This window comes from Thamnophis sirtalis, unplaced genomic scaffold, assembly GCF_051295495.1.
Source record: "Thamnophis sirtalis isolate CommonGarterSnake01/CBP01778 unplaced genomic scaffold, rThaSir2_p1.2 scaffold_6, whole genome shotgun sequence".
NCBI lineage: Eukaryota > Metazoa > Chordata > Lepidosauria > Squamata > Natricidae > Thamnophis > Thamnophis sirtalis.
This window is the reverse complement of record NW_028261386.1, coordinates 96,800,415-96,933,090: the sequence shown is the minus strand read 5'-3', so window position 1 is coordinate 96,933,090 and position 132,676 is coordinate 96,800,415. Positions and strand designations below refer to the sequence as shown.

Below are 132,676 nucleotides of genomic sequence, written 5' to 3'. Positions count from 1 at the left end.
GCGCTATCTGCCTGCAAGCATGTGTCCACCCTGTGAGTCTGCCCTGCAAGCACGTCTTCTGCTATCTGTGTGTAAAAGGAGCTTCCTGGTTGGGAAAGCGGTGTGCGCTCTGTCGGCAGGAGATTCCAGAGGACTTTCTTGATAAACCAACTTTGCTATCGCCTGAGGAACTCAAAGCAGCCAGTAGAGGCAATGGGGAATATGCTTGGTATTATGAAGGTAGAAATGGCTGGTGGCAATATGATGAACGTACAAGTAGGGAGTTGGAAGATGCATTTTCTAAAGGTAAAAAGAGCACTGAAATGTTAATTGCTGGTTTCTTATATGTGGCAGATCTTGAGAACATGGTTCAGTATAGGAGAAATGAGCATGGACGTCGCAGGAAAATAAAACGGGACATAATAGATATTCCAAAGAAGGGAGTGGCTGGGCTTAGGTTGGACTGTGACTCTACTGCTATCAATCTAGCAAGAGAGAGCTCTGCAGATGGTGCAGACAGTATACCACCGCTAGGTGCTACTGCTGCTGGGCAGCCTCCAGCAACTGTTAGACCCCTTCCTACACTAGATGGTCAGCTGACAAGTCCTGCAACACCATCACCTGAGGAAAGTACTCTAGACAACTCTTTTGCCAACTTGCAAATCAATGGAGACAGTTTGGTTGAAAGGAGCCATAGGGGTGAGGGAGAGGAAGACCATGAATCACCATCTTCTGGTAGGATGAGAGTTATTGATACCTCCATAGAGGAAACAGAATCGGATGCTAGCAGTGATAGTGAGGATTTGTCTGCCCAATTTCAGCTGCCAGTACCCTCTGCTCAGCAGAGACATCTGAATGGAAATCAGCCAGCCTTGGATAGACCAGTGGCAGGCAGTGGGGTGGGAAATACCACTGTGAGATCGAGAAGGCCTGATGGACAGTGCACAATAACAGAAGTCTAAATCTAGAGCCATGGTTTTAAAATTCAGTCTTATACCTGTACATTTTGTCTGTATTGACATTGCGCTCCAGCCTAGCAGTCTTATTTTAAAGTGTTTCCGTATGAGAAGAAGGGGAAGAAAGGAAACCTGATCATCTAACATTAAAAGCTGTCTCTTGATTTGTCTGGAACACTGAACATTTAAAAATCTGGGCATGTGTTAATGGTTTGGAAGCTGTTTAGCAACACTCAGTTTTGTAAAATGTCTGCTTTTATTTTGTAGTATATACCCCTTTCCATGTTAAAACCCATCCTCCTTTTTTTGACAAATGTATATTCACTGTACAACTTGGAACTGTTATTATTTGTTGCATTAAGTATCTTAAGTAGCTATCTGCATGGATTGATGTGTGGAAGGAATATTAAAACTGGAAATGATCAAGAGTTTGGAAATGTGCAAGATGCTTAATTTTAACATAAAATAGTTGTGACTCCTAAAATTCAGATGTTTTACTAAAGCTGAGAGATGAATCATCCTGAATGAAATGTAAAATAATTTCTGTTGCAGAGTTTTACTTGTAAAGAAATCATTGTGTCTTCATTGGCTCTCTGTCTAGTCCCTGTAGCTTGTTTGCGTCTTTTTTGTGTCGTTTTTGTTACAAGATTTATAATTTAATAAACTACATTTTATCAACAGTATTAATTGAACCCATGTCACACTAAAGACATGTTTTGAAAGAGGTATATGCACTGCCTTTGTTTGGTTAATAGAAGAACAAAATGCACTGCAGAACAAGATGACTTGAATAAATGTTGAGCAGAAAAATAAAGATGCTTGCATAATAAGTTCCTATGGAAAGATGCTAACAATAGTTGAAGATAACAATAGAAAAGGCACTATAATATTTGCTTCTCCTAGTTTCTCTAAAACAGGATGCTAGGAAATTATTTTTACATTGAAATTATCAGAATTTTGTTTTCACTTATGTGAATAAATTATGTTTTGCCAGGAATTGTTTTATATGTATTTACAATAGAACCAAATTGGTCTAGTGGTTAAGAAACTAGAAGATTTTGTGTTATAGTCCTGCCTTACGTATGGCTAGATAACTTTGGAACAGTCACACTGTCTCAGCCCAGCCCACCTCACTGGATTGTTGATATTTTGAAGAAAAAAGGAGGAAATATTAGATATGTTCACTGCCTTGTATTATTTATAAAAATAATAAAGGCAAACTAAAAAATAAATTAAAAACCCTATAATACTTTAGCAGCATAATTAAATGGATTTTTAAAGTAATGTAGTTGAGAAGTCCTAGCATGCACTTGATTATAGCTTAATCTCAAAGTATTTTAGTTGTAGTTGCTTTACAGAAATATATTGCAATACATATAAAAATATATACTTTGTACTACAAGACCATCAAACGTAGGTTGAACAAAACTATTCCTAATAACTGAAAATAATAGTGTCTGAATCTCCATAATTATTTATTTGATACACTATGTATGCTATTTCTATGCTAAAATTTTGTTTAAGATGGCAATCTGATAAATGTATTTAATTCAGGAATCAAATTTTCAATACATATAGATGAAAACAGAAAAAATATAAAATTATTCAGCCAATAGAGTAAGTCCAGATTAGAGTAGCAGTTCCTGAGTTCCACCCATTATTACCTTACACTAATAGCAGTAAACCAGAATTTAGTGACTCTTCTGCAGATTTCTAAATACTAATCATCTACCCCCCCCCCCAAAATTCCTCCCCCAACTTGTCCAGTTATTACACCTAGAATAGTTGGCTAGTGCAAACCATTATTACTTTAGCCTCTGCAGTAATAAGGAGATATACTCCAGCCTTCTCAGAGACATCGGGCTCAAAGAACACAATGTTTAGATTACAACATTTTAACCTGTAAGAGGTGAAAATATTGGGCTGGGATACACCAGTATCCCAAATCTGAGTCTACACCTTCCTTATTCTGTATTTTCTTCCAGGATGATGCAAAATTATCCATGAAGATCAAGCAGGGCAAAGATCTCCCCATAAAGATATGTTTTAACCCGTATGTTAAGAAACACACATCTAAAAAACTAGTCTGTATTTCAGGCATGGGAAAGCAATTGTCACATACCAAGGAACATGAACTATAGCTCTTAAAATGTTTAGCCAAGTTGCTTCTAAACATGTTAGAGCTTTGTAGATACATGATTATAGGCAATAGAGCAAGATGCGCAATACTTCAAAAAACATTAAAAGAGCAGATGCATAATTATTGTTTCTGTTATCAGCAAATCTGGCTTATATCAAATTGCACCAGTTCCTACTCTACTTACCAATAACCAGGAAACCTGAGCAATGGAGTTATTTAAATAATTTATTTCTGTTCCTAGATCTTCTTTACATAATTGAACAAAACATTGAAAGGTTAACTGAACAATGACATAATTCATATTAACATTAATATGAATAAGTATTCATGTTTATTAATACACATGTGAAAAAGTTTTATGAGGCTAGAGACATAATGGACTCCAATTAAAAGTAGAAATGCCAATTATGTATTTTACTGAAGAAAATATCTGACTCATGAACAACTGAATGTGCTTAACTGATTTTTAAAAATTCTCCTTCCCATATCTCTTTTTCTACTAGTGAATTAGTGAGCATCTGATTGCGAAATAGATACTCAAATCTGCTTACAAGATAGCACCAGGCCTTAATTTCAAAAGATTCATCAAGGCTACTGCAATAAACATATCTGCTGATTTGAAGAGATCAATTCCCAGCTGTAGATGCTCCCAAATTGCTCTAATGTCCTTAACTATATATTCAACTTTAATTAGAATGGTGAATGATGGAACTCCTTCCCTCCTCCTCCCCCCCCTCCAGAGGGAAAGACCGTTGGCTTACCTGAACGGTCGTTCTCGGGGCACTGCGAAGAGAGCCCAAATGCTGGGTTAACACAGCCTATCTGCCCTTGGACTGAGTGATGATTTTCTTGACCACGCCTCCCTTTGCCTGCACATGCTCAATTCGAAAACGAAGGAACCGTCCTGTAATCAATTACAGTCAATACAGCCACATCGTTCAAATACAAACACCCGGGTGGGTTTGGGCTCTCTTCGCAGTGCCCCGAGAACGACCGTTCAGGTAAGCCAACGGTCTTTCTCCAGTGCACTGCTCAGAGAGCCCAAATGCTGGGACATGCCCAAGCTATTGAGTCCCAGGGTGGGGAAGCGCCGAAGCCTCTGGCATTTCAGCCACTCTTTGTAATACTCTTCTGCCAAAGGAGGCTTCGGCTGAGGCAAAGGTGTCAATCTTATAGTTTCTAATAAAGGCCGTGGGGGAAGCCCAGGTGGCCGCTCTACAAATGTCTAGGATAGAGGCCTGGGTTGCCCAGGCTGCAGACGTTGCAGCGCTCCTGGTGGAGTGAGCGGTGATTCTTCTCGGAGCCGTCTTGCCCTGGTGCTCATATGCCAGTTTGATGCAAGCACGTAGCCAACGTCCCACAGTGTGAGAGGAGACCTTGCGGCCCAGGGACGCAGGGAGGAAGGAGACAAAGAAAGCCTCTGACCGGCGGTGGTCCTTTGTTCTCTTTACATACGTGCGCACGGCCCGTCTCACGTCCAGCTTGTGCCACTCACGCTCCTTAGGGTGAGAAGGATGGGGACAGAAGTTGGGCAAAATAAGTTCTTGAGTCCTGTGAAACAGGGAGTTAATTTTCGGAGCAAATGACGGATCAAGTCTCAATATTACTCTGTCCGGGTGAACTACGCACAAATCCTCCCTGACAGAGAGCGCAGCAAGCTCGGCTACCCTGCGAGCGGATGTAATGGCCACCAGGAAAGCGGTTTTGATGGTGAGGTAGCGCAGACTGGTCTTTTTCAAAGGCTCAAATGGGGCTTTGGTCAGGGCCTTAAGCACAAATGGAAGATCCCATGACGGATACCGGTGAACAGTTGGAGGGCTGATGTTCGCTGCTCCCTTGAGAAAGCTCTTGATCTGGGGAAGCTGACTCAGCGAGCGAGAGGAGCCCTTTGCCAGGATGGTAGACAACGCTGCAACCTGGCGTCTGAGGGTGCTGACTGCAAGGCCCTTATCCAGACCCTCTTGCAAAAAGTCTAAGGTCTGGGGGATCGAGGCTGAGGAGGCCTCTATGTTCCTAGTCTTGCACCACCGTGAGAAGGCGGCCCAGGTGGCATCGTAGATTCTAGTCGTAGAGGGCTTCCTGGACGCTTGGATTGTTCGAATGACCTGGTCAGAGAATTTTTGCTTCCTCAGGAGCTCCCCTTCAAGTGCCAAACGGCTAGCTGCAGCCACTGGGGCTCCGGATGGGTGATGGCCCCCTGGCTGAGGGCAATCTTGTCCCGGGGGATTCTCCAAGGTCTTTGAACTGAGAGGCTGACCAGGTCTGCGTACCAGGGCCTTCTGGGCCAGGAGGGAGCCACCAGAATGAGGTCTGCCTTTTCGGTCAGGAGCTTGTTCACCACTTGAGGGATGAGCGGAAGTGGAGGGAAGGCATACAGAAGTCCCTGAGGCCACGCTGACCTCAGAGCATTTGTTCCCTCCGCCTGGGGCGAGTGGTAGCGACTGAAGAAGCGTGGGAGCTGTGTGTTGTGTGTGGCAAACAGGTCTACCTGTGGCTTGCCGAACCTCCTCACGATCTGCTGGAACAGGTCCGGGTGCAGGCGCCACTCCGAGTGGTCGATGCGTTGGCGGCTTAGCCAGTCTGCTTCCCGGTTGTTTACGCCGGAGATGTGATCTGCACTGAGAGAAGCCAGATGACGTTCCGCCCACCTGCCCAGCGCTTCTGCCTCGAGCATGAGGGCCTTTGATCGAGTGCCCCCTTGCCGGTTTATGTGCGCTTTTGTCGCCACATTGTCTGTCATCAACAGTACATGAGCCCCTCTTACTAGAGATGCGAACTTTCTCAGCGCTAGGCGAGCTGCCCTCAGTTCCAGCCAATTGATGCTGTGGGCGGCCTCCCTCTGAGTCCATCGGCCTTGGGCTAGGTGGCCCTGACAGTGGGCGCCCCACCCCAGGAGGCTGGCATCCGTGGTGACAACTAGTCTCTCCGGCTCCTTGAACAGGCAGCCCTTCCTGACTGCCTTGGACCTCCACCATGCCAGAGACCGGATCACCTTTCGTGGGAGCCGAACCCGCCTGAGTGAGTTGCTGTTCCTGGCCCTCTGCACTGGCAGCAGAAACCACTGCAGCTCCCTGGCGTGAAGGCGAGCCCAGGGAACCACCCCCAGGCACGAGATCATTATCCCTAGGAGCTGGGACAGCTGAATGATGGGTACCGACCTGGCAAGGCTGCAGTGCTTCACTCTGCGTCTCAGGTTCGACAGCCGGTCTGGCGAAAGAAATACCTGGCAGGAGGTGGAGTTGATGACCGCACCCAGGTGCTGTATACAGGTGGATGGTCGGAACTGGCTCTTCTCCATGTTGACAGAGAAGCCATGGTACTGCAGGGTCTGCACAGTTAGAGAAACATCGCGGTGTGCCTGCTTGGTGGTGAGAGAGTGAATGATTATGTCGTCTAAATAACATTCCAGACGAACCGGATGGTTGCGGAGATGAGCCGCTAGCACTGCCAGAATTTTGGTGAATGTTCTGGGCGCAGATGATAGCCCGAAGGGAAGAGCCCTGTACTGGAAATGCTTCCCTTCCGCGTAGAACCTCAGGAACCGCCTGTGGGCCACATGGATGGGGACATGCAGGTAGGCCTCTTTGAGATCTATTGATGTCAATAGGTCCCCCTCCCTCACACAGCCCAGGATGGAGTGGAGTGACTGCATCTTGAACCTCTTGTAAGCCAGATGCTGATTTAGGCTCTTGAGGTCCAAGATGGCCCTCCACCCCCCTGAACTTTTGGGCACTAGGAAGAGGATCGAATAGAAGCCCCTCCCCTGCTGATCCCTGGGGACTGGCTCTATCGCCTCTATCTCTAGGAGATGGCAGATTTCTGCCCTCATGCGTTCCCTCTTTTCTGGGTTCCTGGGGGTAGGACAGCGGATAAACTTTCTTTGGGGAAAGGATAGGAAGTCCAGGAGAAGGCCCTTGCGAATGGTGTTGAGGACCCACTTGTCCGATGTTATCTCCTCCCACCTGTCGGCATACAGCCGTAGCCGACCCCCGATGGGGGGATCCCTGTGACCGTCACTTTCCCTTACGAAAGGGCCGGGATCCACCACTGTTGTTTCCTCCTCCTCGGAATGGTCTCCGAAAGGAAGACTGGGATTGGTTGGCACGAGCCCCGAAGGATCTGTCTTGGTGCCTATCCCCCCCTGCCTGAAAGGGCCTCTGATAGGAGGAAGGGTGAGAAGATTGCCCTGTTTCCTGGCTCCTGTAGGGTCTCTTACGAAAGGACCCCGCCCCTTTCCGGTCACCCCTTTTAAAGGTTGCCGGAAGGATCTTGCGTTTGTCCTTGGTTTCGGTGACAAACTTGTCCAGGGCCTCTCCAAACAGAAAGCCCCCTTTAAATGGGGCCGATGCCAGCTTCCATTTAGCCTTCATTTCGGCCTGCCAGTGCCTGAGCCATAGGAGGCGGCGGGAGGTGATATTGGAAGCTAGGGCTCTGGAAGAGAATTTTGCTGCTGTCAAGGTGGCATCCGCCGAATACTCGACAGCGGTAATAATCTTGGTTAGCTCATGGCGCCACCTAGATTTCCTGGGCGGGGGTCTGGACCTGAGTTGGCGCAGCCAGAATAGGGTGGCCCTAATAAAAAAGGAGGCAGAGGTGGATGCCTTGATGGCCCAGGCAGACGCCATGTGTGTTTTCTGACATGCCTTTTCTGACCTCTTATCTTCTGCCTTAAGTCCCTCTAGGAGCTCAGCTGGCAGGTTGGAATTGGAAGTTAGAGACACGACTGGGGCATCTACTTCTGGGAATTTGAGGATTTCCTCCATTTTATCTTCTACTGCATATAGAGTTCTATCCCCCCCACTGGGGTTGGTCAGAGTGCCTGGCTGTAGCCACTGGCGCTGTACCGCGTCCATAAATAGGTCTGGCACAGGAATAACCTCGGGGGTTTCTACTGTCTCTTTGAACAACCCATGCTTAAGATCCTTGGAAGTGGAAGCCTGAGAGGCCTCAGGTCTGGAAGTGGGGCCTAACTCTGTGGCCGTCATGGCTTTGTGCAAGATAGACTTGAATAATGACGGTTGAAACAGGCCAGAGAATTTTGGCTTGTCAGGGGTGGGGTTTTCGTCTTCAGAAAGGGCGAAAATCTCCCCTTCTTCCTGCTCAGAACTTGATAACCCAGAGTGAGAGGGGCTTGAAGATGGGGAGGAGGATACAGGCTCCTTAGAGGTGGAGGCCCTAGGTTTGCGTTTCTCCTTTGGGGCCTTGCCCTTGCTAGAGCCCTTGCGCTTAATGCCTTCAGCTATCCCTTGGGAGATGGCTAAGGCAATTACCTCCCTCATTTCATCCGAGAGAGCAGAACTTTTCCCCCTTTTTTTCTTTTGCTTACTGGGCCTGCGCTGGCTAGGCCTGCCTGAGCTGGATCCACCCTTCCCAAGGGGGGAATTCTGGACAGAATCTCGTTCCTCTCCGATGGAGGAGCTAGGGGAGTCGGGGTACCCCCAAGATGCTTCAGGAGATGGATCCCTGGATGCATAGTTATCCCCAGACAAGAATTCACTGTCCCCGGGGGATTGGGCCTCACGATCAGGGGAAGCTGACTCCCTGCTGCGACGGTCTGGGCTAGGTTCTGGCTGAAGGGGCCTTGAAACCTCCCTGGGATCCACTGTGGCTCTTGGAGAAGACCTTTCAAGTGAGCCTTTGTGCCCTTTGCCTTTATTTACAGAGGGATCCAGCTTGCAGCGCTTGCTGGAGGGCCCCACCTGATCCCCTAAGGCCTCCCTGCATTCCTCAGCCATTTCAGGTCCCCACGAGGCCTGGGAGATAGCTGGAGCTGGGATGGGCACGCGCTGGCCTTTGCAGTCCAAAAGCGCTGGCAGAATCTCCAGGAGGGAAGGGCCGCCTTGGGGTCGGATTTCCTTCCTCCCACCGCCCTCGGTTCCCCGAGACTTAGCTTATTTTCCGGAGGGAGAGGCTAGCTGGCTTCCCAGACTAGCCCCCAGCCTCCCCGCGGCGTTCTGCAGTCGTTGAGGGCTCGCTGAAGCTCCGTTGGCTGGCTGGGCTCTTCTTGCTGCCTTGTTCCTAGCACGCTCTGAGCTCTGCCGCTCTGCCCGGTGAGTCGGAGCGATCCAAAATGGCGGGGGGTGCGCACGCAGCCGCTTCCCGCTCTTTCCAGCCCTGAAGGTGTGCGAAGGCTCCAGCCGTCGCTGCTGTTGCCGGGCAAAATGGAGCAGGCGAGGGAATCCTAGCAATCCGGCTCACCTGCTTTAGAGCCTTCTCAGAGCCTTGCTGGATTTTTCCTCCCCCTGGGACGCCCCTGTTCCAACAGGGAACTTGGTTTATCCCACTAACTGCTCCCTTGCTAGCCAGCCCCCGCTGTGCAAGCCTTTGCAACCCCCTGCAGTGCTTGCAATTAGCAACAGCAGGGAAAAACCCGGCAGCCCTTCTCTTAAAGCGACGGAAGCCTCACTGGAGGCAAATAGACAGACCTGATGTAGAAGCGTGATTTCCTCTATCTGAGAATTTAAACGTGGTCCAAATTGGGAAACTTTTTCCAGCCTTTCTGCTCTTAGACTGGAGCTCTCCCAAAACAGCCCTAACTCGGGCGGACTGAGTTTTCGAATTGGGCATGTGCAGGCAAAGGGAGGCGTGGTCAAGAAAATCATCACTCAGTCCAAGGGCAGATAGGCTGTGTTAACCCAGCATTTGGGCTCTCTGAGCAGTGCACTGGAGAAGATTAGATTTTTATTTTGGTATCACATCTTGTGAACTAAGAGAACAAAATTCTCTCGTTTCCCGAGGCCTTGCCACTTTCTTCATGCTTCTCTCTGCAACTGGGAAGAGCACCTACTCTGATTTCAAGAAAAGTATAGAAATGAGGTAATAAAGGCAAGTTCAGCAAAGAAGTCCTTTTCTTTAGCAAAAGCAGTTAATATTTAACAGAGGTCTGTTAAGGTAATCTAGATTGATGAATTCACCCACTACTTCAAACTTTAACATCTAAGAACTAGAGCACAGCTGTAACATTATATACACATTTTCCTTTTAGTAGGAAGTTCAATGGAATATACTGATACATTAGAGTAGATATGTATGCAGCTGTGTTTTATGCTGCGTCAGCGAATAAGTAAAGACATTACTCCCTCAACAGATGCCTAGATTGTTGAATACTATTATAGTGTAAGCTTATTCATCAAAATTAATTTTAAAGTTATGCAGTTGTTTGGATTTGATTCCAAAATAGTCCTTCAGAAAACACAGAACCCAACTGCTACAATATCCTGGGAAAATGAACTTCTGTTGGAAAAAATCATATTCAAGTGTTCTATTTACTATGACGTGTATTCCAAAGTATTTTGGGAAGTGCATCAGAAATGTTGCATAGGCTTGTTTACACTATTATGTCTGACCAGCTAATGTAAGCCAAACATGGTATATGTAGAATGTACTGAGAACTACAGCATATACTTTACTTGTACCATGACATATGTCAAGTAAATGTGTGAATATAGACAGCTGAAAAACACTGGTTCATCCAAGATGCTTCATACAAGCTAATTAGCACAGGTAAGGTCAATGGAATGTTATCTTTAGATTGTTGGTACTACCTCTATGTGCTGCATAGACTTCAAGCCATTAAACAAATTTCATAGATGTTGCAACTAGTATACAAATATCAAAAATGTCACATTTTGCCATACATCCAAGTGAATATTTCTTCATTACTTCAACTTTATAAAATATAAAGTGAAGATAAGTTTACAATGAAACTGAATGTCTCCAAGAGTTCTGTTCACAGATCAAGAATCCAGTAATTAGATGTGAGGCTTGAAGGCAGGAGCTTTGCTTATAAATATAGAAGGAACAATTTACAATACGAAGAAAAAGAATTTGGCATTGCTCAGTTTTGATTTGGGGTTGTGAGTCAATTCACAGTGAGCTAGTTATTCAAAAGTATGACATGTACGAATCAAAAATTATTTGTGTTTATCTGCAAGAGTGATTGAGATTTGAAGTTACCAATGTCAACTAAGCCTGTCTAAAAAAAAAAGCAACTTCTCAACACAAAATCTATATATACAAACCACACATAATGCCAGCATTTAAAAATTGAGGAAAATTATTTTGTCACGTCTTACGGTTCTTACATTATAAAAGCATACCACTTTATGCACATTAATTTCCAAATGGGTTCATATTAAGTGGTACCATCAGGGTGGGGTTCTGTAGAAAAAAAAAACAAGCAAGACCAGAAAATGAGAGCATTGTTGAAAAAAACCTGGTGTGGCACCTCTAATTGTCAATGCAGTGCCAGTGGCATTCCAGGAGAGCTGTCCTAATAAGGCTAACACCTACTGAGTTCATAATATTTGGAAAGTTTCCCACCAGTCGTCTTTGGCAGCAGCTGTTTTAGTTGAAGAAAGTCAGATGAAAATTGTCTCATTTATGTTTTGTTCTCTGAGCCAATGCCTGCAAATTAGCAGGACCACCCCAAACTCTTCCAAATATCTCTTTTTCTCTCCTCAAGGCAGCTTCTAATTGTAGCTCTCTTCCTGCTGAAACAACTTTCTTCACGGCCTGAATGACTTCAGCAGGGCCTGTGGTATATAGCTTAAGCCATGTATGCATTTCTCTCAGAGACTCGTGTTCATCAGATGAGGACAAGATGGAATCTACCAACCCAATATGAAGGGCATTCTGTGGATCCAGTTTCACAGCACCACTCAGCAACTTGAGGGCAGAGCTGCTGCCAAGGATTTGGGTAAGCCTGGCAGCTCCCCCCCAACCTGGCACTAAGCCCATCTGCTTGTGGACAAATCTAATTTCACTCTCTGGAGTCATTAACCTGTCAATAAAAAAAGGTCTGTTTAAAGGTGTTGCAATGATACCATCTTAGCTTCATTTCAATGCAAAGCACAGTTCTGGATAAAGGTTGCTGACAATGAACACCTTTTAATATTAGACACAATTAATTTGCTGCAATTTTACCCTAAGTAGTACAAAACAAAGAGATTATTTTAAAGATTTAAATATTCTTTAAATCTAATGTTGACATTCTGGCTGAAAAAGTTATAAATATCTTAATGTTCATGTTCATCATAGCATAGCTTGCTCAAATATTTCCCTCCTTTACTTTTATCTTTGCAAATATTTAAAAATTATAATTGCAGTGGACAAACACATATCTCACACTTGACAACAAAGGTGATAATTAGGTATTGAGGAAAATTACAATATTATCAAACATCTCTTTCAAGTGAAAATTAAAAGATGCTGGAAATAGCAGAAAGAAAGGATACACAATACCCATCCAAAAGTTTTGGCTGATCTTACAAGTCAGAAGTTGTGGTTGGCAGTGGAGCTGTGAAGACCTAAATGAAAACCTCCTCCAGTACTCTTGACAATTCACTGCTGTTTTACTCCCAAAATACGTGCATTCAAACTGCTCATCCTGAAGTGTCTTGAGAGGCCAGGTATAAACCCTTCCTTTCCAGATTTAAACTTGAAATATATGAAATTATAGATTGGTAAATTGAAAAAATAGAAAGAAACCTGATCTACTAGAACAACCTGCCCTTTGAAGGCTAAACCATCTCTGACAGGTAAGCCACCCAGACCTCTTTTAATAACTCCAGTAAGGAGTCTATTATTCTAGACAGATTGCTCCATTGTTTACTAGTTTTTAATTACTAGAAACATCTTCCTAAAACTCAGCTTGGATCTTTCTTTAGATTTCAAACCTCTGGTTGCTGTACTGCAAACAATTTTGTCAGAGAAATTTTTTATCAGATACCTCTTCCATGGGACAACCTTTCATACACAGTACTACCACATCTCCCCTTCTTTTCTCTTTTATGAATTAAGAAATTCTGTACTGCTTGGTTTTCAGATCCTTTATCATTCTGGTAGCTCTCCTTTGAATTTACTGTAACTTCTTTATGTCCACTTTAAAATGATTAAAGATCTGACTTCTCTCCTAGGCTTGGAAACTGGCTGAAGATTAAATCCCTGGTTTGGGGGTGGGAGTGGAGGTAATTCATTTTTATTAGTTATATTGAATTTGGGCTACTCATGGTCTTTTTCAATTGTAAACTGCCTAGAGCTGTCAGGAATCAGGCAACATACAGTATAAATAAATAAATTTAGTCCAAGGGAGCTATTACCTCCAATGAACTGGATGCAATGCTTCTGATAAAAAACCCAAAATAGATTTCTTATTCATATTCTGCTGCTGGCCTACTAACACTTTTTGTTCCAGCTTTCACACGCACTCTCACTAAACCAGATTTTCCCAATCCTATACCTATGCATTTAAAATTAAAGGGACCATACACATTTCACAGCTGAACATCACCCTACCTGGTCAATTTGGCTCCATGTTCAGAATGACTTTGAATTGTGCTGTTGCCCTCTGACACATTATCATGCCTCCCCCAAATGTCATCTGTAGATATGATAAGCATCCCTTTGATTGTATCAGGTAGACCATTTTTAAATATGTTGAATGACATTGGGCTGAATACAAAGCTCTGGAAAACTCAAAAGAGTCCTTTCCTTCAGGTAGATGCAGATCCATTTATGAATCCTTTTCGGATGTGGTTGTTTAAACAGTTTCAAAGCCATCAGACATTCGTACTACATAGTCTACATTTATCCAGTTACTCCACAAAAGCTTCTTCTAATATTTGTTTTTCACCAAAACTCATGCACAGAGGCAGGGTATGCTTTTAAACAATGGACTGTTTAGTATATGTATTTGTATACATGTCATCACAGAATTGAGAGGAGCCATTTAGATCATCAAGTTCAATACAGGCTTAATTCAAGAATCAGGATTAAAGCATTCCTGGCATATAGCCTTTCTAGCCTGTGATCTTCCACTTGTGCTGAAGGACGTCTATGTGTGTACTTTGCCCTGCATAACTATACTTAACACTGTGCATGTCTTTCCTAAATAAAATAGACTGGAGACTTTAAATATAAACCTTGAGTTAATTGCAACTATGAGGATGATTCATCTCTCCCTGTCTTTCCATATACAAGAGATAGAAAACTTCTATCACTCTTCTCATCACCTTGATCTCTGAGCTAAAAAAACAGCTGCAGGAAGACAAATGGAAATACCAGCTTTACCCCATCTGCACGAATGGTAAGTGTCTATAGTAATGTGTTCTTCTTCTCACCTAGCCAAGCTCAAAATTAAATGGAAATCTATTATTTATCCATTGAGGTTTTTTTTAAAGGAAACCGCATTCGACTTTAGGAAAAGAGTATAAACTTTCAATAGACAGATTGTTATTAATCTTGTTCTTCAAAAAGAAGTTGGCACTATAAAATATCAATCCAATTCATTGTTGGCTGCACTCAATGAAGCAAGGACAACTCACTGTGTTCAACAGCAAGCTAAAAGCTATGTTCTACTGATGAAAGCTACAATTAGAAAATGTATTTACTTTCATAAACTTAACGAAAGTAGTGTTGAAAAATATATCCAGAAAAGTATAGGATCACTAGGGTGTCAAAATCTCTCCAGATATATAGCATCTGAAATCTAGGATAGATTGGGGAGTTCCATAAAACCAAAGTACAACACAATATAGTATGTGGCATGCGTAATACACGCATAGGGGAATTGTAGTCTCACAACAGCAAATCTAATTTCTTGGTCTTGAATTAATTTTAAACTGACCCAGAAAGTGATGTACACTGAAAAGAAGGCTAATGTTTCATGTAGTTAATAAAAAAGGTAGGTCATAGAAAGCATTTAACTGAAACAAATAAGTGATATTTCAGAGAGAAAAAGGATAGCTTGCAGTATTTGTAAGTAGGACAGTACAGGCAAACTTTGATAAGAGTAATAATGGATGGGGAAATTAATCTACACCTTGGAAAAAAAGTAGGAAATGGCTAATTGCAACTGTAGTCAAGACTCTGCTATACTGTCATTCTTGTGCTTTTTTAAAAAGGGGCGGAAAAATACAACGTACCATACAATCCTGAATATTCCTAATACCCTAATATCACACTGCAGAAGAGAACTAGCACAGTTCCCAGGAAGCTAATGACACTTCTAAACAGTTTTGGAATAGAATCAAAGACCTGAATAGGCATGCCAGTGTAAATATCTACTTCTGACAGTAGCTACACGTCTCCACAGTTCGTATTTTCTCCAACATTTGCTTGTGTGGTACTTGGGATTGTGGAGTGGTACAGTTTTATGGTGAAAAGGGGAAATGAGAAGGGCATATGGGCCAGAAAAAAAGTGAGGATACACATTAAGCGATGGGAGGGGGATACACATGTAAGGCAAGTATAAAACTATGGGACCAATGCGCAATTCATCAGGGAAGAAGACAAGCCTGAGAATAGACAATTGTGGCATGCTTTGACAAAAGAGGCAGGCAGGACAAACACCTGCCTCCTGTCACATTTACCATTCAAAGGCCTCCTCACAGACTTCCTGTTTGCTTCGTTCAGACCCTTTCTTTTATGCAGGGGAGCTCAATGCATTCTCCTTGGTGCAAAGTCCTCTTTTCTGATGAGAGCAACCTTTGCCAAAAGCACCAAAAACTGGTTCAATGACTGTGGGATTACTGTGCTTGATTGGCCTCTCCATTCTTCCTCCATATTCTGGGTCCTTGGTTTCCAAATCAGATGCAAAAGTTGCTCTCATCAGAAAAGAGGACTTTGAAACACTGAGCAACAGGACTTTGGACCATTGTGCTTCATGAAGACCAGGGCCAACGCAGCCGTCTACCAGGAGATTTTGGAGCACTTCATGCTTTCTTCCACAGATGAGCTTTATGGGGATGCTGACTTCATTTTCCAGCTGCCCACACTGCCAAAAGCACCAAAACCTGGTTCAATGACCGTGGGATTACTGTGCTTGATTGGCCAGCAAACTCGCCTGACCTGAACCCCATAGAGAAACTATGGGGCATTGCCAAGAGAAAGATGAGAGGCATGAGACGGAACAATGCAGAAGAGCTGAAGGCCACTATTGAAGCATCCTGGTCTTCCATAACACCTCAACAGTGCAACAGGCTGATAGCTTCCATGCCATGCCGCATTGAGGCAGTAATTGTGCAAAAGGGGCCCAAACCAAGAACTGAGTACATATGCTTGCTTATACTTTTCAGAAAAGTGCAGCTGGAGCGTGTTTGCAGTAGTGCCTCTCGGTTTTATTTTATTTTATCAATTTTTAGTACTCCTACTTGATTATTTTTTATTTAATTAACATTTTTTGGTGGAGATAACAGCGTAGAGCATAATACAAACAAAAACTTTTGTTGCTGCCGAAGATTTAAATAAGCATGGGAAAAAGAAAGAAACGCCATGGCACCAGCCCAGGATCTCTTCCTCCAGTGAAGACAGCAAAACAACCACGAATTGAGGAGCTCTTTGTTGGCAAGAGATCTGTAAGTAAAACTAACCCCCACATCTCCAACAATCTGGAGAGATTAGAACAGGACCGGCAAAATGATATGGCAAATCAGCATTTACTAGACTTCTCCAATCTGGTGGAGGGGGAAAAAATGATTGCCAGCTCTTATCACAAACAACTAGCCCAACAACCTCCTTTATTGAGTCTAAGTTAGAGACTAAAAAGGCAAAGAACAACCAGATAACTCAGAGTATGGAGAGTTTACTCTGGGAAAATTCAACCGAGTTTATGGCAAAGCAATGCCTTCTCACAGCGCAAACGGTGGTCTCAATATTTGAACAATTAATTGCCATCCAACATGATGTAGAGTCATTGAAAAAAGATTTAGCTGTTTTTCTTCAAATGCAATATCGGGCCCCAAGAACTCCCACTAAAGTGCTGGCAGAAGATTTGATTAACTCCCATTCGCAGGATAAGGAAATGAAAAAAGAACAAAGAGCCAGAGAAACAGTTAAAGAGACAGATAAAAGGAAGCAGTCCTCTCAGAAAAACAGTCCTCCCCCAGACAAGGCATTGAGAGGAAAAGGTATCAATAAAGAAGAAATCAGGAAAGAATCCCTCCCTCAATTACAACAATCACATCGCTCGCTACAAACACAAAGGATAGCTTTTAGAATCCATTTGAACAGACTTAATTATGGACGTTGGAATTCCAGAAGTGCAATATTAAATTCCCTAAGCCAGCTTCTTCACTGCCACAGGGGCATGATTGATCTCCGTGCTGTGGAGTGGTTACCTGAGGCCCCAAATTGGAAGCGGGTCCTTTTGTCTTTCAAACAGCCCACCATACCTCAGATGTTATTCAAGATGAAGGCATTTTTAGCCTCCTTCCAAATCTTTCCCATCAGAGTCTTTGGTGAGGAAAGGGTTATCCCGTTAATAACTAACATGCGAGCCTCCAAGGCGAATGACACCACCTCATATTCAACCTTGGAAAAGAAAGAGACTGAGAGTGGGAGTAAACCAATCTTGCACAGAGAAGAGATGCTTAACAGCACAGAAGCTAGCCTCATTAACGCTTTTGGTGCTCTCCCAAGGAAAGACCAAGACAATATATTATTCAAGCTAGAAAATTTAAAGAAATCCTTATTGGTCACAATGGTCACAGCAGAGCCACTTATAGACCTGGTTTCCCCAATAATTGAGCCTCTCACTCCCCCCCCAGAGGGCAAGAGATTGCATGAATACAAGATCATAGAAAATAGAAGCCAAGACCCAAAGAGGGTATTAGAGGCCCCAGAAGAGATGGAGATGTTTTCATCCCTGTATGAAAATTCCATGACACCTTCATCAGCGCCAGCTCCAAACCAAGATACTGAGAGTCGACTCATGAAAGAGCCACCATTGCAAAAAATGAAAGATGACCTAATACGCCTTGCCCTACAACCAGAGAAGAGGCTTCGGAATGGCAAGCTCTGCTAGCTGGTGCCAAAACCTTTTACCCTGAACAAGTTTCTCAAAAGTCTACACATGACCTAGACGGGTCCTCCCTATTTTTAAAGAAGACCAATGCAGTGTGCGATGACACCTTAATCCATGGTAACAACCAGACAACTTCCCTGTGTATAAATCAAGTTTCCTGATGAGCTCCACAAGTTGACCCACTCTCCCTTATAACCTGGAATATAGCAGATTGGTCCGTCCCATCAAAAGACCAACTCTTTTTTGACTATATATCACAATTTGACATCCTCTTCCTGCAGGAAACCTGGACCTCCACAGAGATTCAGTTAGATGGCTATTGGGTCAACTCAATTCCGGCTGTCCCAAGCAAGGTGGGGGGGAGAGCTAAAGGGAGTATTGTGACGTTAGTTAATACATCCTTGCATTTTAAATGTGTACCACTGCCACCTTTCCACTCATGGGTTGTAACTACATTACTCTTATTTAAACAGGTGGAGATTTTGCTATTCAATATCTATATTCCTCCACTTAATAAGAATAATGAGATTAACAAGATTTGGGACAGCATAGAAGATTTTATTCTTGGCTGTTCAGCCAAATTCCCCAAAGCTGCAATAATTATAGGGGGGGACTTAAACGCTACGATGGGTCCAAATGACCAAGCATTATATAAGCAGTTTAAGATTCATTATGATGAAAATGTAACAGAGGAATCTTTGCATGCCAGACAATTTAAAGACCTGAACGTTTGGATCTGTGTATCCTTAACGGGTCCCCATGGGGCGATTTCCCAGCAGAATATACTTACCGGGGAGCAGGAAGAAAATCCACAGTTGACTACTGGATAATATCTTATGACCTCCTGAAATTCTTACAGAAGATAGAGGTAGACTCGCGATTGGAAAGTGATCATAATACAATACTCCTTACTCTCACATTGCACCAGAATTCTCTAAGGGCAGGCACAGCCTACCTACCCAGGTTAGAAACTCAAAATACCCAGGTAAGAATTAAATGGAATGAGAAAAACGCTAAGGAAGTTTCCAAATGGATGTTAGCCCCTGAAACCATAGAGTTACGTACATCTCTATTAAGAAATAACTGTGGGGGATCTTACCTAGAGGGGTTTGAATCCTTAATTGTAAACTTGAATTCGGTTCTCAGTAACAGATCACCAGCTCACCCCAAAATGCTAGTTTCAAAAAGCAAAAAATGGTTTGATAGAGATTGCGTTCAACTAAAAAAGATATATAATGAAGAATACAAGAAAAGTAAAGGTGCCTCCTCCGAGGAGCACACTTACTACTTAAAGCAGTTGAAAACACAATATAAGAACCTTCTAAAAGAAAAGAAAAGTGCGGCCCTGAAGGAGTCTTGGCATAGACTAATTACGGCAGTCAGGACAAAAAATACATCCCTTTTTTGATACATCACCAGGGGATTGGGAAAACCTCCCCTACCCCCGACAAATCAGGTTCCAATTCACGCCTGGGAAGAGTACTTTAGGGAGCTTTATACAGATCCTGACTATGTAATCAAGGAGAGCCAAGCTAGTTTGGACCACACTCCTCACTGGCCCCCTGTTACACCAGAAGAGACATCCCGGTTGATCGGAGCCCTAAAGGCTAATAAGGCACCCGGAGCTGATAATGTCCTGCCAGAAATAATTAAAAAGAATGCCAGTTGGTGGGCTCCACTTTTAGCATCACTGTTTACATTTATAGACAATACAGGCCATATGCCTAGAGATTGGGGAGTAGCAATTATTATACCAATTTATAAAAAAGGGAATAGAAATGACCCAGGCAACTACAGACCCATTAGTCTTCTAAGCGTTATTAGTAAACTGTATGCCAAACACTTAAATTATAAACTTCAAGATTGGCTAATTTCAGGGGGGATAATCAAAGACGAACAAGCCGGTTTTAGAGAAGGAAGATCGACGGTGGATCATATCTTGGTACTCCACCATTTAGTACAAAAATACACACATAAAAAAAAATCCTCTCTTTTTGTGGCCTTCTTGGATTTTAAACAGGCCTTCGATTCAATATCCAGGATCATCCTCTGGGAGAAGTTAAAATGCACCACTATCGATAAACGCCTCCTCTTCCTCATACAAAAATTGTATGCCAATTCCACCCTGAAAGTGAGGTGCAATCCCCAAGGGAGTTTAACCAGCTCAGTAAGAGTACAAAAAGGGGTACGGCAGGGTTGCATCCTGTCACCCTCCCTCTTCAACTTCTATATTAATCCCCTGATTGACCTTTTACAGAACCTGGATTTCCATCCTCCTAACCTAGCACAACGTAAAGTGCCAATTCTCTTATATGCTGATGACGCCGCTATCATTTCACAAACCCCCATAGGACTGAAGAGAACAATTAGGGCAACACTTGGCTATTGCAGGCAAAACAAGCTGGTCCTTAACTTCGATAAATCAAAAATTTTAGTTTTTGCTAAAAGACTAAGCCAATATTCCTAGCAAATAGAAGGATATAGTTTGGAACAGGTTAGAACATTTAGATACCTTGGTGTGGTTTTCCACTCGCAAGGGACATGGAAGACACACCTGGATCACACATTGCAAGTAGCCATTAGGTCCTCAAATGCAATCAAACATTTCTTTTATACAGGTGGAGGTCAGTTAGTACCTGCTGCCTTAAAACTTTTTGAGGCCAAAACATTGGCGCAAATTCTTTACGGGGCACAAACAGGAATCCTTGCAAAGAGAGACTTGTTAGAAACTATTCAAACAAAATTCCTGCGAGCCATCTTAGCTGCTCCCAATGGAACTCCAAATGCCCAGTTAAGAATTGAGACAGGCATGCCTCAAATTCAAGTAAGAGCCTGGAAGATGATGGTCATTTATTGGCTTAAAATGCATTTCTTTCCAGAGGGACTGTCCCCACTAGTGTTGACTGACAATTTCCCTTCCCCCTGGAAACAAGCAATTGATCACAAGCTAGGCTCTTATGGGCTTTCATCATTATTCTTAATGTCCCTAGGCTTTGAGCAAGCAAAGCAAGTAGTAATCAATAGAATGAGGGACATGGAGTTCCAAGAAGAATTAAATAGGTTGCCTCTCCACAGTAGGGACAGACTAAAACAGGGTGTGTGGGAATCGGCAAGATATCTGAATGACCTGATCTCTCCAAAACAAAGAATAGCTTTCTTCAGAGCCAGATTTAACATTCTTCCTTCAGCACTCCTCCAGGGCAGGTATAAAAGAACACCTATAGCCGAACGCGTTTGTACATGTGGTAAAGGAGAAGTGGAAGATAATTCACATGTACTATTACACTGCGAGCTATACAGAGCTTGTAGGTCTGCATATATTCTCCCCTTATTAGAGAGATTGCCAGGGAGGGCAGGCAATGTTTATCTAGGCTTTCTCCTCCAGGACACTAACCCGGCTACCACGTATGCAGTGGCAAAGTTCTGTGCTGCTGCAATGTCCATAAGAAAAAAATTGGCTACAGTATAGTACCATCTTGTACCAATTATCTGGACATACCTTTAACAATCTTTGGACCATAATGTTATTATCCACTTTTAATGTAAATACTTTTAATTATATTTTAATGTTAGTATTTTTAATATAGTGTAAAGACAAATGTATATTGCTGGTCTTTGACCGTAATAAAGATCTTACTTACTTACTTACTTACTTACTTACTTTTCAGAGGTCTGATATTGTTCTGTTCTGACCCTCCTGCTCCGGCCTGCGAATCACCCAGACACAGGCTTGGCTGTTTGCTACTCTTTAATCATGGAGTTATCGACTCCTTTGACTGAAGGCCCAGACAAGACTCACATACAAGAATAGTTGGCAGCAACCAAAATCCAACAGGCACGGATACAAGACAGACAGAGTTTTCCAATACTGTTTCAAACGGTTGTGTCCTGCAAATGTCTCCCCCCCCAACCTCTCCCCTTAATACTCTCTTGTATTAAACCACCTGGGCTTAATTATCATCTCTGAGTCTGCCTCTGGAGCTGCTTCTTCCGTTTCTCCGCCCTTCTTAATTTTGTGTCAGGGACAAACTGCCTTTGATCCTCCCCACTGCTCCATGCCTCAGGCGCCTCCTGATGGCCAACCAGCCTCTCTGGTCCCTGTTCTGAGACTGAACCCTGCCCAGAGTCCTCCACATCTTCCCTGGCAGAATCATATGGTTCCTCGCGATCCAAGTCCATCAGCAGCTCAACCGGATCCTGCTGGGCCACAACATTGTTCTATGTACAATCCTTGTTTTATTGATTGCATGTAATATTCTAATTTTCTGAGATGGTGGATTTGGGGTTTTCATGAGTTGTATGCCATAATCATAACAATTATGACACATCACGGCTTGAACTATCTTGCTTTGCATGTAATGAGTCTTATTTCATATATTGGTTTCACCTTTTAAGTTGCATTACTGAAATAAATGACCTTTTGCAATATATTCTAATTTTTCGAGTTTCACCTGGAGTTGCCAGTTTCAAAAAGTGACTCTGGGCAGTGTATATCATAGAACTATGCTTTGTACTTACAGACTGTTGTAAGACAAATGGTATCTCTATTAAATCAGTGAAAACCAGTCTCCTGTGCCCTTTTCCCAGCCTCCTATAAACAAACAGTTGGGTCAGAAGAGGACAAGAAACCACTGGTATGCTGAGCATCACTTCTATGGTTGGCATGGATACACAGAACTATGCCTACATATGAATACACCTTTACTCAAATCTTCCTTTCCTACCATTCTTGCCAAGTACATTTGCCATAGACAGTACACACACATACACACACACACCATGTATAAATGCACATAAAATCATCCTAGTCTTTTTCCAGTTGTGAGAAGATTAAGACAAAATTAAAAAAAGAGACCAGGAGAAAGACAGGAAGAAGGGCACACAATTTTAGGGGATTAAGTATATGTAAATTTAGACTTTGGGAATGGGAATTAGTAGAATGTGTCAAAAGCTTACACAAATCTCTACCCTAGTTCAGTACACATCGATGGTATCATTTTAAATAGAGAGGTGCAATTTTCTGCACTATAGAAAGATAAGAAGCATGAACTGTGATGAGTCCAGCCCACAGCCTATCCTATTTAAATTGTACTTCCAGCAACTAAGACCCAAGCTGGCATATCTTACTACAGCACCCAAACCTTCAAACATGGGTCATAATGTAGGCTTTGGGTGGTGGTGGTGAAACATCTAGCTTGCATGAACTTCTATATTACTATCCCACACAAAGTATATGGATGTGTTCATGAAGTTACCAAGTAATCAAGCTTGACTCAAAGGAGACGGTATTAAAACACACACAAATATAGATAATTTGGCAATGGAAGGAATTACCTAGAGGAATAGTGTTTTGTTTTGTTTTTTCCTAAATAATACACATTATACAATCATCTAGAGTGCTCTAACTTTTGATTTCCTCTACTGAATAAAGGACTAAACTGAAGGCCTTATTCGATTCTAAAGCTCTACAGCTGTATGAAAGAATTATATTGTGTTAACACTGGCACGAGATTACAGTGTACATTTCTGTTGCTTAATGGTTATAAATCATAATGGCTATATATTATTTCCAATATCATAGACCCTTGGTCTCTGAATGCCAGTTGCTGGGGACCATAAAAAAGAGGATGTTATTGATTTCCTATCTGGGCTAAGTCTTCCTAACACATCTGGAAGGCTAATGTGGAAGACTATACTGAAAAAACAGGCATTTTGTCCAACTCAGTCATCTTCTTACATGTGACAGACGAATGCCAACTTGTCTTAAATCTAGGATTTACAAGACAACCATCCACCTGTTGCACTGTATGGCCCTGAATGGTGGGCAGCAACAACAGGCACCAAAATCTATCTCCATATCATGGAAATGGAAATGCTTCGTTGGATATCGGACATCTCACTTCTTGACCACATCACAAATAACACCATTTGACAACATTTTGGTGCAGCACCAATTATAGAGAAGATGAGAGAATGCTGGCTCCGCTGGTATGGACATATCCTGAGAGCAGCACCTTCCACTGTTGCCAAGACTGCCTACCAATTAGAAGTGAATGGCCGGTGACCTCACGGGTATCCAAAACAGATGGCAAGACGCCATATGTAAGTTGCAGGTCTGTGCCCTGCAGACACAGCTGATGATGCAAAGTGGTGTTCAATGATCCAAAAAGTGGACCCTACACTTTGGGGAATATGCTAGGGAGGAGGAGGGGGAGGAAAAGGAAGAGGAGGAGGAGGAGGAGGACCCTAACCCTAACCCTAACCCTCACCACCCTCCAGTCCTTCCGCGCCGCTTTAAAGATCTGGCTGTTCCGGCTGGCCTGGGGTTAAGATTCTAGCCCCACCCGAATTGTGTGACTGTTGTGTTTTCTTTTTAATATGTTGTATTGTCTTCATGTTGGAAAATTGTTTGTCCTTCCCCCCCCCCCCCCTTTTTGAACTGTGAGCCGCCCTGAGTCCCTCCAGGGAAAAGGGCGGCATACAAATAAAGGGAAATGAAATGAAATGAAATGAAATGAGGAGGAGGAGGAGGAGGAGGAGGAGGAGGAGGAGGAGGAGGAGGAGGAGGAGGAGGAGGAGGAGGAGGAGGAGGAGGAAAGGATGAGCTAAATGATTCAGCTTTTCTCCACTTTATTGCGCTGAAATGAATTTTAAAAAGATTGAAATTCCTATAAAGCCAAATCTTTAGCTTAGAGAATTAAATTGTCAGAAACCGAGATCGCAGACAATCCTATAACTTATCCAGTGTTTCATGACTGTATTATACACAGATAACCAAATTTGTAGATCTAAAGGGTGATTTTGGTGGGGGAGCGGGGGGGGGGGGGGGAGAGAAAGAAAGCTGAGAAAATTCCTGCATTGAGTTGTTCATATTTGACCTTGTTCAGAGCCACATATTCTGATTAGGGCTTTTTGCTATATTTATATTATGTTAGCTACCTAATTACATAAACTGAAGTACAAGGAATTACATACGGGTCTTATAGTCCAAATTCCAATCACTTGTACTTCCTAAAGGCACAAGGAAAAGATGAGTGGAATTGGAGAATTCTGAACAATGGCCGAAGAAAAAAGCTACCCAAATCTATCTCAACGTCTTGTAGCCATTGATGCAATTGAGTTGATGCAGAACCTATGACAACTGTAGGTATTTTTATTCCTCACAAAACATTCTCCATGTGAACTTTAAACCTTACAAGAACACAGATATAATTCTTACTATATTTAATGTGTGACTGTTCGTTCTGAATATTGTATTCCATAAATAAATGTACAGTGACTATTTTAATTATCTGACATTCTTATCTGGTTGAAAGTCCACACTCTAAATATATAAAAAGGAAAATTTTCATCAACTTCCAAAGATTTATTTAGGTTGTAGATTGATTTGGAGAGCATTAGAGAAAATCAGGGTTCGATGGATTGGTGAAGTATACTTGATCAATGTCCTCCAGAGGACAGAATCTCATTGGAATATCTCAGGCAGGTATTTATGAATAAGCTGAACCCACCTGAAGGGGAGAGAATTTTGGGTATCTGAGACACAGCATGGGCTATGCAGAGGAACATCATTAAGAGCACCTGGGATATGGGTCATTGGCATGTAACAGCCCAAAAAGGCACATATAAAATGACCCAAATATGCTTTTTCAAAAGGCAACTGCACTGACTATCCTTTTTCTCTTGAAGATGTTTTGCTTCTCACCCAAGAAGCACTTTCAGTTCGGACTGAATGGTAGAGAATGGAAGGATTTATATTTGTTTGGAAAAAGCACCTTTGGGACAACCATGACCTGAATGACTGAGAATCTCCATGGTCATCTGCATTAAAATAAGGAGTTGTAGGATACTTTCTATTTTACTATTAACATACAATTTTAGTGACCTAGACAAAGGAATCATAATGACACGGAAGGCAAATTTCGGCTGGTATACTTAGGAAATATGAAGGGAAGCTTTTGTAATGGAGAATATTAGGTTATTGTAGTAGGTGCATTGCTTTTAAACAACAAAGATTGTTCTCAGGCCTATAACCACAATGAATGAATCACAATTGAATAAAAATGGTGTGGGACGTTGCTTAATATTTTTAAACAGTTATAATTAAATGGAATATGAGTTCTGAATTATATGATAGCCAAATGGAGTAATACATATCTTGTTAAAGTTCTCTTAAGTCAATGTTTTACAATATAAAATTAAATCATCAGTCAAAAGGTAAATGGCAAACATTTAAATATACCTTGCAATGGATAGATAGATAGATAGATAGATAGATAGATAGATAGATAGATAGATAGATAGATAGATAGATAGATAGATAGAAAGAAAGAATAATAGAGCTAAAGAAAAATACTAAAATAGTAGCTATATCATAGCAGAAAGGATTAGGACAGGAAGGAAATAAGAGTTAAGATAAACACTGGATTTGCTACCACATTTCCTCTTGAGACAATTTGGGAAGGAAACAGCATCTGAATGGGGCACCACAATCATGAGTGATGCTTTGAAGCTTACCTAAAATCACATGCAGTAGTTAGTTCTGCTCCTCCACCTAGAGCTTTCCCTTGAACTAATGCAGCTGTGATTAGAGGTAACCTACATAACAGGAGAAATCAAAAAGAAACAATTCAAAAATTACAAACCTGAAAATACATATTATATAAGCAGAAATTGGCCTACTCATCTCAAATAAATTATTAAGCAATTCAAGCAAGCAATTCAAGCAGAAGACTAGCAACTGCACAAGATCTGTGGGTTGAAACCCACCCCACTAGAAATCCAGAATTGGCATCAAAAGTCTGAATGGGGCTGTACAATCCAAACCAACAAAATTAGATTATATTTTGAATTAAGAAATTCCTGAGTGTGTTTGTTAAAGGAAAAAAAACCTTCTTCATGGTTCTGTGAGGGCAATTAGATATATTAATTTTATTCAGTGTGGGGAGACAAAGACACCAATTAATTGATGTAGGATAAATGATCCCAAGAAATAATATATTTATAATATATACAAATCTTGCATTCACATTTCAATAATATTTCCTATGAGAAAACCTGTTTCTATATATATTTAGATTAAAAATCCATTCAAAGTCCATTTCATCAAATACATTCTAAATATATGCTGCAATAATGCATACATTTTCTAAACATACTCATAATCTGATGTATACACTAATTAATCCAAGAAAGGCTGGAAATGCGTCAGGGAGCACTTGAGCCATCCGATCAAAACACCTAGAATAAGTCTACTGAGGATTCCAGCCCATGAGTTCTAAAACGAAGTGTAAGCCAGTAATAACCCAATAGTCACTCTTCACCACAGTCATCCCAAAACTTGTTAAATGTGCTGTTATAAGAAAGCCATTCTTTGTTATTGTTTTGTTTTAATGTAGGTTAGGGGTTTCTAGCTATGTTCTCTGAATCCCTATTAATTTGAACAGAATGTAAATACTGTGGCACAAGTAAATAAATATGAGTAGAGAATTTCCATTGTTGAAGCCTTTAGGGTAATGTTCCCCTAACCTAAATTAATTGTAAATATATCTAGAAATTAATACATTTTCCCCTGCCATTTTTAAATCACTGGAGCACAAATGGACAAAAAAATGTGACATAGCAACAGATATAAAATTCTATTTTAGATTGTTTCTTTAAATGTTCTTATTAAACCTAGTCATAGAAAGAAATTAAGAATACACACTTCTTAGAAAGAAACTGGCTCAGTCCTAGACAGTGTTAAAGTAACTTTCCATTGCCAATTCAGATGGCTTTTGTCCTTGGGAGATTGAGGGTCATCTTGTTCTTTGTATATCATTGTATGTCTTGGCCAACCTTCAGCACAGCACAAAATTAATTTACTAAGCATTTTCTCCTAATTTTCTTCACTTTTATAAAAATGATAGGATTTTATAACACTCAGACAGCCAAAGTTCTGATGAATGGAGATCTAACAGAGAAGATTGAAATAAAAAAAGGAGTCAGACAGGGATGCCCCCTCTCTCCTTTGCTGTTTATATTAACTTTGAAAATTTTATTAAATGAAATTCGGAAGGACCAGGGAATAAAAGGTTTAAGACTCAAAAATGAAGAATATAAGGCCCAAGCCTATGCCGATGACTTAATATTTGTACTAGAGGACCCATTAGAATCCAGCCTGAAATTAACTCAAAAATTAGAAGAATATGGCGAAGTGGCAGGACTAAAGATCAATAAACACAAAACAAAAATGATAACCAAGAACATGACAAAAAAGCAAGAAGAGGAACTGGAAGTAGCAACCAGAATGCAAATAACTAAGAAAGTGAAATACTTGGGGATCTGGGTGTCGGAAAAATGTTCCACAATTAAAGACTATAATCATAATAAATTAGTCATACAAATAAAGAAAGATTTAGAAAATTGGAAAAATATTCAGTTATCACTCATGGGAGATATAGTGACAATTAAAATGAATATTTTACCAAGAATCCTATTCCTGTTGCAAGCTGCACTTATTAATCCGGGTAAAAAATTCTTTCAAGAATTAAACAAAATAACCACTAGGTTCATTTGGCAGAGACGAAAAGCAAGAATTAAACTAAAGTCAATGCAAGACAGCAAGGAGAGGGGAGGCTTAGCATTACCAAATTGGGATTTATACGCATCAGCAGTAACAATAACATTGGTGAAAGATTGGATAGAGCTAAAGAATAAAAGAATTTTGACCTTAGAAGGCCATGATCTGCAAGCAGGCTGGCATACATTCCTATGGGATGATAAAAATAAAACGCACAAATACTTTCAAAATCATTTAATCAGAACAGAGTTATTGCAAAATGGCTCAAAATAAAAAAAAATACTCAATATTTTTTATTAAGTCCATGGAAATGATAAACCTACAGCTTGTTAAAGAAATGTTCTAAGTAATGGGAATGGGATTAAATATCAAAGACTCACAAAGTTTTCCACATCTCCAGGAGACCAGATCAAAACTTTCACCAATAGCCTTTATAAAACTGAAGTCAAAAATATGATATAAAGTATAAATCAAGAGAAATATGCATCCCTGTCACCACAATAGATAGTAAAAAATGCTGAAGAGTAGAATCTACTTATGTAGGAGCCTGGAGATAACAGATGGTGGGTTAAACTCATATTTTATTCTTTCCATGTGTTCCATTCATGGATTTACGTAGGTTGCAAAAAGAAGACTTGCCAAATTTTCAAGATGACTGACTTCTACGACAGGGAAGATGGATTTGTAGAAGTTGGGTATGTACATCCCCCAATATTTCTTAGTTTCTGAAATTTGATGTCTACAAAGCAGGGCTGAAATTCAGCAAGTTCTGACAGATTGTGGAAAACCAGTAGTGGAAATTTTGAGTAGTTTGGAGAACCAGCAAATACTACCTCTGGCTGGCCCCAGAGTGGAGGGGGGGATGGACATTTTGCAATATCCTTCCTCCAAGAGTGGGGTGGAAATGGAGATTTTGCAATATCCTTTCCCTGCCATACCCACCAAGCCATGCCCACAGAACTGGTAGTAAAAAAATTGAATTTCATCATTGCTATAAAGGGCAAAAAAGACCCCAAATCAACAAATTCTAAAAACTCAGACATTTTTTATAGTTATTCTGTTTCCAAATATTTCTGGATTCACCAAAGTGCACCATAACATTATTAGATGATGCTGAAATTTCATATGTTTTGAGGGGGGAAATTACACAGAACAAACACTGAACATAACTACCTCATGAGCCTGGTTAAGATGTTTTGCATGAACATACACATGTTCATCCCATCCTAGAAAAACAGAGAAACAATGTATCAAGAAATATTCTAATAATAAAAATGAAAGAAGCTGCTTGGTCTATTTAGTGTTCCAAGTATCTTGATTCCCAGTGAACATGCAAAGGATACATTTCTCAAACAATCTGCTCAATTTATTCATCCTTTACAGAATAATTTTTCAAGTAGACTGGGTTCTTGTGGAAAGAGAGGTATGGAGGAAGACTCCCCTTTTCTTCTCCTATTCCTATTGCAAACAATTTGAGGAAAATTGGTTATCAGAGATTCTCTATTTTTGCGTAATTTGAAGTATATACAAAAAGTGGCACAATATCATGAAGATTTGCTAAGGCCCTGCTGTTTTTCTTTGAACTTTATTTAATAATAATAATCCTTTTGGGGGGGAAGGTGTTGGCTTTTCCCTGATTTGGTTGTTATTTTGTAATTCTACAATATTATGATCAGGATTTATTAACTTTTGCAAACTAATGTTTGATAAATTGCAGTGAAATCAAGATACTAATCTATACATTACGTAGTCTAAATATAAAAAAATACAGTTTTCCAAGAATTTCAAAACATTTTCACATTGCTATTTTTTTCTCTCTCTCTCTTTAAAAGAAATCCTGCACAAATAGAGACTTGATTAGAGCGAAGTCCTACCCTAGTCTGGCATTCTGTTTTCTGTATGCAATGTTTCTACTCTTCATTGTAATATTTGATAATAGGTTTATCTCCACTCCCAGCCTGAACTCTAAGCAGCTTAGAATAGAAATCTTTATCCTAATGTAAGAACAGTCATATTATACATACTCTATCCAGCAGTCATCCTTCACCTGGTGCCCTAAAGTGCTGTGCAATCAGAATGAGGACTGTAGCCCAACTGAACAGAAAAGCACCAAATTGGGAAAGGCTGCAATATAGCTCGTTTGCAATAAGCCAAATTCCAAGCTGCAGAAAGAGTAATGAACCTATAAACTCCCTCATTAACTCCTGAAAACAACACTCCTGTCAGTGATTTCCTGTAACATTATTGCTTTATTGGCTAGCAAAATAGTCAAACAGGCCAGTAGGTCAACTGCCAGTGTACGATATGGGTGAGAGTTCTATGCAATATGCTTTTTTTCTCCTATGTTTCCATGTAAACTATGGCCTGATGTTAAATCCAAATTGAATATGTTATATTCTGCTCTTATCTCTGAAATGGGCAAACTATTCTGAGCATAATGGCCAAGCAGTCTACAAGTAGTTCTTGTTTAGCAACCACAGTTGGAATTGGGAGCTCTGTCGTAAAACAAAGCAGTCGATAAGTGGGAAATCATATGACTTCAACTATGCTTTCCATGCCCTTCACTCCTGTACCCTTTGGAAATCTCACATGGATGCTGGGATAATTAGAAAAAGGGAATTAATGTTTCTACAGGTAACTCCTCAAATAATAGCCATTTATTCTGCAACTATTTTTAAAAAAGGGCTTATGATTGGTCCCCAAAGTTATGACTACTGCAGCACCCATGGTCACCTCATCAAAATTAGGGTGCCTGCCACTCATTTAGGAATGCAGAATCACTTCAATTCCTGCCACTGCCTATCTCCCCTCTCTGCTATCTAAGTACTTTGGGTTCCTTGTGCTTTAGGGCCCCTACCACCCCAGCTAACCTTCGCCATCTTCTTGCTCATGCTGCTATGCATGTCCAGTCTGGTCCTTTCTGAGGCAAATGCAGGCCATGCCAGGCCTTCCAGAGGCCATGTGCAGCCTTGTCCAAATCATTTGCAACCTTTTCACAAGGCTTTGTTCTAGTATATATAGTAACAAAGTTCCAAATTTTCTTTCAAGCTCTTTACCCATCAAACCTTAAAGGATTTATTAATAAATTGAATGAAATGAATGAATGAATGAATGAATGTTTCTTGCAAGGCCCTGAAGCTTTCCACAGAGGCTGCACCTGATTTGGACAAGACCATAAGCAATTTGAAGAATGGCATAAACGGCCTTGGGAATGAGGCTTGACATGGCCAGCAGCTGCATTGCAAAATGCAGACCTTAGCCACAGTGGCAGGATGAAGAAGATGGTGACAGTTAGCTGGTATGGCAGAGAGCAGGCTGGCAGGGGTCTCGGGGTGCAAGGCAGTATGTGCAGCTGGGCCAGGGTAGCTGGGCTGGGGCTTCCTAGGGCAGTTGGAGCTTCCTGGGGTGAGGGAGGCTGCTTTGCTCCATGCTATTGGATCTTCCATGACATTTGGCAGTCATAGAGTATTTTACTGCACTACTGGGCTAGATTGGGCTAGCTGAAGCTTCGAGGGGCAGCTGCTGCTTTTGGCTAGCTACTGCTTAAGGAATTTTTACAGGCCTAGAATCATAGAACACCAAAAAGTCCTTGAGCTGCAATGTATTCTCTCCTTGGCCTCCCCTTGCTTACATCGCACTGCAGCACTGCAACTCATGCCAGACCTGTTTCAGACCTCCCAAGCCCTTCCCCATACTCCTGCATACCTCCCACCCTCTGTACTCCTCACTTGGCACTCCCTCTGCTTCCCACTTAACCATCTGTGTGTCTGGACTTACGAAGGCAACCAGGGCTTTTGGGATTGCCATTGCTAGATGAAATGGTCACACATGTCTCATTTTACAACTGCATTGCTTAGCGATGGAAATTCCAGTCCCAATTATGGTCACAGGTCAAGGACTACCTGCAGTTACATTCATTGGAAAGAATGTGTGTGTGTGTACATGTGTTTCAGTGAAACTTGGATGATATTAACTGCACAGTTTAATCAGTTAAGAGAGCATATTTATATTAACTCTCATATTTTGCAAACTGAGCAGTACTACAGCAGCAGGGATCAGCACAAACTGAGGCCAAGGCTCAAAGCCTCTCTAAACAAATAAGCAGAACAGATTTCTTTTTGCTCAACCCAACATTACTGCTTTCAGGAAAAACAGCACTTTTCCACATAGCTTGCAATCCGTTGTTAATTGTCACATTACAGCAGTGGGTGGAGCATTCAACAGCAAGAGTATCTTTCAGCGGTCTACATCCAAGTCCCTCATTGCTCCTGCAATTATGTAAACAAGACGGTGGCTGAATATAGTTGCAGAAAGAAAGAGGTGCTGGAAAAGAAAATTGATAAAATACCTGCTGAGTTCAAGAACAATTTCTCCCGGATTTATAGTATATGCAAAAAGGGGAAATAATCTCCAAGATATGCTTAGGGCTCTAATTTTAGAATTAACAAACCTTTACATAACTCAGAAATCAGGTTCCAATCAGTTCAATGGAGCTGAATTAAAAGTCACAGGATTACACTCTAATTTAACAGGGTAACCATGTTGTCCCATGGAGTTCCAAAATATTAAAAACCCTACTGGCCTATCCCAGAGCTTATATTTGTTGCCAGATCCTGACTGATCTTTCCATCTTTTTTTATCCTATCACTATAAGCAGTGGGAGAAGAACAGTGTACACCAACCCAAGACATAAATCTGAATGCTTTTGGGGAAGATTAATAGTATTCTTGTTTGAAAAGCTACTCCATGCAATCTCAAAAATGAGGGGTCCTTGGTGCTCTCTCAGCTTGTTTTAATTTCTTGCAGATGTTTCATTACCCTGTCTAGGTAACATCATCAGGGCTAGATAGGGCAATGAAACATCTGCAAGAAAACAAATAAGCTCACAGAGCACCAAGGACCCCTTGTTTCAACCCCGAGCTACAAATATTCTCCTTTATTGGAATCTCAGAAACAGCCACCAAAATTGTCTATGTCATCTTCTCTCTCATTTCAGAACACCAAGGATTGGCTGATACAGTAAGGTCTATGGAAGTTCCCACAATGGTGCGGAAGGTATTCCAAGATTCTCTTTAAGGAAAAATTATCTCTCTTCAGAGGGAGAGATCTCTCTTTCTTTCTCTAATTTGCTTTCTTTTCCATAAGCTGAATTGCAATTTAAGGAAAACGATCATCTTTGACAGCTTGGGAAATCAATCATTTGATATGCAGAGTTTTATATTTCTGAATGGCATGAGATATTAAACTAAGTCTGTCTGTCTATCATGCATCTATCTATCTATCTATCTATCTATCTATCTATCTATCTATCTATCTATCTATCTATCTATCTACCTACCTACCTACCTACCTACCTACCTACCTACCTACCTACCTACCTACCTACCTACCATCTACCTCTTTCTATCCAAATTAAATACACTGAAGAAAAAGGGGAATAAACATTTGCAAATTGCCATTTGTTTCTGGTATGCCAACTGCAAACTTAGCACCAAACACAAAATTAGGGCAATTTTTATATTCTGTTATTATTACTTTTTGCAGAACTATGGTTCAAGGCCAACTTTCTTTAAAGGAAAAAAATGTGTCCAAAGTTTAAGGTCTGTATTATAAATTAATTTCTGCCATCACTTGCCTGAGAGCTGGAAAGTGCTCTCACTGCGTTCAGATCAGATCCTGAGCAAAAAGTATTTCCTGCACCACGGATAATAAGTCCTTTCCCATCTTTCCAATCTTCTAGTACAGTAATTCTCTCCTGTAGTTCTATCATCATTGTTCCTGCCGTTAAGAGAAAAAAAAAGCAGTTTAATAACATCTTTAGGGTACAGCTTATAACAGCAATTGAATATAAATTTTCAATTTATCCTTTGATAAATGCAATTATTATTCCTGGGAAGGAAAGTTGCAAGGCAAAGTTTAAATCAAAGGGACAGAGGAGATAGGAGAGCTTGTCCACCAAAGCACTATAACTGTCGGCTACATCCTCACATCAAAAAACATACTGCCAGCAGCAAATGACACTGCTGAGATCTTAGTATGAAAAACAGATGCTCTTGCAAACTCCAGAAAGTTTGTGAGTGTGTGTGTAAGAGAGACAGAGAGACAGACACAGAGGGAGAGGGAGGGGGGGAGAGAGAAACTGTACTTTGTCCTCGTTCAAGTCAGAATGCCACCATACAACTGAGTGATTTTCCCTCCATAATTGATAGGTGTCACTTTTCACATTTAAGTTTGCCTGCTGTCAGACTTTATTATTACCTGTAAATGCATTCATAAACCTTGGATTGTTCAGTGTAAGTACTCCAATCCCATCATCTTCTTTGGACAGGTTGACAGAGCCACCCATAAACTGCTGAAGTTTTTTCTTTATTTCATCTTCTTCAAAACCATGAGTATTGTTATACAGACACAGCATTCTTGGTTGGAACAACCTGCTCTTGGGAATCCTGTGGAAATTCTTCCATAATAAAGTATTCATGTCTGAAAAAGAATACATGGGCAGTGGCAATCTTGTGTATCTCAAATGTATCTCCAAATCAAGCAACTTGATCTGCTGAAGAAAACCAACATCCCCTTCAATTTAATAAGAAGATCCTAGATACCGTGAACAAAGAAGTAACAGAAACTGCCATTTCATTTCAATTTCCCTGAGACTGGTGATTGGAGCTGTTTTCTAAAAGGGGGGAGTCAGAGAGACAAAGGTAGTAAGGCGCCCTTTAATCCCACTTCATTTGAACTTCCCTGAGGCTGGTGATTGGAGCTGCTGAGAGACAAAGAGTAGTAGCCCCCGTGCCTAACGGTGCGCGAATCATATATCTATAAACCAAAATAGCAATAATACATTCTGGATTAGTGCGCTTGAGATTGTGATTTTATTTTATTTCAAAATGACTGGCTTAGTTCAATGTAATAGCTGTTTTGCACCTGTCTTCCGCAGTACTCTTTTCAAATTTGGATACTGTCCCCTTTGTAAACAAATTATTAGTATACACAGACAGATTACCTATCTAGAATCTCTAATCTGTGTTCTCCAAGCAGAAATTAGGTGCTCAATTCGGCCATTCTACACTATGGAGATGCCATGCTATCAGCCCCCTCTACTGCAAAGATCCTGCAGGAGAAGAGCAGTCAACAACCGTGGGATCTGGCAGGGTGAGAGCTGTGAACCATAAACACAAAGCATAACAGATATAGCGCCCTTGCTGACCTTAATGGGGACACTAAAGAGACAGGTCAAAGTAGTTGTGATAATGATGACTCAAATAAGCAGGGGATCGTGGTCCAAAATGTAGAACTTTCTTTGGAAAGGCGAAATGGGGACCCAGGTATCACACATCAGTCACACAAGAAGCTCAAGGTATGTAAAAAGAGAAGTCACCTTCTGGTTGGTGATTCAATCGTAAGTGATGTAAATTTAGGAAAGGATATGGACGTTTTAAAAGAGGTCAGGTGTCTGCCAGATGCTACTGCCAGCAGAGACAAGAGGCGTATTCTTAAGATAGTCAAGAATGCAAGTAAGGACTGTGACGTTGATGCTATTATACATCTTGGCACAAATGATCTGTCCCAAAAAGATGTACTTTCTGTGAAGAATGATTTCCAGAGCTTGGGGCATGAACTTAGTAGTGTAGGTTGTAGACTTATCTTTTCAGAGGTTTTACCAGTATATAAGGAACAAAAACGGAAGGGCCAGCATGTAGCAGAGTTTAATGTGTGGCTAAATGAGTGGTGTAAAAAGGAAGGCTTTGGTTTTATTGGTCATGATGCCTGCAGCTGGTCCAATGAAAAACTGTACAAAAGAGATGGTTTGCACCCATCCAAGAAAGGGACTGAGTTACTTGGCATTAAATACACAGATTTTCTGGATAAACATTTAAACTGAACAGTGGGGACAAAGAATTAATTGATACAGAACATTTCTGTCCCCAGCAATCTAAAACTCATAGGGTTATCAGTGCATGTAACATAGATGTTTGTGCAGGTAAGATTATCACTCCTGCTGTCAAGCAAAACCAAGCATTTAATAGTGAGTGCCATACCATGTGCATGAATCATACAAATGGCAAGAAAATAGGGGCAATCAGGCATAACACAGGTTATGTAGACAGTAAACATAGGGTCAATCAAAATGGACTCAAATGTCTATACACCAATGTAGAGAGTATGAGGAATAAACAGGGTAAATTAGAAATTCAAGTAAATGAGGGCAGATATGATATTGTTGCCATTACAGAAACTTGGTGGGATGAAACCCACAAATGGAATATACAGCTAGAAGGATTTAAATTATTTAAAATAAATAGACCAAATAAAAGAGGAGGTGGAGTTGCACTATATATAAGAAATACATCTCTACAGAAATAGAGCACAACAATGATGAGAACTATCTTGAATGCATTTGGGTCAATATTAAAGGTTGGGGGGGAAATGACACTGCCATAGGTCTATACTACAGGCCACCCAACCAAGCAGAGAAAGTAGATGAACTTTTTGCTAGTCAGCTAACTAAGGTATGTAGGAAGCACACCACAATAGTAATGGGGGATTTTAGCTACCTCAACATCAATTGGGAAACAAACTCTGCACCAAGTGGAAGATCCAACAGGTTCCTAACGAACCTAGCAGACAACTTTGTTTCCCAAAAAGTAGATAAGGGAACAAGGGGAGCAGCCATATTAGACTTAATTCTCATTAACAGAGAGAAATGATAGAAGGTGTTGAAGCGACAGGAACCCTGGGGGCAAGTGACCATGCAATATTGGAATTCAACATTATGCAAACAAAAGTAGTAGAACAAAGTAAAACTAGAGTCTTGGATTTTAAGAGAGCTAATTTCAATAAACTTAGAGCTTGGGAAGAATTCTTCCATGGATGAGAATCCTCAAGGGAAAAACAACTCAAGAAGCTTGGGAAATTTTGAAAAATGAGATTACAAAAGCTCAGTCTAGCACAATACCAATGAAGAAGAAAAATAACAGCTCCCAAAAGAAACCAGCCTGGCTGCATAAAGAACTCTCTGACAAATTGAAAGATAAAAAAAATTAAGTATAAAAAGTGGAAAGAGGGGGACATAACTAAGGCAGAATATCAGCAAATAGCCCGAGCCTGTAAAGATGAAGTAAGGAAAGCTAAGGCTCACAATGAAGAAAGGCTTGCCACAAAAGTAAAAAAAATAACAAAAAAGCTTCTTCCAACATGTTAAAAACAAGAAAAAAGTCAAGGAAACAATTGGTCCATTGCTGGGAGAAAGTGGCAAGAAGGTGACAAGCAACATGGAGAAAACAGAACTATTTAACTCATTTTTTGCATCTGTCTTTACACAAAGGGATAAAACAGTCTAACCTATCAAAAACGGCACCACAAAAATCAGATTAGGAACACAAATTAAAATAGAGAAGAAAATGGTAAGTGAGCACCTGTCTACCCTAGATGAGTACAAATCACCAGGACCAGATGGATTATACACCAAGGTTCTGAAGGAACTGGCAGATGAGATCTCAGAACCACTGAACTATATCTTTCAGAGATCCTGGCGCACTGGGGAACTGCCAGAAGACTGGAAAAGAGTTGATGTGGTTTTGATCTTCAAAAAAGGGAAAAAAATAGATCCAGGAAACTATAGACCTATCAGCCTGACCTCAATACTAGGAAAGATTCTGGAAAAGATAATCAAGCAACGAATTAGCGAACACCTAGAAGTAAACAAAGTAATAGCCAAAAGCCAACATGGGTTTGTCAAAAACAGATCATGCCAGACTAATCTTATTGCATTCTTTGACAAAGTGACAAAATTAGTGGACCAGAGGAATGCCCTTGATATAGTTTACTTGGACTTCAGTAAGGCATTTGATAAGGTAGACCATAACCTACTACTAGATAAAGTAGAAGAATGTGTGTTGGACAGCATCACCACCAGATGGATTCTTAACTGGCTAACCAACCACACTCAACATGTAGTCCTCAATGGAACTGCATCTACATGGAGGGAAGTATGCAGTGGAATACCCCAAGGCTCTGTTTTAGGGGTTCCACCACAAAACCGTGTTCGACGAAACCGCGCTCGACGAAACCGCGTAGCTGACATCAAGAGGGCGACAACCGCGTGGAGACAGCACGCTGTAAACGCTAAACCTAAAATTAACCCCTAAACCTAAACCTAACCCCCCTAAACCTAATCCTAAACCTAACCCCCCTAAACCTAATCCTAAACCTAACCCTTAACCTAACCCTAACCCTTAACCTAACCCTAATGCTAACCCTAAAGCTAACCCTAAACCTAACCCTTACCTTAAGTTGAATCGGCTTGCTTTCAAAGCGCTATTTAAAGCGCCCTTCTTTCTCCGCGCTGGCTGTTGTCGCCCTGTTGATGACGTCAGCAACGCGGTTTAATCGGGTGCGGCTTAGTCAAGCGCGGTTTTGACGGGTCACGGTTTTAGGCCCAGTACTCTTCAACATCTTCAACAATGATTTGGATGAGGGAATAAATGGGGAACTAATCAAATTTGCAGATGACACCAAGCTGGCAGGAATAGCCTACACTCCAGAAGACAGGCTTAAGATACAGAAGGATGTTGACAAACTTGAACATTGGGCACTATCTAATAAAATGAAATTTAATGGTGAAAAGAGTAAGGTTCTATATTTAGGCAAGAAAAACGAAATGCACAGGTACAGTATAGATGGTACCTTGCTCAATAGTAGTAATTGTGAAAGGGATCTTGGAGTCCTAGTGGACATCCATTTAAATATGAGTCAGCAGTGTGCAGCAGCTGCCAAAAAAGCCAACACAGTTCTAGGCTACATAAACAGAGGGATAGAATCAAGATCAGATGAGATGTTAATACCACTTTATAATGCCTTGGTAAGGCCACATTTGGAATACTACATTCAGTTTTGGTCGCCACGATGTAGAAAAGATGTGGAGACTCTAGAAAGAGTACAGAGAAGAGCAACAGAGATGATTAGGGGACTGGAGACTAAAACATATAAAGAACGGTTGCAGGAACTGGGTATGTCTTGTTTAATGAAAAGAAGGACTAGGGGAGACATGATAGCAGTGTTCTAATATCTCAGGGTTGCCACAAAGAAGAGGGAGTCAAACTATTCTCCAAGGCACCTGAGGGTGGAACAAAAAGCAATGGGTGGAAACTAATCAAGGAGAGAAGCAACTTAGAACTGAGGAGAAATTTCCTGACAGTTAGAACAATTAATCAGTGGAACAGCTTGCCTCCAGAAGTTGTGAATGCCCCAACACTGGAAGTCTTTAAGAAGATGTTGGACAGCTATTTGTCTGAAACAGTATAGGGTTTCCTGCCTAGGCAGGGGATTAGACTAGAAGACCTCCAAGGTCCCTTCCAACTCTGCTATTGCATTGTATTGGTACAAACTAATAGGGAGGACTGATTGGGGGGGAGAAACGAGGATTCTCTTCTACATAGGCTAAGAATAAACATGCTAGGAATAGGTAGGTTTCTGAGTTCTTGGTTACCAATAATGGACCAGCTTTTACACTGTGGCTGCCCTTGTTATCAGTTTCATCAGACTCAGTCCTATCAGTGAGCAGATGAGGTTAACCCATGTCTGGCTGCTATCTCTACTTCTATGGCGAAAGACTAAGGGAAAGCCCTTTACAATCAAGAAAAATCTATATAGGACCCCTCAGTATACTGAGGGCATGGAAGTGCAATCAGCTTTAGTAACTCCAGACTTGACCTCTGTGTGAATTCTTTTTACAGAGAGCTATATACAATTGATAATTTTATATGCGAACACTTGTTTTTGTTTAATGTTTAAACTTCAGGTGTAAATTCCCCCAAGGTGACTCAAACTCACCCATGCAGTTTTGTCACCATGGCTGGACCAAAGCTGGCTGAAATCCCACTTTTACAGTAGATGAAACTGTTGTGACTATTTTCTCTGTTGTGCTTCCTGTCCCCATTGCTTTCCAGGAGGTCCTGAGTCTTAGGTGGAATGCTTCAACCTGTAGAACTGGCTGCTCAGATACAGTACGTCTTCCCTGCTGTCAAATACTTTCTATTATCGTTTCACCACAAACCTGGGTCAGAGAGACTGCACTGGCTCTGACAGGGACAGGTCAAACCCCTGTTTGAACTCAGCAGAAGCTACCCAGATACATTATTTTCATTGTTTTTTATTTATTTAAACTATTTATATGGCTCTCTTTCTCACTACTTTTATTCTGAGGGTTAACAAATATATCATTCCATCTTACAATGAATGAGGAACTACAGAAAACGACATTCCATGCACTTTTGGTGTGCTGGCCACGTGATCACCAGAAATTGTCTGTAGAAAATGCTGGCTCCCTTAGCCAAGAAATGGAGATGAACGCCATGCCTTAGAGTCAGACACAACTGACAAGAGTAATCTTTATCATCACTTTTACAGCAAACCAACCAAGGGTGTTTACCATCCTGGCCCAAATACCTGTGGAACAACCAAAGGTTTAGCAATGTCACAGACATCACAATCTTTAGAAGTATGTTGTTCCACAGGCAAGTACCATGGCAAGGAAGATACATCTCCCAGATCCCACAAAATGATATGGAACAACTAAAACTTTTACTAGGCTGAAAACACTTAAGCATTACTTTCCCTCTGTCAACATGGAGATCCTTCTTATACCTAAAGCATTTGGAGCTAGGCTACTTCTGACTCCTGTCATAATCATCATTTATACCATGAGAAACTCTAGCTTGCAACATTAATTCTATGCATCATACTTATAAAGGAATCCAAGCTGACTAGTCAACTACAGGAACATGCTATTCATGTAGGTAGAATCCAATCAAAAGGAGTACACAAAACATGTTAGGCTAAATCTAGTCAGAAGCCTTCTTGATTTAGGGCGAGTTCAAAATTATCTGAATCAAGAGTTCAGAAATCAGAATTGTGAATGTGTCCATTTGTCTTCCTCTGGCTGAAGTTTTCCCCAATATTTAAATAACATGAGAATATTTTTCAGTCAGAGGTCAACTGGAACTGCAGGCCAGATGTCACTGTCATAGGGTATTTACCTCCACACAATGTGTGGTAATAACTTAAAAATCATAATTTATGTGCATATGGGCAAACACAATCCATATAAATTTGTAGAAAGATTAAAGAAAGACTACAGTAGAATCAAAAGTCCTGCAGCAATTTGTCAGAAAACTGGTGTAATAAGAACCCAATTTGATTGAAAACTAGAGACAGAGAGGAAAAAATGCAATCCACAAACTTCCCATAATAGCCACTGAGAAGCATGAAGATTCAAATTTCCAACTCTTCTTTCAGATTCAATCCTATCCTGAATAGGCTAATCTCTGAATCTAGAGAGGTTGGTAGGTTTAATTGCCAATAATTTGCATCAATTTCTTGTGAAATGTCAGGCGTATACCAAGGTATAATAAAAGTTCCCTAATTCTCTGGTGTTGGAGAAGTAAGAAGGGGCTATAGGAAGAATTAAACCCAAGAATACTCATTGTATGTTTGGAATGAAACTCACTTCCTATGCAGCATTCACTCAACTGCACAAGGCAAGACTACTGCAGTCTTCAAAATGCTTATAGTTACAGTGGTTCACAGGCTTTTCAGCAACATCACTATGGTAATCACTATGGGAATTGAAAAGGAAGATGATAAATTGGGCTTTACACCAGCTGATACTATGAATCACAATGAAATACTTTAGACCAGATTCTACTGCACAATTGCCTTTTTCCACTATTCTATTATGCTAGTCGCTGCACGGCATTATCTAAGTTAAGATCCCACAAAGAGAGAGCAAAGCAAGCATAATATTGAATATTATTCCTTTTCAGTTTAAAATAAAGCATTTTTACAATCACATTACCTTTAAGGGATATTAAGATTAGGAAAAGTAAGGATAACAACCTTCTCCTAGCTCATTTTAAGATGAATAGTGGAAATAGGTACAAAACCAATTTGTCGGTAGTTCAGGAGGGTGGAGAGGGAAAGAATCTGTCAAGGCATCTCTGCAAATTCCTGCTCTCTACTGCTTTCAATTTCAGGAAGCCAATTCCACAGGAATATTAGAACTACATTTTATTAAGATAAGCTACAGTACAGGTAGTCTTCAAGTTACAACTACAATTGAAACCAGAATTTTGTTTGTTAAGCAAGGCAGCTGTTAAATGGGTTAAATTTTATGCCCTTTTTTGCCATGGTTGTTAAGCAAATCACTGCAGTTAGGGGAATCATGTGGCCATTAAGTAAATCTGGCTTCCCCCTTTGGTTGTGCTTGTTAGAAGCTGGCTGGGAAGGTTATAAATGATGATCACATAACTTCAGGCATTTGGCAACCATCGTAAATATATGCTGGTTGCCAAATGCCCAAATTCTGATCAATGATCATGGGACTGCTATAGCAGTAGTAAGTGCAAGGAACAGTTGTAAGTCATTTTTTGGAGTGCCATTTAAACAGTCACTAAAGGAAAGGTTGTAAATCAAGGATTACCTGCAACAGAATTTTGCAGCCCTGATTATGTTTTTCCTCCCCTTCCACTTATACCCTAATGAATCAGGAAGGAGCTTGCCTGAGTCATTTTTGAATACTACACTGGAAAGAAACCTTTCCTCATTAAAATAACCAAGAGGTCAGATGGCTATTTATTAAGAAAATTGTAACTGTGGGATTTCCTATTTAGGCAGGAAGTTGGAGTAGATCACAGATGTCAAACTCAATTTCATTGAAGGCTGCAGCAGGGTTGTGTTTGACCTGGGGGGGGGGCAGAGTGGGCGTGGCTAGCTTCACGTCTCTCATGTCAGAGCACCCGTGGTGGCCCGAATGCTCTGACAGTGAAAATGGGCTCCTGAGCCTCATTTTTTGCTGGAACGGCCTCCTGCAATACTTTTCCAGCAAAAATGGAGCTTGAGAGGGCCACTCGCGACCCTCCCCAGCTCCATTTTCTCTGGCAGAGGCACCGTGGGCTAGTCCTTCGCTGTTTCCAGGGCAGCCCTGCAGGCCAGATCTAAGCATCCTGCGGGCTAGATTTGGCCCACGGACCTTGAGTTTCACATCCCTTGACTAGATTATAGCCAAAAATAAGTATTAATGGGCAACATACAGCCCTGGTTGCCCAGTCTCATATTAAGAAAGAAAGAATGGAAATGTTATAATCAGCTGAAGAAAGAAAAACATATTGATGATGTTTGAACTCACATAGAGCAATCCTAGTCTAACTTGTTTCTTCATATAAAAGAGTATGTTCTATCAAATGAGAAACTAGTTGCTTTCAATTGTTACTGGATTCTAATTCCAGCAGCTCCTAGACTTATGAGTAGTAGTGATGGACAACAGAACCTAGAGATATAACAATATGTAATGGGCTGCAAGTGGACACCCTTATTTCATACCACCATGTCTTCTCAGTTTCATGCACATCTACAAGGGATAAGGGTAGAATAAAAATAATCAGAAAGAAGGAAAAAATAAATATCACAGAGATATTTTAGAGAACAGGAAGGTTAAGTGTATGCTCAAAACCTCCTCCACCTTAATTAACAATAACTGAGCAATTACAGTTACTAATGAAGAGCATAATTCTGTTTCACCCTTATGCTGTGAAATACGTTAAAACTCTCAAACCAGTAAAAACAATTTCTTTTTTTTTCTTTTTCTTTTATCTTCAAACATTTTTATTTCATTTTCATTTTCCTTTATACAATCACTTAAATACTGTGCAGTTAAAAAAAAGCAATAAATACAACTCATAACACTTCTATCCTTCATACACCCTTTCTTCTACCCCTCCAACTTTCATTTCTCCCCTCCAACAATCCCCTCTTCTACTTCCCCTCCCCCTCAACCATTCCTTTCTCCCCTTCCCACCATCTCACCCTCCTTACATTCCCTTCTCACTCCCTCTTCATTCCTCCCTCTTCTTTCCCTCTACTCCTCACTTCGGTGTATTTTTACTATTCATTGGTCTATTCGTTTTGTAATTTACACTAAAATTATAAGGAAAAAAAAAATTTTAGGGAAAAGAAAAAAAAAGAAAGAAAAAGAAAAAAGCAACAGTATCCAAGTGCATTCATTGTTTTAAAAATTGAATCTATATTTCCACCCTCCCCCCCTCCCCCCCATGAACCCTCCTCCCAGACCCCCTTCCGACTTCCCAGATCCCATTCCCGACATCGTTCCTTATCAAGCAAAGTCTGGAGTATATTGAAACCAGATAGATTAAAAGTTAAAAAATAATTAAAAAATAAAAAATAAAAAATAAAGTAAAAAAAGAAAAGAATAATTAAAAAATAAAAGAGGGACCCCCCCCGAAAAAAAAATCAATAAGCTCTCTACCTTAAACTCAGCTTCCCATCAATATTAACACTTAAACAATGTACATCATTCCTAATCTCAATTAATTTATTACTTGCAGGATTTCAAACTATGTTGAAACCAAGTGAGTTAATCAAATAAAATTCTACTCTAGCTAGGGACCTTGTCTCTTTATCTAAATATGTATCCATTTCCAAACCTTTAATATATCCCTTTTGCCTCTTTCTCTATAGAGCAACTTAAACACCTCAAATATTTCTCTCGGTTTCTGTTCCAACTCCACTCATCCTGCCTCTACCCGTGTCCATATATATATTTTATTATCATCGGTACACCTCCCCTATTTGCTCCGCCTTCCTTCAAGCTCCCTGAATATATTCTTCCAAACTTATGTTCAAATAAAAATTACTATAAAAGTCGGCTTACTTTCTGGCTCAAAATAATCTCTAATTAATCCTTCACTACCCTCCCATCTGCGCCACCCTTCCCAACTCGATTCAACCTAAACCACAATCCAAAAGCGTCACAATCTCCGCCTTCCTCACCCTAGAGAATAAAACATAAGCAGTTTATGTAAAAGTTCCAAGTTGTCCGTCAAGTCTTTTTTTTTTTTTTTAAAGTCCCATACAATATAATTTCCGAGGTGATCAGCATCATTTCTTACAGCCTTAATGTCTCTTGATCGGTATAGCGCTATGCCATTTTCTACAAAACATACAGAGTGTTATTCAAGTTAAGATTAAACAAATATTTTGAAAGCATAACTAAGTCCTTGTTCTCCGCTCTGCTGCCCTTCCGAAGGGGAAAAACGATAGCTCCCGCCTTGTAGTTGTGTGATTGGTTATTTCTGTTGTACTTCTCCTTGTATTTGTCCAAGTCCGGGTAATTCAGGAAGTCCCGCCTTTAAAATCTTATGATAAAAGTCTCGGGCTTCACAAGCTGAGTTGAGGCGATGTTCCTGATCGTTAAGTGTGACTGTAATACCAAATGGGGCTTCCCATCTGTACCGTATCTGATTATCTCTAAGTTCTTTAGTTAAAAAAGGATAGTCTCTCCTGGCTTTTAACATCTGGGGAGGCACCTCTTTAAAAACGATCAAATCCTGTCCATCAATTCGCAGCCTGTTGTTGTAGAACTCTTGCAGCATCGCGTTTCTGGACTCTTTTGTAGCAAAATATATAACCACATCTCTCGGAAGCTGTCTCTGTTTTGCTGTCCACGAATTATGGCGGTAAATTTTTTGGATCTGCCAATCAAAGTTGAATCCCGGACTGCCCACCACACGACTGAAAGCCTCAAAAAAGATCTGCTTCAAATTCTCCTGTTAGTTTTCACGCAATTCCCTAACTCTTATTGCAAACGCAGTCTTTTTATAATTTGTCATAACAAGTTGTCTCTCTGTCTTTTCAATTTCCTGTTGCAACTTTTCGATTTTAGATGTCAGATTAAAATTGTCTTGTTCCAAAAGTTCCAATTTATCCTCCATTCCTGCAATGTAATCTGTCATCACGGTTATCACTCCGATGGTATCCTTCCTTGTTTGGGCAATCTTAGCATCAAATTTATCACATAGTTCCGAAATAAATTGCATTATTTCCTCTCTAAATTCTCTGAGAGTTTCAAAAAGAAATTCTTTCATTAACAAATCTCCAGTAGGGGGCGTAGAAGGCAAAGACTGTGGCTTTATCGCGATTACTTGGGATGTATTGTTAAGAAAACGCTTGGAATTTTTGGATTTAGGAGCCATTATAAAAAAAACAAAAGCGAACAAAGTCTCTGCACACCTTGATTTGCAATAAAATACTTTGAGTAAACTTTGGCAATTAGTAAAGAGAAGTCTTCAGAAAAACAGGGCTGATTAAATATATCAACTGCGAAGGTTATAAAATCGCCATTTTGAAAAACAGTTAAACAAAGGAGTTTTTGGTTAAATTGAAGCTGGTATTTTAAATAGTGATAAACAAAAAAGGATTTCAGGAATGGTCACTGCCCGGACCGATTTTAAATAGCTTAAGTTTGTTCTGAGGGGGGAGGATGACCTGCCTTGGGCTGAAAAAAACAGCTGAGAAGATCTGGCTAGAGTAAAAAAAAAGCTCAGCTTTGTGTTGAACCTCTTCTCCATTCACAGCGAAAAACAAAAGGCTGTGAATTTCAAAGAGATTCTAACGACTGAGCTCCTCCCTGCCCCTTTCTGCCTAAAAGGGGAGATATCTATAGATCTTTTAGATATACAGACCAGAACTCTGGGGGGAGCTCCGTTGAGCCCCCGACGATGACAGGCTCCTCCCCCAGAAGCCAGTAAAAACAATTTCTGAAGCACTATATTACTGTTTTTAATAGAAATTACAATAAGAAGGCAGCAAAATTCCATCTGCCAACTCCCATAATAGAATATTTAACCTCTTAGACAAATAAGAACTAAAATGTGCAGAAGTATTTTTTTTACAAGTTCAAACTTCCTTTTGAAGTAAGGGACAGGAATATCAAAATATTAGTAATCATAACCAGAAAGAAATCTGTATGCTTTACAATTTTTGCTTTCCTTCAAAACTTATCATGTAAGTTCATTTCGCTAACTTCATATGATTTTTGTTGTTCAAACAATACTTTGAAGAACACAATGTTTGGGTGGCTAATCAAGTGTTCCAATTTACCCTAAATTAATTGCTTACCATATTGCTTATGATGGAGAATATTTATGTGGTCATTAAGAATTGACAATGATGATGCCATATAATCAATCACTCAATCACTCAATGCTTATAAAAGACCAGCTTTTTTCAAGATGGTGCACTTTAGTTATATTGGACTATAATCTTCATGGATAATGGAAGTTATAGCCCTTAATGTCTAGAAAGCAGTAACCTGATAAAAACTAAACTTTGCTATGCCATAATTCCTTAAAATGATAAATGAATCTGAATTATTTTATTGGCGCTAGGGATAGGCAAGAGATAAATATACCACTTAATTATATATTTAATGTTTAATCCATATATACATTAAAACAAAATGAAGCATTTCTACTTTAAAAATGCAACCTTGCCACTGAAAATAATAAATACAATCAAATGTAAAACCATTATTGCCCATAGGAAGGAAGGCAATTAATTTTGCATAATTTCTGAAATATGTCTTTTAAAGCCGTTACAGTTTCTCATTCTTTTATCTTGTATTGATATTTGTTCTCTAAAGTAGCAATTATACAGAATTTTGACTTTATTATCAACTTCCGCAGACAAAGCAGAAGGGAGTTCTAACAGCAATACAGCTTTGAGAGCATATGCTGTTTGTGTACCCAAAGCTTGACCTTCTTAATATATATTCCAAATTTTGTTTGGAAAAGCACCTGCCAGATAAAACGGGTTCTGGCAGGATTCCTGCTTTGTGAGTGCAAGCCCCCCAAATTTTGTAATCCCTTCACTTGGGGCTTGATGGCCTATGTTAGCTAACAGAAATAGTTTACACACATGCCTAGCTTTGGGAACATTAGGCGCATAATATTCCTTATGAGAATGCTATCCTTAATATGTGTTTTTAGAAAGCATTTCCAGAGTTCAACTAGGATTGATTTTTGTTAAGCTTCTAAAATCAACTTAGATATTCTTTATATGATGAAACTGTATCACTTATTAAACAAAAACAGCAGCCAAGTCATTAATCTCCCTCTAAAATCTACTTATTAGAATCCCCAAGAAAATCTACACACACACACACACACACACACACACACAATATGCCAATGATTTCAGAATTGTCAGCTTTTTCCTTTCTATTAAAATTGTCATGTTTATAAATCTCTACTTTCAAAAATATCCAAGGTAAAATGCAATTTATGTTTTAATAAGTAAACATCAAAAATGTTAATAGAAAATGTTAGCTATTATCTATCCTTCTTTTCTTTTGTAAATTTCAGCAATGCGACCTTTCAGAAATTCTCATTTTTATAAATATAAAAATATATTCATACACTTAGTAAATGATGAACAATTTTATTTTACTATGAAACAGATATATTATTTTTGTGTATATCCTATTATATTTTGAACAAAATATTTGCCTAGATATATTATTTTCAACATCATCTCCCTGCCCCAGATATTTATAAACATAGTTTTATGATGAGACTCAAAAGCGTGGTCAATTCAGAAATAATCAGTGGTTTATATGCTTTATATGGATTAGACTGACAGTAAGTTGGATAATAAAATTCAACATTAAAATTTCTTGCCAACAGTGATTATAAGAGCCAAGGTGGCGCAGTGGTTAGATGCAGCACTGCAGGCTACTGCTAGATCAGCAGGTCAGCGGTTCAAATCTCACCGGCTCAGGGTTGACTCAGCCTTCCATCCTTCCGAGGTGGGTAAAATGAGGACCCAGATTGTTGGGGGCAATATGCTGACTCTCTGTAAACCGCTTAGAGAGGCCTGAAAGGCCTATGAAGCGGTATATAAGTCCACTGCTATTGATTATAATTCCATGCACACCTCATGCAGACTGTCAAACCCTCCCACATTAAACTCCAAGGAAAAGGTTTTCGTTAATAGCCTCAGGATATGCTTGAAGAAACCAATTTTTGTACTATGAACTCTAAATATCTTTAAACTAATAGAAAGAGGGGGAAAATATAAAAGAGTTTCTGAGCAAATGACAAGACAAACTTCAAATTATAAAGTTATCCCATCTGCATTTATTTTTAAGTAAGTTCCACCCTGTCATTGAAGCTTCCTAAGTACCCTAAATATATAGATAAGAGAAATGGCAGTCAATTTTTCAAGAAATGTCCAGCCTTATTACTGCATACGACATCATAATAAAACATCCTATTACAGTACATCCCAACCTGACAAAATGTCATCAAATGGGTTCCAAGCTGCTTTATGCCTCATTCAGTCATTAGTTTCATCAGATTCAGAACATCAGGTCTTCACAGACTGTTCCATGTAATCTATTCTCTAAAAGTCTCCAGATGAACTGCAGACAAATTTACCTAGTACAAACATAGTTCTGAGTAATCGTATGGGACTGTACCTTCCAAAGCAAAAAAAGACTTTATGTTCTCATGCAGACTACTTTAGGTCTTCATGCCTCTATCATCTCTCGATCATTAAGCTGCATAATCACATTTTTGTAACGATAATCAAGAAGCTTGAAGAATAAAAAGCCCAAAAATCTCAAAACGAAAGATAATAAACTTTGTTCCCCTTCGGGTCTAATCGATCAAGTTCTTTTCAACCTCCCCCCAGAAATGTTACATGCATTAAATGAACTACTGAGCGATCCTGCAAAACTACTACTACATAGAATACAAGAAAAGACAACTGAGACTCAATCTCCAATAATGCCCCAAAGAGGAAATAAACGTCTAAGACGCCCAGTGTCTAGCAACAAGGTGCTAGGAATATCTGAGAGAAGAATCCACCATGGGGGTAAAAGAGTTCAAATCACTAACCTTCATTAATATACGCCTCCACTTCCCAGAAAGCAAAACTCCGGTGTTACAGAGATTAAGCTCCGGAGGGAAAACGCCACTCCGGGAACAAAAAAAAATTCTCAGCCCAAGAGACAACGGGAGGAAAAATCAATATAATGGAACGGTATGGTGAGAAGAAAAACATTATTTTGATTAGAAGTGAGACATCTGAAGTTACATCCGTGAACTCTTTATCCCCGTAGCCCTAGCCAGTATTGCCCGAGGGTGATGGATGCTGGGAATTGTAATTCAGCAATACCCAGAGTTTCATGAGTTTGTTGCCCATCTTGTCAGGGGGGCAACTTTTTTAGGCATCCTTTCAGTAGATCGTGGAATTTTGCCCATTACATTAATTAAATCACAGCACAAAAAGGGAACATAAACAATTGATCCCTTGAGCTCTGTGATTTGACATTTGGGTAATTGCATACTATTACTATGGGTAATTCCATACTTTCTCCATAGAAGAATGGATTGTATAGAGTGTATGTGTATGTATGTATGTATGTATGTATGTATGTATGTATGTATGTATGTATATATGTGTGTGTGTATATGTGTATATATATATATATATATATATATATATATATATATATATATATATATATATATATATATATATATATATATATATATATATATATATAATTTATTTATTAAGGGTATGGCTAGCTGATGAGAGCTAAATACCTTGAAATAGATCTATACTAGTCTCCCTTTATTTATTTATCAGCACAAATACAACACAAATGTAACAAAGGCAACAGTAAAAATATTGGGTTTCTGTCTGGATGGTCTCTTATGACGAGCCGATGAACAGAGAATGGAATCAGTGAACTTCCTCCCATATTTGGGCATGCATATATATATATATATATATATATATATATATATATATATATATATATATATATATATATATATATATATATATATATATATATATATATATATATATATATATATATATATATATTCTGAGGTTTTCGCGGGTGTTAGTATGTAGGTCTCTAGTTGTTCGGGTTTTCTCCCGCGTAGAATTGGAGATGTCTTGGCGACGTTTCGACGAAGTCACATTCGTCATCTTCAGGCTGCTGCTGACTACTTCAGGTTTGGTGTTTCCAGGAGTAGTACATATACATATATACATGTATATGTACATGTATAATAAGTAATACATATACATATGTATGTATGTATGTATGTATGTATGTATGTATGTACGTACATATACATACATACATACATACATACATACATACATACATACATACAAGCAGGTTTTTACAGTGTGAACTAAATAAAAAATAATGTCACTGGCTGTATAAAAGTGATTCTGTTTGCATGAGGTGCACATAAATAATGTTAAATAATTGTTTGTGGAGAGTCTTTTAAAATGTAGATTTCACATGGAAATCCACATCATGGTTGCTCAGAATCTCCAACATTATTACAGAAATTCCTACAAATGTCAAAACTCAATTTGTTGATTCATGGTGTTAGTTGCTTAGTTCATATTATTACTTAAGGATTATATGGGGTTTGGGTGGTTTTATAGAACTTATGTCCCAGACAAGAATGCCATTGATTTCAATGGTATTTATTCTAAGACTATTTTAGATTGCAGTCTTAGGCTTGAGTTCTGAAACAGATCCTAGTGACACAATTAAAAGGATCATTACAAGGGACACTGGTGAGAAATAAGAGGTAAGAACTATAGCATTAGAAATTTACAAAAAGAGAATTTTGTAATCTTTACATTACAAGAAGGGAGAAACAAATGTTGTTTCATAAGAAACATTATCCTGCCCTTCTTCTGAGAAGAACAGTTCAGATTTACAGGTCTTTTCATGCACAGGTCATTGAAACATATTTGCTTATAGGTGCAATACAAGTGAGGGGGAAAGAATTGAGAAATATGGAGGTGAGTTCCAGCAATACCTATAAACAGATTGGAAAACAGAAAACTTTCAACTGAACTGAAAAGACAAGACTCACAAAGAATTAACATATTTAAATAATGGATCATATTCTCCAGCTATTCTCACAACCTAGTTGTCAGGCCTGTGGTGGAATGTTGCCTCGATTTCCAGGAGGGAGAGAGCATTTGAGCCCACAGTGATTGAGCCCACTCAGTTGGATGACACATTGACATCCAATTGAATCCAGCTTTTTATTTGTTTATAAGTAATAGACAGAATCTTACCAGAGTAAAACTATAACCTTATAACTTAATCCATGTAGAGTAGAAGGTTCTAATGTGTTTCTTCCCACCCTCACCCATCTAGCTGGAGACTGCACAGTCTCTTATTTGGGGACTTTTTGGGAATGTGCTGTTTCCCTTAGGAATGTGCTGTTTCCCTTGGTGAGCCAGGTGATTGCCGAGATTCCCCCACACACAGACACACACATTCCTACTCCAGCTGCATATTCCATCAATATTGTTTATTTTCAATATAGCTCTGTCCATGAGGAAGACAAGAAGTTGATATAAGGAGTTTTGATGTATTGATATTGGTATGAAAGTCTTACTTGTATGCAGATTTTGCTATCTATTAGACATGGGTAAATAATGATCTTGTGGTATTTCATTTTAGTATTCTTAAATTAATAAGAATTTCACATACAGTCATTTCCTGTATCAACTGAGTAATAAAAGAGACAAGGCTAGAGAGAAAAGTGATGAATGGCTACATATGGAGAGAAACTCATCTTACAAATACATATGCACATTTTGAGCAACCAAATCAGTGATTCTCTTAATAGTGTTGTAAATATATTTATCTAGACTAACAAGTATGATAACAGTTGAGATTGGATTTAGACAACACTGGATTTGAATTCTTTTGATTGCATTTTGATCATTTTTGTCTTGCATGTCAGCTATGAGTGGTGCGGTTATATATTTATTAAATAAATGATTTGTATGACAAAAATGAACTATTCTTAGCTTCAAGCTATCAGCAAGAGGCTACTTCTACTCTTAGGCATCATGCAGAAAGCAGTCAGCTTTGTAGAGTTCATTTCATAAAGTAATTCCTATAATCAATCACCTTATAGGAGCATGGCGGCTTACATGGTTTGGATGCTGAGTTGAAACTGGAGTGCTGCTGCGTGATGGGCTGAGCTCTCATTATTTGCTCCAGCTCCTGTCAACCTACCAGTTAGAAAGTGAGTAATTGCGAGTAGATAGATAGGTGCCACTTTGATCAGCACATTTACTGGGAGGTGAAAGGAGCCCCCAACTGGGCATCCCTTGGGCAACAGTGATGTCACCAGGTAATCCTTTCAACCCGGCAGTGCCTCAGTACCTCCAACACAAACAGGAAGGGATCAAGCATCTTTTCCTGAGCAAATACACAGCTATTCAGAAGACAGAGTTTCATTAACAGTTCAATGTATAAGGAGATATGTAAGTCTTAAGGGTATTTTGTATATGTCTACAGTAATAACTTAGTATTTATTAAAGCTCCTTCACAGTCATATTTCTGCCACTTGGTGGCATATGTACATTTCTCTACAACTTTGTAAGTGCAACAATTTGCTAACCCACAGCCAGTCATGATCTTTGCTGAAATGAACACTGTCGCTCTTGTTAAGCAACCAAAGTGTATTTTTACAGATTATCAAAAGACAGATCTTTGACCCCAAGGGCCTTTTGGTCTGTAATTCTATAGGAGAGAAAACAGGATGAAGGGAAGAAAGTGAGACAAAGATGAAGGAGGAATGATTTGAGTTCATAGTGTGCATGTCTTTAGATTTAGTTCCAATAAAGCAGAATAGAGAGAATAATGGCTAGTGCCATGAAATAGCTGCGGTTTAGGAAACACTTTGGAGGCTGTACAGTATGAGAAAGCATCAGAAAAATCTGCAGGGAGGTGAGCACTACCAATAGTGGAAAGAAAAGAACAATAGAGAAGACGAACTCCTTGAACAGCTGGAGGTTCTTGTGGAGGGGTGGGGATGGAGGGCTCAGAGATTGGGTTGGATCTAGAAAATCAGTGAAAGAATTTTACATTGGGTGGGTAATGAAAGTTAAGCCATAAAAGATGCCACATCTCTGCCAAAGCAATAACAATCCAGCAGTCAAAACATATCAAGAACTATGTTCCTGTATAATCAGGCACACTTCCTGAATATTCTCTAAAAAAATGCATTTCACACTGCTCTTCAGGAAACATACAATTAATTTTAAAAGGTCCGCAGATAATTAAGCACTTCTACATTCTATTTTTACACCAAGAAATAGGCCTAATCCTGGATAATCACTTATTTCTGTTTTAATTAGCCAAGCACATTCTTTCAAAAAAAAAAAATACTGAAGAATTCTGGAGGAACTGCTTTTTTAATTCTATCTGCATAATTTCCAATTAGAAATGCTTGATTCTAAATCTAGAAGCTACAACAGAGGTATTTGATATAGCTTCTTACAGGAGAGTGATAAATAGATTATTGTATTATGACTTGACTCAGCAAACAGCCACTTCCTGGTCATTCATTAGATTGAGTCTATATGTTATCCAGCCTTGTAAGAATACAGTGAAGGCAGATTTGTTGGATCTCTTTTGCTTTTTTCTCTGGATTGCAGGGGTTACTTTGCTTTGGGATTGTTGTTTGTTTTTGGGTTTTTTTTGGTGGAATTGTGAGATCTATCAATGGCATCTAATTACAAAAGGCAAATCTGGATAATGAAAGTATATACAAACTGAAGAAAACTCAAAGTCTTTTCTAATAGAATCTGTTCCTACGGATCTGTAAGTTTCACTGTGACCTTTTCCACTTTGAAAGAATATACAGTGGAACCTCTGATCACGACCGTAATCCATTCCAGAACTTTGATCACAACCTAATTTGGTTGTGACTGGAAGTAAGACTGACATATGTGTGACCCCCAAAAAATGGCACAGAAGGCGAAATCACCATGGCATGGAAAATCACCACAACTTTGTTTGATCGCCACCCAAGGATGTGTTCACGATCAGATATTGGTCTTAAACTGACCTAGGATGTCTCCCCACTTTCTTCTAAAAATAAGTGAGCCAGACATGGCAGTAGTGAAGGATTCTTCGAAAAAGGCCTACATTGCTTCCTATGACACATTCTTGTAATGATATTGAAATCCACATCAGTCTAAAATTATTACAAACCCAATTGAATCCATGAATGTTTCATTTTTTTTCTCCCTTTGCTCAGACTGAAGAATTATAAGAGTTATGGTCTAATTCATCTGAAGAGTATCAAGTAGGGTAAAGCTGGTGGGTGTGCTTGGAAAGGGTGCGATTTAATATCCTTTCATGCAAAAAAGACTTCTGTTGTTTCAGTGGAAAGGATTTAGTCAGTAGGCTTTTGTCAAAGTCTCTATGGTAGCAGGAACACTTTGAGTTAAATGCAGACTGAAAACATCTCATTTCAATGAATTCTTATAGCAGAAGTAATTTATTAGGGTGCCTTCAAGACAAAATATCCTAGTGTTACCATGCAAATAGCATCATGGAATGTTTCCAGTTGTGTCTTCTTTTTGGATGGCTCCTGGTTTAAAAAGAACAAGCAGAGGAAAGTTAGAAAAATAGAAATTAGAAGCATTTAGCTATGAAAGTCAGCTGGGTGATTTTGGGCCAGTCACTCAACTCTAAGCTCATCCCACCTGATAGAATTGTTGTTGAGGAAAAAACAGGAGGAGAAAAATGTGCTGCATATGTTCCTGCTTTGAGTTATTTGTAAAAATAATAAAGGACAGAAACAAACAAACAAATCCCTCTGTATAACTGAGATGGGCTGATGGCAGTGTAAAAGCTTTATTTTGATTTAAAAGTTTCTTCAGGTGCAAAATGCTGTCCTGATGCATTTAAAAACAAAAATTCCAAATCATGATGGTTCTCCTGGTTGGAAATCAGGAGCATTCACAGAACGGAGGGAGGTTTGGGAATGTGTGTATGAAAAATCAAGATTTGGGGATTGGGAGGGTTAAGCACATGGTCCTGCCTATCATCTTGGATTTTTCTTAACCTCTCCAGAAGGGATAATTAGTTTTCGAATCCAACACATCTGGAATGTGCCAAAATATGAGAGGAATATTAGTCCTGCTAGAATTTTCTTCTCTCTGTCCCCAAAAGTATGCTTGCTAATGTGTTTAAAATATATTTCTCACACCAGAAGGACTTAAATCATTAGAAATAGATAATAGCCTAGTTGATATTTAACACTATGCCATAATGTGTGGTTTCACAAATAATGCTAAAATAAAAACAAATTGTCTTCCAGCTGGAACTCAGCTATAGAACAATACAGAAGAATGCTAATTTTCATTAACGGTGCTCCAATAATTTAGTACTACAGGATGAATCTCAAGCTTCATGTCTAGTTTCTATGAGCTTGGAAAGCACCCAGTTTTACTGCAATTATTAATTATAATTATTACTGAACTGGAACCGTGTGGGGCTGATTTTCAGAATGATTAACTAAACAAGCCAGGATCGATTTCCCCAATGAAAACTAATAATGGTTTCGGTTCAAAAGTTTTATTTTCTTTTAAAACAAACATTTCATCATTCCTCAATCAGTAATTTTTTGTGTGTCAAAATAGTTCTAGTTTACCACCAAATTCTTGTCTAGCCTAATGTAAACCCCTCCGTCCCTCCACCCTCCCCCCCAACCCCCCTCCTCCTCCCCCCTCCCCCTCCCCCCCCCCCGACTTCCCAGAAATGGTTCTTTGTTTCAAACGAGCGAGCTATTGGTACAGTTTACAGCATAATGGTTTAATAAACATAATAATTACAGAAAAACATATTCCAGTAAAACAGATGATCAGTGGAACAGATCATTGAGGGGAATAGTGAGTTCCCTCTACTGGTTATGTTTAAGGAAATGCCAGACAGCCATCAGTCAGGAATGCTTTAATCTGGATTCATTCAGGGAACAGAGAGTTGAATCCAGTGCCACAATTTGTTACATGATGGTCTGGTTTAAAAGGTGGCAAATGTAAGAAAGGATGAAGAAAGAATCAGGCGTGTAACTCTTTTTCAGGCAGTATACTCATAGTTTATTAGATAGGGATATTTATGTCTGAAATGTAACTTGAACAGAATGTAAGTAGATTTCTTCTCAATTCAGAAGTCACTTTACATGAAATGGCTGTTTCTAATTCAATATCCACATGTTAAAAGAAGTGCCACATGTGCTAAGAAATAACAGGATGCATTAGTCCTTTTATGCATTAAACAATGCTTAAGCATAACTGATCAGCTCCTAGTTTTCAGCTTGCAGGTTCCTCACATACTTGCTAAGGAGTTTTGCTATTGCAGAATTAGGCACCTGTCCAAGAAGAAGCAGAAACATGCCTGGTTTTTTTTCAAAAATAGCTCAACTGCCTGCCCTGCTGTGGATTTCCCAACACTGACCCTGGTCTGTGACCAGATGGTTGTTAAGTCCATACAGCTGTACTCTGCACATGGAAACATGGCAGCACTGAGCTTTCTTTCCCTGGACAGTATTATTAACATTTCTTTCATCTCACAAAGAAGGCTGCTGCTGTGTTCTTTCCATATATAGTAAGGTCAAGAAAGCACAGGAGCAACTGAAGCATTAATTATAGGTGGCAGGTTTGCTGAGTGAAAGCAGAAGGTAAGCTGTAGACAGGAGAAGCAAAGCAGGGAAATTGCTTTAGCATTTCAAAAATGTGCCTGAAGCTGGCAAAAAATATTGCAGCAGCTTTTGTTTTCCCTAAGCTACCAACACCACCACCAAGTTCAGACATCATACTAAACCATAACGTAGTTCAATTGTTTGTTGGCTAAGTGTGATGTGTCAAGCCACACACTATGTTTTGTTATAAGTTATAGTATATTATCAATTTCTTGTCAGTATTCTTCCATATCCCAATGAGGTTTTTTTCATTATTATTTATTACATTTATTATCCATTTATTGTCCAGTGTCTTTGGGGCAGCTATAGTGAATTAATCATTTAATACATTGATTTTTCTGCCTATGAGTTAGATCAGGGGTGTCAAACTCAATTTCAGTGAGAGTCCTCCCAAGCTCTATTTTCACTGGTGGAGGCACCACAGGCCGATCCTTTGCTGTTTCCAGGGTGGCCCCAGGGGCCAGATCTAAGCACCCTCGGGCCAAATCTAAGCACCCCTCGGGCCGGATGTGGCTCACAGGCCTTTAGTTAGACTCCCCCCTGAGTTAGATAGACTTAAGTTATCCTTAGCAATTCTGTTTTCTCTAAGACAACAGACAAGGTGGCGCAGTGGTTAGGGTGCAGTACTGCAGGCCACTTCAGCTGACTCTTATCTGCAGTTCAGCGGTTCTAATCTCACCGGCTCAAGATTGACTCAGCCTTCCATCCTTCCGAGGTGGGTGAAATGAGGACCCAGACTGTGGGGGCTATATCCTGACTCTGTAAACTGTTTAGAGAGGGCTGAAAGCCCTATGAAGCGGTATATGAGTCTAACTGCTATTGCTATTGCTATTTTGACTGTGTGTATAATCTGATGCACTTTCTCAGATTTTCTATTGGTGAGGCAGTCAGTTGACTATAGAGGATGGGAAAAATCTGGACACTAGTTATCTCTTAAAGTTGGCCCCTCTATTGCATGTGCCATTTCTCACCCCCATCTGGTGAGATTTTTTGTTTCTTTGTATTAGATTTAATGTTGCTTCTGCTTTATTGGGCAGTCCTTCATCTCCCAGAACAGCTGTTCAGCATGCATGGATAGGTACTGGATTTTGACAGATTTCTACCCAAGTGGCAAGGCCAACTGCTCATCACCACCGTTTTGTATTGGGCAGGTGGTTTCTCGTGGACCAGTGACATTTGGAAAGAGGAATGGCAGAAAATCTAGAGGGTTTCACCAATGGCTTTGCTTAACATGCTTTGCAGACCTGAAATCAAGAGAACTTTTATCTGGTGGCAAACCATAACTGGTGTTATAAGGCAGGATAGGAATCAGTAGTAAGGACATTAAAGTTTAGCTAGCATAGTTTTATGCCAGATCAAGGACAATTAAATAGTCAAGGGGGGGAAGTGCTAACTTTGTTGGGATTTCACTGATACTGCATCAAATCTAGCAATGCATTCACTCTCAATTATACAACTAATGCTATGAAATCAGATTAGGTGCAGTGCTGATCCTAAACTCTAAATCGTAGAAAAATACTCTCAGACCTCTTAATAGATTAAAAAATAAAAATCAATTAGGTAGTGTTATAGGAACAAAATTGGAGCTAAGATAAAATACTAAGAAGTAGGAATAGAAGGGTTATTCTTCAGAAAATATAGATTCAATATTGATAAAATAAAACTTTCTACTTTCACTCAGTGTCAGAATGTTTGTTATAAGTAGCTATTATATTGTAACTGGTCATTGCACATATTGGAATCACCAGGTGTGCATTTTTTGCATGTTTTTGTCCAGTCAGCATTGAGCAGATATTGTTACCTGATCACTCTCAGTAATTCCATCCCATGTCCATGTGTGCAATTCTGAAGAATACTTCAGCGCCTATGCTTGTTTGTGAGGAAACTATTTTTATTGTTATTTGGCATTTAGTTTCAGGTTACAGATAGGATAATAGGGCAGTTACCCTGAAATTTGCCCTGATTATTTTATGGTATTAGTTAAACTATTCTGGAAAGTCAAATATGATTTAGGAAATATGTTTGGGATAATAAAGCAAAAAATGCTGAAGAAATCAGGTTGATAAAAAGAATATTTTGCCACTCTTTTTTCTTATGTAAGCCTTAAGCCTTCTATCTGGCTAATCTTTCAGCAGAGGTGTCAATGGGATGGGATGACATTACTAAAAATCCAGGCATAGAAAGTGCATACACCAATAGGCCAAGGGTCTGAAAGAAATGGGAGACAATACACTAAGTCTTATCAGCCAGTTTATTTATACCCTATGAGTAAACATAAGGTGACCAATCGTCCTCCTTTAGGGAGGACAGTCCTTCTTTTGTAAGTTCTGTCCTCCCTCGAAAAGTGTCCTCGTACATGTCCTCCTTTTCGATATTTGAAGATTAATCTGTTGCGCGTTATGTGATGCATTTGTATTTGATATTCATCAAGGCTCGGTATAGTGCGGTATAAGACGCGATTATGAGACCCATGCACGCCGCATGGGAGACCTTGAGAGAGAGCGCCACGCGCAAGTGGCTTTACTTCTTACCGAAACACGACGCGGCACATACGCACGCAGTAGACTCATGGCATGTTGGCAATTGAATGACTCACAGTAATTATTTCTTTTTCAGTGAATATTCAATGATACATAAATAAGTACAGTTCACGTTTTATTAATTCATTATCTATTTAATAATTTCCAAATGTGTATAATTTTATTTACAAGTTTATACAACCCTGTTGTCAACAGAATTGTAAAATAATTTAAATTTAAATTTTAGTGAAGTTTATTCGCTTATGTTATTAAAGTTTCAGTTGTAATAATAAATTTTATTTATTCATAATGTGCTTGCATCGTTCGTGTAGCATTATATTTAATTTTAAATTTTAAATTTCATTTAAGGCATGCAAAAATAAAAAAAAAGGAAATGCCATTTCAATTATCAATTGAAAAAGGAATTTCCATTCCTCATATCAAAGAAAGATGCCATCGTTTTCTGCAATACTTGCAGAGGAGAATTTTGTATTGCAGTTGGGGGCAGAGCAACTATAACGAAACACTTATCCACCAACAAACATAAGCAATCATTAGATGCATCAGCTTCCAGTCGTAAAGTAACAGGTTTTTTTTAAAACTTCAAATTATTCTGAAGATGAAAAACAGTTAGCTGCAATGGAGGGAACATTTGCGTTTCATACCATAATTCACAATCAAAGTTTTCGTAGAATGGATTGTACAACTAAATTATTGAAAAAGTTTCACAATGCTAAATTTTCATGCACCAGGACAAAATGTGAGGCTATTATTAAATCAGTATTTAAAAATTACTGTGATAAAATAATTACAGCAGACTTGAAAATTGCAGCATTTGTAATGGTTTTATCTGATGCATCAAATCATAATGAAACCAAATTGTATCCAATACTAGTAAGATATTTTAATGTTACCAAGGGGATTCAAGTAAAAATTTTAAATTTAGAATCCATTGAGGGTGAAACTGCTGAAATTTTGTTAAACCATCTATACAGAGTAATAAATGAAAACAATTTGAAATCCAAAGTTGTTGCACTAACAGCTGATAATACAAACACAAATTTTGGTGGGCGAAGATGCAAAGGGGTGAATAATGTGTATGTAAAATTATAAGATTTACTCCAAAAGAAAATACTAGGAATAGGTTGTAATGCACATATTTTGTCAAATGCAATCAACACAGCATCATGTGCCATGCCAATTGATGTGGAAGTAATAATAACTACAATTTATTTGTATTTTAGTCGTTTTACCGTTCGTGTGGCTACTTTAAAACAATTTTGTGAAGAAGCGAATGTTGAATACAAAAAACTTTTAGGATATTCAAAAGTTAGATGGCTTGCTCTAACACCTGCTGTAGAGCGTGTTCTACAATTATTTGAGCCTCTCCGTTCATATTTTTTAAGCTTAGACAAATGTCCTAAAATCCTGGAATCATTTTTCAATAATGAAATATCTGAGATATTAATGTATTTTGTACATAATCAAGTATCTATTTTTCACAAAACGATTCAAAAGATTGTAGGTGAACACATTTCAGCTACAGAAGTTAGTCTTATTTTGAATGACTTTATCCTTTAATATAAATCTCGATTTGAAGATAAATTTCTTCCTTTAATTATAAAAAGAAAATTGCCAGACTTAGAGGACTCAAATCCGGGCATAATGGAAAAGTTTATCAAAGAAGCACAGAATATTTACCAAACATGTTTTCAATATATCGAAGAATGGTCAGAAACAAATATCATGGGAAATAACAGTTTTCAATGGTGTTTTTTGACTTCATCGCAAGTATATTGGACAGATATTGAATCTTGTGTTGAGTTTTTATCTAAAGAAATTCCAGACATTAAAATAGACGACAATTGTCTCTTTGAAGAAATTAGAAGACTGAATGTATATTTAAATTCTGAAAAATTAATACAATGGGAAAATCAACACATTGAAATTGATAAAAGATGGGTGGATATTTTCAGCCATTTCAAAAATGAACATATTCCATGTGAAAATTTATTTATACTTGTTCAATTTACGTTGTGCTGCCTTGGAATTAATGCAGCAGTTGAAAGAGTTTTTTCAGTTGCCAATGATTTTTGGACAAGTGAGAAATAGAGATTGAATGTTGATACTCTAGCTGCAGCACTTGCTGTAAAATTCAATATGAAGGATACTTCTTGTTCAGATATTTCCAATATATTGTTAGAAGATGATACATTGACAAAAAATATTAATTTGATGGAAAAGTGTTCATTTAAATAATAATTAACAGGCATGTAAGCATAATTACAATATAAAATGTTACAAATGTTTTTATTATGCAATTGTTGCAATGAATAAAATATTTCTTTTATTTACAATATTTTTTTCCAATTTATTTGTCCTCCTTTTCATTGTAAAAAAGTTGGTCACCTTAGTAAACACTACTTTGATATCAGTGAAGCTGACCGTATGCTTTAGTAGTAATTGTTATTATTCATTAGATTTATATCCTTCTTTATTTCTAGCAGTGAAATAAATAAGGCTCTCCCTTCATTTTACCTCCAAAAGAAGTTCCTGGTATGGTAGAAACTGAACTGAGAGAAACGGTTGACTTAATTCAAGGCCCAGTCCTCCTCACACTGGCACAGATATCTTTTGTGCACATTTGCTTACAATAATTTCACAGTCTGTAGCACTTTTTATTTTTAAATACAGGACTGTAACCTAGAGTGATGTCTAAAATTACTAACATAATTAAAGAAAGGCCTACATGATTGGTAAAGTTTGAGCTAAAGTTAAGGTCAAATAATTATGGAGGCATAGCTGTGCAGTAAACAAAGTTATTTCTGATCAAGTAAATGTTTTACGCCAAGACCAACAGAGGACCCACATGGATAAACTACGGTTCTGGTGGCGACAAAAGGGTCGGGTTTTGCTCATGCTGTCACAACTGCTATCTGGTATAGTTTCACCTCATCATCATTGGGGAGACTAATTCTTGTTTATATTATGATAGTCATTAAAGCTCTTTAAGCTGAAAATCCTAATCTACCAGCTGTTGTGTGCATCCTGAGGAATCAAAGTAACATATAACAGAATATCAAATTAAAAGTAACTTTTGGGCAAAGAACAACTGGTTAATTAATTAGTTTTGTCTGTTCAATTCCATATTTGATAAATTGTTTATATTATTTTGATTTAATTGAAGGCATTTTAAAAATGGGAAGGCTTCAAGTTTCCCTGCAACCTGGTCCTCTTAAACCAACATTAAACAGAGGATACACAGAACAGATGAACTGGTCCGTGTTCACCATCATATGAGGACACATTTAATAGATTAGACTTCCATAGCAGGAGCAGGAACATCAGCAAAACTTCAGTTACTGCACATGGTCTGTTGTTGATAAGTGATTGTGTCACTTATCAGTGTTTCAGAAGTCAGTGTTTCTAAACAATTATTTATTCTATTAACTTCTGCAAGCCATTTTCTACAGCTCTGAAGAAAAAGTGCTTTTCGGTGATGTGTATTTGTTTTCTTGCCATCTTCTATCTTTTCATTGTGCATGGGTCTCTTGTTCTACTTGAGATACTAATAAAAAGTGAAATACTACTTAGCAATTCTGGAAATCCACCAATATTATACACACTTTACCACTACATTGTTATCTGTGAAATAAATCATGAAATCAATACCTTTTAAATATGATTGATTTTGTCATCGATTTTGGTTTAAGTTAGATAGCATACGCACACCCAAACAGTTAGTTTCAATACTAACTTTAGATTCATTACATGGACTTGTGCTTGCTTATAACATGCAGACTTAGAATGTAATCCACCATGGAAAAAAATAATTTGCAATGTTTATATCATGAAGGTCTACTCTAACTCAAAATACAATTTATCTGTAAATGTCACAATAGCTTTAATTTCCCTCTCTGCACACCTTAGTCTGATCTATCACTGAATGGATGTTTAGTGAACATGAAATGAACAAATTCATTTGTTTATAATGAAAACAGCAGCATCAGAAATGTATTTCTTCCAAAAGCCATATCAGGTTTAATCTCCAGAAGAAAACAGTTTTCATATTGACTTAGGAAGCTCAAACAGTTCTATGTATGTTTACCTTAAAGTAAACTTCACATTGTTCAATTGGACTTTCAAGTAAGCACATATATGAGTCTAATGTAGATAGACTGTTTTCCTAATTTAGTGATCCAACTTGAGCCACAGCCAAGAACATAATCAGGCTACTTTTAGCCAGCACTCTGTAGCAAGTTTGTTTATCCTAAACTTTCTGAGTTTTTGAATACTAGCTTTACTCAAATAGTCAGGTTTTTCCAAACTGATCATCCTTCAAATAGAAGATTTGGGACTTTAAAAATATCCAATGCTGAATGGAAGGAAGGAAAGAGAAATTCTGTCACTAATACAAAACTTTGAAGCTGTTTCCTAGATGAAACATGTTTGTTGAAGCATTTCTGCTGTGGGATAGGTTCAGCTAAAAGTCCCTGAAGGCCATTGAGAAAAGTTAGGACCAGTATGCAGCAAGGAAAAGCTTTGCTACCTTTATTTATTTCATCCTACAAGGAGCCCAAGTTCACCCTCTGCAGATCCTAAGAAACACAGCTTGAAAACCACAATATGATTTCTGCCACTGGCATGAAATAGTAAGCAGTTCCATGCCATCTCAGATTGCTAGCTCATTTGTGTGAGTAGCCATCACCTTGCACAAAAAGCATGACTTTACATAAACAAACTCATGGTTGCTCTGAAAGAATTTTCCACAAGCAGAGTTTCCTGCTACTTTAGTGGGAAATGATCCATGTTACATAAAATTCAGCAACAGATTTTGTGTTGTGTATAAATATGGGTACGTGCCATGGTGGTGCAGTGGCTAGAATGCAGTATTGCAGGCTAATTCTGTTGACTGCCTGCAATTTGATTCTTACTGGTTCATGGTTGACTCAACCTTCCATTCTTCTGAAGTCGGTAAAATGAGGACCTAGATTGTTGGGGGCAAGATGTTGATTTTGTAAACTGCTTAGAGAGGGCAATGAAGTACTGTGAAAATGGTATATATGTCTAAGTACTATTGCTAGCTGTATACACATAATTGAAATACTTAAAAAAATATGCAATGATTGGAACTTGTGAAAGGTTTGAAATATCAAGATGAGCATTTGCTATACATTTAAATGACTGAAGAACATATCCTACATAATAATGCAGAACTGAAGACTTCAATCATTAGGTATATAAGAAGACCACTGTCTCACTGATTATTAAGAATTCTGATTTTCTCCCTCCCAATTCAATAAATGTATTTTTGGAAAGAGGCTATGACTTCCTGTCTATATAGTGTGACATAAACCTAATCAGGAACTGTAATTAAACTGTTAAACATTCTCCTTCTGTACATATTTATCATTCATCAAAAACACTACATATACCAATAAAATATTGTTTTGGTCACTAATTCTGAAGATGTGTTGATTTATTTTCCTTTTACTTTATTTGCATTTTTCTTGAAAAGCATTACGAAATCATCCTCTCATGATGGTCTGGATAAGATACAGAGATTTAATCTATAGTGCTAAAAGTGGGAAAGAATATTTCATACAAGATGTATGTATGTATGTACGTACGTACGTACTATGGGAATTATCCATAATATTCAAAGGATGCCTCATTGCCTGTCCCAGTCATTTCTGGGAAAGAGAATAAACTCTTGGCTTTTCATGTGCTTTGAGCATGGAATGTCTGAAAGACCATAAGTTGGAGCAAATAATTCAGCTGTAGTTTGTATCTTGCAAAATTGTGTCAAAGGGCACAACTGCATCCTTTCCATCTGGGAATATATCTGATCTCTTATTTGGGTTGGCTTGTTGATTAGTGGGAAGGAGGACATCTGGAAACTCTGTGTGTTTTCTTTCCTAGGGGCTCCACTGAAACAGAATTTATTAGACAAACCAATCTACGCTTCTCGTTTTTATCCTAATTTGGCATTGCCTCATTTGTTGCTGCCACTATTGAATTTTCCTTCCATGGATCCAGCACTGGGACCACCCTTTAACTCCATATGGGATATGTCTGACATCTGCAGGAAACCAAATGCCAACTGCAATATGCTTTTGGCAGCAGCTGAAATTTTGTCTCTTTTCTTGGCAGCCTTCCTGTATGATCTTTCCTTTCTTCAACTGCTCAGTGCTGCCATGCCTGCGATTTTGCTTTAGAGTTAATCAACCTGGTCACATAGCAGAGAAGCTCTAGTCACTTGGCTTCGTAAAAACTAACAACTCACATCATTTTTGGCTGCGAGGCAAAAGATCAATTGCACTGGCATATAAAACAAGGGTCGTTTTTAGGATTCTGCTGCCCAATGGCAGCAAGCCAGAAGCTGTATAGATAAATGTTCTCTTGCCGTTACGTATCTATTTTCCCTCCTTTAAGTTAAAAAGAATGTGGTTTCAATTAGCAAATGTGGTTCTTATATATAGGGGAATATCTTAAGCAGACTCAAGCAGCAGGAATGCAGTATGGTATTCCCATGTTTTCTTCTGTATCCTCACAAGACAGAGTTTGATGCTATATTTTTAACTAGGTGATTTCAAAGTCTATTCAACCTATGTTTTCCTTTCTTAGACTATTTCTTTAGCAGCACTTTAAGGCCATTCAGAAGTGATTATTTTGATTTTGTGTTAATATTATAGATAGGAATTCACACCTTTGTTTTATTTATTTAAAATATTATATATTAACATCCATGAATGCTGATTTCATAATTATTTACCATACCAAAACATATGCTTTAAGTAACTAAATCATTTCCTTCCATCCCACCATGTTGATAGATAAAAGATAAACCAACAATATGATAAAATAAAAGAGGATATTTGTAGCTCAGGATTGTTGCTGTCTGAGCTTGGTTGTTTTCTTACAGATATTTTATTACTCAAACTACATAATATCATCAGTGCTAGTGCAAGCAAGCTCATAAAGCAAGAAAACAATCAAATGCAGAGAGTACCAAGGACCTTTCAATATGATAAAACACCTGAAAAAGCAAAATGTGTTCAGCTGGAATCTGAAAACTTACAGTATCACTCAGAGGTGGTATTCAGCAGGTTCTGACCAGTTCTGGAGAACCGGTACCGGAAATTTTGAGTAATTTGGCGAACTGGTAAATACCACCTCTGACTGGCCCTTCCCCCATCTATTCTCTGCCTCCCGAGTCCCAGCTGATTGAGAGGGAATGGGGATTTTGCAATAACCTTCCCCTGGAGTGGGGTGGGAATGGAGATTTTATAATATCCTTCCCCTGCCACGCCCACCAAGCCATGTCCACAGAACCAGTAGTATAAAAATTTGAATCCCACTACTGGTATCATTGGCTGGTATGCTTTCTTAGCGAGGTGTTTCACAACTGATGCACACTTTATAAAAGCTTGGAATTGAAAATGGACTTTCAACATTTTCATTTGTTTATTTGTGGCTCTTCACTATCAGGTCAGACCCCGACTTCATAAGGTGATCTCCATATACATAGTCAAGTGAATTATTGTAGATGATTTGCATTTTTTGAAATGAGTTGTAATGATCGGGCACCTATCTGAATATAAGATAATAGTAAAATCCATTATGCTCTCTGTCAAGTTCTTATAAAGAACTGGATAAGTTATGTTATGCACTAGATAAATATTTTACTTCAAAATTGGCAAATCTGTATTGAATTTAAAAGCTATACACTAAAAAAAATCATGCTGAGAAACTTCTCAACACATGTTAATTGGAAACATATGATAATAATTTCTCAATGAGAACATTGTTCTTTAAGGGCACGCCATGCTCTTAATATGAAGAATGACTGATGACTAGTGGGTGGGGTGGGAAGTGAAAGCAAAAAGATTATCAAGGCAATAAAGCTGGGGGAAGTTACCAATACATTTGTAATGGTCAATAATTGCTAGCCTTTATTTGTTAGAAATTGTCATGTCCTATTCTTACATGAATCACATCCAAGATGGCTCACAACAAAGACAAAAAGTACTGAATCAGTTAATATATAATATATAAAAAGATAAAATTCAAAATTAGAAAATGATCGATTCTTTTTCAAAGGTAGCAGGTAAAATGCTAGTAGGATTGTAACAATAGTGTGAGCCAAACAGACATACAATTCAAAAGCTGGTAAAAGTCTGTTCCAAAGTAAGGAGTTTTCCACTTGGCACCAAACACTGTCAGAGAAAAACATTAGCTATTCTAATGTTCCACATTCTGGCAGAAGGCAGGGAAAAGTCCCACTCACTTGTTTTTACCAAATGTCTTAGAAATTAACAAGAAAGCCTCTGCCAAAAGATCAAAGATGATGTGTTGGTAAATATCCTATTTGATTAGCATTAATATAACAATATAATTGATTAAAATCTCTTAGGAAACAAAATTAATCACTGTCTTAGTGTAGATTTCATTTTTTTAAAAAAATATGAACAACCTTAATCTTTTTTAAATTACTTTGAATATATCAATTGGGAACATAGTCTCAATTCATGGTCATGAGGTAAAACAATCATGAAATAATGCCATGAGATAAAAGATCAGATTATGTCTTAGCAGCATAGAAAACCTTGAAAACTTCACCCAAATATTCCATACTACCAGTTTAGTAAATTGTAAGGGACAAACATTGAATGGACAGAGCAAGGAATCATTGCAAGAAAAATAAAAGTGGCATATCAGTCGGGTTGGTGAGAAACATTGCGCTAGTTCATCGTTTATTTATAAATGTGGTTTATTAAATAAATCACAATGACATGGATACTACAACATGCTAGCCAAAAAGGAAGCAAATATGCAAGTTATTCATGGTATTTGACAAACATTTTGCTGCAAACTGTTTGGTTTCTGTTAGCAATTAACATTTTTAGAGCAAGGGTGCAGCGAGTGTTCACAGTCATTTGTTACCATCAAGTGAACGTGAGAAACAGTCAATTTACTGTTACACAGAGTAAAATATGAAAAGAGAGAACTTTGATCTAGATTTAAATCTAGGATAAATGTTCCGTAATCATATGCCTTCAGGCTTCTCCTTCCAGGAAGAATTTGGTTGATGCTTCCTAATGTCTCAATGTAACAAACTAGAACTAAAATCCTTAATTATTTAAGACTGGAAACCATTACCAACAATGGATACAGCACTTTTCACTAAAATTCCTTGCCTTCAAATCTAGCTTTCTGTTTTGGAAAATGATTTTTTGTTTCCCGCACAGTTATATCTGGCAGTCGCCTGTTCATATACTCTACATTCTTGCTTTGGAAATTCATCACTACTAACAAAATGTCAACAGAAACAAGCCTATGATAGTCTTAAAGATCATCATCACCTAGGATCGAAACAAGACACTCAGAATATATTAGGACACATATGCTTTCCTAAATAATACTTTGTTGTAAACAGTTTATTTAAGCCTAAATTGACTGGATTTGTACAACACCAAAATAAAACAAACCATATTAGCGTTTAGCTTAATTGGCATATTTTTTCTGAGTGACACTGTCTTTTTCCTGTTAATATATATCTTTTTTTCAAGATTGGTGCTCTCCAAATATAACAACAGAACAGAATAACAGAGTTGGTAGGGCCTTGGAGGTCTTCTAGTCTAACACTCTACTCAAGCAGGAAACTCTATGCCATTTCAGACAAAATGTATTCCAATCTCTTATTAAAAACCTCCAGTGATGGAACACCCACAGTTTCTGAAGGCAAGCTGTTTGACTCATTATTTGTTTTTATTTATTTATTTAGTTAGGTAGGTAGGTAGTTAGTTATTTGATTGATTGATTGATCATCCATCTTATTTCAAATTACTCTGATTAATTGTTTTGCCAGGAAATTTGTACTTTATTTCCAGGTTGTTCTCTCCTTGATTAGTTTTCATCTTCTGCTTCTTGTTTTGTCTTCAGGTGCTTAGGAGACTAGGTTGCCCCCCTATTCAATGGATTACAATTCCTATAGTATGCCAATTACCACAGTTGGACCAACTGTCCAATTAGGCAATAATGTAAGGTAATAATCAAGTTCAACTGTAAGATAAAATGATTGGAAAGGTAGTTATTCAGAATTAAGAATGCGCTTCATAGCACAACAGGAAGTCTGTAGAGATTCTCAGTCATCCAGTTCATGGTTGTCCCAAAGGTGCTTTTTCAAGAGGCAACTGGTCTTCCTTGTTTTTTCTTTTGAAAAAACTTCTCATCCAAGAAGCTTCTTCAGCTCTGATAGGATAGTGGGGAATGGAAGGATTTACATTCCTTGCAGACAACTGGGCTAAAGAGCTGAAAAAACTTCTTGGATGAGAAGCGAAATGTCTTCAAAGAAAAAACAAGAAAGTCCAGTTGCCTCATGAAGAAGCACCTTTGGAGTACAACAAGTTGAAAATGTAACATGAGGCAAAAAAGAAATAAGACCAGTAAAGCTATGGCATCACTGAAGCAACGTTTGTCATGATTAGAGCATTAATGTTCTTTTTGCTCTTAGAAAAGAATATGTAAAACATTTTCTGCACAATCTGTGCCTGAAATCCAAACATATTTCTGGTGTTTTGATGGTTTATGCCATACTGAAGCAAGGAAGGCAGATGAGGAGAAGGAAGAAAGAGAAGGCACTAGAAGACCAGACAAAGTAATTCCGACAGCTGCTAAGGGGAGACAGTTTTGATATCCATTAGACTTGTCCTCTTGTTGATCTGGATTTCATTTCTTCCAAATCCTGGAACAACCCAAAAGTTCTAAGTTTATTTCTGCCAAATTTCAGCTGATCCAAAGCAGTTTGGCAGAACTGCTAAAATGAGTTGTAGTGTTTCAAGTTCAAAATAAAACCCTGTTTTCATTTTATGGACACCCTGCTTAGAAAGTAGAAGCAACATTTTGGCATAACTACAAAGTTCTCAGCCTGCCATTAGTTAACATTAAGGAAAAGGAAAAGGCTGAAAATGAAAAGTTTGAGGAAAATCATCTGTGCTGGTAGAAAGTTTTGTAAAATTAATAGTATACTATCCATATATTGTTTTCTTGGTTATAAACATAGTACTGTATTTTAATTAACATAGTGATAATATTGATTATGTAGATTTAGGTTAACATCTGAATGACTTTTTGTTCTTTTCAGAAAATATTGGGAAGATATGGCAAACCAGTTGATAATATGCCAGTTTTCTGTTTATAAATTGCTTGAGGTGGGTTGGAGCTGTGGGAAAAATATCTCTCTAAAGTTAGGCTTTTAGAGGCCGGGTTAACCAAACTGAGACCTTACTGTGTTCCACAATCTTGCATTAGCCATTAAAAAAAAAGACATTACTACCCCCACCACCCCAATGAATAAAAAGCCGAGCTCTGGTTTATTAGAAGAGAAATGTCTTCGTGAAATGGCAGGAAATCAGAAGAGACAAAGCCTCTTTCCCCATTATTTTCCTATCCTCTCACCCAATTTGTCAGAAATAGTTATTGGAAGATTGCTTCCAATAAAAACAAACTCCTTGTTGTAGTTTAATTAGACTGTGATATATAGTACTTTTGCAGATCTTGAAGCTCCCAGTCTTTTTTTTAAAAAAGTGTACAGCTTGATTCAAATCCCATGAATGGCCATTAACATGATTTCAATTGTTGTGTTAATCATGCATTAACATGATTTCAATTGTTGTTCTCAAATTTCTTTATTTCATTGTTCTTTCAGTGAAAGTTTGGTTTTCTTATTCAAATGTGTATTTATAGAGTTACATCACTGGAAAGAGAAAGCTATAATACAGGGCTGTCAAACTTGCGGAGTCACGTTGTCACGTGACATATTGTGACTCCCCACCCTTCGTTAAATGGGGGTGGGCGTGGGCAGCGCATGATGCATCCAGCCCATGCCCCATGAGTTTGACACTTCTGCTACAATACATGCCATCAATAATCTTATATTAAAAAGGAAGCTTGCTAATTGAATGACTTCTGATCAGTCCCATCAGCTTGTCTCTTAAGCCATTCCATGATATCAGACAAATCCAATTTGGTTTAAAAATGCTTAAATGGAAAATTGGTATTAAAGTCCCTATTTGTTTTCAGCTGAATTTCATGGAAGTTAGGTTTGTCTTCACTCAAATGCAATTTACTAGATCAAATGAATATTCTGCAGAAGTATTCAGACATCGCTCTGAAATCAGTTAAGGTTAACCATACAGTAGTGAACTTCACTGGCATTTTGTGTGGCTTACCAGATGGTGTGGACCCGATTTGTTTGGATTGTACGAAGCTCAATATATTCTGAAAAGAGGTTAACCCTGTAGGCAACCTAAGCATGATGCATGAATACAGCTTGTTCTGAGTCACTGTGGCATAAGGGATGCAATCCAGCTCATTGGTTTAGGTACGCTGGCTGAGAATCAATCCTCCAGTTGTAAAGTTCAGCTGAAATGTTACAAATCCATTCTGAATTTTGCCCCCAAACACTGTCTACCTCTTTTCTTTTTTATTGTCAGTTAATCAATATTATCTGAGGAGCCTATACTAACCTCAAAGCTTGAGAACACCAACTCTTTCATAGAAGATTTTTCTTCCTTTGCATATGAACCACAGATTCAATATGCATAATTAGCATTATCAGTTCTGTCCTGGCTTGCTCCCTCTTTTCTTGTACCAAAAGGCCTGCAAGCACAAAATATTCCTTGTGTGAAGAGAAGAACTTGACTCATCATGCATTCTGATCCAACCATACCCAAGTACAAATCTTTGCTGGGGAAGGCTGAGCACTTTACTGACTGCTTTGTATGCAAAGGTCCTAACTTTAATGATCCCACTAAGCCTGAGGAAACCCTATGTTTGTTAGAATTTAGAATTAGAATAGAGCTGGAGGCGACCTTGGAGGCCTTCTAGTCCAGCCCCCACTCAAGCAGGAGAATGTGTACTATTTCAGATAAGTGGATGTCTAGTCTTTTCTTAAAAACCTCCAATGATGGAGCACCCATGATTTCTGAAGAAAAGCTGTTCCACTGATTAATTGTTCCAAACTGTTAGAAGTCTGTCCTTAATTCCAGGTTGCTTCTTTCTTTGGTTAGTTTCCAACTATTGTTTTTTGTTCTGGCCTCTAGTGCGTTGTAGAATAATTTGACCCCCTCTTCTTTGTGGCAGCTCCTCAAATACTGGAATACTGCTATCATGTCGCCACTAATTCTTTTCTTTAGACTATGAGCCAAGGTGGCGCAGTGGTTAAAGAGCAGCACTGCAGGCTACTGCTAGATCAGCAGGTCAGCGGTTCAAATCTCACCGGCTCAGGGTTGACTCAGCCTTCCATCCTTCCGAGGTGGGTAAAATGAGGACCCAGATTGTTGGGGGCAATATGCTGACTCTCTGTAAACCGCTTAGAGAGGCCTGATAGGCCTATGAAGCGGTATATAAGTCTACTGCTATTGCTATTGCTATTGCTAACCAAATCCAAATCCTGCAGCCATTCTTCATGTTTTAGTCTCCAAGCCTTTGGTCATCTTACTTGCTCATCTCTGAACTTTTTCCAAGGTCTCAACGTCTTTTTTGTAGTATGGTGACCAAAATTGGTTGCAGTATTCCAGGTGTGGTGTTACTAGGGTTTTGTAAAGAGGTACTAATACTTCACATGTTACTCTGGATCTAAAACTAGTCAATAAAACAGAGAGGTGAATCAACAGTCTGACTCATAAAACCATTCCTGTTTTGCCACAAGTCCCAACAGCAGCACTTCTAGATCTCATCAGGGGTGCCTTGCAATTGCAGCCTTTTTTAAAATCTTCCGTTAAGCTGAACTGGCATGAGGTTGTTTAGGAAAGAAGGTCCACTTTGATTCTTCACTGGTTTCCTATGTTTTCTTCTAGATTTCTTCTCATTTATTTTCTCCATTGTCCCCACTGGAACTGTACCATCAGATGCTTCCTGGGAATGTATGGGAATCTCTTCTTTCAGATCATTTCATTCACATGTTCTATCAATACATTGGACTTTTTAGAAAAAGAGGTATTATTTTGAAGGCATTTTTTAAAAAAAATTGCGGTGGTTTTTGCTGTATTAAATTTAACTGCTATTTTATCCTTCTTCCTCCTGTTTTGGAACCAAAATATTAGATCTAGGACATCCTCCTTCTTCTCTGATTAATTGGAGGTGCCTTGTTTGCCAGCTCTTCTCCCATATTCTCCACCATCAATCACTTTGAAGGGAATTGGAATTGGTTGCTAGTATGAGTTCAAATTACAACGCTTGAATTCTAAAGATAATGAATCTGGGATGTAATTGGCTGGTGGATGGAGCCTCCATTAAACAAAAAATAAATGATAAATGGGTGGGAGTGAATATCAGAGAACAGAAACCCTCCAGAGTAGGGCCGAGGAACTTAGCTCTGCAAGATCTGTAGGACAAGTTAATAAATCCTGCAGGAGCAGACAAGGCACAATTAAACAAGGCTGAAGAAAGTCAGAGAGTAAAAAATGCTGTTAAATGCTTAACACCTAGTCTGCTCAAATTTAATATCACTCTTTCTCCTGTCTTGTAATTGGCAGTGTTCTAAGCTTAACAAGCAAACACTGGCTCTCAGAAAATTCATTATCAGTTCTTTCTAAACCATGAAAGGTTTTTTCTTCTTCTTCTTTCAGACCATTTCATCCATATATTCTTCTTTTTAGAAACAGATTTTATCTTGATTGCATTTTACGATTTTCTGGCAATGCTTTTGTTTGATTTTATACGTGGATGTTATTAGTGTTTCTCTTGTAGATTGCCACAAGAGCTTCTAGCTATAGGCCAAGTAATACATTCTTAAAAGTAATAGAATTTTTTTTTTAATGACTTGTGGTCAGGGCCAGGCATGATACTGCTGAGCTTGGGGGGGGGGGGTGAGAGGCTTAACGTTTCCAGGAAACACATTGCAATAAAGCAGATTTCTTCCCCTTGTTGTCTGTAACCCGACCAGATTCTCATGATTCATTCAAAAATAAAGTGGCTGGAGATTGGAGAAGCAAGCTTTTTAAAAATTTATATACAGGTAGTCTTCAATTTACAACAGTTCATTTAGTGACCATTCAGAGATACGATGGCACTAAAACAAGTGACTTATGGCTGTTTTTCACACTTACGACCGCTGCAGCATCCCCACACTCATGTGATCAAAATTCAGATGCTTGGCAACTGACTCATATTTATAACGGTTGCAGTGTCTTGAGGTCATGTGATCCCCTTTTGTGATCTTTGCTTCTGACAAGCAAAGTCAATGGGGAAGTCAGATTCACTTAACAACTGTGTTACTAATTTAACACTTGTCGTGATTCACTTAACAATTGTGGCAAGAAAAGTCATAAAATGGGGCAAAATTCACTTAACAAATGTCTCCCTTAGCAACAGAAATTTTGGGCTTAATTGTGGTCATACGTCAAGAACTACCTGTATTTATGTATTTATTTATTTAATTTATAGGCACCCAATTCAACCAAGTGATTCTGGGTGGCTTCTTCTCTAGTTCTATATTTTCATTGTGAGCAACATTTTCCTTCTCTCTCTCTCTCTCTCTCCCCCTCTTCCCCCCCTCTCTCTAGCAGGGATTATTCACTGAAGTACCACTGCCCAAGAGAAGACAGAATTTTAAACTTTGCTTTTCATTCATAGGGGTAATGGATATAGATGGGAAGTGCTGCCTCCCCTCTACTTTAAAAACAATGCTTTTTACAGCATGCCTGCAACAAAGCCATTCTTCATTCAGAAATGCTGCCATCACGATTAGTTTCACTCTAATTCCAACTATGCTTCGGGTCCACAGATCAGCATGTATTGCCAATTCCCAGAGGACAAGAGACTTCTGTTCTTTTTGCAGAGTAACTGCCATGGTCCACTAAGAGCTTTTGTTAGGTCAAGAGATTAGCCTACAGAGAAGATGATACACTCATCTCGGCAGAATTAGAAGCAGGAGCAATTCTATTTGCTGTCTACCTTTTATTTTATTACATTGGATGCAGACATGCAGCCAAGTACTGTAAAATAAGTCTCAAGAAGGTTTGTTGGCTTGTTTTACTGATATCCCATTTTTCCTGAAGTTCTCAGAACAGCTTTAATGAAGGTTTCTGTTATGTATTGTAGATAGTTGTCAGTTGAAGTTCTCAGTCTGGTCCTCTGTTGGAGCGGGGGGGGGGGACTCTCTCCTGATTGGTTGTGGGCTGATCAGCTTCCCTATGAAAGGAGTTGTGTCAGCGAGGAAAAAACAGTTGCCTCACAGGCAGTATTGAATAAAGAGCTATTAGAAGTCATTCAGGCCCCGCCTCCATTCTTCACCCAAAACATAACAGTTTTCTTTTACTTTAGCCTGCTGTCTTTTACGTTTGGACTGAAAGAGTTTGATTGTGCAGCTAATGTCATGCCTAGAGCTTTAGGTCCAGATGGAGACTTGATCCATTATCTCACCACTCCAAATCCAAAGCTTTAACCATTAGATTACACTGTTTCTCTGTTGCATCACTGTTGTTGGCTTATTCCTTTTTCATATGGCCTCTGCTCTGACATAGTCAGTGGAACAGGCAGATATTTTCTTTCAGAGGAGGAAGGCCCAAACTTTATTCTCTGGCTGTGATTGCTCTGAACCTACACATTCATGGTATACACAACAAAAACACACCAAATGTGCTTGCAAAAACACACCAAATGTTCTTGCAGCTGGTTTAAAATAACTATGCAAAAATGCTCTTTTTCTCTGTATTTATTTTGGCTAGCTCAATGAAGTTTAGTTCTTGAAATAAAACCAAACACCACTTCCGTAGAACTGAGAAACAAAATCATTTCTATAGTCAATCCTTTCTAAACGATAATGTGGATAGACAATATATGCCCAGACATACCGATCATAAATATATCTGTGATATGAAAGAAGTTCCAAAATTGTGTATTGTATTCCTGCCAGCTAGTTTCTGCTGCCAAGCTCTCCCATCCTGATTTATTCAGCTTCAGATAACATAGCATTGTAAAAAAACAAAAAACAAAAAAACCCTCAAACAACGGACAATGACAGGCTCTGTAAAGAGGTGAGAAAAAGGTTAATAATAGATAAAATATTTTCTATTTTTTGTTCTACAGTGGGGACAAATACAGGTTCCTTTTGCATCTCCTTCTGAACTCAGTTCTCATTTTTAAAAAGGGGCTTAGAAAATTGCCTGAAGGAGGCACTCACCTCAGGCCCTCATCAAAGGCCCTGTATAAATTCAGCAGTCATAGATAAGAGACCTGATCCCCTTGTGAATTGCTAACAGTTGAAAGAACATAGAAATAAATGGATAATTTTCAAAGAGGAGACATGTGCAGAGTGCCTTCACCCAGAAAGATTATGCTGGTACTTTTAAACATGTTTACAAGTGTCACTTGTAGCTACAGATGATGGATGAGGTAGGGAGAGCTCCTTGGTGCTCTCTGGGCTTGCTTATTTTCTTGCAGACGTTTCATTACCCAAACTTGGTAACATCATCAGCATTGATGGTTACCTAGTTTGGGTAATGAAATGTCTGCAAGAAAACAAACAAGCTCAGAGAGCACCAAGGATTCCTCATTTCAACCCTACAGTACAGATATTCTCCTTTATTGGATGGGGTAGTGTGATGACATATCTAGCACATTCTGAGAAAAGAAAGAAGAACACAGTACAATTGTGAAAGAGAACCCAAGCTAAGTGAGAAAGAAGGGAAGTGTGGCGAAAAAAAGAGCAGCTCTGCCTGATTTATGTTGAGCATAAGTTAATAAGAACTGCTCTGACAATCCTTCGAAATACAATTCCATATTGGCAATAAATAAATTTCTACAAGTCTAAGAGGTTCTTGTTTCTTAATTTTGCCAGTCTTGCAAGGTTTAAAAGACCGCTGACTTTAAAATGGCAAACTGAATGAAAGCAAGTTTATGACAGTAAGAACAACAATAGCAATGGTTCTCCTAATAGAGTTGGCAATACCAGGGTAATTGCTATAAAAAGAGGGTATGCTCCATAATAAGTTACAAGTGAAATTCAAATTGCTACCATGCAAATGCCATTGCACAAAAAGATTAGCTAAGCATTTTATTAAAGAATGCTTGATATCGACAGTGTTTATAGGGATTGTTAACCCCTCAATCATGCAGGCTATATACCTTGGGTAAATTTCAAGTCACTCTTCAAAAACAGAAATAGAATAGAACACTTCCAACAAAACAAATAGAAAAGTGTAACTGTGGACATTGTTCCTTTTGTATTTTTGATTTTTTTGAAAAGAAAGAACGAATTGCTGGAGGGACGCAACACCGTCTTAAATTTCTTCTCTGCTATTTTTCCATACTCAGTTTTTGGAATAAAATTTTACCATGCTAAATTAATTAGTTCTCATCCTTTGGTAATTTGCCTTTGTTTTCTGCTGGGGCTAGCATTGAAATGAGCTGTTGCATTTGTGCGACTGCTGCCTACACAAGGAATTCAAACATGTTTTGTAAAATACTCACAGAACAAGGAGTATTGCTCTATGTTCCTAGAAATAACCCAGGATTTGAATAGATTTAATATATTACATACCAAAATGCAGATCTATTCTAATAAATGACAATATAACAACCAACAGCTGACTATAGGTTGAACAACAGAGAGAGATTTAACCATGTAAGGAGAAATGGGCAGCCATTTGGTTGAGACTTTACAGTAACAATACCTTTCCAAGATACTATTAACTGAAGGTGATTAAGGCACAAACCTTAGTTTGATGACATCTCAAGATATAGTAGAGGCGTAAATATTAGATGATACAGTATGTCCTACCATCCTATGGAGATTTACTTCTAAGGTGTCCTGTCAACAGTTCTTGGAGTAATAAAAATCTCCATCTCCTCTTTTCACACAATAGAAAAATAACAAGTATTGGGGTATCACTGTACTTTGTACTTTGGCACCGTGCAGACACATAAGCATTCCAGAACAATACTTTCTCTTCCTAAGTTTCTATTCCCTGCAATGTTGGAAGAGTGTGGTCACATTTTTGCAACCATGAATTTTCATGAAAGGTCTAGTTATGGCTGCACACACCCTGTTTTCCCGAAAATAAGACCTCCCCATATGATAAGCCCAATTGGGCTTTTGAGCTCATGCGCTAAAATAAGCCCGCCCTGAAAATATTGCCACACAGCAGCAGCCATGCACCTCAAAAATAATAAAGACTTCTCCGAAAATAAGACCAAGTGCTTATTTCGGGGGTCAAAAGATCCCCGAAACATTGGTATGATTGCCTCAATACATATATGTTGATGTGTGTGGGGGACAGTACTAAAAACCAGTTCTAGAAGATTCACCAAGCAGGAATTCCCTCCTTATATAAGTGGGAGAAATCAGGTCAGGCTGTTTTAAAGGGGATCCTGAAGAGACTAGAAGGATTCAGTTTAGGTTTACTGATAAAGGCTGCAAGCAATTCCTATCTAATATTACAATAACAAATAAAGGTTGCTAAGTTGTAATCTGAAGCTAGAAAATGTGGAGAAACAAGAAAAATGCCAACAAAAATATAGACTACCAATAACTTCCAATACTAACAATAAAACAAAATGCAGTTTTGTTCTGATCTTTGATAAATCAGCCAGATACACACGGTCAGATTTGATTTCTAAACAAATCAATGTGATATTAATAGGCAAATCCAAAACTAGATTCAACAAGTTTCCACGTTTGACAAATGAGCAGAGGGAGTATGCTTATTTGCAACAGTTGTAGCTACTATTGCCAACAACATTTGTGAATGCTCAGATTAGTAAATTGTTCTAGGCTCCAAAAATAATTTCATCTTTTACTGTTCAGGATTTGACAATGGAATGTGTATGTGACAAAAATTCTGGGCTGAACTTGTATATCGTTTTCTAAAGTTGCTAAATTGCAGTAGTGTAGATCTGAGTTGGGAAATGCAGAAATTGTTTCAAAAATTATCTTTCCCGTGGACTGGAAATGACTGTGAGGGACCCTGGTGAAACTTTTATAGGTCAGTAAATGGGGAGGCTTCTTATACCAGTAAAGCTACCAGTAGATCATATTGAGGTCCTCATGTAAAAACAGGAAAGCCATTGTTGGAAGGCATTCTGTATTTTCTACATTGCTACAATAAACTGTTATTTTGCCAGTATACAAATAAAAAATGGAGTTGTAAGAGAACAAAAAGAACCAAATATATTAGTACGCAGAACAGTTACACATTTTAAATGTTAACTTGGGAATGATAGGAACTGGTAGACGTCCACATCATTAGAATTTTAACTTTCCCTTGAAGAAAAATAAAACTTGTGACTAGAGTTGGAGTTCCTCTTTCTTTCCCACTGAAGGGGTCCGTATTTATCTACTTGCCTTTCTTTATACAATTTCAAACTACTAGGTGGGCAGGAGTTGGGGGGAAGTAATGGGAGCTCACTCTATAACATGGTACTTGGTCTTGAACTGCCAGCCTTCTGGTTGATAAGCCCAGCGTCTTAAACCGCTAGCTATTGTGCCCTGTTTTGTTACTCACTACAAATAGCAATATCATAAAACATGGGAATATGAAAATGAATCATTGACATGGGGTTGCACACCAGGAACGACCTATAAATTGCTGTGAGAAGGTTCAATAAAATTAATTATTGCATTATACATGCCAAGCAATTCTGTCAGGCAAGGCAATGATAATATAATTGCTATCTGAAAAATACAATTTTCTTTAAGGTTTCATGATTACTTCACAAAAGCAATTGAAGTGTCTCCTTTTCTTTGCTATCCTAAGAACAGATCTCTTAGATAGCTATGTCAGAGATGTTATGGCCCGAAATGCTACTTTTTCTGATGTGTGGTGAAGGAGAGATTAAAGACCAAGCTGATATAACAGAACTGCCTCTTTGGTCTTGCACAGCTAGGTAATTGCCATTCAATGATTGGGTGAACCCCTAAACAGGAAGAAGATTTTTTAATGACTTTCAATAAGGCAGCTTTGCAGAATTGATATTTCATTCAGTTGCTGGTAAAAGAAATAAACCAGGCTACATACATAGCATATCAACAGCCAACAACACAGAGATAGATTAAGGGAAATACATGCCTGTAATGGCATTCGTCTAGGATTTCTGGCACCACAGCAATCCCATCTGGATGCAATATTTACACACTCTGTCAAGCTTGTGCCAAAATCAAGTGAACTCATAAATGACAGCCATTTCTATCAGTCAAGAGAGCAGAATTACGGAGTTGCCTTGGCTATCTGAAGTTCAGGAAAATAAAGCCTTTCTTAAATCAAGCTCAACTTTTGGCAGCTATGTTGGCATGACCCATTGTTTGCTTAATAAACAGATTAGAATGGTTTGCCACTGGTTTGTTCTGAGATAGTTGTTTTGGACTTCTCATCTAATATAGAGCTTAGGATTCCTGGTGCGCTTCCATCCAGGTACTCACCAGGCTGGTTCTATTTATCGTGGTAAGCTGGTAGCTGCAAATCTCTGCTGAGTACAAGTCCAAAAAAGTCGTTTCATGGCGGATAGCCATAATGTTGCTTATTTATCTGCCTCCCTGCTTTAACTTTGCTTTCCGATGGATCAGAGTCTCTAAGTGCAGGTAGGCAATCAAATAAGAAAGTAACTGAATCCATATGAAGAAATCCTGATCCAGGAAAAGCTTAATGTTAATTCTGTATGTGACTTCACTACTCCTTTAAAACATACTGGGTGTCTGCCCTACAAGGTGGACCAGGGTATGAAATCAATATCATATAGATCAAAACTACTTTTATTGTGACAGCTATAGTAACAGAATCTTGCAAATCGGAATGTGCTTCCCCTTTGCTCATTTCATCTGGATGAACTAAGGAGAAGCTTGTCAAAAACATTTTCTCACATTGCTTTTTTAGCCCAGGCTCAAATATCTGATTGTGTGGCCGTTTCCTTATTGATGGCTCTTCCTCCTATCTTTCAAGGCTATTTCCTATGCTTTCACATTGAGGCAAATGGAGAAATAGGCTAATAAGTGGAATTAAAAAAATATACATGAACCATCATGCGATCACAAATACCATTTGTAAAGCTTGATCCATGCCATTAATTTATCTGTTTGCATGTCTAGACACTGTTACAATGCACATTTATCTATCCCTGGGTGCAGCTGGCACAAGTGGTCATATCAGGACAAGGGATAAGTTGCATGGAAAGATCTGTGTCTCTTGATAAGTTTAGCTTTGCTCTTGAGATGCTGAGTAGACATCTGTCTCCTTCTTTCCCCAGACTCAACCCATGCTGCTGATCAAATAAGCCTCCCATGGCTGTCAAGAACTACTGCATGTTATCTCCAAGTTCAAAAACAGACTACCTGAAATACTAATTGCTAGGGGTGAAAAGAAGAGGATTTCCACTTCATGTCCTACTGCATATAGTTGGTCACTGGGACAGGATGGGTGTTTGACACGATCCAACAAGTTTCTTTTTATGCTATTAACTGAGTCTAGTTTCTAAGACATGTACAGTAATAATGAATGAAATAATAGAAGTTCTTTTTAGAAACCCTTGTACATTCAGGAAAGCTAATAGTTATAAGTAGATGCTTTGAATTGGAAAAACAATGTTAGTAAAACATCAGATTGAGCATTGCAACATTTCAAGAATGGCAGATTAAAAGTGAAATGTGAAGCATGAATGAAAAACCAGTCCGTTCAGCTTCTATGACATCATTACAAATAACTTTCTATCTGCTAGCATGCATTTTTTTAAAAAATGCATAAAGTTAATTTTTTTATATTAAATATTAGACCTGTAAAGCCTATAAAAGGTATACAGAATGTAAGTATTGGCAGGGGTATATTTCCCTGGGATGTACTGGTCCCTGGGAGACATAGCATGCTGCACTAGATGGGCTTTTGCATAATCCAGCAGGTCTCTTGTTATGCATTCTCCCAGGGATTATATTGATATATTCATTCATTCATTCATTGATTCATTCACTCATTCCTTGAAACAAATTTCAAACCTTGAAAACTGCATGACTATATGTAGGCATCTTGGTATGGCAATAATCTTTTCTATAGTAGTTACAAACTAAATGCACTTGCTATTTCAACACATGCATCTTATATGACATGATCATGCACACAGCATTTCTTCATACCCTTTGTGGGGGAAGTCAGAATGTACAGCACTCAATTTAAATTAAAAACAGGTAAAGGAGATGAATAATGACATGTTATTCAAAGAAAAAATACTATGAGTTAAATAAGTATGTATATACACATACACAGTCAGGGAAAAGGGAATCCTTGTCTAACTGATAAAACACTGAAGACAGTAAGAATGATCCAAGAATCCAAAGAGTTTTTCAGCAAGTCAAAAGGATAGTTATTATTGACCGATGTAGTAAATTTGCATAGAACTAGTTCTGGTTGTGAATATGGAAAAGAGTGTTTCAAAAAACATGGTACTTTCACATCAGTCCTGAATCCACTGAAATGTCTCAAGCAATTTCATTCAAAAGTGTTCTTCTCATTGCTGGTGGTGCTGATGGAGACCTGGAGGCCCATCTGGAAGGTAAGCGTCTGTTTGCCGGGCGAGCTGGCCGCGAGAATGCCTTGCCATTTGACTGCTTGGCCGCCAGAGATACCTATAACACAAATGTGTCTGCTTGGGTTAAGATCTCCAAACAAAATCCTTCAAAAGCATCCAAGGAATCTGAAGAGAATGGCATGGTAAATGTGGTCGGCTTTACAACAGGTGGCCTCAAGCTATTAAAAGATTTGGAGAATATATCTATCATTTACATAGTAATGTATAGATGTAATGACCAAAGAACTCTTGCACATGTCAAAGAAGTATGTGACATGTAAGACACAAAATGCGTAAGTGGCTTTAATTTAGAATGAAAGCAGATTATCCTCCCTTTGCCCTGTCAACTGCTAGAAAGAGCTGAGCTGCAGTAAATGGCCATTTGATGACTTTGTTACACATGCAAGTCCTCTGTCAACATATACTCAGGATCTTAAATGCATAAACAATTTATTGCACCCCACCGAGGAAAGAAAGATATGGCACTGAAGGATTAAATGGGAACTTGTCTGCACATTACCCATTAGGATCTTTGAAGGCTTCCTGAAATTGCTTTTGCTGTATTTAAGTATTTTATGGATTAAAAAGTCATGACAAGGTATGCATGCGTGCATTACACTTACAGCCTTTTCACCCATACAAATAGAGTTTCACAACTTTCATCTCCCCTTAAACAGCTTCAATTCAAATTATGCAAAAGAATCCTGTATCTGGCTTTACTTGGGTTAAATCTGCATGTTATGTTGAAATGCATGTTAATTCTAGATGTCTATGAAGATCCTCAGTCATCCAGGTCATGGTTGTCCCAAAGATGCTTTTTCAGAAGGCAACTGGACCTTCCTGGATGAGAAGCAAAACAGCTTCAAGGGAAAACAGTCCAGTTACCTTTTGAAAAAGCACCTTTGGGACACATAATACTAGCTCAATTTTAATTTAAAATTTTTGCCTCAGGTAAGAACGTTAAATGTTAATCTCTTCCTTTCTTCTTCCCAAGGAAAAATGCATGAAGTAGAATTTAGTGCAGATGAAATATTATAGACTTGAGTAAAGTTCATCCTTGGTTCATCTTTAAAAAGGTAACAGGATCAGTCCTGGTTAATATTTGGATGGAAGAGAAAAAAAATCAGGAATGTAGGCTAGACTAGGAAATTGAAAACAATCTAGAAGTGGCACTTCATTGTGCTGTTGCAAAGATATCACTAGAATTTGACTTTAGTTTAATAGATATATATTTTTCTTTTAAGGTATAACACTCATCTATTGCTTCTCTGTGTCTCTCAATATTGACAATTCCAGAATGTTTGCAGCCCAAAAAGAACTATTAGAGACCATTAAACATGACACTTTATTTCAGCTTTTACTTTTTTTTTTAAACAACAGCATTGGCTCAAGGGTATTATGCTGCTCCTAAACCACATTGATTGATGGTGCCATTCCTGCCAATGCAGAGATGTGGATATTTAAAATAATTTGGAAAGATGGACAGCATTGGTGCTCTTTTAAGTTTTGGTGTTCTCGATTTGTGCCTAGTTAACCTTAGTTTAAAGCTGGCCGTGCTAATATAGGTTTATATATTGAACATTCTGCCAATCCAAGGAGACTGTACATATTTTCTTGAAGGTTCCAGGTGTATATTCATGACAAGTTAGTCATGGAATCACTAAATAACTGTATGTATATTACAACTGTTATTTACAAGCAGTTTAGAAAATGTTTGTGTTTCTCTCCATTTGTAATTATCATCACTGTTTCGACACAAAGGAGCTGACAGCTGCCTACCTCAGAAGATCACACTCAGTTCTGGAGTTTCTCTTCTGGACAATTTATATATCAGCAGTTTGACATAGTTAATCAAGCATCCATCCATGTAATCAGGGCACCCTATATTTTTTCCACAAAAACCCATTTTCCTATAAGTACAAGTGCTATCTTTTTCATTATATTATATATGATACCATAATTATACCAAAATGATTATCTAAAAGTATTAGTGCCACTGATCTTTTGTGTCCTGTTTCTGAGGAGAAAACAGTTAAAACCATACCACATTGCTTTCTAAAAATTTGAGAATATTGATTAAAAAGAAAGAATGATACCATAGCAATTTATACTGTAACAACATAAATAAGGTTAATTTTCGTCCTAATCAAGTCTATGTTATCCTCTTAGAATAAAAGATACATTTTACAGTTTAAATTATAAAAAAAAACCTTAATTATTACCACCACCCCCGGTTCAATTCCTATTGAATGGTAAAGCAGCATCATTTTTCATAGCAGACCTGGCTTTTGCTTACATTCCAAACAGTTGCCTGCATTTATCAGCTGTGGAGGATCTGAGGAGAATAATTAGAATAGCATGCTGCTTGCACCCTGAAGAATTCTATGCATATTTTTTGCTGGCTGCCTAGATCCTCGTCCATAAATCCCAAAGATGCAGTCTAGAAACTTTATATGACTCACTTGCAGCCTTTCTGTGGACTTCGGATCTCATTTCCTATATTTGGGGGAGTTCGTGGGACTTTTAAGGGGGAAATTTGGGTGCCATACTGTTGCAGTTGTTTAAGGGACCATTTCTTCCCTCAAAAAATCCTGACACTTGCTCCGAATGTGAACCTGGCTCTCACCCACTTTTAGAGCAAGCAAAGCAGAGCAATTTGTCTACCTATATTTTAGGTGGTAGAAGATCATCCAAACAATCCCAAAGAGCTGAGTCTGAATGAAATACTCCTCCACTTTGCTCAGTTTTAGGCATCCAGCTTTTTGAAAGTGGCCGTTCTGTCCTAAGAGACTCAGTTTCCTGTTTCATATAAGCAAAAAGCCCCTGGGTTTAGGCAGAATTGTGTTTTAGTAGTCGCTTCTGCAGTGCTTTTAACTTCGGCACTTCTCGCTGTACTGATTATATTTCATGGTTGGATTTAATCACTGTAATTCCTCCTCAGAGATATGTAAATATCAGAATTGCAAATTAAATAAATAATACATAAAAATAAATATGTGCCAGCAGAGAGAAAGAATATTGTCCAGTTAGTTGTCTCAATGATTTGTCAACGATTGCCTCCCCCCTTTTTTACAGGAAAGAAACAATACTGAGAGTTCTTTCCCATTACAACTCTTACTTCATAACTAACTTTTCCAAATGCTAAATTTACCTACTTGATTAAAAACATCAGTTCATTTTATTTCGCTGTAATATTGGTTTTATTGCTATTATTTATCAAGTTCTTTTAGCACTCAGTTCACCACTAGATACTGTTATATCTTGATCCAGCATTACATGAGCATAATCACCTTCCCTTTTCCCCCCATGCAGGGACACACCTTTGAGTCCATCCCACTGATTTCAATGTAAGAGTGGGAAGATTAGTGTGGTAACTCACAAAGCCCTTTCAGCTGGGATACTGGTCTATAGGATGTTGTCCAATGGGAGTTGGCTTTCTCAGGGACTAACTATACAAAATGAATATGTCTGGTCTGTTAGTCATCAAGCAATGGCTTTGCTCAGGGAGCCAGTCCAGCATGAAATGAGGGGGCAGGAACCAGAAGACAGGCCTTTTTGGCTATAGCTCCAACTCTCTGAGATCAAGAGAGAGTTGGCCTCCTACCCTTCTAGCTTACAGGGGGCTCTTAAAAACCTTCACTGTTAAGCAGCCCTTGGAGACCTTGGAAACTTAGTGGGAGAGCAGCATGCCTGTTTTATTAATATTTTCATTACTTTATTGATTGATGTTTATGCTGTAAGATTGCCAAGAGTGGAACAATACAGATGTTATGTTAATACTGCAGATAAATGAAATATTATATTACTAATTGGAATGCATTATCACTTCAACCAGTCCTGTAAATTTATTCCCAAGAAAAGGCAGTGTATAGTTAATTGTACAACTTACCATAACTGAATATGCTATCTACAATATTCTTTATGCATTTATTTTAGAATAAATAGGCCCTTGGACCTATTTTTGTTTAAAGACACATCACTGCATCTTCATGTAGTTGGCCCAGATTGTGTGTTGTTCTGCTCTTTTCAACAACTCTGCTGTAATTTTAAAGAATTTAGGGATCAATATTCTTTGCAGGGGAGGAATAATAAAAAAAACATTTCTATCATGGTTATCTATGTAAAATGTATATGGAATACAAGTTTCTTGCATCCGATATTTAACTTTTAACACCCAGCTACATAGTTTGCTATATGACCTTGACTTGGCCACTGTGTTCTACCACTTTCCTGCTTAGACCTAGGCTTATTAAGGCACTTTCTCAACCTTTTTTTTTTCATTTCTGTCCACCATTATTTTTATTTCAATACTTCTGAGCCCCAGATGGATGCCCCGGATGGGCATCCATCCTAGGTTGGAGTTGGGAATTTTATCATTGCTTTCTATATTTTTGTCTTTGAAACTGTTCTGATTTGTGTTTTTTGTTTGTTTGATGCTGCACATTGCCTAAAGTTCTTTGGGACTGAAAGGTGGGGTTATATAAGTCCTGTAAAGTAAAATAATAAAATAATCTTGCTCACTCCCCTCCCATACAGTTTGATGGTTACTGGGAAAGAATATGCCTTTCCTTTTCTCACACTTAAAACCAGAATGAGGATATTGGCACTCTGCTCAGTGAACACCTCAGAATTCTCACTTGATTCATTTCTCACGGACACTGTTTCTCTACGGATCTAAAGATAATAATCATGCCTGAATCTCAGCTTGACAGCTTTTTGAACAGGCGCTAAGCCATCATCCCTGGATGTAAATTTGAGATAAGAGGTGGCTGCAGAAAAAGATACTTAGCAACCAGCATCAGCCCCCATAGGTTCTGCACCAATCTTCATGACTGGAATTCAGATTTAAGTCCTGAAGTCCAGTTTTAACAGCTTCATTGATATGTTTCACAATTCTTGAAGAATAACATGTGCAGTTTAAAGAAGTTAAAAGTAGACCAAGGTCATGTTCAAAGCATACCTCAGGAAATTTCTGCTTCTCTTTTCCATATAGTCCAAGATGTCTCACTGAATTCTTCTGCTGCTCCTGCTTTCCTTGTTCTATCTGGATTACTGGATAGTGACCTATTTTTCTGAAGCTGCCTTCAGTAAATTCAGCCTCAGATTGCACTTGTTTTTCATAGTTTTTCAGCAACTTCTCAACAACACCATAGTTGGACCTTGAATCAGCTGATCGTGGACGACCAGACAAATTACTTGGCCTCCAGTCATGTTCATGAAGCATGTGCTGGTAGCCACTTAAAACTCCATTTATTTGCTTTTGTTGTCGCTTTGTTTTGACATCTTTACTGGGCCTGTTTGCTTTTTCTTCCTTCTTTGAAGACACCTTGGAAGTCGACTCTTCATTCGGTGTCCTATTGTTCAGACTGTTCTGCAGTCCACAGTGGGCTTTAGGAACACCAGGCAGCTCTGTTTGGTTCTGCAGCAAACATTTTTTACCTTTATCTGTATGAAATACAGTCCGGTTGAACTCATCAATTTTAGCTTCCAGTGTTTCATTGCGTTGAGTTTTTCCAGTTTCATACCCAGAATCTTCCAATGTATCACATGCTGCAATGTAAGGATTACTGGTACAATGTACACTACTTTGAAATTTGGGGTGCTGTTTTGGGGTCATCATATAACCATCAGAAGAGCTCTTCTGGAGAGCATGCCTGGAAGAGCCATTTTCAGGTCCATTTACAATTTTGCTTGCCTCACAAGACCACACACTGTGAAGAATTGCTGCTGGGAGTTTGTGGTCATTGTACTGATCCTGATTTTCTGTAGGTCCACTAAGAGATTTACATTCATCTGACATTGTCAGTGGAGCAGCTGGATAAATGAATGGATTTCCATCTGGATGGTCCTGGGTTTTGCAACTATTTCTTTGCTCAACATGCTTAGCTAATGCTTCGGAAACGTCTGCAAGAGAGCTTGTCAAATGCCGAGAGGTACTTCTGGGGGGAACCGGAGGCCCTTCTCGTCTTTGCCAAGGCAAAAAGCTGGTTTCCTCAACCCCAGAAAGAGCAGTTGATGGAGTTTCCTTCAAATGCCTATTGGTGCTAATCAGATTCTTTCTGTTATTTTGCTTTTCCGTCTCAGAGGCAACTGCAGCCAGTGGTGGGCTCTTATAATATGCAGGGCTTGTCTCTTGGGTAATCAATGCATTCCCACTTTCAATGGATTCTCCAAAGAAAGGAAACATTTTTTTCCTATATAGGCAAGAAAAACAGTTAAATAATAAATTATTTGAAATTAATAGAACATGTTAGCATCATTAAGCCATAATTTTTCCCCAACTGATATCAAAGAAGTACAATTAAAGATTTGACCTGTATTTCTAAAAGTACCTTTCATGCTGCTTAAAAGACTCAGGAAGTCTTTTGGTAGTCAGTCACTTTTTGGGGAGGAACAGGATACTCTTAGAGGAGATAGTGGGGCTATGTTCATATCCCATGCTTATCTTTCATTTCTCTAATTATACTTCCTTAATTAACTCAGTGATTAGTATGCACAGCTTTCTGAATCATAACTAGTCCTGCTGATGTCAGACCTGGGAGCCATCTTTTACATTTGGGTATTCAGGCCTCCACATTTTCTACTGTGGGAAAATGGGAGGGGGGTTTATATGGAGTATGGGAGATATATAGTCAAAATAACATTCTTTTCTCAGTGAGTCAAGGACACCTTGCCATGCAGCTGCGTTGAAGTGACTGGGGGGCATTTCCAGTTTTGGATGGTGCTTGATTGGATCAGGTGATGGACATGTGGGTGTGGGGAGGGACTTGAACTTTCTTTTGGGTGGGGAAAACCTGGAAACTTTCAGATTCAGGTTTTCCCAGATGTGCCAATATGACATCTCTAATAAAATGGAATTTTGAGGAAGCTCAAGCCTTGGAGTCTTCTTTCATTGGGGTGTTACTTGGAACCCTGATAGCTGATTGGGTTTCTATCACACTAATCAATCTAGTCTATTAAAGAAATATAGTACATGCTCATATGTGTCTGTCTACTTTCTATCTACCATGGGATTTCTGCAAAAGCTTTCAACTCAGGAAACTTAATTTCAGGCAGAAAGTAGGACTTGGGGTACTTTATTTTCTTTCATTAGAAAATAAAATATTTTAAAAATATGATAATTTTACCTTCTATGGTTGGCTTTCTTACGGATTTCTTCTTGGTAGGTACACAAGTCTTCACTTACTTTGGCAAGTTCTTTAAGGGCCTTAAGAAATTAAAATTGCAATATCTGAGTACAATTCAGTTCCTATAGAATATGTAGAATAATTTTATAGAAAGTGTCCAATCTTTCTGAAATATAGATAAGCAATTAAATTATGGCTTTATTATGTTTATGGTTTTGTACTACAGTATTTTCTTGTGAACGACTTGTGGTACATTGTAAAAAAAAACAAGATTTAAGTTACTGAAATAAATCAGGAGTAGCTTTTTATAATTTTTGGACACCATCTCAGCAAAACAAACAGCAAGAAATTTGGAGAATTGTAATTCAAAATATGTATTTGATATCATACCAATCATATGGGCAAACAAGCTAGCACACTATATTATGTGATTTGCAAATCATGTGCTAACTCATAGCTAGGAATTCTAGAAATTGTGGTCCCAACACAGCACAAGGGCATACGATGGGGAAGACCCATACTTTTACTGTGTTTACTCCTCCCACCGCCATTGATTTCAAAGCATAGGGAATATTCTGAGAACTCCATGGCTATTCAGCATCAAATCTCCAGCACCAACGGACCAGAAAAAAGTTTTCCTAATCTTCAACTGCTTAGTCCTGAAAAACAAAAATCTTGTCGTCTATGTAAAACATAAAATAAAGCAAATGGTTTTTGGCCCTTCTACAACTTGCAACAATAGGAAGTTATATGAGATGATGGCTTGTTAAAAAAAAATCCAGACACATTCACATTATCTTGCTATTGTCATGGAGTTGCATAGGAAATCATCTGATGTTATAATCTCTATTGATGATTTGGAAACTAAATTATTTCCCAATACATTAATGATGGATTCAGAGGGAGAAAAAGATGCTGAGCAATGGTTTGTGAACATTTATGTAATCCTACTACTGTCAGGTTCCAAGAAAGCCATTTTAAAATGCAACTAGGACTGAAATAGATGGTTTTCAATATTTGCATATCTTCACTTTTTTTTTTTTTTGCATGCACATGATAACCCAATTCTGTCAGTTTCCTCCACCTCTATTTTTTAGTACTATTCAAACTTAGGGTATTTTCCCCCTAAGCAACTACTTTAAAATGAAATTGCTTACTTGAACCCAGGAACTAGGAAACAAAGGGAGGCAAGGATATCTGCTTATAAGGAAATGGGTAGCCTGCAAGTTCCACTACTGCAAAAGAAAATACCAGTTTTGTTCTGGTTTTAAATAAAGAAAGCCAGAAAAGAAAAAGAGGATTCAACATGAGAATCAAGCGGTTATCATCTGATCAGACATATACAAAGTCTTTGTGAGGAGATACCCTCTTTTTCCATTTCTTTTGAGTTTTTTTCCCCCTTTGAAGCATTAGCTGGCTTTGTACTGCATAATCATTGGCATAACTGTGATTACTGAAAGTCCAGATCCTCTTATTAATCAGGGTTGATAAACTAAATTTTTATAGCATCACAGTGATGGATCTGGCTTATTTTAGCCATGATAAAAGACTCGCTGAATAATTCCTTTGCATTTTCAATTCCCAATTCATATTTATTAAGCAAATGTATATATTTTTTTAAAGTGAATGTGTTGACTTTCTTGCAATTCACAAATTATTAGAGTAATGGGACAAAAGATTATAAGATCAGAAAAATTAGAAACTAGGCATGTAATTAAAAAAAAACTATGATTAATGCCAAGAAGAGAATGTTTTTTTCCCCCCAGAGGTCAAAGTAAAAGATGGAGGAGAAGCATTTTGCAAGGTTGGTTCATACTTCACACAGACCTAACATAATGACTGCATCATGCCACCGACTGAAGTTCTATTAAAATAACAACAAAATAAAGGGAGTAGAAAAACATTGACAAGTTCCAGAAACCTCTGTATTTAGTGGATATTTTTGGTACAGAAGACCTACATTCATATTCATACAGCTATAGTTAGCATGTTCTCATATTGATTTAGTTCCAGTTAGGACAGTCAGCTGACACACTCTTGTTACTTTCTGGCTGGTTTAGAAACGATGAGCTAACCACATTTAAGTAGTCAATAATAAAACTATTGCAGTGTTACAAGTTGAAGCTTGGTTAACGTGCAACCTCAGTGAGACCACTCACGACATGAATGTACTCACAATATTGAGATCCTGAGTGTAATTCTTGGTTGTTTTCAAGTCTACACAGTCTTCAGATTCCTTGGAACTTTGAAAAGTGAGATGATCTTTTGCAAAAGCATGGTTTCTCTTTTTGTTTTTCACACACTTGTTTTCCTTTTCGGCTTGGCTTTGCAAACTCTCTTTATCTGGGAAACAGCTGTACAATCCTGGTGGGTCACTCCATTCTAAGATGGGGGAGCAAGTTTGTTGCTCTGCCTTGTTATGAATGGGCTTATTCTCTGAGATACTCATATTGTTTTCACGCCTTAATTTTACCTCCTGGTAAAGCTGGAAAAGAAACAAAACGTCTCTCATAGATATGCGATCATACATATGATCATACATACATCTGATTAAACAAAGGAAGTCATCAGTTTTCTGGACTTGAAATCACTGATTAGCTTAAATACCTGGATTTTTTTCTTTTATTTAAGAAATAGCTATTACACAAAGAGCTGCAGCACATTTCCTTCTCATAGGCTACAAATAAAATCCCCAAACTCTTAAAATTTTGGTTGTGTTTCAAACATATAACATTGGAATGTATGTTTTCTGACAACCGCAAGGAGTTCTGACCAGACTCCAACTATACCCCTAATACTGTATCACATCAGCTCTCAGACTGAAGTGGTTCTCAATAAATACAGTGGCTACAAATAAAAATAAATGTGCTGAAATGGTACACAATCATTTTGAGAAATAAATAGTATTCATTACAAAAACTGTGGCAATTCATAAAATGCCATAGATAAACAAAATATCCAGTGGATAAAGCACCAGAAATACCATTACTGTAAGAATTTTTTTGTGGCTCTAGGACATTCTTAAGAAAAACAATAAGGGAGATGACTAGGGACCAATGGAGCTCTAAACATCTATGCAGCTAATTTAACATTTTGGCCGATAAATTATTTTTATCATTATTTGAATAGGATGCTTTATTATGAGCACAAGAAAAGTATCCTTACTCTGGGCCCTGAGTGGAAGAAAAGTTGGGTAAAATTGGGTGCTGGGTAATATAAATACGATTTGTCAGTTTGGTTTTATATAACTGCCTATCTCACTTTTATGTAACTCTAGGTGGCTTTATATCTTCGATATGACATGTTGGTTAGTATAATCACTGTGAATACCATTATTAATTATAGCAGAGTTGACCAGAATAAACGTGTTGTGATCTTATGTCACTTACTTCGGCAGGCTAGGCATTTTTTTACATGTTAATAAACAAGATGGGTCATTGTTTATCTTTGGAAGCAATGTCCATAAAACTTACATTGATATTGAACTCAGAATTTAAATTATACCTATTAAAATCAATAGGTCTGAAGTTAAGTATCTTTTTTTGCCTTACAAGTTGTTGACTCCTGATTCCTTCCAAGTGCAGACTCTTGATGATTGCCTGAACTAGTCCCTGGAGTTTTCAGATTTCAAAAATGGTTTGCTTCTGCCTCCTTCCTTAGGGACTAGACTGCATGGTTTCCTAGTTTCTAGCCTTGTGTAATAGTGCCTTAACCACTACATCAAACTGGGTCTCTCTGCATCGTTCTCAAGCTCTATACATTTTAATGGGTTCATTCTTCTTATGAATAAATCCTAAGATAAGTGAAGCACTGCTTATGCTTAATATCTAAACCCAAGCATTAGCTTTGAAGTCTGCTTTGTGATTAAACAATGAAAATGTGGGAAGAAAATAATTAAAATTTTATCAGTAAAAGACATGCAAAATGCATGCCAAGAAACCATCAGCAATTTTGTAATTTCTGATCATTATCTACTCACATAAATAAAAAGTTACTTTAAATGCACCTATTGGTTTATCTGTGTTTATCCGTTCCTCGGTTTTAAAGAATGTGGTTAACATGAAATACAATAACATGTTTGATTAAAATAATGTAGGGAATGTTAGGTATTAGTTCTGTTGCAACAAGTAGTTTTACAGAGTAAGACACAATGGATTTACATAGAAAAATAGCCAGTGAAACCTTTTTGACTTGTAATGCCAGGTTAGTGATGGAACAAACAGCGTTAGAGTGATTACAAAAAAAAAAAAATGTTCCATGCTGGTTTTCAATACATGCATGTACAACCATTTGTCAGGAATGCTTCAAAGTAAGGTAAGAGTTAATAATATATGTCCTCAACTTCATTATCCTGCCTATAATTTCTAAAGCAATCAGCAAAAAGCACAGCTAAGAATTTCGAAAACTGGAACCTATAAAATATTGGAAGCCTAAGAATCATTACTTTAGAAAACAGTGGGTTGATAAGTACTAATGTGGTGATAAAACAGAATCACCACATTAGTTTGGACATTGTAGCTGATGTTGAAAATAATCCACAATACCTCTTCTATTTTCTTCTGCATGACCTTCCACTGGCATTCCCATTCTTTCCTTTCACTGTCGAAACGTTCCAACAGTTCCATCTTCTCTTTACTCCAGTTCTTCTCAGTCATGCGCTCTAGTTGGGTCTGAAGATCCATAGTGTTGCTAGGTCAGTAGAGGAGAGGATTTGTCCTTCTCTCTTCCCTTCTGAGCTTTTCTTGGAAAGTGGGAATGATGATATTAGAGCAAGCTTTGTTTGTCTTGGGTTCCACCTTTTTTGGGCGAGAGGAGTAGAGGAAAACAGGAAAAGGAACAGTGAAAAACCAAAAGATACTATTGCGTTAAAGGTTCGTTTACAGACTGCATTCTACTTGCTTGTTTATATATTTACTTATAAAATGTAGAATGTTATCCCTCTAATGGCATTCTATATCTTAATGATTCTGGGCAGCTTTCAAAAGAAATGTTTTAAAATACAATAAAATATCAAAACAACCCCCCCTCCAAAAGAACAAAAAATACAATCAATATACTGTTGGTGCTTATAATTAAAAAAACCGCAAGCAAACATTACAGAATAGACTCATACATTGCCACAGACCAGTACACAGGAAAAGAGATAGATCTTTATAGGTATATAAAACAGGGTTGGGACAGAAGATGAAAAAGAAAAAAAAATCCAAAGCATTATATTTGAATTACATCTATCAAAGAGCAGATGTTCCTCTCCATAATTGGAGCACATCCTATTTATTTTTTGCAATGCAGTGGCTCGGTATGTTCACAATAATTCTTCTAAAATGTTCAACAGGACCGTTTTTTAATCATCATTTTGAAAAAATATGTAACGCTTGTAAAGTCTGTTTTTATTTCTTTTAAAATACTGTTTTATATTGTTTTTATGTAGTTTAATTTTTTTAAATATATGTTTTAATCATTGTGATCCACTCAGAATTATATATTTGAGTAGCTATACAAATTGAAATAAGAACTACAATACATTTAAAGTTGAAATAATTGCTCAACTCAGTTAGAAAAGTAGTTTGATTAGAAATGTAGTAAGAACATAGTGATGTGCAGATCATGTGTTAATAAAAATTGATTATGATTATGATTTAATGAGGTATTTCTAGAAGTATGGTTAACTTTTTGATAGAAAAGTATGCAGTGTACTGAAATAGATATAATCTCGGAATAAGTATACACATATCATTAAAAAATAACCCTTTGGTCATTGCCCAAAGTGATTAATATATTTTCAACATTCTAGATTTTTGTAATATTAAAATTGGATTTTTAGTCACCCACTTGAACTATCATTTTGAAAAGGGAAAGTATTTTTTTTAAAGCTGTGCCATATAAAGTATGAGACCAGCATTGAATTAATTACTCTGCTGTCATATTATTAAGCTTCTTAAGAAGAGACACATACATAAAAATACAGGGTATATTCCTGCAAATAGGAAACACATGTTCACACTTCAGTGCCTTTTCAGTATCATGATGTCCAACCTTTCAAAATAATGTAAGATCCCTAAAGCTTGCTGAGCAACCTCTATTTTCCCTCAAGGATTTGGCACTGAAACTAAGACCTTCATGACCTTGCAGGGCCTGGAATGCTTAAGACGCTTGTCCACCACTATGTTCCAGAATTGTTGACAAGACAGCCAAAAACATAAAAATAAACTGGCTAATATGCTTTTAGAAAGTTACACAGTTAAGCTCTCTCCCCGCCTTCAAAAAAGCATATATAGAAACATAAACAAAGTATTCTACAACTGTAGTAGACCAGCTTCAGAGTTACATAGCCTCTCCTTCATAAGGTCCACCCACCATGTATACATATTTACAGCACAAGTGAAAAATCACACTGGACATCTATGTCTAAGCAGTTTTGAAGCAATTTAGGAAGTAGCTGGAAGATGAGACCAAGTTCCTTTTCTTTGTAAATGTCTCACCAAGCTTCGGATACCAGCTGTTAAATATAAATTGGCCAGTGAGCTGGTTGCTGACCCATGTTCTACCTTCAGTGGCTCTCCTACAATGAAGAAACTTGCAAGGTAGATAGTATATGCTTAATTAGGATTTAATCCAACATGTCTGCACTTTATAAAAACATATTAATCTCTATAGAGGATGGCTTGCCAAAGTCCTCTTCACACAGCAAAGAATGTGAATTCAATTTACAGGCTTGAGTCAGGATCACGCCTACTGTCCCTATCTGGCTTACATACATTCTGTAAAATTTATAGGTTCAACTCACAAGTGTGCAACATGACACTATTTGTTCAAAAAAATCTACTGCAGACAGTGGGGCCAGTGAATATATTTCTAATTGCCTATGTTGGCCCATTCATTCTGCATGCCACATCATATGAACGGGAATGAAGAAGACCTAGACAGATGTTACAGAGTGTGAAGGCCCTTGTTTACTCCAATCCTCATCATGTTGATGGACTTAATGCTACCTGGCAGTCTTGAATAATCCCAGTAACAAAAATACTAAAGGTGCCAACAAAATCATCAGTAATTTCCTTTCCATCTGAAGTGTTTTCTTTTTACTCTTTGAAAAATAAGAGGTAGTTGTCACAAAGGAAGAAAATCTGTGATAAAACTATATCATTGTATTTTGCAACTTTTGGTAGCTTTTAAATAATTTGGTTTCTTCCATTTATGACGTTCTCATTGAAATGCTATAGAAGGTATATTCATTAATTTGAGCCAGCACTTGTCTGACACTACAGAAACCAGCCATAATAATGAAGAGTGTAAGGCTTTTCTATCTTGGGGAAGCAAAGTAATAAAACAATCCTCCAATATAACTGAAACAGGTTTCTCTGACAATAGGTGACTTGGAATAAACAATACTTTGAGCTCTCAGATTCCTACTTTTTCACTCAGCCAGTATTAAGGATCTTCATCAGGGCAAAGTTTTTGAGCCATGATTTATTCCTATCTTAGAATAAGAACCTAGAGAACTTAGCTTGAAGGTGTTAGTGTTAACAATTTCTTTAAAGTTAATACTACTCTGCCATCATACTTTGTTTAGGCAAAACTATTTTCCATTTGTCTCAAATAACAAAAACAAGGCATCTTTGGAAGCTGCTTCTATCAGAATTACAGTCAAGTGATTATTTCAGCAATGCTGTTCATACTTTATATCTAAAATACATTTTGCTTTTTTGTCTCATATTGATTTCCTGTAACTTTCTTTTCTTACAAAGCAAAACTAATCATCAGTGAAATGCCAAACATCAGATCCAAGGAGAGCTCCAACCATGAATGATTCAAAATATTTTTATATCAATTAAACTCCTTTTAACACTTTTATAAAATGGAAAGACTAAGCAATGGATTCAAAGCTCCAGGGATCTGTAGCTCATTCTTCAATGACTTAATAGGATAACAGAGTTGGAAGGGACCTTGGAGGTCTTCTAGTCCATTCCCCTGCCTAGGTAGGAAACCCTACACCATTTCAGACAAATGATGGCCCAATCTCTTCTTTAAAAACCCCAGTGTTGGAGCATCCACAACTTCTGGAGGCAAGTCATTCCACTGATTAATTGTTCTAATTGTCAAGAAATTTCTCCTTAGTTCTATGTTGCTTCCCTCTTTGATTAGTTTCCATGTATTACTTCTTGTCCTGCCTTCAGGTGCTTTGGAAAATACTGCTCTTCTTTGTAGCAGCCCTTAAATATTGGAACACTGCTGTCATGTCATCCCTAGTCTTTCTTTTCACTAGACTATATATACCCAATTCCTGCAACAGTTCTTCATATGTTTCATGCAAATGTGAAGAAAAAATTTACAAATAAGAAGAAAGGAGGAAAAAAACCAGCTTTTTATGTATATTCTTGGGATGTTCCATTTTAGAATGAGAATGCTAATTGTTTACAAAGCCCAAAATGAAAAGGAGTTGAGAAACACTTTAATTTTATTAAAAGGCCAACGTTGTTGTGAACTATAGCTAATTAGAGTAGTTAAATTGAAACAAGATTTAGACTGGGATGAGGTCAGGGTGAAAGAAATACAGGATGGTTATGCAAATGTAAACTGGGCTGTTCCTTCTCAGGCTGGCAGGTTCAACAGCTTCCCAGTCCAAAGCAGATTTTTACAAGCAAAAAAGAAACAACCAGACACTAATGCTAACACAGGAACATATCATGCAATAAACACAGCTATCTACTTTACCCTCACATCTAAGTGAATAGCATCATCATAAGGCCCAACCAATACACCCATAAGATTAGAAGTGTCTTCACATGCTCTTCCTCCTATGAAATATAAGCCATCATCTTCCAACATCTCCCCCTCTAGATTCTACATAAGACAATTTTTGTGCTTAGGAATTAATGGTGCAAAGTTTGACATCAGCACTCAGAGCAATGATAAAGTAGTATTAGACCATTTCTACTTCCCAGGACACTGTACTTTGAAATCTTAACATGACCATTTTGGAAAGACAATTTTAATCGCATGATTAAGCAAGACATTACTGAATTCACATATCTCAAAATTTGGGCTATCTCAAAAGTTTTAAACAAACACAATGGTTTTTAACGCATTACAATTAAAAATTGATGAGGTAGTTTTAATCTGTGTCACAGATAACCTGCATCTGTATAACAATCCTGTCTTCCTCTCCCTTCTCACCTCTCATTTCATACCATTTGAAATCCTACTTTAGTTTAGCCACTTTATATATTTGTAGGTTTCCATGGTAGCTAAGGTGGCATCTCTCTTGTAGGAATGCTTTCTTTTTGCCATATTTTTTCATTGCTATGGCTAGTTAAAAAAAACACACTTTTCATGCATATTTTGGTCTCTGGAAGGCATATATACAAATAAACTGGAATGAATTACAAGCTTTTGCAGCAAAGTTGTCTTTGCTTCTTAGAAAATTCCAGTTGAACAGATTTCCCTCTGCAGCCCTCAACACCTTTTCAAAACTATTTTCAGAGAACTCATTGGACAGAAAAGAGGGTAGAAAATCTGAATAAATAACGTCCTGCTAATGAAAGGAACATTTCTGTCTCTGACAGATCCAATCCTTTGTTTTAAATCCATTTATTCCCCCCCCCCCTTGAATTCCTTTTCTTAACAATCAGGCAAAATGAAAAGGTTTTTTTTTTTAAATGCAGCTAATGAATACACTTTACTGCTTCGCAAAATCAGGTGAGGTTAGATGGCAATATACCATTACCTGTGCAATGCAGTCTTTAGTTCCCTTTGAAGCTCCAGGCAGTGCAGATATTTTTTCTCTTCCAGCTTTGCTATAAATATTTGCTCCAACCAACTTGGGGTCCAGGAACCTTTTGGGGGTTTATGCCTGTCTGAATAAAGTAAAGACAGATTTATTAAAAGTATCTGCCCCAACATCCCCAGAATACTGCACAAAGGAAGACAAAAGCCATTGGTTATTTAAGCAAATTATCTTGGCTTGACGGAGCAAGAAGGCAAGCAAAATGAATTTTCTTCACTTCTAGGGCCAAAGTTCCAGCTCAGAGCCAGAGACTAAAGTGATGCTCTCTCCAAAACAACTGGCTTAACTTTTCCACTCTTCTGAAAGCTTGTTTGCATTCCAAGTGCCATCTGAAGATGATCATGTGCAACCATTTCAATATTTTTAATGAGGATCATTTGGTCTCGCTTTTTATTTTTAACTTTTAATGTACAGTATTTTGGAGGTTGCTACATTTGAGTAGATTTGTTCAGAGTGCAGAAAAAATTAAAAAGGGTCCTCTGGCTTGAATATCTTTCCACCAGCCTGTATGAAAGGAATCAGTAGAGAAGCTGGAGAAGAGAAAGTACAATTCAGTCTAGTAATTCAAGGAGAAGCAAAAAGAATATATCAGTATTAAACACCAAACATGAAAAAAGACATTTCCGCACCAAATGGATATTGATTTCTCTCTTGTAATGGACTTATTAACATAAGTGTTAAAATGGACTTATTAACGTAAGTGTTAAAAAGCAAAAGAACTCAATTCTAAAATTGCTTGGTTATTTAAACCAATCTCTGCAATGTACAGTCGGTTTCTCATCAAGCTACTTTTCATAAAGCCACACTGAAGGCAATCAAAATTCAATCAGATTTTAGAACTGCATTCCATTACATGTTGCACAGAAGGAAAATGACCAAAGACAACTGAGGCTCCCATAATTCAATCACTTACCTTATGATAACTCTTTATCCAGAGGGTCCTAGCAAATTTGCATGTATCTGCAAAGTTGACATGCGGTTTTAGGCAACAAGATTGCGGGGTCAGAATCCAGAAAATCCAAATTTGCAGTCCTTTTTCTTCCTGGATTCAGTCTGTGGCAAGTCACTTCCTAGCTTCAGATTTATCCTTGATAAAACAAGGACAAGAATTGTCTTAATTCACTACTACAGTAATTAATACCAATAAAGCATATAAGCAAATTAGCAAACTATTCCATTTAAACCACTAGAAAACCTAAGCAAAGTGTTTCTAGTACTGCCTATAAGAGCAGCCATTTTCAACAATGGAATGTCCAGATAAATATGACTCTACCTCCCATCATCCTTAACAAAGTATCATCAATGTATTGTGAAGAGGGACAGAAGGTATTAAATTATAGAAGTAATCAAAACACACACTGACTTTCTCTAGACTGATTGCTTTGTTGTCTATTCATATTACTATCCTAATAGCCTAATATCATTTTTAACCGTTTCCTTAAGGACTGATCCTCAAGCTCAAGCTGATATTTACACACAATGCAATAACCTACAGTCCAGTATTATCCCAGTTGCTGAAGCTTGTTTTACAATGAATGAAATCCATGCAGGTGCTTTGCTTATTGTCTTGTCTCTTGTCAATCTTTTCTCCTTTAGAGACTAGAATCAAATGTCAGTCCCCTCATACAAATAGGACCAGAGCAAGAAAAACTGAATTAGCAAATCCTTGGAAGCATAAATGCATCAGGAGCATGGATAGATGACTTCTTCATGTAAAAATCAAGAACATGCTTTTAATTCAAAGTCATCTGTCCGTTTGCTATACCGACAAGGTCAGGATCTTAATACCAATGTAACGTTTCCAAGTACAAGATCTATGTCATCTGCATTGTTCACAGTGGCTCTCTTTCCCCCTCTACCTTTACTAAGACATACAAGCTTTCCGTAGACATACAATGTGAAATACCCCTTTGCTCTCGTTTCTCGGCATACGCACAAATATATACCGATCCAATTTGAAATACATACTCTCTGAAATATGGAAAGCAGCTACTAAAAATACAAAGCAATGACATCAACTAAGAAGGTTGTATTTTAATGTAGATAAACAAAATGGGATGCCCAAGGCAGATAAGCAGGGTCTTCTTTTGATTTATAAGCGACTGCCATTGAACTCTGCCAGGTTTTGAGCTCACAGTGCAAAACCATTATTTGTGATCACTACAGCAGCAAGCTTCTCTGCTATTGTGTGCACATTTGCACATTTCCAAAAACACCTTTCATGTTGAGAAACCTGAAAGACTGTTTGAAATTAGGCTATTTAGCTTAATCTTTTCCTTAAAAGTCATTTTTTTACAGTTACAAATTTTACAAATCCAGAAGAACTAACCTGATGCAGAAATAACCTCTTGAACATCACATTTACATTCCTGCTTCTTTTGAAAATATTCCAGTTCATTTCAAAGAAGGAACTGCAGTAATTTTTTGGGGGGTGAGGGGAAACAGGAGAATAAAAAGCAAGTGCTAAACTTACCCTTTGCAGTGGAAGAATCTCTTTCATCCAAGTGAAACCAGGAGTGAAAAGAAGGTGAGAAAAAGCCTTTCCAGTTCTGCAAACAATGACCCTTCAAAGAGAGATGAAGCATCAGTGTCTCTATCAAGAGAAAGTCCTTAGAGCAACGTTAGTTCAACTTTACAATGTTCTGCAAACTGACAAACAGTTCCGCTTAGCATCATCCCAGCAGCTGGTTTCCACGTGACGTCAGCCTTCAGAGGTTGGTTTTAAAAGCTCTTCCAATCCCAAGTCCTGTAACCTTAGATCTTCTCATATTTTACATAAACAACTTCATGGCCAGGACATTTTTAGGTTTTATAGTGAAGCAGAGTTCTTAACCTTGTCAAAGCAGCCAGGGTAAGCATTCGACAATAGGCAGTTTTAGATTTCTTTTATAATATGTATCCTTGCCTTTTTCTATATAATTTTAGTATGCTTTGTTGAGTCAACCTGCACAAATAGCACTGCTGCTGCAGCTGCTTTAAAGAACAAGTATGATCAAACTCTGGCTGACAGAAAGATTAATTTTAAATAAAAACCAAATCGGGTATTTCCCCCCCCCACTGCCAGGATAGAGTGAATTCTGCCTATGCCTATCTTTTAAGGCACATCAACAGCTGTAGCTGCCCTGGAATGCAGTGACCCCACCTCAGGATGGGTGGGGCATCAGGCTGAACTCTGAGCAATCTTCCAAGGCTTTTCTGGCTGCCTTTGGCCAGCTGCATCAGCACAATTTAAGAAGACAGCATTGATGCATGAGGAGCCAAGTAATTAGGCCTCTTATTTTAAGGACAATTTGTAGGTTTTGTACTGGAACCATTTTGTAAGTCAATTACAAGCCATCAAGTCAGGCCAATGACCAAGGCCCTCCATTTTGTGTATCTAGTGGCAATCAGAACAGTTACAAGATTATTCTATTGATATCTCTAATCCTGTCAATCAATCCACCTTAACTGTTATCTTCCTCCTCTTCTGCTTCCCTCAGCCCTGCCAAACTTAGTCATTTTTTAGTCCATCATCTACTCAAATGCATGCCCTCAAAACATACATTTCTTTTTCTGATCATTGCCTTTATTTCATTGATTGATTCTTCTTGCGGCTCATAGTGTTCTTATTAACTATCAACTATTTTTCACTTCTTCTCAATGTCCAGCTTCTGCAGGTGTATTTAACCATTCTAATATTTTGACACGCTCTTCTCTGAATTTGCCACTGCTTTCCTCCCTAAAATTAAGTTTTTTCTCTTTCTAGTACATTGCCAATCTTAGTATTTTATTCAGTTTGAATAATAACCAAATGGTTATTACTTTCACTTCTTCACCATTACCTGTGAATGCACTAAGCATGCTAATTATCAGTACCTTTGTTTTCTTTATATTTAACATTAACTGACATTTTAAAATTCCATTTCTAATGTGCTATATCATTTTTATTTTCAGCTAATGAACGAGTATCATCTACATACTTCAGTTTGTTAGTATTTAAGCTCCCCTTTCCATTCCATATGTCATATCTTCCCATTTTAATCTAAATGCTATTCTTGTTAAAAATAATTGAGACGATGTGCATATTTATCATGCACTGTTTCCTATTTAGAATCTTCAAACTCGGTTATTACAGGAAATTCTTGTTTATTGCAAAGGCTCCTCAAAGAATAACCAGGTGTTCTGACATGGTCATTAGCTGTAATATGTTCCACATTCAGGAATGTTCTATATAATCAGGCCTTACTGTAATCACTAAAGGAGAGGTAAACTTCATTCTTCAGTTCCCTTATAGTTATCCTTATCCAATTTATGTTAACTGTCTCATCTTGTGTCTTTCATTTGAAAAACTGCTTGTTCATTTTGTAATTCTCTCTCCGTGTGCAAATTTGTTCTTTTTTTTTGAAAATCTTTAAAATAAACAATTTGGTTGTGTGAAGAGTAATGTTCAGTTAATTGCAAAATATCATTTTCTTAGTATTGGGACTTAGTTTTCCTGTGTGTTAGTTATCAGACATTTTGTCAATTATGTACCTCTTAGAATTAAAAATGTTCCTAAACTGGATGGAGATAACTAAAAGAATTGTACATTTCGTCTGGGAAATTTAATTGATTCTGTGCTGCAGAAGAAGGAAAATTACAGAATTGTTCTTTCCGTTACTCAAGTTCAAATAATATGGAAACAAGAGGCAGCTTTGCTAAAAATAGCACTTTCCCTTCTGATAAAACAATTCCAGTCAATCACAGCAAGTTTCTTCTAGGCACGATCAAGATTAAGATAAAATACATGTAGGATGGCTGCAAAGAGTCAGCTCTATTGTCTCCATAAACAACCCCACATTGAAGAACTAGGGGTGCTAAGAGTGCAGAGATGAGTTTGAGACTACAAGAAAGCATGAGGCATAAACAGAAAAATGGGGTATAAACTCATTAACAAATTATAAAGAATGATTCAGGAAAGTGAGGTATTTGATAAAGGTCCCTCTTCCTTTAAAATAGTAACACTCCGAAGATGTAGAGGTAGCATATCAAGAAAAAGGAGATGAAGTCTCTGGTAAAGAGAAAGGGACAAGTGGCATTTGAGACTTCCAGACTGATCAATATTTTCTGATTATTGGTAGATGGATGACATGCAAATGTAATAATTAAATAAATGTGTTCAGGGGCACTGGAGGGAAGAGGGAGGGGTCAAATTGCAAAATATACATTCATAACTTTACAATGAAAACTTCACTCCTTTCATGAATATATGAAGAGGTGGAATTTGCTTTGTCACATCACAGCATACATTTTGTCATCATGGCTTTGGATAATGAGATGGGCGACATTTAATAAATAAAATAAATTTAAAATTGGCTAGATGTAGTAGTCTCTGCAATAGAAATTTGCCTTTTCTGCAAACATTAAGTATTCTACTTGGATTTTCATTTTTTCTCAAATATGTGCTATTCTGTACATTACATGGCACAGGTTTTATTCTTTCATAGGCTGACAACTGTAGTTTTAAAAGTGCTATCTCAGAATATCCAAAACCAAAGTCTACAGCAACTGAGAAAAACATGACATAGATTATCCAACAATATTATGTTTTAAATATCTATGAATTAATTTGACCTGGCTGCCAATTCACTTCTGACTACTTCAATAGGGTGGGCAAGCAAGTGACCATCTGGAAGTCTAAGAAATGAACTTTTACCACACAAGGCACAACACCCAAATCACAGCTTAGGAATGCTGAGGAAGAATGGAAAGGAAAGGAACAGGCTGAAGTATCATATTTTATGTTTCCAATTTGATGGTGAAAAATCCATGAGCTGCAATGCAGCTTCTAAAAATGTAGGTTCTTTGGTACACATTTTACCTTGCTAGATCCTAATGAAAAGGGATGGTTATTATTTTCTGCTTATTTTCAGACTTTGCATAAACAGTATTATGTCCTGATAAACTTGTCTAGGTAAGGATTTAATCCTACTTTTTCTCCCTTTGTCATAAAATCAGCCGAAACTTAATAATCTCTGCTTCAAGCCAAGCAAAAGAACTGGAGTGTGATGTTCTGAAGGCATATTGCACATGTTGTAAACAACTCCTCAAGGTCATCTAAAGTTCATTTTTCTTTTCTGACATATTCAGGCACTGTTTCTGGATTTTTAGGGATGGAGCATATTTCTGCTTTAGCATGGCAGCTAGTTTCTTCTGCTCCGACTTTAAGGGTAAGTGGTATATGTCAACCTGATTTTGGCATTTGAAATAGAACTTTCTCATTGCTGTTTAATGTACAAAATATTATTTCAGCAGCATATCTATCCTTCAGGTTCCCATTTTTTTACTGTTGAGATTGGAGATGACTTACAATTCATGGATAAAGCAAGAATAAGCCTAACTTCCTCTTATTCTGTAATTATTTTGAGATAATACAGTGGTCTCAGCTTACAAGAAATGATAGAGAACCACAGACTCTGCAGATGCTGCCAAACCGTGGCTCCCAGCATTTCTTGCCATTAGCTCTATATCCTTCAACTGAAAAGTCTAAGCTGAGTCAGGTAATGTAATTCTCAAAGGCGCCCAGCTGTCTTTACCCATCTGTGTTGTTTCAGTATATAAAAAAAGACTTTTCAGCAGCATCTTAAGAGCCACACTTTATTACTGCTTTAGAAGAGGTATCTTAAGAAGCATGAAAATTGATAGTTTTTGGAGGATGCTACTCCAAATTTGTAGTGACAGGTTTAAGAGTAACATAGCATATGTGAGTAATGTAGCAGAGTTAGATAGAGCCCTAGATAGAGCCTAGACCATAATTGTAATAGACAAATATCACAATGCTGTATCTTCATAGTAAACCAATAGCTACTTTTGTTTTTGTTGTCTGTTAGCTACTTCATTTCTTGACAGCTTTTACTAAATGGAATTTAGTCCCATAATGCATTTCTCCTTAATTGTTCCTATGCCAATGATATCCTGAAAGGTCTGTACACTTCCCACTAATGCTGAGTATATTTTCAAATATAAATTTTAGCTGGACAAAACTGAGAAGCAATCATGTACAACTATGGAGTATCATGTTTATCTTTAAAAAGAAACCTGGATCTGACCACAGAATCAACTTACCAAAAGAAATGAAGTTCCCCCCATTTTTCTGGCTGATGTTAATGCCCCCCAGGAAGGTTTCCTTTCATGTCAGAACTTTCAAATGTATCTCTCAGGATTGAGACCAGTGCAGCTGTTCGCCTCCCTAGAATGGTGGTAATCCATTATTATCTAAAACTAATTGCAGAAAATTCCGGAATTCAGTATCATCAAGATCCAGTTTTTTTTTTCTCTTGAAGACAAGCCAGATTGTTGGGTAATTTTAATCTGTAGCAAGGCATAGTGTAGAAAGTATTCCTTTGACCACACAAAGAGATAAACTGTTCCTCAGCAGCTGTTCCTTTCAATCTCTAGACGGACACTCCAAATCCAAATGAAGTTCTAGATCCTGGAATAAAAGATCAGATTGTATTAACAGATTTTAGAGACTGTCAATTCTGCTAACTTGGAAGTCCATGATTATTGAAGAGGGCAAAAAACTGTTATACTTATGAGGTAAACCAGGTCAGGAAACAGACACCACAAGAAACCCTAGAATCCTATTGTATTACTCCACAATAACAGAATCTTGAAAGCCTGACAGTTTTTCCTGTTCTGTCCCACTTATAACAAAGAGAGTTGAGAAAGCCATGAAGATGATATAAGAGAAACAAATCGGAAACTATTAAGATTCTGTTCCTGAAGCTTATCTCAAAAAAGTATGATTCTAGTCTTAATATGAAATCAGTTTCCAGGCATTAGTTAAAGCAAGAATTTTTTTTCACACAACCTTATCCTCTTGTATTGAGATCGTGTTTAATATATCTTCTCTAAAACCATCTCTATGTTTCTCTAAAACAGGGATGTCAAACTCAAGGCCTGCAGCCCTGATCCAGCCTGCAGGGTGCTTAGATCTGGCCCATGGGGCAACTCTGGAAATAGCAAAGGACTGGTTCGCGGTATCTCTGCTAGCAAAAATGGGGCGCAGGTGGGGTGCACATGCCCCTAGCTGCAACTGCTTTTGGCCTCCCTCGTAGTCCAGGAGGCCTTCCAGACCCCAAAATGGGGTCTCTGGAGTACTTGCCATCCTTGTCTCAGAAGGTTATAAAAGGGAGGAAAAGTAAAATATTTTACCTTTCAGGTTTGCAGGATTCTACTACTAGCCTATGTCAATACTTTATAGTTCTAGTCTTCCTACGGAGTCAGTCTCTTGATCTGATCTCTCATAAGATGATCAAGTAGATCAAGTAAGTATTAAAAAAACAAAACCACAGAAATGTACGCCTCCCTATTTTTATAAGTTTATAGAACCATGTCTGCAGAGGTGCAGTTCCGTGTCACGCCCACCATGGCCACACCCACCCCACACCCAACCCTCCAAGGTCAAACCCAATCCTTATGTGGCCCTCAATGAAATTGAGTTTGACATCCCTGCTCTACAAGAACTGTCAAAATGATCTAGGCTCTTGGTTTTATCATGCAGACTGCACTTATTGCACTTATCGCACTCCTGCACTTGGGAGGCAAGGTGACATTGTTGTTTAGTTTCTCAACTGTGTTGTCCTAGAAGCAGTGGGAGGCTCATTTCATGATGATCTCTCAAAAAATATCTCCAGATGAAGGCAGTGAGATACATAACACTGAGTCAGCAATTCACTGTGACATTTGAAGAAGCTTTTATATATTCTCTGGCAGCACTAAACTGACTTTGGCTGACCTCAAAATGTTAAACAAGTTTGTAATTTGATGGGATACCATAAAAAAAAATCCCAGTGATTTGAGCTAAATTGGGAAGTACAAAAAAATATCCTAGAAGAATGGAATAGCAGAGCATTTCTGTACTGTTGTCAATGACTATTAGGTGCCAGATAAGCTAATTCTACTTTATTGAAAGTTACATTAACACTATCTTGCAAGTCTGAAAGTATCTTTCTCCCCATCCCTTTACAACCCAAGAAACTAAGGAGGGTCTCTTCTGAGCTGCTTGCCCCATCCACATTCCTGCTGTGAGCTAAGTCATCTTTAATCTAACCTTTCTCTTGGCTATGTCTCTTCACCCTGTCTCCCACATATCATTATCGCACCTTGAACTAGGATTTCTTGAACTGCAGCAAAAGCCCAATGAATATGAGAACCCTAGCCTTCAAATTCAAGTGTTTTTATGGAAAATAATATTCTGTTATGACTACTAAACTTTTAAAAAGAAAGAAAAAAGCCTGGCATGTATATTGATCTGAATCCTGTGGGTTCCCTGGATAGTATAGGGATCAAAAGAAAATAAGACCCTGTCTTATTTTCAGGAAAACATGGTACTTTAATAGGGAGGTGGATTCTGCTAGTGATTATAAAGATTAGAAAGGAAGCAACAGCAAACTGAAGTGAAACTGAACCCGTGGGCGATCCTCATGCCTTGCAGATGAGGTGGTTCTGTCAGATTTGGCTGTTAATGTGACAGGAAGTGTCTAACACATTTCTGTAATTTGATCAATCATTCTTGCAACCAAAATAGTTTCCACCTCATTCTTGATCAGAATTCTCATGTTCACTATTCATTAGGAGGAAACAAGCAACCTTTGGTTACACTCCCTGTAAATCCATGCGCCTAGAAACAACATAGCATGGGTTGTACAATAGAAGTTTTGCCTACAGAGAGAGCTCTAAAGAAGTCCACGTACATCGTATGCACAATGATGTCCCACTAAGAAGGTCATAACTGGTGAAAATTCTGGCATTGAATTGAAACTGATTGTTGCAAACAAACTTGAGCTACCTCCTATGAAATAGACATATGGTAGCATGGAGATAGTTTCTCCCATGTGGATGGGAGTAAGGAAATCATCTGGGAGAATCTACATTCTAGCTGATCTTAAGGTTTATTTCACCAATATTCTGGGTCTGATGAGACCCTCCATAATGACAGTTAAAAAAAAAAACCTAACCAGAATACTTAATATGGCAGGAAAAAAGAGAGAAAAGAGAAAAGCAAGTGCAATGAGTTAATGCATGTTCTTTTTGGAGAACAGAACGGGGGAATTGAGGTCCTACTTTCTACTTTCAACTGAAGGAATTAATACTTGGCTGGTTCCACTTGCGTATTATTGAATATGCCTTTCATAACAGAGATTCCATCAATTAGCATGCTAAAATGTGCAGTTATTGTAAGTCAACAAGTGTTAACATTAGAGATATTCTACTTGAATGGTTTGTGAATGAATCTCAACAGCAACACATCTGCCTACTCATTTCACACAACAAAAAGCAACAACTTCAGTTTGTTATATCTCATATCTCACAGATATTTTGTAACAGAATTTCCACGGAGTTCCTCCATAACTTTGTCCACCAAATTTGTATGATGCATGTTGTTTCACTTTGATTATATAAACTAGTGTATTTGGCATTTTAGGATCTTAATCACAATTTCTTATAATGACTACAGAAAGACTAGCGCTTGTAGCTCATTTGAATTAATCCAACATCCTAACTACCATAAAGGTAAAGGTTCCCCTCACATATACTGTATGTGCTAGTCGTTCCCGACTCTAAGGATAGTGCTCATCTCCATTTCAAAGCCAAAGAGCCAGCACTGTCCGAAGACATCTCCGTGGTTGTGTGGCCAGCATGACTAAATGCTGAAGGCACATGGAACGCTGTTACCTTCCCATCACAGATGGTCCCTATTTTTCTATTTGCATTTTTACATGCTTTCGAAGTGCTAGGTTGGCAGAAGATGGGACAAGTAACAGAAGCTCACTCTGTTACACAGCACTACAGATTCAAACTGCTGAACTGCCAACCTTTCTGATTGACAAGCTCAACGTCTTAGTCACTGAGCCACCGCGTCCTATCATACACAGTGTCAAATGATGGCATTTACCTTCCCTGTATCTGACATCTAAATCCAAAATTACATTAAGGCAATAAGATAGTTCTTGCACTCATTTGTTTCTACTTCAAAGATATATATAAGATACTAACTGACATACAACTTTTCCTGGGAAAGGGATTACCAGAACAGGTAACAGGAACTAGCAATCCAAAATTTCAAATGAAGAAACTCAGTTTTGCTTTTTGACTGGAATAGTCTTTAAAATGTAAGAATCTATCAACTGCAGTTGCCAGAAACTGACTTAAACTAGGTTTCAGGATCTGTCAAGACATCTCTCGTATTTTTCGGAGTATAGGACGCACCTTTTTTCCTCAAAAAAGAGGCTGAAAATCTGGGTGCGTCTTATACATCGAATACAGCATTTTTTGCCTCCATAAGCCCTGCCCCCTTCACCAAAATGGCCGTGCCTAGCCTTATGGAGGCTTTCAGACAGCTCCTGGGGGCTGGGAAGGGCAGAAATGAGCAAAAAATGGGCTGTCTTTTGTCTAGCCCCACCAGCACTCTATAAGCCTCCATTTCGTGAAAAATGGGCCTTTTTTGTTTTTTGCTCCCCCCCCCCAGGAGCACTCTGCAAGCCCCACCCCCCAAGGCTATTCATGCCTTTTATTTGGAAAAAATGGACCCATTTTTGCGAAAAACGGGCCATTTTGGGGAAGTTTGCAGAGTGCAAAAACTCCCCCCCTTTTCGGAAAGCTCTTTAGTTAGAGTGATTGATGAGAATTACATTGATCAAGTGCTGTGCCAGCAGAAACAAGTCTTAGGTGCTGCAGGTTGTCAGTGATTTCCTTCTCCATCACATGGATAAATACACCTGAAAACAGCTACCTATCTACCTACTCTCTCTCTCTCTCTCCCTACCTACCTTCTGTCTCTCTCTACCTAACTACCTACCTACCTATTCTCTCTCCCTCCCTACCTACTGTATTTCTCTCTATCTACCTACCTACCTACTTTCTCTCTCCCTCCCTACTGTATTTCTCTCTCTCTATCCCTCTACCAGCACATGGATAAATACACCTGAAAACAGCTACCTATCTACCTACTCTCTCTCTCTCTCTCTCCCTACCTTCTGTATTTCTCTCTTTCTCTCTCTACCTAACTACCTGCCTACCTACTCTCTCTCCCTACCTACTGTATTTCTCTCTCTATCCCTCTATCTACCTACCTACTCTCCCTACCTACCTACTGTATTTTTCTCTCTCCCACCTTCCCCCTATCTACCTACCTACCCTCTCCCTACCTACCTACTGTATTTCTCTCTCTCTCCCTCTATCTAACTACCTACTCCCTCTTTCTCCCTACCTTCCTACTGTATTTCTCTCTATTTCTCTACCTACCTTCCTACCTACCTACTTTCTCTCTCCCTACCTAGCTACTGTATTTCTCTCTCTCTATCCCTCTACCTACCTACCTACCTACCTACTCTCTCTCCCTACCTACCTACTGTATTTCTCTCTCTCTCTATCCCTCTATCTACCTACCTACCTACTTACTCTCACTCTCTCTCTCTCTACCTACTGTATTTCTCTCTCCCTCCCTCTATCTACCTACCTTCTCTCTCTCTCTCTCTCTCTCTCTCTCTCTCTCCCTCCCTCTATCTACCTACTATCTATATATACCTATCTACTATATATATATAGGTTCAAATCCCAGTAAGGGTATGGCTAGCTGATGAGAACTAAATAGCTTGAAATAGATCTATACTAGTCTCCCTTTATTTATTTATCAGCACAAATACAACAAAAATGTAACAAAAAGGCAACAGTAAAAATATCGGGTTTCTGCCTGGATGGTCTCTTGTGACGAGCCGAAGGACAGAGAATGGAAGTAGTGATCTTCCTCCCATATTTGGGCATACCGGGGGTTGTAAAAGAAATCTAATAGACACTATATACTAATAGACACATACATACATATACATATATATACACACACACACACACACACACACACACACACACATATACACATACATACATACATACATACATACATACATACATACATACATATATAATATATATACCTATACCTATACCTATACCTATACCTATCTACTTTGCCTCTTTAAAACCTTGGTGTGTCTTATACTTCAGTGTGTCTTATACTCTGAAAAATACGGTAATAAGCTGTCAGAACTCAGCACTACATCATGCATAATGTGAACTGGGAGTTTGATAGTCCTGTGCTAAAATAACAGTAAAGGAAGTTTTAGAACGCCTTATAATTGAAAACAATACGGGGATTTAGATTTCTGAATTTTAATTTAAATCACTATGCATATTTTTCAACTAGTATCAAATTCCAAAAGGTTTCATGTAGCATAAAATTGTCTTTCCTAAGAATATTTGAAATATTCACATACAGCATAATTTGGGGTTCAAACTATCATAAGTCAGATATATCTCTATTGCTATTATGTTTACTTTAAAATTGTGATATATTATTCCTGCAAAACTGTATTAGTATCATTTTTTAATGTAGAAGTGATATGAAGAAATAATCTCATTCTTAAAACTGTTGATAATTAAAAAACTTGTTACATAGGAGATTTGACTAGATAATGGGATTTTTATTTTAGATCAACTAGTAGATAATAATGATGAGCTATCATTTTCTGTGTTAAAATACTATTTCTCTGTTGCCACCCAATGGCAGCTTTTACAATTACAACATTTATTGATGTCTCAATTTGCAGTAGCATTTTCAGTTTCAGAAACATTTGAATTATTAAAAGGGATCACTATATCCAAGAGACAATTAATCTTTGTAAACAATTGTTATCAATAAATCAATTTGATATGCCTATTTTAAAGACTAAATGGATATGATGATTTTAAAAGCTGAATGGAACAAGGAAATGGAGAACCACATTTTATCTACAAATTAGGGAATAGAGTTTTTTAAATTTAATTTTATTGATTTTCTATTAAATACATTTCTTACTGCTTAATAAATATCATGTTGTCTGTGTGTTTAATTTGCTTAACAATACAAATTATGGTTTTTAATCTCAATAATAAACGTCTCAGTAGGTGTGTGTGTGTGCGCGCACGCGTCTTCAAGTCAGGTAGTTAGAATAGAATACACTTAAAATTTAGAGCCATGTATTTTTTTCTGCCAACATTTATCAAAATGGTTTGCCCTTAGGTTCTTTCTAGGCCCAAGAAAATGTAACTGGCCCAAGGTCACCCAACTGGCTTTGTGCCTAAGAGTCAGTCTCCTTGTTTCTAACAAACTGTATCAAACTGGGTCTCCAACAGATCTTCAACTATGACTCATTCAACCAAAAATAAGATTTCAGGTTCATTGGACACCATTGAACTTGTACAGAAAAGTAATGAACACATGTTTTGGGAGATGCTATATTTTGCAATGTTTTTAAGTGGTTGTCCTCTAGGAAGAAGTACCATAATTGGATATATTTACTTGATTTTGAAGTAAGCTTTAATATTTTGGGATGCCCAAATTGTTTTAAATTGCATGCCAATTACCTGAAAATTGACGTTTGGACAATGGAAATTGATTTTCTCCTTTCATGTTCCCTCTCTTTGTTCAGTTAGTTAGTTAGTTAGTTAGTTAGTTAGTTAGTTAGTTAGTTAGTTAGTTAGTTAGTTAGACAGATAGACAGATATCTATCACATTCTGTAACCATGTTATACTCATGTTTATAAGGTATACTTGACATTTTTTTGTTAAGTTAATAATAGCAGTAACTGCAGAAAGGTCATTCTCCAAGCTAAAGCATACAAAGGAATCAACTGTGCAACAACATTTCATAAAAGGTTGTTGCTACTCTTGACTGAGAATGAGCTTGCCAGAAAAATATACAATATTCAAAAGAGAAGTCAGGGTGTTATCAGATGGCAACACTCAGAAGGACTGTTGAGTAACCCTTTATAACACACCTGCACATGAACCTGTGGTGAAGGAGGGTGTTGTGTTCCTGCTGAGCTGAATAGGATTGATTCACTGTGACTGCACAGTACAGACATGCAACATGGGAGGCTAATAAACAAACAGAAGAAGGTAAGAGTGATACTTACCAACTTCATAGAGTGCCTGGCTGCTTGCCTAGAAAATTAGTCACTAATGCTAGTGGTTTAATTATTGGGGATTTGGTTTGGCTTGTTGACAGACTGAGATATTATTGATATTACATTATTATGTTTGCACGTTGCATATTTATTATAAGCACTTTGCATATTTCAATCTGTATTCAAAAATGCAAGAAGGGCCTGCTCGTTCACTGATTTCTGTACAATTTATGCCATTATTATTCAACTCAATATATGTCTTTGCTGTCATGGACATGGCATGATTGATTTGTCATGGGCTTATTCTGCCTTAACACACACTGACATATAATTTGGTCTCAACGCTCATCTTAATTTTCTTCCACCTTTGAAAAAGTTGAGATGAATGTACATAAATGTAGATGAGTTGGCAAGCTACTGGCCTTATTGTCAATCTAATTGTATCAATATTGGTCAACAATTCTTAAACAGACTTCCCATTTATTAGTCCTAATCATAGGAATAAGGGGGAAGGGGCAAAAAGATTTTTGGTTAAGTAATTCTATGACAAGTTTGGTTTACTGCTTTTGTTTTGTTTGTTGCTGGCACACTAAAATCACTAGAAGTACATGCTGCATGGGGATATTGTCAAACTAAAATAAAATTAAGAGCTCCCTTGCTTAGCACATAATCTAATACAAAGGCAAAGAAGCTACACTGGTTTTGTGACCATACATAAGTCAATTTATTAATTATGAATATAAAAGGAGTCAGTGGAGTAGAATGAGTTGATGCTCAAAATGACAGGGCTGCTGAACATGTTTGGGTTCTACTTCTGTGTGAATATCCTCCTCCCCAAAATTAAAAATCACATATGGGTAAGAATAGCTGATCTCAGGTATTACAGCATCACACACTGCAGGGAAAAATTTCACTTGCGTACCTGGCTATTTGGATGATGCTAGTTCAGATTTGATCGTGGAGCTCTTTGGTTTGGGCTGCTTGTATCATCTGCATTTTGGCATGGAGGTTGGTTTGTCTTCTTCCTATCAAACAGTCTTCAGTGTTTTTACAGCAGTGATTACTACACAAACTATAGCTTTTGAACTTTGTAGCTTGGGAAGATGGACAACATAAAACAAACTGAAAATAACTCTATAACAAATGGTAAAATGATTAAAATATGTCTAGAGCACAAAGAACAATGTGAAAAGAAAGACAAGTTTAAATATTGTTGTGTAAGAAAGGGATGAAAACAAGACAAGGATGAGAATAAGTAAAATGATAGGCTGGAACATCTGGGGAAAGTAAATACAAAGACAAGATAATGATACATTAATAAAACAGCAAACTTGACTTTTCAAGAGGAAAAAAGCTGTATCAAACCTTTCAACCTAGTCTTGTAAAAATTGTATATTTCAGATCCAAATGCTGTGCAAAAAGAATCTGAAGGAATCTTGTACAGGGCGGGGCATAACCTTTTCCTAGGGGGTCACAGCAAGATCGACAGCAGTTTACAACTTCCGCGACACCTCATTTTAAAGCCCATAAAAAACTGAATTGAATGAGCTATTAAATGTTAAATTTGCTTTAAGAATGGCTGGAAAATTCGATTCGGAAGAACAAAGGATCATTGACAGAATAAAATGTATTGCCTTTCGAGAGGCTCGCGAAAACAATGTCGAATTTTGGGGCAATGACGTCTGGCCGGGAAATTCGCCAGATCTCAATCCGGCAGAGAACATTGGGGCCATAATTAAGGATGAAGTGGAAGCTCTGATGATTCAGGAGCAAGGTCAAAATCGATATTCGGTTGAAACTTTGAGAATGAATTTGGAAACTGTGTTGAAAAATCTGGAAAATTGAACGGAACTGTTTGAAGATTTGTTGTGTTCTTATCCACCTCGTTTGAATGCTGTTCGAAGGGCTAATGGTGGTCATACTGACTATTAAATCGTGTCAATAAACTCAGTTTTTGATGGGCTTTCGAATGGTGTATGAATTATTTGTGTTGTTATTACAAGTGTTGCTGTGACCCCCTAGGAAAAGGTTATGCCCCGCCCTGTAATAGTAATATTGGCAATGTAATAATTGTAACATTCTCCTGAAATATCTAGGAATTTTCCCATCTGGGTGCTGACTGCTGATGGGGAGGTACTTTAGTCTTATAAACTGAGTTATAAACTGAGAGCAAATCCCACTCCTTACTAGCACTAATGATGTTACCAAGTTTGGGTAATGAAATATCTACAAGAAAACAACCAAACTCAGAGAGAACCAAGGACCTCTCATTTCATCCCTGAGTTACAAATATTCTCCTTTATTGGTAGAATTGATAAATTAAAAAGTGGGTTGATTCAAATATTGGTAAGCTGATAGTTTCGCTTTTACCCATCATTCTTACTTTTGCTTATATGTCAAAATGAAGACTGACAAGGCAGATGGCAAGAGACCTGGCTGCAGTTACTCCCTCTGTTAGTCATCCTCTTCCCTATTTTAGCCAAAGAAAAAGGAGGCAAGCAAACTATTCCGAAGGGGGCTCCAAAATCAAGCTAAGGTCCCACTCCCATTAACCTCGTCACTCTCATCTTTATCCTCATCCTCCCAGGCCTTGACCTGGAGTCCCAGCAAAAGATAGGTGGCTATAAATTATTTTATAGTTATGCTGTCTATGGGCAGAAAACCCTCCGTTAAGGAAATCACCCAACACCTACCTGGCTATCTTTTTTTCAGAGCCAAATTAAGACATTCTCCCAGGCAACTGGCATTTTAGAATTAAACAGTTAAGTTTCAGTTGTAAACTGTAAAGTATCAAATTATGCTGGCATAATACCTCTTACATGTTTTATTTTTTCCGTGCTATTTATTGTGTATTTCAATTATAAATTAAGATTTTTAACTGTCTTTTTCCTAGCTATATAAGTTTTATAAATGCTTTAATAATATGGGTGAATTTAAAAAAAGCTAACAAATGACTACTTACTATTCCACTTTTTAGCCAACCTACAGAGCTCTTACTAGGTACAGTAAGTATCCAATAATGTCTTCCTCTTATGCTCTACTTGTACAAAACCTAAGAATCCAATATTGGAACCATAATCTAGGAAATTTAAATTGAGGTCATAGAAATTAAAGGGTGTCTTCTTCATCTCACATAACTACACATGAAAGTAGAAATAGCAAAAGCACTTATTGCTTATTATACTGCTTCATAGTGCTTTTACCTCCCTCTCTAAGCCATTTACAGAGTCAGCATATTGCCCCAACAATCTGTGTCCTCATTTTACCCACTATGGAAGGATGGAAGGCTGAGTCCACCTTGAACTGGTGAGATTTGAACTGGCAAACTGCAGCTAGCAGTCAGCTGAAGTAGCCTGCAGTACTGCACTCTAACCACTACACCACATCGGCTTAAGTATCTAACTTTTATCCTGGGCTGAAACTCTTTTTCCTCAATGGCTTGACCAAATAAAAATCTACCTGACTCACTGACAAAGGTTCATCTGTACTTCGATCATCGGAAGGCTTTGGAACTTCTAGCTTGTCAATGAAGGCTTGGAGCTCTTTCCTAAAGGTCTTCATCTGAGCATTGATCCGATAAAGAAGTTCGTGCTCCCGTATCCTACTTCCATCATCCTCGTCATCCACAAGTCCAAAAAGGTCCCCATTTGCCACATAAATTCTTGCCTCAGTTATGATCGTGCTAGTGTCAGAAATCAATCGGTCAATAGTTTTGCCCAGGCGTTCGGCTTCACAGCGGATGTCCTTGGTTTGCTGCCGATCATTAAAGCTTTTCTGCCAACCTACCGGAGTTGGATAGAAGGATCTTGTAGGGGTCAAGCAACGGATGTTGCGGACCTCCTCTGAGTCACTTTCTCCACCAATGGGCCCTTCTCTTTTGCGGTGAGGGGGACGGGAATCCTCATCACTTTCTTTCTTCCCTGTCTCACTTTCAGCATCGCTGTCCCTGGGACTCCCTCGGATCCCCAAATGAGAGGCTAAATCATAGCGCTGCATGTTGGACAACAGTATCCTGTTCTCATATTGGAGCTGCATGACTTTGCCACTGAGTTCATTAATTTGCATGCGGGTAGCCTTCAATTCTTCCTGAAGCATTTCCGTCTTAGCGCTGTCATGGTGTCGTGAACTATCGTGAGTTCCAGTCTTGTATTTGTATTTGTTCAGCTCTGCAGTGACACGTTTGTTTTGTTCTTCTGCATCAGATAAGTTCCTCCTCAATAGTTCTGTCTCATCTTCAACTAACTGCAGATGCTGCCGTAACTCTGAGACAGATTCATTCGGTTCTCCCAGGAGGGGGTTGGCTGCCCCGGAGAAATCATCTCCTCTTAAGTCATCAAGCTCTGCTTTCAGTCCTCTGTTTTCCACTTCCAGTTCCACGATTTTCCTTCCAAGGATATTGGCTTCTTCCTCTACTAACCTCAGACGGAGCTTGAGTTCTGCTTCTCTTGTGCTAGGTGGACCTCCTGCTTCCCCTTTGGGTAAGGGACTGTCTAGATCACCATAAAATAACCGATACTTCTGAAGATCGTGCTCAAATCTGTCCTTTTCCTTGTCAATTTTGGCTAATTTTTTTCTCATCAGAGTAGCCTCTTCTTTGACAAATTGCAACTGGCATTTCAGATCTTCACTGTCCTCCTGTGGCAAAGAAAGAATAACTCCCAGTTATATTGCTTTACTCCTGGGGAGGCCAAGTGACAATTAGCACAAAATGCCAATATGTTCAATATGTACAAATATATACATATGCAGTAGACAGACAGACAGCACAACATGGGAATTGACAAGGTGCCACACTTGCAACAAAAAGTGTGACTCAGTGTTCAGTTGCAATCTTTGTCATCTACAGAAACATGATCATTTGGATCCTAATCAGATGAATCAGTTTCATAAAAAGAGCTCTGATTTCCACAGTTGACTAAGGAAAGGTTTGCAATCATCTATAAGGGGTCCTCAATTTACAACCACAAGTGAGCCCAGAATTTATGTCACTTAGTGAGAAATTTGTTGAGTGAGTTTTGCCTCATTTTATGACTTTTCTTGCCACCTTTGTTAAGCGAATCCCTGCAGTTAAATTAGTAACACAGCTGTTAAGTGAATCTGGCTTCCCCATTGACTTTGCTTCTCAGAATGTCGCAAAAGGGGAGCATGTGACTCTGGGACATTGCAACTATCATAAATATAAACCAATTGTCAAGCACCTGAATGTAAATCATGTGACCGTGGGGATGCTGCAATGGTCATAAGTGGGAAAATGGTCATAAGTCACTTTTTTCAATGCCATTGTAGCTTCGAATGGTCACTAAATGAACTTAAATGGTTATATGGTTTGCTGTATTGTACATGGGACAGAAAAAAAATTCTGTATCACCTCAGCGGACATCTGCTGTGACCTTTTTTCTGATTTTTGCAAATCTTTGCTTCCTCTTCTTTTCATGGACTGTTATAAAAGAAAGAACAGATATAACAAATATTTTAATAAATGCATGCTATCCAAGTTTATTAAAGTCACCATTCAAACAATATGAAAATTCCCAGATTTTTTTGATTAATATTTTTCATTTCCTCATCCAGAGATGGCTATGTTGAAACACGGCCAGGGAAGATTAATTCCGTGTTCTTTAAAAGTCCTTGTTCTTATTGATCTAAATGCAATAGCAAGGAACATGCCGAAGATTAAAAGTAGTTCCTAAGTATTAAATAGCATTTTTAAATGTGTTGAGTCAGGTACTGCCTTCAACACAATTGTATTCACTAAAGAGATCATTTTTTTAAAAAAAGTCTTAAATAATCATTTCTCAGATCTGCAGGTAGTTTACCATGATAAAATAATAAAGAGACTTTCAAATCTGTCTGAAAAGCAAAACTGTTTTTCACCCACAGATCAGCTGTAACCAGTGCAGTCAGAGAAGAGGCAGGAAACATAGCAAAATAGTATATTACAACCCATGATGTACCTATCCCATTTCAGTCAATTTAGCCTGCCACCCTTCTGATGAGAAGCTTATCACTGACCTCTTTTATTTTGTCAAATTCATTCTGAAAAGCATGCTTTGCAATCTCAGCTTCTATCAGCTGCTGCCTCAACTTTTCGTTTTCATCTTCTGTGGTGGAGCGTTTTTCTTCCACATTTTCCAACTCATGGTGAAGTCTTACTGAAACATCTTTTGCAACCTACATGGAAGAACATTTAACATTTTCAAGCAGGAAAATAACTTTTGATAGTAGGGCTTAATACACTTGTGAAGTTTAGGGGTGTATTGTGGCAACTCATATCAGTTCTATTAAATACTGAATAAAATGTTCTTCCTAATTAAAAAAAAAACCACAAGTGAAATTAGGGTTACCTCAGACATTCCAGTTTACTCTTTTGAGATCTATTCTGATACTCAGCAACAATAGGATGAATAGAATTCCCAAAGATTAATTCTTTGATCATTAGAATCATGGCCCCAACCCAGCCAGCAACTGTCTTGAGGTCTTAGTCTGAGGAGAATTACAACCTTAGGAAGGGAAACTAGAGCAAAAATGGAATTAACAAAGTACAGGTATTCTCATTGTACGACTGCAATTGAGCCCAACATTTCTGTTAAGTGAGACCTTTGCTCAGTGAATTTTGACCCATTTTAAGATCTTTCTTGCTGCAGTTGTTAAGTGAATCACCACAATTGATAAGTTAGTAACCCGGTTGTTAAGTGAAACTGGCTCCCCCATTGACTTTGCTTGTTAGAAGGTCACAAAAGGTGATCACATGATCCCAGGACACAGCAACGGTCATAAATATGAACCAGTTCCCAAACATCCAAATTTTGATCATAAGGACACTGCAAAAGTCGTAACTTTGAAAAAAGGTCATAAGTGACATTTTTCAGTGACATTGTAACTTTGAATGGTCACTAAATGAACGGTTGTAAGTCAAAGACTACCTGTACAATAAATGATAAGGAGACATGTTCATTGGTAGATCTAGGAAAGCCAAGACCACCTTGGTATAAAATATTTGGTTAACTATTGAACATGTTTTACTGTAGCTGTTTTTAAAAAATAAACTCTTGTATTATTACAAAGCAATGCAATTATATTTCATACTTTAATCTAGGCAATTCTTTTATTAGTGCTCAGCTTCCAACTCAAGCATTGGGTAATTAATTTGTTTGATTTGTAGCCCAGGCAAATGTCTCATAAAACTCACTTTAATATTCTTCCTCCCAAGTTGGTATGCAACAATTTATGGTTTAATATCCTTTTTCCTAGGTTGAACATCTCAAAGGAAGAATATATATATATCAAGTCATTTGCCCCTGACTGTCAATCCTTCAAGCTAGGCCACATTAGAAAATAAGATTCCACTGGTATAACTGGAACTATACTTTATTGATTTAAGTAATAAAAGAATCTTGAAATCTGGGTTGTGTTTTCCCATCCCTCTCTGTTATATCTTACTGAATTAGGACAAAGTCAGTCTGAGTTTCTATATCACACTTTCTATTTCCCCAAACTTAAACCATGCTTTTGTTTTTGCAACTATTTCTGCATACTGTAGTTTCAGAGATCCATTTCTGAGGATCTCTACATTGATCCTGGGATTATAATATTAACTGGAGTTATATCCTTTTTTTTGTTTTCAATTGAAAGGAAAAAAACTGGTATGTGGCATTTATTTCTAGATGCATTCACTAAAATTAAATTAAATAACATTATAAGCCTTAAGGTTCTTAAATTGATGACCCCTGGAATGTGATCTCTAGTGATTCCCTAGTGATTGGATACTTCTAAATAATTGAGTAATGTGGGGGCAGTGGTGCGTTACGACCAGTACGTTCTGGTACGGTGATCCGGAGGGTCCACCCGCCCGCCCACGCTCCTTACCCGTATTTGAGCTCTTCAGTGCTTCCGCACACGGAGTGTATGGCACCTGCGTGATGCTCCACCAAACAGCTAGAGTGTCACAGTGGTGTCACGGAACATCGCAGAGGTGTCGCAGGTAGTAAGTATGCATGCGTGTGCTGCATGCGTTCATGTGGCGGATGCCGGGCCCTGTTGCACTGTGCCGACTGCAACGGGATCCAGAACCCACCACTGGGGGTGGGTGGGTAAAAAATGAGCATAAGAAGACATGTCATTCTAATGATCACTAGATATTTTGGACTATGAATCTCACAATGGACAAATCAGGTTGGTTTGGATTAATGAAAAATGTCCAAAAAACCAGGACAGTACCACTTTCCTTACTCTGCCTTAGGTAATTAAATTCCAGTTGTCAAAACCACAAGACAACTCGGATTTATACTACATTTGCCTTCCCACAAAAGATTAGGAAAAGTAAAGGTGTCATAATCTGATTGTTTTTCTCATTGATTGCTCATATTCTGGCCCCATATTACCTTTAAATCCTGTTCCAAACTACGGAGAAGTTCTCCATCAATTTCTCCAGTCTGTGCGTAGCGGAGCTTCTTCCGCTCTGCTTTTCGAAGACGATACTGAAGGATCCTACAGTTTTTGTTAGCTCTCTCCAATTCATGGCGCGCTTCCTGAAGCTGGCAAGCATCCTCTTCAAAAAAACTGTCCCTCATCTCATCCATTTCAGTTCTAAGTTCATCTATTTCATTCTGGCACATGTTCAGAAAGAACAGATAGAAAACATAAAATGACATCAGGTCACATTGATAAAGAACACAAGATATGATAATTTACCCATGGTTCTTAAATAACTGTTTTAATCGAGGCATATGGTTCCCCATCTAGCTTCCTTAGGCTTGCAAGTATTACAAATGGCAAAAAGAAAAAACGGTGATCCCAAATTAAGAATGCATCCATTTATATTTCAAATATTCCTTGAATTGACCAAAAGAAAACACTAAAAAAAGCATGTGCAAATGTAGCAGAATGAAACTGCTTCATAAGCCAGAAGGAGAATTCCCAATTATGTCAGCCATGTATGTTCTATAATACATATATGTGACAATGAGAAGTTTGAAGAATGGAGTAGAACATCTCGCAAATCATATTCAACTATGTATATTTTTTATCTCTTACAGGTGCAATAAACGTAGAACATTTATTTAGAAAATAATAATTTCTAAATGTCCATAACTCAGGGAATCTCAAATTGGATTGAGGCCACTAGAAAATCAACAGTAATTTAGAGGTTAATAGTAATTTCTCTAAAATGCAAGCAAAGCAGAAGTATTGTCAAATCAAGGTATGGTTTTCTGATCCACAGCTTGCCTTAGCAAGTCCATAGAGGGCAGTTACTATACCACAAAGTCTGAAAATCTTTAAGGAACATACATAAAAATGTAACTATTAAACATGCATGTCATACTCTACTCACATCTTGTCCAATCCTAAACCATGAAACCATTATCTTCATTTTATATATTTGATTCATTTATTAGATTTATACCTTGCCTTTATTTTGTGTAACTCAATTTATGGGAAGACACAGATTATTATTTTACGGAGTTGTAAGTAACACTAGGTTATTAACTCTGTTACTTTGTCAGTTTGCTGGATTGAACCTCGTATTAATTTATATAGCAATAGTCAATTTGGTACACAATAGGAAAAGCAAATAAAAGGTTATCCTCTAGAATATAGGATTTAAAAAATCCTGCAAATACTGTATTATATTCACATCAAAGTTCATAGCCAAGGATTTATGCACTCCCTCCCCTCCCCTTCTCTTAAACTAGGAAGCAAACCATAAGTATCTCAACAACAATTTGGTCTCTTCAAAGCAGAATTTACTGTTAGCATTCCTTCTCCTTTCTTCTGTGGAACAGACTAGAACACCACCAGCATGTGCACATACACACTAGAACCGAGGCACACCCCCATTATTCCTTCCCTTCTGTATCTTTTGCTTACCTTGAGGTTTTCATTCTCCTCCTCCAGTTTCTCCATCTCTTCCTGCAGCTCCTGCTGCTGAAGCTGGGATTCCTGGGTCACATTGCCTTCCATAGTTCCACTGAGGCCATTGCTACTTTCATTTGCAGGCAGCACTATGGATGTTGAGGAGGGCAAACTGCCCCCATTGCCATTAGCTTTGTTGTTACCTTTGTTCTGCATCTGCGTTGCTGATAACCCTTTCCTGAGATGAAACTGAATGAGCTCACTTTGCAGGCATCCTTCTTTCCAGTAGTTGCCATTGTTCACTGAGAGAACCTGGCCTTTCCCTGAACCACAAGAAGATGAAGAAGATGAAGTTGCCTCTCCTGAACTCTTCTGTGAAGGCTTGTTTGTTTTACCCCTGTTCCAGCTCTTGGATGGCAACTGAGAAAGCACAAAACTGCCCACCCTTTCCCCCTTCCCTCCAGATACAAGCTGTTGCTCTCCAGCTCTAGGACCTGTAAGCTCGGTGTCTTTGGGAGGTGCCTCTCTTACTTCGGCTGCAGGCCCTGGATTTGGCCTGGGACACCCTCCCGCCGAGACCAGGAATGAGGCAGGCTGCTCTTCAGCACCATCCCCAGCATGGACAGCTCCCAACAGCACTGAGCTCCTTGTTGGCGTAACCTGTGGGGGAAGCTTGTCTCCTTCACCCTTGACCCGGCTAGTTTTCTGTCCTGTTGGTGACTGCTGCAGTAGCTGCTGCCGGGTAGAGCTTGCTTTCGAGGCAGGAACTGCAGCTGCTGCTGTTGTGAAGCGGGATGAATTGGCAGCTGGCAAAGGCTGGCGGACAAGAGACTCCTTGGGTCTCCCCGGAGAGAATGCACGCTGCTGCTTAGTTCGGCTGCTGCTGCCCTCAGGAAGCAAACGAGGAGAGGAGGTTGCAGCACCGCCTCCACTAGGTGGCTGGCTCATGGCTAAATCCAAGGTGTTGCTGAAATATTCAGGCCTTTCTGGCTCATTGTCTTCCTGCCCTTCCTCCCTCCCTCGGCTGGTGAGCGAAGCACACAGAAGCCTTGTCAACAGCACTGCTCTTCAATACAAAGCAAGCCTATTCACCACATGAAGAACAATGTGCCTATAATAAAAGGGGTGGAGTTTGAAATTGTTCCAAGAGGTTAGCTCACAATCTTAGAGGCAAAAGATGCAGCCACTGACTGGAAGCTTGCTTTTAAATTCCTGAAGCAACAAGCAGTCCTCATTTGTCATGTGAACGGACCGGATCCTCTAGCTGAAGCTACTTTTCTTAAAGGGCTACTTTCACAAACCACATGTTCCAAAGTACTTCCACAGGTCAGTGAGGATGGATCCATTCAATAGCTTCAAAACAGATCTGCCTACAAGGTCCAGCATAGTTAAAAACAGTATCTTCTAGTTGGAAGGAAAAAACTGTGATGAGACTTAAAACAATCTATATTTAATATGCTGTAAAACAAATCAATAAGAGATCTGTTAGAAAACTCTAATTCCACATATGCACCATATCTTTAATACTGGTTTTTAATTAGAACAAGTAACAGGTTCCCTCCTACCTTCTTCCCATATTTTACCCATGCTTCCTAACAAACTCTGAATGTGTTGAGAGGTATTCAGGTACAATGAAAACTCAAACAATCATGATTAAAAAATAAACAGTTAAATTTATTCAAATAAGAACATTAGTGAAGGGAGGAAGAGATTGAATAAATGGCTTTCAGTAGGTACATCTTTAAGCTATTAATTGTAAAGTCAAAAGCAGCGTTAAGACACTTCAGTCTGAAGCAAGCCCCAATGAATACAAGTTACAAAGCAAAGTGAATGTAGTGTTGCAGCCTTCGTGTAATTCAAATTCAAATTTTGCTGTTAGCTTTTAAAAATTGTCAGTTTGTTTTACAGCACAACTACACCAGCCAAGTGTTTCTTTCCAAGTACTAGAAACAAGAGTGTGAAATAAGAAACAATCTTCATTCTTGAATAAAGGATGGATTGATTTGTAAGGCTTAGCTAAATTTGCATATACATCCGTTTGTAAACCGAACTTCTGTTTATTCCACCTCATATGAACACCAAAGCAAAGGAAATGTATGAAAAAGTTTCACAGAAGAGTATCAACCATTTGTTTTAATTATAAACACAGATGAACCACACCTTCCCTAGCTGGGTATTCTCCAAATACTTTTAGTGTCCTGTTTTCATTGTTCTCCCTAGATGATCACATCTGGCCCGAGATTCTGGGAACTATATTTCAATACAAGAAAGGCATCAAGTTAGAGAAGATTGATCTAATTACTAAGCCCTGATTAAGTAGGATTTTTTTCTTGCTATATTTGCATAGATGCAATAGTTTGCATAACAGAAGCAGAATCCCAAAGTGGATTTGTTTGATTAAATATAAAAAAGTAGCCTATGATTCTTAAAACTTTCTCAAGGTGACCTCTCTTAGCCAATATTTTTATTTATTTATGTAATAGATTTATAGGGCTGCTCAATGTAATTCTCTGTAGCATACAGCAAGACTCAAAACAAAAACATTCCCAAATATCACATTATTATTATTTTTAAAAAACCACCTGATGCTGTAATATGTTTGGCACAATAATAATCTTTACCATGTCACATTTACTATATAACTCTCAGTATTATTAATTGTATAAGTGCATACCTATTTAATCTTGTCATGAGTAAGTTGTCCTCAGATCCTAACAATTTACTACAGGTTATGAACTAAAATGTGTCAGAGTAAGACAATGTTTATTTGAGTACTACTGCTGCAAAGATTATAATAGGTGGCTCACAAAATTATAATAACAATGATGACAAAGTATTTTAAAAGTGCCCTAACAGAAATATCTTACAGTGCACGTAGCTACAATCAATTAGTTATCAAAGGATGAGAGCGATTAAAAATAAGAATCTTCAATACTCCAGAATCCCAATTTTAACAAACACACACAAATCATGAAATAGACAAGATAAGCAACAATTCTACTTTGTGTATAAGTTTCTTTTGAGTCCAGTGATGGGTAAGTAAGCCTGTTTGGGACAAAAAGCTTTGCACTTTTCAAATGCCTTTATTTGCAAACAAGCTGTAAAACTCATATCTAAGGTCTATGTAGATTGGATTTTACTCCATGTTTTACAAATACTTTAAAATCTGGATGTCAAAGTTTTATCAAAATGCCTTTTCGGTTCTTTAAAACAAAGGAAAGAGAACAACGTTCTATTTAAGGCTTGGGGAATTATCCGAATGCCACCTCTCCTTACAGCAATTAATTGACTAATACAGCAATTAACCCTTACAACAACCGACCTACCTGCAGTACCAGCCTTTTCCCTCCGAAATTTCCGCGGCGGCACATCGAACTGCCAGGTTAGGCCAACCGCCGGCTCTCAAGGGCATCCGCCGAGGGATCCCTTCGCGGCTTGGCGACCCCAAGCCCAGGCTGCTCATCCATCCGAATAAACGTGGCTCGCACCCTACGACGTCATAACTAATGAGAAATCTTGCGATGCTGCTCTCAGTTCAACCCCGAGCGACTCGTATCCTGTTCTGTCGGTAATTAGAAACACTACTAAAGCCAATCTGGACCCAACACCAAGAAGCTTCCCGCTACCTCCCCTCTCCCCGCAGCTCCACATTGGTCTCCCGGGATCTCGTCACGTGGGGAATCAAAGGAGCGGAGGAACGTCGCGACGCTGCCCGTTTCCCCACTGAAAACAGTTGCCAGGAGTGGGGGAGGAGGAGGAGGGAAGAAAGAGGAGAAACAAAAGAGAAGGTCACGAAGCGCCCGGCTAGCGCCAAGCATCCCTCCATCACCCCACACGCCAGAATCTCTTTGTCATTGCATTGACTTCCCATCGGTAATCGCTTTGCAAAGTCCCCTTTTTGTTGCAATCGATGAATCAATGAACACCCTTTGCTTAGGCACTGCGGGGTCACTGGGGGGTCACTCCCCCCATATTCTAAGAGACTCTCAAACTTGTTCGGCTTTTCGCTTTGCTGAGCAGCAATGCGACGTCCCTCTCCCTCCTCAACCTGAGCGCTGACTTACCCTGCCCGACTTCGTGGCAGCCACCCCGGGGATGCGCGAAGACGCCCCAAGCCGAGTCAGGGCGTCTCGGGAAACTGCAGCGGTCTTATTCCGACGCTGACCTCATTGGGCCTGGGAAAGAGCGGAGGGGGGGGGGCGGTGGGAAGAAAGGAAAGAGGGAGGGAGAGAAGGGGTGGGGGAGTAGCGAGGCCAGATGAAAAACGCAATGCTCGGCCACGCCTAGGCAGGCCTAAAGGCTCTGGTCGGAATTAGATTCCGGCCCTCCGTGGCAGGAAGGAAACCGAGGTGCTTTCGAAAATCAGTTCAGGAAACGATCGATCCTGATCAAATATTTATTCCGATTTGAACAGCGTCGACCCTGCAACAATACCGTGTAAGGTGCTTCCTGATACAATGCGATCGCTCTGGGGCTGCCTTTTGTTCTGGGGCTTAGGTTAAATTGTGCTTCAGACGTATATTTCGTTCAAGGGCGCAAGGCTATTAGTGCCAGAGGCAATGCCTGCGACTCCTGCTAATTTCCCCGGATCGAGAGACTAATCCTCTTGTGCTTTAGGCAGTGGTTTCCAATTCTTTTATACCTAAGTTATTTTGTGAATGGAACAGCTTGCCTTCAGACTTTATTGGTTCTTCATCACTGGAGGTTTTTAAGAAGAGTCTGGACAGCCACTTGTCTCAAATTGTATTGTGTTTCCTGCTGGTCTAGAGAACCTCCAAGGTCCTTTCCAGCTCTATTCTGATTTATTGATTGATTGAATTAAAATAGGCATTTCTGGCTTAGGCCTGATATTCGGCCACATATAACTTTCTTTTCAATGTAAAACCTGCATCCATTTCTCATTTAATTTTAAAGTTGCTATCATCAAATTTAAAGAGTTACTTAAGAGAAGTATCTGCTTCCTATTGCGTGAAATCACAGTTGTTTAGAGCCCATAGAAGATTCAATTCCATGAATTTTGTTAAATGTGCTTGATTAGATTTCTATCCCACCTTTCTTCCGGAAACTCAAAACAGCACATGTAGCATCCTTTTTTCCAATTTCCCCCCAAAACACCAACCCTAAGCATAAGCTTCCATGGATATCTTGTAATGTTGATTTGCCCAATTTTGGTCCTTCACCGCATTTAGTACTTTTATATGATAGGTTAGAAGTAGCTTATCAATTAACAATGGGTTAAAAACTCATTGTGTTATTCAACCAAAATTCTTAATACGGCTGAGACAATTACTCTGTTACAGCATGAACTTTTATTTCAGGTGATATGGACAGAAGTAGGAGGAGAGCCATGGGAATCTACGGTAGCAAAAAATCTGGCAATACCTTTTCCAGCTAACAAATTTGATTAAAAGATCTAAGCCAAGGGTGTCAAAACTCAAGTTGTCATGGTGGGGTCAAATGATGTATCAGGACTTTTTTCCTCTTTGCTAAACCGGGTATGGGCGTGGCCAGCACATGACACATCAGGGCCAGGAGTTTGACAGCCCTGGTCTAAGCTTTCATGACATGCAGCTTGCTTGATCAGATGCATAGAGTGGCTAATCTGATGAAGAATTTAAATTGGGATAAAGTGGAGGAAAGGGAGGTGACAATAGTTTTGCCTATAGAGTTTGTATGTGGGGCAGGGTTTTGTTTGGGTTTTTTATTTGGGGGGTATTTTCAAGTCCATTTTTGGCTCCTGGTGACTGCCTGAATAAGTTCTTGCAGTACTCTTGCCAAGGTTTCAGAGGTGATTTGCTGATGTCATCTTCCTAGATTTGACAGAGGGACTGGCCCAAGGTCATCCAGCTGGATTGGTGCCCCAGGCAGAAAGTCTTCTGGTTTTTAGCACCATTACACCAAACTGGCTCTTTAGATTACAAGTGTCTTAAAGTAAAGAAAGCTAAAGGTTTCCCCTGTCCAGTCATGTCCAGCTCTAAGGGGTAGTGCTCATCCTAATTTCTTGGGCAAGGAAGCCAGCATCGTCCGAAGATACTTCTGTGGCCATGTGAGCAGCATGACTATATGCCAAGGGTCACGGAATTTTGTCACCTTTCCATTGAAGTGGTACCTACAGTGCATTTAATAAATTTACAGACATTACTAAAATTCTGTTTTGGCTTTATCATTATGGGGCACTGTGTGTAGATTAATGAGAAAAAAATGAATTTCAATAACTAGAATCAGGCTGCAGCACAACAAAATTGACAGCAGTGAGGGGAGTCTGAATACTTTCTGAATACAATGTATTTATCTACTCGCATTTACATGCTTTTGAACTGCTAGGTTGGCAAGTAATGGGAGCTCACCCCATTGTACAGTGCTTGGTTCTCAAGCCTGGGCTATCACCTTTCAGCATCGTTGACCTCTGAACTATTGCACTCCACGTACCCCCTACAATGGGGGTGTCAAACTGGCGGCCCACAGGCCGATGCGTCACATGCAGGACGCCCACCCCAGTTCTGGGAAGGGGACAACATCATTTGACAATGTGACGCCATGAGTTTGACACCCGTGCCCTACAAGTACCTTACCAATTAATCATTGCCAGGTGTTTAAAACTCATTGTGTTGTGACTCTCTGAGATTGCCTGAAATGTTGTGATGTATGTAAATTCAACAATTTCTCAGTCAATGGGGACAACTCAAGTTTGTCTTTTTAAAAAATGGTCGGTGTGAACTTTGCTACAAAATGGCCTTGAAGGTTGACCTGTTCTGAAATTACATTGTCCTTGTTTTCAGTTATGATGTCAATATTGTGTTCATTGATTCTTATGTATAACATTTGCCTTAGGAGAATCCAGAGGAGGGTTGCTGGAAGACGATGATATGTGTCACACTGGGGGAAAAGCATATGCAGATACCTCTAAAGCTTGTACATGGGATGTTTATGATGATGCATTGATGTGGATGAAGGGGCAAAGTACAGGTAGGTCTCGACTTACAACAGTTCATTTAGTGACTGTTTGAAGTTACAA

At 38.4% G+C, this 132,676-nt stretch overlaps 4 protein-coding genes across 5 annotated transcripts in view; 1 reads left to right on the top strand and 3 right to left on the bottom strand.

The window, feature by feature from the left end:
• The window catches only part of RNF146 (ring finger protein 146), a 13,957-nt gene extending 12,339 nt beyond the window's left edge, over window positions 1-1,618 (top strand). The window contains exon 3 of the mRNA XM_087718523.1: window positions 1-1,618. This exon is cut by the window's left edge and continues 107 nt beyond it. Coding sequence (XP_087574649.1) covers window positions 1-941 — 941 coding nt within the window. The 3' untranslated portion in view covers window positions 942-1,618.
• A 9,434-nt stretch (window positions 1,619-11,052) lies between these two features.
• On the bottom strand, window positions 11,053-50,231 carry ECHDC1 (ethylmalonyl-CoA decarboxylase 1). 2 transcript variants are annotated; one of them, XM_087718525.1, is made up of 6 exons: window positions 50,192-50,231; window positions 34,698-34,919; window positions 34,075-34,217; window positions 29,613-29,665; window positions 26,396-26,476; window positions 11,053-11,857 (listed from the first exon to the last, which is right to left on the bottom strand). In XM_087718525.1, the coding sequence occupies exons 2-6, from the start codon at window positions 34,915-34,917 to the stop codon at window positions 11,452-11,454; spliced, it is 903 nt and encodes a 300-aa protein (XP_087574651.1). In that variant the 5' UTR covers window positions 34,918-34,919; window positions 50,192-50,231; the 3' UTR covers window positions 11,053-11,451. The 2 variants fall into 2 exon arrangements, with proteins under 2 accessions (XP_087574651.1, XP_087574650.1); XM_087718524.1 differs by lacking the exon at window positions 50,192-50,231 and having other exon boundaries at window positions 34,698-34,935.
• A 30,219-nt stretch (window positions 50,232-80,450) lies between these two features.
• On the bottom strand, window positions 80,451-95,843 carry KIAA0408 (KIAA0408 ortholog). The gene is made up of 5 exons (XM_014070187.2): window positions 95,600-95,843; window positions 93,232-93,540; window positions 91,056-91,135; window positions 88,889-90,122; window positions 80,451-83,986 (listed from the first exon to the last, which is right to left on the bottom strand). The coding sequence occupies exons 1-5, from the start codon at window positions 95,735-95,737 to the stop codon at window positions 83,840-83,842; spliced, it is 1,908 nt and encodes a 635-aa protein (XP_013925662.2). The 5' UTR covers window positions 95,738-95,843; the 3' UTR covers window positions 80,451-83,839.
• A 21,105-nt stretch (window positions 95,844-116,948) lies between these two features.
• On the bottom strand, window positions 116,949-129,818 carry MTCL3 (MTCL family member 3). Its single transcript, XM_087718522.1, has 8 exons — window positions 129,726-129,818; window positions 128,988-129,223; window positions 125,677-127,911; window positions 124,191-124,415; window positions 121,822-121,980; window positions 121,178-121,246; window positions 119,269-120,444; window positions 116,949-117,086 (listed from the first exon to the last, which is right to left on the bottom strand). The coding sequence occupies exons 3-8, from the start codon at window positions 126,607-126,609 to the stop codon at window positions 116,976-116,978; spliced, it is 2,673 nt and encodes an 890-aa protein (XP_087574648.1). The 5' UTR covers window positions 126,610-127,911; window positions 128,988-129,223; window positions 129,726-129,818; the 3' UTR covers window positions 116,949-116,975.
• Between the last annotated feature and the right edge of the window lie 2,858 nt (window positions 129,819-132,676).

Bases quoted from the DNA above. Each gene is read 5' to 3' on its own strand.
- ECHDC1 (XM_087718524.1), bottom strand. From the start codon at position 34,935: ATGTATTCTTTTTCAGACATGAATACTTTATTATGGAAGAATTTCCAC. The intron at 34,218-34,697 runs GTAATAATAAAG...TCTTAACGGCAG, and splicing joins GTTTATGAATGCATTTACAG to GAACAATGATGATAGAACTA. The intron at 26,477-29,612 runs GTAGTTATGTTC...CCTGTTATGTAG, and splicing joins ATCTTAACCAGGCTCATGAG to GTTACCTCTAATCACAGCTG.
- KIAA0408 (XM_014070187.2), bottom strand. From the start codon at position 95,737: ATGGATCTTCAGACCCAACTAGAGCGCATGACTGAGAAGAACTGGAGT. The intron at 93,541-95,599 runs GTATTGTGGATT...TTTCTTTTCCAG, and splicing joins TGCAGAAGAAAATAGAAGAG to CTTTACCAGGAGGTAAAATT. The intron at 90,123-91,055 runs GTAAAATTATCA...TTGCCTATATAG, and splicing joins AAGAAAGCCAACCATAGAAG to GAAAAAAATGTTTCCTTTCT.
- MTCL3 (XM_087718522.1), bottom strand. From the start codon at position 126,609: ATGAGCCAGCCACCTAGTGGAGGCGGTGCTGCAACCTCCTCTCCTCGT. The intron at 124,416-125,676 runs GTAAGCAAAAGA...AACATGTGCCAG, and splicing joins AGGAGAATGAAAACCTCAAG to AATGAAATAGATGAACTTAG. The intron at 117,087-119,268 runs GTAGATTTTTAT...TACTTTCCCCAG, and splicing joins AACCTTTGTCAGTGAGTCAG to ATGTTCCAGCCTATCATTTT.